The following is a 144,179-nucleotide window of genomic DNA, read 5'->3' on the forward strand; positions in this document are numbered from 1 at the left end:
ATTTTTTATTTCATTTAATATTTGATCATCATCGTTAAATCCATCTCTACTTGTCACTCGAGAGAGAGCAACATAACAATATTGACAGTGTAAACACATGTATTTTTAGAAATAGTCACACGTGAAATGATGATTTGCCTTGACTTTATTTAAAGGTCATACATATGAAAAAATATAATGCGATTGAAAATTATATTTGCTTGAATTAAAATAGTATTGGTGAAAATACAATTATAGTTAAAACATAAAAAAATTCTATGGTAAAAAGATCGAGACAAAACAATTTCTATATCTAGTAGATGGGGTAATCGTGAAGACAACCTAATCTAATGCTAGTATTAGCGGCTACTTTTCCAGTTCGAATCCGTAACTTATATATTACACGAAAATAACTTTACCGTTGCTCCAAGGCCCTCCTTCACGATTACCCCACCTACTAGATCTAGAAATTGTTTTGTCTCGATCTTTTTACCATATAAAATTATCTTTAAAGAGATTCAAGCTTACTGCAGTAAAGTCTTCACTAGTTCAGCAGTAATCATCTTGACTTGTCTTCCCGAGATACAACAGTCCGATCACGTCGTACGACTCAAACATAATCTAGATAAGCTGTTGAGTCTAGAGCTCCACAAGATGAACACCTTCCTTCAACAAAAGTAATAACTCTTTTCTTCTATTTTCACAACTTTGACCTCACTTTTTTAAACACTCCACAATTATTTTTCACGCCCTATTATGGAAGGAAAACTCTCATTTATAGGTGTAGAAATTCTTCCTTGAATTAAATTGGAAGAAAGTCACTACAAGAAATTTGGCCAAAACTGATTGCGATAAGTCGATCGGTCAAAAAATCGGCTGAAAAATGACCGAAGTGGGTTAGGTTTTTCAAAATATTTTATTTTTCAATTTTAATTTATGAAATCGACCAACTTAGATCAATTATTTTGGCGCAAAAAATGCAAAAAACTATTTTTGCGTCCCATGAAATTTATTTTTCAAGAAACGGGCCAAATTTTATCGATTTTTCATTTAAAATAAATTAAAATTAATATTCAAAACCGACCAATCTTCGGTCAAATTTTTAAAAATCAACCGATTTGGGTCGGTAATTTTATTTTTTAATAAAATCGACCGATATCGTTCAATTATTTTCGCGAAAAAATATAATTAAAGAGTATTAATAAAATAAAAGACAGTCTTAAAATAAAATGCATCAATAATCTAGTTGTAGAATAGTATTTTGCCACAGTACAGACCCCTGTTCGATTTCCAGATGGTGCATTTTTCAATTACATAATTAAAAATACCGACCGAATTCGGCAAGTTTTGTCATTTTTGGAAATTAATTCACCGACCGAAATCGGTAAAAAATATCGACCAAAGACGATCGGTTGGCTCTATCGACTATACGATTATTGTTTGCCATGAATCGGTCGGTTTTCATTCGATTTTTGCAAATTACCGACCATTGGTCAGTTTTGGCAGTCGATTCTCCCTCCCCCTTTTTAGTGGTGAGTGGTAATAAGTTATGAAATCATAGAGAACGTGGGATAATGGATAAATCTATATTATATTAAAAGGAGGATAGTGAAGGATGATGTTAAGCTAAGTGGCAAATTGAAATGAAACCACTTGGCACTTTTAAGACAACATTAAAAATTTTGAATTATAAATGGAAACATAATTAATAGAAGTAATAGTTCAATAAGAATTATTATTTAATTATGATCGGAAATATATTTGACGTATGTTGACTCTTCAGATTGATGAAGTATTATTAAATTTAAATTTCAATTTGGAAAATAAATAATATAGAGTAGTATAATTTTGTTCACCTTTTTTTTTGTATAATTATGGTAGGAACGTCTAATTATGGTAGAAACGTCTGCTACGGAAACAATTAAAGATTGATGAAGTATTCTTTAATTGACCAAGCTTTGTATCTGACCTTATTTGGGTACAATATATATTATTGTAGGTATCTTTAATTAAATTTTTGTGCATAATTCAGTTATGGCCGGTATTCCTTTTTGAGAAAAATCAATTAAATTTTTATTTTGTATCTTACATATTATTTTTAAGTTGAAATAATAATTCTTTGTTTAGCACAAGCTTTGTATTTGACTTTATTTATGTACAATATACATGACTATAAGTATATTTAATTAAACTTTGTGTATAATTCAGTTATGGTAGATATCCTTTTTTGAGAAAGAATCAATTAAATTTTAATTTTGTATCTTGCACATTGATTTTAAGTTGAAATAATAATTTTTTAATTTGTTGGATTCTATTTGTATAACATTAATAAAAGTTGTTAATTGATATTCTTTTGTATCTAAGTAATAATTGGATTTTTTGAATTGCATAAAGTTGTCATCGAATTGTATAACAAAATAGTACTAAATATCTTTTCCTTTTGAAGAAACATTCTCTAGAATTTTGTATCTAATTACTAATTGATTTATTTGTTAAAGAATTGCTAGAGTTGTCACCGAGTTATACAAGGAAATAATATTAAATACCTTTTCCTTTTGAACTTTCTCCAGAATTGTGTATCTAATCTAATCTAATTAATAATTAAAATAAAATTTATAAACTGCATAAAGTGTTGTCATCGATTAAAATAAGAAAATATTACTAAATATCTTTTCCTTTGAAGAAACATTCTCTTGAATTTTTCCCATATTAATAATTGAATACTTTTTTATGAATGGTATATTAGAACTATGATTGATTATTTAAGGAAATAATATTAATACCTTTTCCTTTTGAACATTCTCCAGATTTGTGTGTCTACTTAATAATTGACTTTTTTATAAATTGTATATTAGAGATGTCGCTCATTTATCTAAAAAATTAATATTAAATATTGTTTTCCTTTTGAAAATCCTCCAAATTTGCGTATCTACTTAATAATTGATTTTTATATATTGCATATTAGAGTTGACACTAATCTATATAAGGAATACTATTAAGAATCTCTTTTAATTAAGGTTTTGATGGGAGATGACCAGATTAAGAGGAGGTGGCAGACCTACTTTCATAAACTTCTAAGTGAAGAAGGGAATCAGGATATTGTACTAGGGGAATTGAGGAATGCCGACAGTCCCCATGAATTAAGTAATTGTAGGGACATTGAGATTGATGAGGTCATGGAGGCAATGCGTAAGATGAGAAGGGGCAAAGCTACCGGGCCAGACGAAATTCCGGTTGAACTTTAAAGGTGTGTGGGTAGAGCAGGCTTGGAATGGCTTACTGGATTATTTAATGTTATATTCAAGACTAATAGGATGCCTGAAGAGTGGAGGTGGAGTATAATAGTTCCGTTGTATAAGAACAAAGGTGATGTCCAGAGCTGTAACAACTATAGGGGTATCAAATTATTGAGTCATACCATAAAAGTTTGGGAGAGAGTGGTAGAAATGAGAGTGCGAAGGACGGTGTCTATTTCAGACAACCAGTTCGGGTTCATGCCGGGGCGATCTACCACAGAAGCTATCCACCTTATTAGCAAGATGGTGGAACAATACAGGGATAGGAAGAAGGATCTCCACATGGTGTTTATTGATCTAGAGAAAGCATACGACAGGGTTCCTAAGAAGGTCTTATGGAGCTACTTAGAGGATAAAGGGGTCCCGGTTACCTACATTAGGGTGATTAAAGACATGTATGCTGGAGTTAAGACTCGGGATAGGATAGTATGAGGCGACTCCGAGCATTTTCCAGTTGTTATGGGGTTGCACCAAGGGTCTGCACTTAGCCCATTCCTATTTGCCCTGGTGATGGATGCACTAACTCATCATATTCAAGGGGAGGTGTCATGGTATATGCTATTTGCTGATGACATTATTCTAATTGACGAGACATGAGGTGGCGTCAACGAGAGACTAGAGGTTTGGATACATGCTCTTGAGTCTAAAGGTTTCAAGTTGAGCAAGATGAAGACGGAATACCTCGAGCGCAAATTTGGGGTTGAGCCGACGGAAGCGTGAGTGGAAGTGAGGCTTGACTCTCAATTCATTCCCAAGAGGGGTAGTTTCAAGTACCTTGGATCAGTTATTTAGGGGATCGGGAAGATCGGCGAGGATGTCACACACCGTATAGGGGTGGGGTGGATGGAGTGGAGGTTAGCGTCGGGAGTCCTGTGTGACAAGAAAGTGCCACCGTAAAAGGTAAGTGTCATAGAGCAGTGGTTAGGCCTGCCATGTTGTATAGGACAGAGTGTTGGCCGGTTAAGAACTCACACATCCAGAAGATAAAAGTAGCAGAGATGAGGATGTTGAGGTGGATGTGCGGGCATACAAGGATGGATAAGATTAGGAATGAAGATATTCGAGAGAAGGTGGGCATGGCCCCCATGAAGGACAAGATGCAGGAAGCAAGACTCAGATGGTTCGGGCACATTCAGAGGAGGAGCACTGATGCACCGGTGAGGAGGTGTGAGCGACTGGCTGTGGTGGGCACGAGGAGAGGTAGAGGGTGACCTGAGAAGTATTGGGGAGAGGTGATCAGACAGGACATGGCGCGACTTAGGATTACTGAGGACATGGCCCTTGATAGGGAATTGTGGAGGTCGAGCATTAAGGTTGTAGGTTAGGGGAAAGTTGTGAATATTTCTACAGCACAATAGAGTGAGACTAGCCAGTTAGGAGTTAGTCTGAGGATGTTACTGGTCGTCTACTGATGCAGGGCTTTATGTGCTGGTTTTTACTATACCATCCATCTATTTCATATTTCATATTTTGTATTTCGTATCTCTTATATTGCTGTTATTTTATTATGAGTCTATTGATGGTACTAATATATCATTTCTTGTTGCTTTCTTGAGCTGAGGGTCTCCTGGAAACAGCCTCTCTGCCCCTCAGGGTAGGGGTAAGGTCTGCTTACATATTACCCTCCTCAGACCCCACTTGTGGGATTATATTGGGATGTTGTTGTTGTTGTTGTTTTAATTAGGGTTTTGCTGCTTATAGTTTTTAATATATTAATCATATGACCTACTACAAAATACTTTACGTACAGTTCATTATAAACAAACCTACAATCAATTAGAAACTACAAAATATGGTTGCAAACATTAACTATATTAGTGAAATATAGAGTATCAAAATGGGTTGGAGTTGTTAAATATGGCACGTTCCAAATCGTGATAAGGTGCATACATTTTTAAGTGCTATTAATTTTTTCCATTACCAGGTAATGTGGATATCAAGTTGTTTTGTATTTTTTTTAAACTTATGCGTATATTTAATCCACTTTAATTACGGGTTTGTTAGGGTCTAGATAGAGATTTATTATGGTTTCATTTACAATTTGAACTGGTGTTAGGAAATACAAATTTGTCATTGAAAATCTATTTTCCTTTATGATTTTATGTAAGAAATCTACATATGTGATTGAATATATAAATAACTCAAGATTTTAATTTACACACAAGTTTATTTGTATTTCTTTACATATTCAATGAAATTTGCTAATTTTGTGAGGTTTTACTTTTATAGTTTGGTATTAAATATTGCTTTCTTATGTTAGTTTGTGCAACTTTTACGCTTAATACATAACAGAAAAGGATTTTTTCTTCTTGGCAGATTTTCAATTCAAATGGCTAAGTCATTATCAGAGAGTTATGATCAAATTTTGTCCATGCTGCCAAGATAAAAATTTATTTGGCTGTTAGTGCATGTTTAGTAATATAATGTGTCATCCAGTTTATTATGACTATTAAAGATAGTTTTCGCATGCCTACTGATGCATTAATATATTGTGGGTTTTTACAGAAAAAATAATTCATAATCTTTATATAACATGACCTCCTACTAACTTAAATTTCTTTTTGTTTTAGGGAGATCGAATTTATGCAACTGTTGGACGGTCTATTATACGTATCTTTAAAATAAAAATACAAGAAATGAGATTGTATGTTATGAAGAATTTTGTAGCTTGACCATACAATATGAAATTTAAAGATCAACAAGCATAAATTGAAACTAATATTTTCTCATAAGAGGGGTATGGTTGAAATCAATGTTCTGCAGTTTAGTTTGAATATCATCAACTTTAAACCTTATGAGCATTTGATAAATCAACTTGATGTTGATAAGAATGAACTATTCGGTAATTGTTTTATCTTTCACTATTTCTTCTATAAAGTGTTGATCCCACAAATGGTAGATGGAGCAGAATAAAAAATGAAGAAAATCAATCCTACTTTGCGTGATATAATGAATGGTCAGTTCCAAACAGGTAATTTTTTTTCATTATATTTGTGCAAATATAACTTACCTAAACTGATTATTGTTCATATACAAGTCTTTAAGTATTGGTGTCAATGAAATGAGGATACACAAAAATATGATAGCTCAAACATGTTAGTTAATACAACTACATTGACAACATAGCGGCTATAAAATGGGGAAGGTTGATCCATAATTGCAAAGAAAATTTGCTCTCATTGATATGTATTTTAAATGTGGATAATTGAAGGAAGCTGAAATTTATCTCAATAACTCCATGAGAATAGTAACATACTGGCATTTAGTTAATTACTCATATATCTCGAATGCTTATAAGAATTGAGATTTTTTTATAGTATTTCATACGTTTTTGATCTTTTCTCACTTTTTTTCCTCCTATGTGTGTGCATACTATATAATGAGCATACAACGATGAACCAAAGTTAAAGTGTAGTATATTAAGTAATAAACTTAAAGTCCAAGATGTGCTAAAAAATATACTAACATATTTAAGAAAATTGATCAAGGGCATGTAGAAGATGAAAAATTAAAGAGATCATTAAACTGATGTTGCTCACAGGCTTCATATCAAGCAAATTTTATAGCATCATTATTTATTATGGAACATTCATATCAAGCAAATTGTATAGTATCATTATTTTTCACGGAATATCTATTAGGGTCGCAGAGTAAAAGTTTTACTGAAGTCTCAAAATATATTTAATGTTTGGTGTAAAGATGATATCAACACTAATGAATTAAAATATACAATGTATATTAATTTTTTAATTCTCCGCGCATCGCGCACTAATACTAGTTAGTGTGTAATAAGTAACAGTCTCAATTTGGGTGTCTAATAAGTCCTGATAAATTTAGGGACTATGTATTTGATCGAATAAAAATAGTTCACAATTTAGCTAATATAGGGGAACTTTCAGAAATGACTATTGTTTGGAGGCTTATTGCTGGAAGTAGCTATTAGCTAATTATATTCCGGAGCTACTAATTACTTGTCATGGGATATATGTCGTTGTATTCAATTCGGTTATATACATTGTATTTAATTCGGATGTATTCGTTCTTATATATTTTACATTATATTCAATTTCACTATATTGAATTCAGTTATATTCAAACAACAAAAATTAAGAAATAAGATGTTTACCGCTGTATTCAATTCAGCTGTATACAGTATACTCAATTCGGCTATATTAATTCTTAACTATTTTATATTGTATTCAATTTGACTATATTTAAAAAATAAAAAAATCATAAATACAATGATATTCGGTTGTATTCAATTCATTGTATTCATTTGTAGCTGCTTTTAATATTCAATTTACTGTATTTAATTAGGTTGTATTCAAAAAAATAAAAATTTAAATAATACATACATGGATCTGCCACAAAAAATAACATTTGAAATACATAAATACATGAGAAAATATAAAAAAAATAAATTGTATTTGTATTGAAAAATACAGTACACTCAAATTTAAGTATATTTGTACAAAATATAATTTATTTGTATCATTATATGTGACTTAATAGCAAAAATGAGAAGAAAGTTCGCTGGAGATGACGTCTTTCGGCCAAGAAAAATATTGTATACATTGTATTAAAATTAAAAATGGAGACAAGCAAATAAGGTAATGAACCCATCGCGGGTAGAGCTGGACGGTGGCCAAAAAAATATAGGGAAAAGATAGAGAGGGTTGAGGAAAAAAGGAGAAAGAGTTGAGGGAGAAAGGGAGAGAGGGTTGAGAGAAAAGTTGAGGGACCAGTTGTATATATTTGTATTTTGCTATAAAATATAAAAATTGGCTATAAATAATAATATTTTTAAAGTGCTTTAATTTATAATAAATAGGATACATTATTTAGCTATAGCATGTAAAATTTCCTATAACTTAACACATTGAAGAGCCCGTTCGAATTAGCTTTAAAAAATGGCTCTTAAGAAGAAATAGTTTTTAAGCCTTTTAGCAATAAGTTGGGTTGCCCAACACATTGCTTTTGGCTTATTTTAAGTCATTTTTAATTTATTTTAAGTACTTTATAACTTTATCAAACATTGAAAAAGCTAAAAATAACTTAAAAGTTGATTCAACTAGCTTTTAAAATTGTATCCAAACACCCTCTAAAAGTTTACTCCTACTTTGGGCGGAAGGCGACCTAACTCGGCCCAAAGTTAAAAGAGGAAGTGAAAGTCCTTTTGTTTCGTTGAAGGCTGGGGATAGGAGCAAGGAAGAGGGAGAGGCAGGATTATTTAGGTAGATACGGCGGCGAATAGCAACAGGAAGTAGCACAGAGAGGTGAGAGTTGAGGAGATATGTGGCGTAGGGGTCTGAGGGCTGGAAATGGCGTAGCAACTGTATTTCTCAGGAATTTCTCGCGGAAAAGGGCACCGAATCTTAGGAAGATCAACCCCAAGGTACCACCCCAAGAAGCTGCTGAAATTGCAGAATCTCTTTACCATGTTATCAAGCAGCACGGTCCCCTCACCCTCCCCAATACTTGGAACCTCGCCAAGGTGACACTTTCTGACCCTTCTCTCATCCTTCCTGCTTACATCATTTGGGTAAACATTATATATATTCCGTGAATTTTTTATCCCAATACAACAAGGTCCGTACCCTCCGAAAATGCACGAAGAAGATACTACAACAACAACCCATTATAATCCCACTAGTGGGGTCTGGGAGGGTAGTGTGTACGCAGACCTTACCCCTACCCTGGGTAGAGAGTCTGTTTCAAATAGACCCGGCATTCTTCCCTCCAAGAACTACCCACCTTGCTCTTGGGTGACTTGAACTCACAAACTCTTGGTTGGAAGTGGAGGGTACAAGGAAGATACTAGCTCAAGAATAATACAATATTGATTTCTGCCTTTTGCTCTTGTCGTGATCCCTATTTCAAATCTTAAAAGTTTTGCACTTAGTGTCTGACAATTGAGGACCTGTTCAGAGAATGAAATGAGGATAGATAATTTGCATATGACAAATGATGCAACAAATTTAAGACATACACTTGGTGTTAGAGGCGAAAAGCAAGCAATCATGTCTAACCTAACACAATAGTTTCCTATTTGAGTTTATTTCTTTTCATGACTGCATTGTCTAGCTTCATACCTATGACACCTTTATTATTGTACTGAATTTACAACAAGATAGTCCTCAGTTCCTTTATGTTTCAGATCACTCTTTTGATGCAGTAGCATTTTTTTTCTGTAACATCTTTTTCTCAAAGGTCTCTTGTTGGTTGCTCTTTCCTTAAGGTTGTATTTGTGTATCAGATTAGACATATGCATGAATATTGACATTGATTTAGTATGAGTAATGGCATCTATGGAGTATATTAAGTATTTACCTTATCGGAAAAGTGACACATTGAAGTATATGTAGAAGTGGTGAAAAGCTAATACCACATCCATAAATTTGCAACTTCTGCATTTCTCTATGAACCATATTCTATGCCACTCAGAGGTGGACCCGTGTTGGGTGCAGAGGGGTCACTGGCACCCGTTAATGTCAGAAAAACTCTCTATGTATGTGTGTATATGCCTTGTAAAACGTCTACATATTTTTCTGGGACCCCTAAACACAAAGGCTCTCTGGAGGCACTCATCGAAGCCACTGTTTGGTGATAAATACCTGGATTCTATTTCTTTTTAAAAGCCCTAAACCCTTACCCCTCTCTCTCTCTCTCTCCACGACAGAAAATACCCTTCTCCAATTCTCAAAACCCTCCTTACTTAACTCAACAACTCCAATAAGTAGCCTGCCTATCGCCACCAGATAATTCTTGTCAGAAAGTTTAGCCGGCAAGGCACTACAAGTTGTGTCCACATCTTGGGTTCCCGTCTGATGCCACTACCCCTCCTCGAAAATTGACAATGCACAAGTGATATGTTTTTTGAGAATGGAAGTTCATTCTATTAAAACAAATTTTAAAGCCTTTTTCTTTAAACTATTTCTAGCAAATGGATGAAGGCCTAAAGAAGAAAAGGCACTTAGGATTTAAAAAAATATGGCTAAACCTAGATCATAAGAAATTAAAGATTTTGGATTAAACTCCTTAAATATCAGGGAATTTGATGCATAAAGAGCTCCAAAACATGATCAGGAATGGGTGATTTGTTCAGTGAACTAATGTGGAAGCGTTGTACACTAAGTAGTATTTATACAATAACCTATTCATGTAAGGGTAATTTTCATTTTTCACCACCATGGATGTAGTAGCGGGCATAGTTTCGGAAAACCCGAAACTGGAAATTTTTCGGATTTCTTATTCGGTTTTTTTAATTATGGATTACATTTCGGATCTTATTTTTGAAATATTTGAAATTCGGATTTGGGACTTGGGATTTTTAGATATCCATATCGAAAATCTGATTTTTTATACCATACTTTTAGCCCTACCCATTAGACATTAGCCCAGTACCAAATCCAATACCCTTATAAATCAGTCAAAATAGCCTATTAGCGCATTTGAATCTGAACTCTTAGTAGTATGATCTATTTGGACATGGTTTTACTATTTTTAGACTTGTTAATTTTCAAGGTGATTGCTTTTTAGATGTTTTTGTCCGTCAGAGTACTTTCTTGTACTGCTGAAAGTGATATTCAATCGAGTTGTCTGCTTGTCACATGTTTGTAAGTGGCTGGAATTTGGTTGGTCTTTGTTTTGTTGATTCTCGGAGCCTTAATGCTTCTGTTGATAGGAATTTCCCGGATAACGGTTGCATTGCTTGCATGAGCCACTAATAAGCCACGTGTTTATTAGCAAACTTTTCTTTGGATGATTTTGACATGAATACTTTGTTTAAATGATTATGGTGGAAATGAGGAATTATAGTTGCAATTTAGCAATGAACACTTTATTCAGATGTTCATTTTTGTACGAATAAGAAGCCCAACTTATAGGCTCGAAACGAAAAAATTCAGAATAACCAAATCAATTAATCCGAAGTCGAACTTAAAGCAACCGAACCAATACTTTGCATAATTGCTAGAAGCGAGTGCTTCGTCTCTTAAAGCTTTGAAGCGAAGCGAGGGTATGATGCTTTTTGGGTGTGAGGTGAAGCAAGTTGAAAGAAGCGGCCACTTCTGTCGAAGAAGCGTGAGCAACGAAGCACTGAAGGGCTCACTTTGTTTGTTTGTTTTTTAATTTTAAAAAAAGTGACCTTTTTAGAAGAAGAAAAAAAAAAGGGAGGGAACCTTTTTAGACAAAAACTAAGGGGTAGCTTTTTCGCTGCTGGATGCTGCTTTGTTCTCGCTGCTGGCTGCTTTTCTTCACTGCTCCGCTGTTTCTGAAAGGAGTTGTTGCGGCTGCTTTTTTTCCTTCTGTTTTGCTAGTTCTTTAGGTTCTATTTTCCTCTTTTTTTTGGAGTTTGTATACAACAACAACAACAACAATATAATACCCAGTATTATCCCACACTGTGGGATCTGGGGAGGGTAGTGTGTACGCAAACCTTACCCCTACCTTGTGAGGATAGAGAGGTTGTTTCCAATAGACCCTCGTCTCAGGCTTTTGGAGTTTGTATAAGCCAAAAAAAACTATTAGTAGCAAATTGGTTTTTACTGCTTTCTCTATTTCTGCCACTCTCCTGGTTAATAGTAAAAAAACAACATATAATTGCAATTATAGATGGATTAATGATCTCTTCTTTTTCCTTCTTTTTTTTCTGATTTTGATTTTGCTTATCGGAGGATTGTTAGTTCTTTACCTTTTCAATTGGAAGATTTGCATTATAGATGTTATTTTTGTTGAGTTCTTGTTTATTTAGTTATTTTATTTTTATCGGAGGATTGTTAGTTCTTTACCTTTTCAATTGGAAGATTTGCATTATAGATGTTATTTTTGTTGAGTTCTTGTTTATTTAGTTATTTTATTTATTTTGTGTGGTGTTCATTTTGATATTCTTTTAAAATTGCACTTCACTTCAATGGAGCATGTGTTTTGCTTCACGCTTAAAGCCCTAGGGCCCTTGTCGCTTTTTGCGCTTCTCGCTTTAAAAATACAGGGGCTTCGATAGTTTGGCCAATGTTGAATTTTTTTTTAATAACTCAGCCTTGAGATTCTTAACATTGTCAATATGATTAATTGACTAGATAAGTTACAATTTTGACCTGTTTTTCCTTTCAGGAAGCTAATGTTAGTGGATTAAACAGCAAAACACACATGAAGCTAATGCTCAAATGGATGAGGGGTCGAAATATGCTCAAGCAGTTCTGCCACCATGTTGGTTCTAGCAAGAAATTCCTTCTTTCTGCCCTACCTGAAGAAACACAGATCAACCAGGCAAATAACTCACTGGAAGTGAAGATTAAGATGGAAAAGCCTCAAGTCAAAGGTAAAAGCCTCCCATAATTATGTTTTCCCTGCAAATATTGGGAGAAAGTCGAGGGGATATGATGCTGGATAAGCTTTTACAGTGAAGAAATTTCAAGCTCGTGATCTCCTTCGAATCAGCTTGATGACATTCTTTGTACTCTCTTGTATCTTCTGGTCTTTTGTAATGGGACCTTATGCTACAGGATTATCTCCCATGGGTTTGATTAATCCCGCTTAGTTGTGGGGACATGTGATTGAAATTTTCCAACTGGATTTTATGATTCGACATGGTAAACATCCTCATTGATAAGCCCTTGTCATTTTCAGTACCGTTTGTGGGTGACAAACATGTCTGCAAGTCATGGCTAGACCTGTTCTAAGTTTTTCTGAAATCTTAGATGCATTGCTCTAAGATATACTATGAATAAAATAGGCATTTTGGGGAGTAGAAGTTGAATTTGGGTTAATGCAACTTGATCCACTATGGAATTTGATGTATTGTTATTTAATCAAACCCATGTAATAGCAGGTAATAGCATTACTTTTTGGTCCCGCATCATGGAGAGTTCTTGCTGCGAAAGATGGTAATTAGTAAATTGTGTAGGTATACTTGTTGTTCATGGTAGATACATTACAAATTGAGTGGAAGGTGGGCCGAGAATGCTCCTATTTTGCACTTTGATGACCCGTGTTCAGTAGCAGATTTAATGTGTAAACTTTCCGAGCTCTCACCGGCTTGGTTGTGGTAAGTGCTTTATTTCATGAATACACGAGAAACACAAAACTGGAAGTTGTGCAATTAAGCATTATAGAAATGAGCATCCATCGTTCCAAAACTAACGGTCTAACAAATAAGGCAAATGTAAAAAACTGCACTTCGTATAATAACAGGTCGTAATGCCAGTAAAAAAACACAAAAGCATACAAATACACAATCCACAACAAAAGCTAAAAAAGGAAAATGCACAACCCATATTTCACAAATTTGCTAGCGGGTTCTTTACAAAAACTGCATGTACCAGAAAATTGAGCTATCTAACATTCTTCTGGCCCCTTGGCACCACAAAATTGCCAAAGCAATATTCTCCACATTCATCTTCATTGTCCTCTTGAAGCCTATATTTGCTGAAATGCTGCACCCTGAACTTCCATTCTCCTTTAACCGGATCATAGGACACAAATTCAGCACCTTGATCTCCTGCCTTCCTCTTAAGCATATCCTTATATTTATCGATTCTAGGACCCTCTGTATAGTGTTGTCCAGTCTTCTTATCAAAACATTTTATGTTGAGAAGTGTCACCTCAGCAGGCTTGTTAAGACCTTGTCCAACAGGAGGTTTCTTACTCTCATCCATATAGACTATCACCTCCCGATTGTTAAACTGAATCAAAGACTCCAGATCAAGCCGTCGAACATCTGTTTCCCCGATGAACTTGATGCTTCCATATTCATGTCTACCAACCACAAAATCCTTCACATGGCGACAGAACCCAGGCTCAGCCCTTTCCTTTGCTGCCAATTCCTGAACCCGTGGCTCTGTGTAATAATCAGAATGGCGGAGCTTTGGCATCAGAGCCTCAATGTCAGCCCCATGTTCGTAAACAATTGCTGCTTCACCAGCTCGATGGCCAGTAAGGGTAATGGAAGACCCCCCTCCTTTTTGGAGGTGATTCCCTTCATGGAGACCATTGGGTTTCTGGTTCAGTTTGGCACTATGGAGACCCTCTTTATCAAGGCCATTCACAACCAAATCTTCTGCAGGAACAGATGAAATGCAGCTAATGAGGCCAAATTACTGTACAGAAATTTAACTTCTGGTGACAACTGAGTAACTCACACTGTAAGACAGATAGAAGTAACATTCACTACTGATAAACTTGTATTCTAAAAAAAATGTTAACTTCAAGTTCTCAGAACCAAAATTCTCCTGACAAAATAATACTTTGAAACATTTTCGTTTATTGAAAAGTTCAAGCAAGTTACAACAACAACAACAACGACTCAGTATAATCCCACAAGTGGGGTCTGGGGAGGGTAATATGTACGCAGACCTTAACCCTACCCCGAAGGGTAGAGAGGCGGTTTCCAGGAGACCCTCGGCTCAAAAAAAAAAAAAGCAACAGGAGACGATATATTAGTACCATAAAAATGCATAATACAATAACAGCAATATAAGAGATATGAAATACAGAATACGAAATACGAAATAGATGGCTGGTATAGTAAAAACTAGCAGGTAAAGCCCTGCATCAATAGACGACCAATGACATTCTTAGTCTAACTCCTAACTGGCTAGTCTCACTCTATTGTGCTGTAGAAATATTCACAACTTTCCCCTAACCTACAACCTTAATGCTCGACCTCCATAATTCCCTGTCAAGGGCCATGTCCTCAGTAATCCTAAGTCGCGCCATGTCCAAGCAAGGTCAAGCAAGTTATGGAAAAAAAAATAACCCATTGCATAATTCCAAAAATTACTTACTGTTTTTATCTTTTGCACTGGTCTCAGTAACTGGAGCAAAAACAACTTCAGGGATTTTACCTGAATATGAAGTGCATTCTTCAGCAAAATAAGGCCAATATACAACAAAAACATAGTTCTGAAAGCAAGAGTCGATATAGTAAAGACAAACTACAAAGAGAAAGATAAGCACAAGCAAAGAAAGGGTGCATTCTACATTTGTGGAATAGGGACCAACTTGTAGCCTGAAGACGTGGATATGAAGATATTCAACTATATACCTGTTATGATAGGCCGGGTTCAGACATTTAAAGATTTGCCACAGCATTGCTATTTGTACGGCAAGATCAACCAATAAACTACGCCTCATCTCAATTAGCTAAAGTCAGCTGAATGAATCCTCTATATATGCCCCCTCTATTCGGGTTCATTTCTTTCAAAACACTCAATAATTTATCTTTTAAAACAAATTCAAAGCTCCAGATTATTCAAATCTCATGCTTATTCCTAAACTAACATGAAAATATCTAACCAAACTGAACTAACATGATCCCAGGCAAACATGAGACCAAATGCAAGTATGACAACTAACAAAAATGAGTAAGCCTTACCCCAACTTATTGTTATTTGTAAGGCTCCTTTTCTTTCATGTTTTATTTTCTTACTCAAAAGCCTTTGACATAACTTGCTTCCTTGTGATTTTAGATTTACCTAGTCACTTAAGCACTTCCATCATAGTATAAAACCTACACATCGATGCACTTGGATGTCTATTTACCTAGTCTCTTATTATCTTTCTGGCATCTTTTTTTGTTACAGGCCTTTTCTTTTGTTTCCTTTTCTGATATTATTGTCTTTTCTGTTGAGCCGAGAGTCTCCCGGAAATAGCCTCTCTACCCTTTCGGGGTAGGGTTAAGGTCTGTTACACTCCACTCTCCCCAGACCCCACTAGTGGGATTTTACTGGGTATGTTGTTGTTGTTGTTAGCGTTCTAGAAGTTTTTGGATGCTTTGTTATATTTTTTAGTTAATTTGTGCGTGCAGGTCTGAGATGTATGTGATTGCTTACTATAGTTTAGTTGTTACAGTGCTGCTTGTTTAGGAATTTCTTGTTTGCAACATTGAGACCTTACCCTATGCCCATTGTATATTGGAGTGTAATTTGGGTTGAGCATGGTATCATGTTGGATGAGTCAAAATCAAATGAACAGAAACATCAAGACCCTACCACATGTCTACTTTCTATTGGGGTGTAACTTGGGTTCGAGGCGTGATAACTTTCCACAAGCTCAAACTATCTTTCTTGATACATATACTAGCACTCCTGAAGTCCTGATAAAAAGATGCCTAATTAAGAATGTCAGGACTGGTCAAAACTCCCCCAATGATAGTTAAAATCAACACAAATGACAGCGACAAGCATAACCTTAAATCTATAGCTATTGCATATATTTTTTAGTTAATTTGTGCGTGCAGGTCTGAGATGTATGTGATTGCTTACTATAGTTTAGTTGTTACAGTGCTGCTTGTTTAGGAATTTCTTGTTTGCAACATTGAGACCTTACCCTATGCCCATTGTATATTGGAGTGTAATTTGGGTTGAGCATGGTATCATGTTGGATGAGTCAAAATCAAATGAACAGAAACATCAAGACCCTACCACATGTCTACTTTCTATTGGGGTGTAACTTGGGTTCGAGGCGTGATAACTTTCCACAAGCTCAAACTATCTTTCTTGATACATATACTAGCACTCCTGAAGTCCTGATAAAAAGATGCCTAATTAAGAATGTCAGGACTGGTCGAAACTCCCCCAATGATAGTTAAAATCAACACAAATGACAGCGACAAGCATAACCTTAAATCTATAGCTATTGCATATTAGGGATATGATACAAGATGAGGTTGGTAACCGCGCTAAAATTTTGCAGAAAAACGGGTTAACTGCTTTATCATTAAGGAAGAATTTTCTCCTTGCCGAGAGGATTGGTGTTGGCTTTGGAACTACATATAAGTAAAACAAATCTATAACCTACCATTCTCATGTGCTGGGAACGTGTGTTTTGATGGCGATACTTTCTCCAAACCACCTCTAGAAGGCCACTGGTCCAATGGACGAATAACTAAAGCTCTTGGATTCTCTCTAGGAACAAACAACGCATCTGCCTTAGGCGTGCTTGGCGTCTCCTCATCATCACTAAAGAACGGCACCTACAAAGAAACACAAGTCAACCAAAGCCAGTCAATTTGTTGCACTTAAAAATAGATTCCGAGATTCATTTAGGACTAACTAGAGGTTTAATACAAATAAAACATCATTTTGACCTTAGCACCCTCAGTTTTAGGGTGATATTTCCTTGCCGGCAACCTAACCCGTCTTTGAGAAAGGTGTCGGGAAGTCAGTAATGATGATATCCTGACAGGAACAGGTTTGTCAACCACCTGTTAAACAATAAAGTGAAAAACATGTAAGAGCACCAAATTGTGGATCTGCTTTCGTTTATACTAATAATTAAAAATAATTAAGTGGAGTAAAAGTAAAAAAGGCATAACCCAATCCGTAAACCAAAATAAGAAAGCATAGAGAAAACCACATAGGAAGAAAAGCTCCCCACCCCACCCCCCAGAGTAAAGAAGACAGGTCATGCATACTTACCGGTAAACTAGAAATCCCATACTGTATAGAAGAAGAAGTGCCAGTACGACCAATTGACATCTGAGGCATCGCCGGTAAAGTTCCAAATGGATTAGTAACAACCGCTGGTTGTGCTACAACTGAGCTTTGGTTAGCTGACCTGTAGCACCAGGTGTTCATCAGTTTCATACAAAAAGTCATGAAAAGAAGAGAGGCACATGCGCAGAAAACCGAAATAAAAAGGATCAAGATTAGAACAAGAATTGAATATGTCCTCTGAAAGTACTCATCAAGGTCTACTGTTCACAAATCCACAGCTCATGTGTACGCCTTTATCCTTAATAACATAAACTCTTATCGATGTAATATTTCTATGATACCACAGATTTACTATGTTGGTATAGAACTCACTGTTTGGAAGGCTATAGAATGAACACACAACCGATCTCAGAAGGAAAGACACCTGAAGAAACAATCCACCCTTTGGTCCTTTTTCTTCATTCCTTTTTTAGGAGTGGGGATCAATTGAAAGAAAATTGACAAATTTTAAAGGATTTCCGACAAAATTCCTGAATTGGAGACAAGTATGATAAATACAAGCTAAATGGAAGTAAGGCTACAGAGAGACTGATAGAGGGGCTGCTAGTGACATCAAGACTATATTCACAAGTCAGACTAAATCCAAATGACAACTTCCTATAATGTTGCGCATATGCATGCACTTACAGGACAAAAGAAATGTAAGGATCATTTAAAGAGCTGTTACATACGGTTGACTGAAAAGGTTGGGTGTGCCACCAAAACCACTTGCACCACCTGTACAGTAGAACAAAAGACATAGATTTAGTAGTCGCATCACCAATCTCACCATCTATAAGATGAACTGTCACATTTTAATTACCTCCTTGTGTCTGACCATAGTTACTGAACCCAAAAGCAGTACTCTGAGAAGGCTGAGTGAGTTGAAAAGGAGTTGAAAGAGGGGGCTTCAAATCCAAAGAAAGGGGCAAATTAGGAAGATCTGGATAATAAAAATATTTTTAAAAAATTGCAGACTAGCCTAATAGATGCTTGTACTTGTATCGTTTTGACATCCCGGTCCTCATATTTACGGATTTTCATCCGGACACCTCTACTCACCTCTACTCAGTGTTGTCAAAGGCGCGCTTAAATCGCGCTTAAGCCCTAAAGCGAGGCTCAAAACATGTTGAGCGCTTCGGCTCCCTTTGTGGGCGCTTCACTGTCGCATCAAGGCTCTAAGGCATATTTTTCCTTGCCAATGAGTGTAATCATGAAAAGGCGACACCGAACAATTGATATTTCACTTTATCATAATTTTTTGGTTCACATATTTGTTATTCATGCTTATAATTATTGGCCTTGGACTACATATACATATTTTTACCTTTTCTCCATTTTTGCATTTTTTTAATAAAGCCCACGCTTTATTTACGCTTTGCGCTTAAAGCCCCAACGAGCATTAGAGCTTTTTTGCGCGTTTCACCTTTGATAAGACTGCCTCTACTTGTTCAAAACAAATTTTCTAAACCCCTCTGAAAATAGACCAAGCTTATGTGGCATTGACATAGCTGAGGTGGACAAATTATGTGTCACACACGCGTGTAAAGAGAGTGATACTAGTGATTTTGATTAAAACGGATTAAAATCATAAAAAAGTAAAATTCATAAGTTAATTGAACACCCCCCCCCCCCAAAAAAATCTTCCTCTCTTTCTCAGTTTCTCCCACCTTTCTTCTCGGCCACAATCCCTCTTTTCCCCTCCACACCACTGTAAACAATGGATGAGCCTTCAAAATCACAAAATCAGGCAGAAACATCCTATTTTTCTCTGTTTTTTAATAAGAGAATCTTTTACATTTCTTGTTTCTTTTTTTTTTGTTTAATCAAAACCAAATTGATTTCTCAAATGAACTTCTAAAAAGTACCTTTTTTGCTGTTAACTCAAAAACCAATTAATCAATCCTTTACTAGAAAAAATGGTGAAGGCAACAAAATTTCAATTAATCAGCTCTTCAGGTAATTTCGAGGTAGTAGGTTCCGCTTGGGCTTTTTTTAAGGAAATGAGGAAAAGATAGGTATTTAATGGTGCTTTTGGCTGGTGGTTTTTAGAGGAAGGTGGTGACTTCCAGTTGTTTGGTTATAGTGAAGAAACTTTGTGGCGGTTGAATTTCTCTTTTTTCATTTTTTGATGGGGTTACCAGTAATTGTAGAGCAGTGGTGAGAAGTCAATGTGTGAGGATGGTCTTACGCATGAAAACGGGTTCTACCAGGTGAGATTTTTGAAGGACGATATGGTGGTCAGGGAATGGTTCGCGGTGGTCAGATAAAGAAAGAAGTTGTAATGGTGGCTATGAGGTCGTTCTTATTGAGGCATTTGGGATGTTTCTTCAAATTTTTTAAAAAATGCTTTCTGAGAAAATAAATGATGACGTCGAATAATCGACAAAGTGTAAAATGATGAAAATATTAGGTTTGGGTGGTCAGTCCTATTGTTCAATCGTTTATTCCTATGTGGCACTAGCAATGACGTGGAGTCCTACGCGTAGGAGACGGTATTACACGCACCCTCAGCCTCTACTCATAAGTGTTTATTATACAGGGTTTGAACGAGTGTAAGCGTTCACTTGGCAAAATCGTAAGTACGGGGACCGGGATGACAACCTAGAAGGCTAGAACAAGTAGAGATGCATTTTAGGCTATTATGCCTTTAATAAAACAACAATATGTAACTTGGGAGAATCTAATATACTTTTACTGCAAGTAATAGAACAAAAATGAATCAAAAAGATACATCAAGCAAGTCAACCGCAAGAGAAAAATATCAACAACCCAACTGATAAAGCATTGAATATAATTTCATACAAGTTTAAGTGATTTGCTTGCTCAAAACATAACCTTACATATATCACCAACGGTCAACTAACAAGAGAACGGGATTGCAACAGTTTAATAGTTTCCAGGCATTGATCACACTTGCAACCATATCAATAATGGTCTGTGTAATGTTATCACTTTGTGCACTTCTCTATATGAGGTGATGTGCCCTTTCACTTACTGCATAACACAAACCAAGCATGAATGCATGCACACTTTCCATTTTCTTCTGCTAACAGACACCTTCATTTTCGATAAGTGACAACAGTGTGGCGTTAAGCCGTTAACCATGAAAGTGACCGCCCACCTCCCAACCTTCAGGCCAAGCCAGCTACTACCCCAAAAAAACAAATACTCCTTCCGTTCCAATTTATGTGAACCTGTTTGACTGGGCATGGAGTTTAAGAAAAAATGAAGACTTAGGAATTTATGGTCCTAAAAAAGTCAAAAAAGGGCCCAAAGTATTTGTGTGGTTATAAAAGCTTCTCATTAAGGGTAGAATTGTAAGTTTAAGCTAAATTGTTTCCAAATTTAGAAAGGAGTCATTCTTTTTGGAACGGACCAAAAAGGAAATAGGTTCATATAAACTGGAACGGAGGGAGTAAATATTTATCCGATAGTCACGTTCATCATAAAAATCCATCCAGTAAATATTTGTGAAAATCATCTGATTGTCATGATTGCAACGGAACCAAATGACAGAGAGATCTACAGAGAGCTACATAAGAATAATTCATAGAATGCAGTTCACGACTAACTTACTGTTGTTTGGCCAAATCCTATCGGGTTGCTTGTATTTAGCAATGGTGCACTTGAAAATAAGTTCCCACCAAAGCCAGTAGAAGGAGTACTGAACAAATTGGATTGACCAAAAGCTGGCGTACTCTGACCAAAAGATGACGCAGTTTGTCCAAAGGCCGAGCTCGTCTGTCCAAATGAAGGGGTAGTTGACTGGAATAACGGAGAGGATTGAGTATTACCAAAGCTTAAGCTAGGACCAAATGCTGGAGCAGTAGCCTGAGCTGAAGAGGAGCCAAAAATTGATGTTGATGATCCAAAACCCGAAGCACTAGATGATCCAAAGAGGGAGGGAGATGTATTTGTTCCAAAAGCTGGAGCTGATGGTCCAAATAAGGAAGGGGTAGTCGAGGATGTAGAGCCAAACGGATTAGATGCATTTGAGCTCGCAAAGGGAGAAGAACTAAAAGCCGGAGTAGCTGAGGTTCCAAAACCTGCACTGAATGTGGGTGGTTTGGGTGCAAATGGATTGGAAGTTGTAGTGGATGAAAATGGATTCGAAGATGACTGGCCAAATGGGGAAGTTGATGATGATGCAAAGGCTGAGCTTCCAAAATTGATTCCACTAGTTGACTGACCCACAGAAGCAGGACCTCCTGTAATTGTGAGATTGTTGAGATTATCAATAACATAAAGAGCAACTAGTGTCAAGATTATAATTCACATTAAAATTTACCTTTATCTCCCAACTGGTAATCCTCCCACCTAAGTTCTTCATGGCTCTTGTCTCTGTAAACTGGCATGGCCGAAATAGACTCCAGTTTCCCAGCAGGCTGGGTACCACTGCCACTGTCTGCTTCAGGTGTTGCCTGATAAGCAGCAACTCGTGTTCCACCCCGTTGACCACCAACAGCAGACTGCGCAAAACCAGGGCTCCCAAAAGTTGCTGCAGAAGTTTGGGCTCCTAAACCATATGAAGATACCAAGCATCAGAGACAAATAGTATGAAAACTACTTTTGAATTGAATTCCAAACCTCTTGTTAGAGAAAATACAAGTCATTAATCAAAAAATATACTCCTCCGTGCCACTTTATGTGATGATGACTTGGCACGGAGTTAAAGAAAAAACGAAAGACTTTTGAAACTTGTGGTTTAAAACAAACCATAGGTATTTCATATTCGGGTGCCAACAAATAATTGCATTAAGGGTAAAATGGGAAGTTTACAGTTAAAATGTTTCTAAATGTAAAAAGGTATGATTCTCTTTGAAACAAACTAAAAAGGAAAGCATCACATAAATTGGGCAGGATGGATTTATCAGTCTGTCTTGCATGAGTAAAAGCAGCTTACCAAATGCAGAACTTTGAGCACCAAAAGTTGACGTTGATGTGCCAAATGGGCTACTGCCAAAAGCAGATGTTGATTGGCCAAATGCAGGAGCAGATCCAAAACTAAATGAAGGAGCACTTGGAGCGCCAAAAGCAGGAGTTGTCGTGGCACCAAAGGCAGGAGAACTGGCGGCACCAAAGGCCGGGGTGCTGGTGGCACCAAAGGCCGGGGTGCTAGATCCAAACATAGGAGAATTTGAAGCACCAAATGGGCTACCTGTATTGCCAAAGGCTGGGTTTGGTGTAGAGCCAAAGGCTGGAGTACTTGATGTACCAAATGCCGGTGCACTCGTGGCACCAAAAGCAGGGGTGCTTGATGAACCAAACGTCGGGGTGCTCGGAGTACCAAATGCAGGTTGACTTGATGCACCAAAAGGTGCAGATGAGCCGAATAGACCACTCCCAAATGCCGGCTGTGATTGTTGAAACGAGCTGCCGAACGGACTTGTTTGGGCACTGCTTGACCCAAAGCCACCAAAAGCTGGCTTCTGCCCGAATACAGATGAACCTTCACAATTAAGACAGTTTCAGAACTGAAGAACAAACAAATACTGTTCAAATCACATTAAGACTATAAGAAACTTCAAAAAAGTAGCACAAGTTACTTCAATAATGTCAGTCACTTCCCATTCTAAGAGGGAAATGCTGGAAAATGCACATTGCAAACAACATACAGGTTAAGCTGGAAAAAAAAATATTGGTAAAAGGGGTTTCATTGACCTCAGACAATTAAAAGAACATGCATTCGCTCTTATACCAGAACAGGAGAGAGAAAAGGCACAGGAAGGCCAAGGAAAGAAGGAAAAAGATATAATAGATGGAAAGCACTTCCCATCTAAAGAGAAAGAAATGTCCTTCATTGGCCTCCATAAAAAATTGCATTAGTATTAATAAGTAATAACCTCCCATACAAGAAAAGCAGAAAACAATTTCAGGCAACAGAAGTATAAGTTCTTCAATTTCCAAATGTTGGAGAAGTAGGATTTCACATTGTATAATCTTTGGATACAAAGTCTTCTAGTGTAGAAGGGTAGAGATGTCCACTCACTATTCATCACCTTTTGAAGCTCGAAACAGAATATTTCTGGGTAATTAAAAAAAATCTTCACGTACAAGGTTTAAATAGGAAATACCATCAGTGTGACGTAAGAGAATTGCAACACAAATTCATCTGAGCACACAAATTACACACGAGCTCCATGCAGGCACAGGTACTTGGTGTATAAAATGGAACTGAATCCTATTGGCACATCTATGTCAACACTATGCCAACACGTAACAAAAATGATAGGCATAGGGTAGACTACTTGTCCAAAAAGAAAAGGGCATGACTAGACAAGAGAAGATCCCTCTAATACATTGTACAAGTAGACTGTTCACTTCAGCCAGCCCTGATGTCATTGGAATATGCATAATAAATAATCATTAACTATCAATCTCCCAAACCACTGAGATCTGAACCCATAATCATGTTACTTATATATGACATGGGCATTAAGAAATTGGCCTTAGCAGTACTAAAGAATACATTAGAGCATTGATTGCATTCAGGAAAAAGCATGTACAACAGAACTTTGTAAGGAAGCTTGTGAAAACCAATACTCACTCCCAAATGCCGATGAAGAACTGCCAAAAGTAGGAGTTGAAGAAGCTCCAAATGCAGGTGTAGTGCTTCCAAATGCAGGTGAGGATGATGCACCAAAGACTGGTGTGGACCCTAGAGGTGAAGAAGATTGGGGAGTTCCGAACACTCCAGTGGAAGTGCTACCAAAAAAGGAACCACCAGATTGCGAACCAAAAGGATTTGTACTACCAAAAGGTTTGGGAGCAAAGGGATTATTACTTGTCTGCCCAAAACCTGATTGTGACCCAAACGGGCTAGTAGATGACTGCCCGAAAGCTGAAAGGAAAAGAAAAAAGTCAGCGCTGAGCATCCTAACCGTATGAAATAAGAGAAAAAAGAAGGCTAACAAATGCATCTTAACCGAGAAAATTTCAGAAAACATAATATAAGCCGAAAAGAAATACTAACATTTTCTACGAAATGAAGCAAATAAATGGAAAGCAAGAGAGGATGCACGTCAGGGAAAAGAGATAATAAAAATAAGAATGGCAGGTCCTTTTTAATCCGTTATTTCTTATTTAGGAGCATCAGTTTAAAGGAAATATGAAAAGTAAAAATACTAATCATAACTTGCTTCATTTCAATAGAAATAAGGAAAGAATCCAAAGATGGATGGAAGATGCAGGATCAATTTTCTCGATGATAAAAATGATGCCAAGACAGCCGCAAGTACTTACCATTTGTGGAACCGAACATGGTTTACTTGTCAAATCTTTCACAGTACCTGCTGGAGGTCCAAAGTAAACACACAGATCATTAAAAATTGCTTGTTAGAGTGTCAAAGGATATGTATATAGCAAGTTTTACGAAATTAAAGTCAAGTAGATTGAGATTCCATGCCTCCATGTGAAAAAATTTCAATACATTAGGTATATAAATAATACTGCGACATGAATAACAACAAGGAAACCATAAGAAGATCCATTATTAAGATAATAAACCAGAAAGCAACATGAATCAATGTAAGAAAGAGGCCTCAATGACAACATTGCAGCAATACGCTGTACCTAAATTTCTCCTTATCAACTAAGGCAAAAAAAAACGACCTGGATATGTCAAATGATACATACAAGCACGTTTTGTACGTTATGGAGGATACGATGAGCGAGAGACGAAATGAAAATCTGAATCGTAACAGCAACGGAATCAAAAACGGAATCGTAATAGCTAGGGTTATAGCTGTACCTGAGATGTAGAGGAAAGGTGTTGACCGACGGATAGTTTCGCGATTTCGATCTATAAGCAGCAAATATCAACTGAAAAGGTCGCTCAGAGTCGAACCATAACCCTCGTTGCAACTTCTGCCTCTGTGTGTGTGTGTTTTTTGGTGGGCAAAAGTCCTCAAACAGTGGTCCTCCGTAACATACAAATAGGTAAAGAGAGCAACATAGCTTTTTAGAAACGCTGATTATTGACGGTTCGATTAATGGGCTCAGGCCCGCGGCCCCTCTAGCAAAAAAAAAATGGTCTTTTTACCTAATTATACTATAATAAAAACCTATTTATTATTTTTATTTAGGTTCTTTATTAATTACTTTATATACCTATATTTATTAGTTTTATACAAAACCTTAAAAAAGAGAAAATTAAATATACCTTAAATAGTGGGTATCAGTTACACAAAATATCCTACATTTAAGATATCAAAAATCAATACTTACCCAAAATCCCTTCATCGTAAGAAACCCACCCCAAAATCATCATCTCTCTTTGCAATTACCAAATCCCTTTACCGTAAGAGACCCACCCCAAAATCATCACCTCTGTTTGCAATTACCAAATCCCTTTACTGTAAGAGACCCACCCCAAAATCGTGCTCTTGCAAACGATTGAGAATATAACTTGGAGTTTATATCTCAATTTTGAGGGAGATTGGTTAAGTTTAGAATTGTTTTTAGGTAAAATTTCATATTGAAACTTGAAGAAGAAAAGTTTCTGAATTGTATCACGATTGTATTATAATTGTATCACATTTGTTTCATAATTGTATCACAATTGTATCGAAGTTGTATTTGATTTGTATCTGATATATCAATACCTAAAATAATACCTAATACAATTATAATACAATATTGTTTCAGAATTTAAGTTTAGAGTTGTGATTTAAACTCGAAGAAGATGAGGAAGATCAGAATTGTATCACGGTTATATCATAATTGTATTTGTATTATAATTGTTGCAGAAATTGTATCATAAATGTATGATAGTTGTATATGGTGATGAGCAATTGTAAGTTATGAGCTATTATCCTATTAAACAACTGAAGCAAAGTTAGTAGTTTCTTACTGAAGACGTGCAACCATTGAAGAGGGAGAGAGAGAAGAGGAGATCTACGTATTGAAAAAATTAGGAAGCATGAAATAAGAAGTGTGAAAAAAGGGAAAGGATATAATTGAATCCCTTGATTAAAGGCATTAATAATGGGATGAGAGATTTTTAAGGAAGGAATATATATACAATTTGTAAGAAAAACTTAGATACTTTTTTAAAACTATAAACCTAGAGAAAATAAATTAATAAGTTCCTATCATAGTATATATAGGAAAAACTCCCAAAAAAATAAGGGAGAAATTTAAAACTAGTCTGATTCATAACTACTAATTAAAAATTAGCTATTGTTTTAAAATTAATCAAAATTTATCCAATTTTGTATATGGTAATAAAGTTTAGACTAAAATACCCTAAGCTAAAATCTAAAAAAAAATTCAGCATAAGATATTAGAGTTCTAACTTTTTACATATAGAATTTTAGCATAATGTGTTGGTATTCAAAATACCATGTATGTGATTCCAGCATAATACGATGGACTTTGAACTTTTACAAGTTAAACTTCAGTAGAATATGTTAGACTTCATATACACGGTGTTTTTAAAATTTGAACTCCAGTACAATATGCTAGAGTTTTATACGCAAGAGTTTAATAATCTAGCATATTAGCTAGATTATTTCGTATTTGCTAAGGGAATTCTTGTCAAGATTTTATCTCCGTATAAAATAGTAGCAATATTTTAGTGACTTTGCAAATGTTGACTATTTTTCAGTTACCAGTTTGAAAATTGCTAGCCCATGCTATTTTCACAAAAGGATGTTTTATGCGTCCGATGTCGCCATGAATTTATAAATTTGAGAAAACTTTCTAAATGATTTTTTCATTTGGTTGATTAATTTTTTTCCTAATATACAGTTCGTATAAATAAATTATTGAAAACTTGATACTCGTAATTATTTCCCTCAACAACTATTTTTAGGTATTGCTCGTTTCACTTACGGGATCAATGTTTGAGCAAATAAATGCTAAAGCAATTAATAACAAGGGGTGAATTTCAGTTGAACTTAATGAATCCTAGACTAAATAAAACAAAACTCTTGTATAATAAGTAGAGTTTAGGAGCATTAAATAGTGAACTTAATATGCCATGATTGATAAAATATGTAATATCATAAATGTGTAAGAAATGTAAGAAATGACAAGGGTCCGGGTGTAAAGGAATTGTCACCCATTGATTGTATGATTGGGTGTTTCCTTTCTCTGACGACGTGGAAAGGCCAACAGTCAATATGTATATGGGATCTTGAGATTTATGGATAAAGATTGAACAACATATGCTTGAATAAAACGAATAAGACAACTCTTTCGTATATTCTTCTCTCAACTTTACAATATCTCTCAGTTCTCAAAAAGGTAGATCCTTTTTTGTTCTTTATCTCTTCCTATTTATAAGGACATTCCCCCAAAAACCCTAAAAAGTACAACATAGAGAATATTCTAAGGGATATTCTTCATATCCATTTCTGAACCTAAGTTACCGTTACTATCCTGTCTCAACTGCCCGCTTCTGACGTCGACCTTCATGAGGACGACCTTCAGTTGCCATATCGTGGTCAACCCCGTCCTTGTCTTACTTATCTATTACCGTTGTTACCAAATTTGGACCTATACAGTTAATCCATCCGCTTGTTGAGGTCGTAGCCCTGCACGTCCTCGATAAGAGGACATCATTCATTTTTGTCATGGGAGAATTTGGCCATTAAATCATGTCGGGTCGACCAAGACTGAGAGAATGACACTATCAGCAGAGTCACGATTGGCGTGGTTACCATGATGTGACATTACTGCCACGCGCGTCATCATTATGCATTTTTCCGAGATAGCGTCCGCGTGTTTGTCGCTTTGGTTTTTGTACCATTGACAATCCTTCGCTTCGATTCTCGCACCATCAAACCCTATAAGTAGATAAGGGTTTTATTTTTTCAGAAATTTCCGCCATTTCTCTTCTTGCATGTGCATCATCTTTCTCTGATCTTCTTCATTAGTTCTTGTTTTCAGCTTCGTTTCTGCGATTCTGTTTCTTGCCTTCCAGTTCAGTCGTCACCTCTTTCTTTAGGTTTAGTAGCACACCTTTTGTTGTCGAGATGTCCCCAACCCTTCACTTACATGATGAAGTTCCCGACGCCACTCCGTTATCGGTGGCCCCTACTTTCGGCGGTGAGGATTTCATGGTTGAGGAGGGTGAGAGTTTTCCAACCATAGAGGGGATACTTCCCAGAAATCCCCTATCCAGGAATGATTTCCATAAGGAACCCGTTTCTTCCCCCATTTCGATGGTCTATGAAATCGGGCCATCTCATATAGATGAACTCCAATCCACATACCATATTCCTTCTCACGTCGAGATGTATCCAGCTAGGGGCGACATCATGGAGGTCCATAGACCTAGGTAATGTACTTTTTATGTTTATCCTTTCATAATTGGTTATACTCTCCCTCTTCTTCCACTGGTAGAAGAGTTCTACCAGTTTTACAACGTCTACCCGGCATAGTTGTCTCTGTACTTGTATAAAGATTTTGTGATGTTGACAAAGTACGCAGAGTTGGCTAGTTGTGAGGTCGACATCCGACACCTATTACATTTATTTTCACCGAGCTTTCACAGATGCACCATGATACATCAGCGATATCGTGGGACTAGGGGGCTGATAGTTGGAATGGACAATAGGACGAGCCAGAAGTTTTGGCACAAGTACTTTTTTATCAAAACGGAGCACTTGGTGTCGGACCCTGCTGGATTTCCTGAGTAGTGGAATCATAATCGTAGGTGTCGATGTCATACGTTTGTTGTCTTCTTTCATCCTTTATGATCTTTATTTATCTGTGATTTTTCTATGTAGTTGAGAGGCGTGCACCTTTCCCCGTCGTCGGTATTGAGGACTGGGTGGCTCGCGTATTACCTAACATGGTAGGGATCCGAGATTGGGCAGTTTTTTCTACAAACGCTTTGAACCGAATGTTCCATCTGGTAAGTGTCACTTTTGTTTTTATCTTCAGCTGATTGCCGTCATTTATTGATACGACCTCTTTGTAGTGACAAGTCGACGGGCTTTTAAGAAGAAGGCTCTAATGCCGGCATTTCACCAGGCCGTTACATCGGTAGGGATGCAATTTACCTTGGCTGAGTTCGCTCGCGGGGGTCGTACTCAAACTCTATAAAAAAGAGACCCCTTCCTAGGGATGTCGTTATACGGGACGAGATCTCTTCCCAGCCTATCTATCACCTCGTAGATAAGTCCTCTAACGAGGAGGAGTCGCCGTCGAGAAAGAGGAGGAGGGTGGAGCTTAGAAAAGTCGTCGCCGCTAGCGTTGAAAAAAAGAAGTCTGTTGCTTCGAGAGGGGCGTCCTCGCCTATGTTAGATGCAAGGGCCGTTTTTATAGCGGATGCAATCACGGCGGGGAGGTCCCCCAAGTCCGAGGGGATATATCAAGGCGGGGAACCTGCACGGAATGCTAAAGGTGGCACATTGTCGGCTACCAGAGGGGATGGAGCGGTGCTTTCATGGGACGAGGGTTTAGGTTCAGACGTCGATCCCAAGGAGGTACGGGCCTTTTTAGATAGAAACACCCACGTGGAAGTGAGGACGGAGGGTCCTAACCGACACGTAATCATTCCTGTGGGTTATGATCTTTGGCGAACTCTGAGCAGGCAGCGTCGGCCTTCGCCCCCTTGCGTTCCACTTCTGAGAATGTGGCGCTTCAAGCGATGAGTGACGCGGAGTTATCGCAGAGTATTTCCGGCATGGCTTTGCGAGTGAGTATTTCTTTTCCTATCTGCATTTGTTTTGCATGCATAACCTACTTATGCTGACTTTCTTTCCTTTGCATGTTAGACTCTCATTATGGAGATCGAGCGTGACCGAAGGGATGAATGACGGACGACCACTTTTAAGAAGGTGGCCTCCAAGTACAAGGAGTATCGCACCAAGCACCATACGTTGGCCGATATCTTCACTCAAGATAGCAATTTTCAGTTGTTTCGCGAGGGACTTAAGCAGAAAGAGGAAGAGTTTCACAGAAAATCAAAGAGCTGAAAGAGTGGGATGATGAGCTGATGAAGGCCATATGTCGATGCAGAGAACTCGAGGTGAATCTTAAGGCCAAAGATGATGAGCTCGAGGTGAGCAAAGGGGTTATGGCCGAGAATGCCGATCTTCAGGCATGAGTGGCCACCTTAACTGTTGAGCTTGGGCGAAGGGAGACTTAGGTTGTAGACCTGATGGGTGAGTTAAGCGTTAAGGATGATGAACTAGCTCGTGACGAAAAGGGGAGGATAACCGCCGTATCTGAAGTAGAAGTCCTAGATGATGCCATCCGTGTTTGTAGGTCTAAGTAGGATAATGAGGTGGAGATGTTGGCGCTCAAGGTGGCAAGGTTAGAAGAGCAGATCCAAGATCTAGAGGCGGAGTTGTCCGAATTAAATGAACAGGTTGTTGCTTTGAAGGCAAAGGAAGAGCGATGACAGTCGCAGCCATCCACGTCTCATAATTCTGTTGATCCCATCGTGCCGCGGGAGTTGTATGAGATGTGGGTTTATGCTGAGGCTCAGCTTAATGTGTACAAGTCTTTGAAGGCTAACAGGAATGTTTCTAAGGCAGAACTCGAGGGTGTTCATGTCAAAGCACGTGCAGCGCATGAAGCCTGTAGTTACGATCCTGGTATTCCTGATAGGGAAGATGTAGATGATGATGCAGACAGGCTCGCCTCCGATTCTTGGTATAACAAGGAGTATGCTGCGAGGGATGATGTGGCGTAGGGCCGTTGTATTTATTTTGTTTTGCCTTGCTATTTTAGTGGGGGAGTCTTTGAGCTCTTTGTAAAAAGTTTTTGTAATAGAACAGTTGTAATGGAATGATTGCCTTTTTGATGTGTACCTCCGAATTGTTATTTTTGTTTGTTGTGAAGGGGTTCCTGGCTTTTTCGGTCACTTGTGTGTAATGTTTTTGGCGTTGTCTATCGTAGATCTTAGTAACACGAGCAAGGTCGAATGTGAAATAATTCGAACGAGGTCGAATTTTAAGTAATTCGAGCGGCGTCAAATTTTTTCTTTTGGCGATGGCCTTTGGCCGCAGGGATGTTATTTCGTGTTAAGGTCGAAATGTTAACCTGTTGTGATTCGAGCGAGGTCTAATTTAAGTAATTCGAGCGAGGTCGAATTTTTTCTTTTGGCGATGGCCTTTGGCCGTAGGGGGTGTTATTTCGAGTTAAGGTCAAAATGTTAACCCGTTGTGATTCAAGCGAGGTCTAATGTTAAGTAATTCAAGCGAGTTCGAATTTTAAGTAATTCGAGCGAGGTCGAATTTTTTCTTTTGGCGATGGCCTTTGGCTGTAGGGGTGTTATTTCGAGTTAAGGTCGAAATGTTAACCCGTTGTGATTCGAGCGAGATCAAATGTTAGATGCAAAAAAACGATAGAGAGTAAAATGTTGCTTTATTTCACTCATTGAAAAATATCTTGGTGGAGTACAAAATGCTGCTTTATTCTATTCACTAGAGTACTATACACGTCTATTTCATACATATATTGGAGAAGTTTCCATGTATCTAGTCCCTTCATCGTTCGGCCTGGAGAGGTGATCGTCAAGCGGGGTGATGAATTATACTTTGAAGTTTGAGACGTCCCCCTCGTCACCTCGTTAAAAACCTCCTCGAGAACCCAATTGGGACAAAATCCCTGTGAGGGAAAAAGAGTACGACTTGAGGGGCATCCTTTTTCAGAAGTTGAAGTATTTGAGGTGGGCGACATTCTAGTTGTTTTGTAGTAGTTTTCCTTCCATTGTTTCTAGTTGGAATGCTCCTTTGCTTGATGCAGCTGTGATTTTGTACGGTCTGTCCCAATTGGTTCCTAGTTTGCCTTCTTTCGGGTCTTTGGTTGCTTGTGTTTTCGCCTTGAAAACATAGTCTCTGACTTTGAGTGGTCGTATTTCGGCCTTCTTGGTGTAGTACCTTTCTGCTTGTTGTTTTTGGGCTACCATCTTTACATAAGCCATGTCTCTTCGTTCTTCTGCCTCATCGAGGTCTTGTTTTCTGTTCTCGTCATTGTTTGGTCCGCTTTTATTAGAGTATCTCAGGCTAGGCTTTCCGACCTCGACAGGTATCATGGCGTCAGTCCCATAGACTAATGAATATGGCATTTTGCCTGTTCTTGCTTTTTGGTGTGGTGCGGTATGCCCATAGTACCTCTGATAGCAACTCCGGCCACAACCCTTTGGCGTCCTCAAGCTTTTTCTTTAAGATATTCAATATTGTTTTGTTGGAGGATTCGGCTTGACCGTTGCCAGCATGATGATATGGCGTGGAGAGTATTCGCTTGATGCGCCATTTTTCGAAGAACTCAGTCATCTTTTTCCCGATGAACTAGGGCCCATTATCGCAACTGATTTCTTTAAGGATGCTGAAGCGGCATATGATGTTCCTCCATATGAATGTGATTACTTCATGTTCACATATTTGGCTGAACGCAGCTGCTTCCACCTATTTGGAAAAGTAGTCAGTTAAAACTAAACGGAAATATGTCTTACCTCGCCCCGCTGGGAGGGGTCCGACAATGTCCATTCCCCATTTAATGAATGGCCATGGCGAAGTGACAGAGTGGAGGAGATCGCCCGCTTGATGTATCATAGGTGCGTACTTTTGGCACTGCTCGCATCTTTTGATGTAATCTACGGTTTCCTTTTTCATAGTGTGCTAGTATATCCTACTCGAATGAGGCATCTGACGAGGGATCGGTTGCTTGTATGGGCACCACAATGACCCTCGTGTACTTCTTCGAGCACGTGCCTTGTTTCACTTGGACCTAGGCATTTTGCCAAGGGGCTCTCGAACGTTCTCTTATACAAGTCATGATTTATGAGGTTGTACCCTGTCGCCTACATTCAAAGTTTTTTGGCTTCCTGTTTGTCTTGTGGGAGTATTCTTTCCTGCAAATATGTCACGATGCGGTTACGCCATTCCTAAGTCAAATTTATGGAATGTACCTCAAGTTGGTCTATTGACGAGTGGATGAGGGTGACCACATTTTCTTTAGTGATATTTTTGGTGGCGGCTGCTAGTTTGGTGAGGCCATCTGCCTCGATGTTTTGAGCTCGGGGTATCTGGTCGAGTCGGCATTCATTGAATTCTGGCAGTAGTTTGTGAATTTCTGCTTGGTACTTTTGTAGCCTTTACTATTTGATTGGAAAGTACCTGTAACTTGGTTGACAATGAGTTGTGAGTCGCATCTAAGAATGACTCATCGTGCTCCATATTTGAGAGCTAGCTTTAACCCTGCAATTACGACTTCATACTCGGCCTCATTATTAGTCATATCGGGGCACCATATGGATTGGTGAATAACTTCCCCTGTTGGGACCTCGAGTACGAGTCCCAGTCTAGACCTCGACGCGTCGGATGCGTCGTCAGTGTAAAGGACCCAGAGGTCGGGTTGCCCAAAGGAAGTATAAGAAGCTTCCTGCTCGACCTCGGGCATTATTTTGGCACTAAAATCGACAACAAAGTCGGCGAGTACCTGCAATTTTATCGTTGTTCACGGCTGATATGTTACATCATGCTCGCTTAGTTCTATGGCCCACTTGGACAATCTTCCCATCAATTCGGGTTTATATAGGATGCTCCGTAGAGGGAAAGTCGTCACTACTGATATGGGGTGGCATTGAAAATAGGGTCTAAGCTTTCGTGAAGCTATAACCAATGCTAAGGCCAATTTCTCGAGGTAGGGGTACCTCGTTTCAGTATCGACCAGGGTTTTGCTAATATAATAAATTGGGGATTGCGTACCTTTATTCTCGCAGACCAGCACTGCACTTACCGTGAGTTCTAAGACAGCCAAATATACTAGGAGGCGTTCGTTGGGCTCTACTTTGGCGAGTAGTGGGGGCGAGGACAGGTACGCTTTTAGTTCTCTTAAGGCATCGATGCATTCTGAGTTCCACTGGAGCCCGTTGTCTTTTTTCAGCATGTTGAAGAAGTTGTGGCATCTGTCGGATGACCACGAGATGAATATTTACAGAGCGACTATACGACCAGTCAGTTTTTGCACCTATTTCTTGTTGGTCAACACCTCAGGTATCCCTTTAATGGCTTTGATTTGATCTGGATTAACCTCGATGCCTCTTTGTGATACCAAAAAATCGAGCAATTTGCCCGAGGTTATGCGGAAGGCGCATTTTTGGGGGTTTAGTTTGATGTCGTACCGCCTCAGTATACCGAAGGCTTCTTTCAGGTGATCGATGTGATCTTTTTTTTATTTAACCAACATGTCATCGATGTAAACTTCCATTGTTTTGCCGAGTTGATTTTTGAACATCTTGGTGACCAACCTTTGGTACGTTGCCCCTGTATTCTTCAACCCGAACGACATGACTCTGTAGCAGTACGTTCCCTGATGAGTGATGAAAGTAATTTTCTCTTGGCCCTCCGCCTCCATGAGGATTTGGTTGTAACCCGATTAGGCGTCTAAGAAGCTTAGCAACTCGTGTCCTGCTGTTGCGTCGATGAGCTGGTCGATGTGCGGCAATGGAAAGGAGTCTTTTGGGCACGCCTTGTTTAGGTCTATGAAATCTAAGCACATTCGCCATTTACTTTTTTCTTTTTTACAATGACCACGTTGGCGACCTACTAGGGGTATTTTAATTTTCAGATGGAGCCGTTGGTGAGGAGTTTATCTACTTCGTCACTTACGACCTCATTGATTGTGGTGTTGAATTTACTTTTTATTTGTCGCACTGGTGGATAGAGTGGGTCGATGTTCAGCTTGTGCGTGTCCACGTCTTTCGGGATACTCGGCATATATGCGTAAGAGAAAGCAAACAGATCGGCATTGTCAATTAAAAACTTGTAAAATTTACCTGGTTCTAAGAGCTTATGTCCGATGCAATCCTTTTTGTTGCCGTCATTGTTGCTTAGTTGGACGGGATTGAGATCTTCTACCATTGACTCGGCGGCTTCCACGATGTCGGGGTCCCTGATGATGTCTGTTTGTACGTCGATTTTGGTCCCCGACTTTGGTAATTGCTATGCCTCTACGTCCGTTCCCTTCAGCTGTTGGGTGTACGTGCAATCCCAGGCGATACAATAACATTCTTGGGTGGTGCGTTGTTCGCCCTGGATGTTGAATATTCCCCATGGAGTAGGGAACTTGATTACTTGATAGAGGCTCGACGGGATGGCCCTCATGGCGTGTATCCATGGACGCCCTATGATGGCGTTGTAAGCTGTCTTAGTTCATGACATGGAATGTTGTTTCTAGGGTGACGCCCCCGGCCAGAACGGGTAGCATTATCTCCCTAGAGGTTTGCTCAACTGCATTGTTAAAACCTGTTAGTGTTATGCAACGCGGTACTATCTTGTCCTCGAGACTCATTTGTGCGAGGACTTGAGGGTGGATAATACACATGCTGCTTCCGTTGTCTACCATTTTTTTACATTGGTATCTAAAATACGTAAAGTAATAACAAGAGCATCGAAATGAGGGAAAGTCAAACCATCGGTATCTGATTTATCAAAGATGATACTGTTTCCGAGGTCATCGTACCGTTCGTGGGTGATCGACCGTTTCAGTTTATGTGTAGTTGTGAACTTCACATGGTTGATCGTTGCTTCATCGCCTCCATCGCTGATCATTTGGATGGTGCGAGCGGGAGAGGGTGACTTTGGGGGTCCCTGCTGTTGTTCGCGTTCGTGGGCAAAGTTGGCTCGTCCACGGTCACTCATCAGTTCCCTTAAGTGACCTTGGTTTAACATTCTCACTACCTCTTGTCGTAGACCTATGCAGTCCTCGGTTTTGTGACCCCGCTCCTAGTGAAATTCACAGAGGATGTTCGACTTTCGGGTATTTGGGTCGGACTTCATCTTTTGTGGCCATTTCACCTTCGTGTCGAGTTTCTCTAGTGCGTACACTATTTTTGAAGGGGAAACACAAAAATTGTGAGCGGAAGTGGAGGCATACCTCTTTCGTTTCACTGAGTCCCTGTGTGCGGCCTGGGCGGCCCTTCCGTGTGTCGAGTAGGCGGAGGGACGGCTGCTCTAATGTAGGGCTAATGTCTTTCTCGACTGAGACGGGGGCCCGAATGATCCCTTCGACCGTTGTTACGATGATCTTTCCTTGATTCTGCTTGAAATGACGTCAACCGTTGGGTCAGACCGTTAAGGTCGTCCTCGTCGGCTCTTACCTCGGCATAATAGGCATTGTGGATCTCTTCCCAAGTGGTGGGAGGGTATTTTATGAGCTTACTTACCCATCTTGGAAGGCCTCTACCGCCATCCCTTCTGATACATTTGGTAGGCTCACTCTTACCCTGTTAAATCGGGCGAGGAAGTCCCTGAGTCCTTCGCCAGGCGATTGCCTAATGATGAATATGTCATTCACCCTGACTTCCGCCTTTTTAGCCCCTGCATGGGCGGTGACAAATTTGTCGGCCATTTCCTTGAACGTTGCTATCAACCACGCCGACAGTTGTGAATAATAGGTTAAGGCTCCCCTTGTTAGGGTTTCGCCGAATTTTTTAAGTAACACTGATGGTACTTGCTCCTTCGAAAGATCGTTGCCCTTCACTACTGTGGCATAGTGGATGATGTGATATTCTGGGTCTGTAGTACCATCGTATATCTTCAGGTACGGTATCATTTTGGGTTTTGGGAATGGCATGGGGAGTTGCTTCCTCACTATACAGTTGTTCGACAAACCAACCAACGTCTCGTTTCGGTAGCAACTTTGGGGCGCCCAATATCTTATCGACCCTTTCTTGATGTGCCTTCATTTGGTCACGGAGTGCCTTGTTTTCGTTTTCCATATCTTTCATTTTCATTAGAATGGTTGTGAGTGCATCATTATCTATATCAATAGTGGTGTGAGTGTTACCTGTTTGGGGGATGGGCTGCTCGCCAGTGGTTGTTGTGATATCTACTTGTGCGGTGTTTCTGTCTTCCCTTTGGATGGGTTTGTTGAGTATGTTGTTTAGAGTGCTCGTTAGCCATTCATCTAGTAGTTTTTTCACTGCCGATGGTGCTTCCTCAGTTGTCGATATGGAGGCTTCCTTTCGCGTGAAGCTGTTATGCTTTCACAAGGGGGAGGTGAAGCACTTCGCCTGGGCGTAGTATTTGGTATCACGTTCTCGTTGTCTTCCCTGCCATCTTCATTGATAGTGTTCAAGATGTTGGTAGTGACACCTGCTATCTCTTTCACCCTTGCATCTCCCTTTCCTGCCATCGTTAGTTTGTGCAAACGAAGAAAAGACGACTGTCTTTTTAATGATCTAGAAGGAACTATAATTTCAACTAAAACCTCCCCACATACAGTGCCAAATTATTTGAGCAAATAAATGCTAAACCAATTAATAACAAGTTAATAGGTTGAATCTCAGTTGAACATAATAAATCCTAGACCAAATAAAACTCTTGTATAACGAGTAGAGTTTAGGAGCATTAAATAGTGAACTTAATATGCTATGATTGATAAAATATGTAATATCATAAATGTGTAATAAATATAAGAAATGACAAGGGTTATAGTGTAAAGGAATTGTCACCCATTGATTGTATGATTGGGTGTTTCCTTTCTTTGACGACGTGGAAAGGCCAGCAGTCAATATGTATATGGGATCTAGAAATTTATAGATAAAGATTGAACAACATGTGCTTGAATAAAACGAATAAGACAACTCTTTTATATATTCTTCTCTCAAATTTACAATATCTCTCAGTTCTCAAAAACGCAGATACCTTTTTGTTCTTTATCTCTTCCTATTTATAAGGGACATTCCCCAAAAATCCTAAAAAGTACAGCATAGAGAACATCTTAAGGAATATTCTTCATGTCCATTTCTGAACCTAAGTTACCGTTACTATCCTGTCTCAGCTGCCCGTTTTTGACATCGACCTTCATGAGGACGACCTTCAGTCGCCATATTGTGGTCGACCCCATCCTTTGTCTTACTTATCTGTTACCGTTGTTACCAAATTTGGACTTATACAATTAGTCCAGCCACTTGTCGAGGTCGTAGCGCTGCATGTCCTTCATAAGAGAACATAATTCATTTTCTTCGTAGGAGAATTTGGCCATTAAATCATGTCGAGTCGACCAAGACCGAGAGAACCACACTATCAGTAGACGAGGGTTTCATTTTTTCAAAAATTTCCACCATTTCTCTCCTTGAATGTGCATCATCTTCCTCCAATCTTCTTCATCAGTTCTTGTTTTCAGCTTCGTTTCTACGATTCCATTTCTCGCCTTCCAGTTCAGTCGTCACCTCTTTCTTTTGGTTTAGTAGCACACCTTTTGTTGTCGAGATGTCCCGAACCCTTCGCTTACATGATGAAGTTCCTGATACCACTCCGTTGTCGGTGGCCCCTTCTTCTAGCGGTGAGGATTTCATGGTTGAGGAGCGTGAGAGTTTTCCAAACGTAGAGGAGATACTTCCCAGAAATCCCATATCCAGGAATGATTTCCACATGGAACCCGCTTCTTCCCCCATTCCGGTGATCTCCGAAACCAGGCCATATCATATAGATAAACTCCGATCCATATACCATATTCCTTCTCACGTCGAGATAGTTCCAGCTGGGGGCGACATTGTGGAGGTCCATAGACCTAGGTACTGTGCTTTTTATGTTTATCCTTTCGTAATTGGTTATACTCTTCCTCTTCTTCCACTGGCGGAAGAGTTTTGTCGATTTTACAATGTCTGTCGGGCACAGTTGTCGCTGTACTTGTATAAAGCTTTTCTGATATTGACAAAGTACGCAAAGTTGGCTGGTTGTGAGGTCGACATTCGCCACCTATTACATTTATTTTCACCAAGCTTTCATAGAGGCACCTTGATACAACTGCGACATTGTAGGACCAGGGGACTGATAGTTTGAATGGACGACAGGGCGAGCCGGAAGTTTTGGCACATGTACTTTTTTTATCAAAACGGAGCACTTGGTGTCGGACCCTGTTGGATTTCCTGAGCAGTGGAATCATAATCGTAGGTGTCGATGTCATACGCTTGTTGTCTTCTTTCATCCTTTATGATCTTTATTTATCTGTAATTTTTCTATGTAGTTGAGAGGCGTGCACCCTTACCCATCATCGGTATTGAGGACTAGGTGGCTCGCGTATTACCTCACATGGCGGGGATCCGAGATTGGGCATTTTTCTACAAACGTTTTGGATTGAAGGTTTCGTCTGGTAAGTGTTACTTTTGTTTTGATCTTCAGCCGCTTGCCATCGTTTATTGATACGACCTCTTTGTAGTGACAAGTCGACGGGCTTTTAAGAAAAAGGTTCAAGTGACAGCGTTTCGCCAGGCCATTGCATCAGCAAGGATGTAATTTACCTTGGCTGAGTCTGCTCGCGGGGGTCATACTCAAACTCTATCAAAAAGAGACCCCCTCCTAGGGATGTCGCTGTACGGGATGAGATCTCTTCCCAGCCTGTCTATCACCTCGTAGATGAGTCCTATAACAAGGAGGAGTTGCCGTCGAGGAAGAGGAGGAGGGAGGAGCTTGGAAAAGCCATTGCCGCTAGTGTTGAAAAGAAGAAGGTCGTTGCTTCGAAAGGGGCATCCTCGCCTATGTTAGATGCATGGGCCGTTTTTATGGCAGATGCAATCACGTCGGAGAGGTCCCTCAGGGCCGAGGGGATATACCAAGGTAGGGAACTTGCACGTACTACTGAAGGTGGCACGTCGTCGGCTGCCGGAGGGATGGAGCGGTGCTCTCAGGGGATGAGGGTTAGGCTCGGACGTCGATCCCGAGGAGGTGTGGGCCTTTTTGGAGAGAAACACCCACGTTGAAGTGAGGACGGAGGGTCCTAACCTACACATAATCATTCCTGTGGGCTATGATCTTTTGGCGAACTCTAAGCAGGCAGCGTTGGCCTTCGCCCCCTTGTGTGCCACTTCTGCGATCATTTATTTTTAATGTTTGATATTATTAGTAAAACAAAACTCTCGTGTCTTAGCCCATATTCTTTTATTAGCAAATATTACTTGAGTGTTATATGTGTGTGTATGCGTGTTTGTGTGTAATTTTTAGCTTCGTGGTTGTAAAATTGCACTACATGCCTAGTTGTTCGATATTGTTATCACTACTAGAAATTCGGCAAAAATCGACCACGGTCGACCGACCAATTTAGTCGATCAAAAACCAGCCAAAAAACCGACCAAAATTGGTCAGTTATTCAAAATAGTTTTTTAAAATTTCTTTTTACAAAACCGGCCAAATTGGCACAAAAATGCGGGAAACTATTTTTGAGTCCTGCAAAATTTATTTTTCAAGAAACCAACCAACTTTGGTTGGTTTTTTATTTAAAATTAATATTAAAAAAATACCAAAATTGGTTGGTTAATTCGGCCGGTCACTTTAAAAAACCAACCGAATTCGATCGGTAATTTTATATCTTAATAAAATCGACCAAATTTGGTCGGTTTTCGTGTGAAAATATAATTAAAGAGTATAAATGAAATAAAAGACAGTCCTAAAATAAAATGCACCAATGGTCTAGTGGTTGAATAGTATCCTGCCATAGTACAAACCCTGGTTCGATTTCCAGATGGTGCATTTTTTAATTACATAATTAAAATACGGACCAACTTTTGTCGGTTTTTTCAGCAATTTTTTTTAAATTTAATTGACCGACCAAAGTGGGTCAGAAGTTGGTCGGTATGCCCTTTCGACCTTCAAAATACCTATCACACGTTAATGGTTGCGTTTTGGACGATTATTGACCATTACCGACCAACTTTGGTCAATTTTTTTGGATGATGTTTCCCGAATTTCTAGTAGTGTATGGAGTATTGTATTTGGCCAAGTGTTAAATTAAGCGACAAATAGCAGTGTATGCTCTAAAAATTTCAAGTTTCCTATGTTTGCATCTGCATCCGTGGTTGGCTTGACGAGAAGGCTTGCAACTAGTCAATATTGAATTTACAAAATAAAGAAGAAAGTGTTATAAAACAATAAAAGAAGAAGAAGAGCATTACAGAGAAAAATAGAGAGAGAGAGAGAGAGAGAGAGAGAGAGAATTCTTATTGTTTTGGAGTGAATTGCAATAGAATAGGACCCCTCTATTTATAGGGAAAGAGTGATTTAGCCACCAAGTAAAATCCCTAAAATCTCTCTAAAATATAGACATTCACCTTAAATAAAACTCTATTTATAACACTCCCTCTTGAATGTCTATTCAATGGATAATGTGCCTCGTTAAAACCTTAACTAAAATGAAACCCAATGGAAAAAATTCTAGAAAAGGAAAAAGAGTACACATGTTTAGAAATACGCCTTTTGGTTACCTCGTTAAAAACCCTACAAGGAAAAACTAGTGGGACAAAATCTTGTAAGGGAAAAAGAGAACAACACGTATTAACTCCCCTTTATGAGAGCATCAATTCACATCCTTGAGCCTTCACATTCTAATCTTATGCACTAGCTTCTTGAAGGTTGACGTCGGCAGAGATTTGATGAATAAAATAGCCATAATAACTCCAATGAATAAGTTGCACCTTGAAAATCCTCGTCGTCACATTATCATGCTTATAGTTATAGCAAGATACATATGTGCGCGACTAGCACTTAGGATATGGTATTTCGGGACCAAGAATTGTATATGCTTCAAGCGATGTAAATCCTTCAAAGATTGTTATATAAGAAGTCATATAATAGACTTTAATTAGATGCATATCAAGTTTTCATGTCATGCTAGACAAATAAGATATCGATGTATACTTAGAGCTATCATAGATGTAGTCGACGAACATTTTATATCGGTTATAATATTTCTTCATAAATACATAACATAGAGATCTCTTCATTCATATTTTCAGGGACCTGAACCTCTCCTGAGACTTTATGAAGTCTTATATAATGTGATCTTCTAGATCACTTGCCTCCTTATTATGATCATTTATTTAAAACCGATTTGTAACGACCCGACCGATCGTTTTGAGATTTAGCATATTATTCAGCAGTTTGAGGCCATGAGCAGCTTCACTTCAGGTATTATGACATGTACGCATAGTCGGAATTGAGATTCAAGGAGTTCGGAGTTGATTTGGAAAGAGAATTCTCATTTCAGAAGTTTAAAGTTGGAGAATCTGATTAAGGGTTGATTTTTAGTAAATGAACTTGGAATCAGGATTTGAAAGTTCCAACAGGTTTGTATGATGATATCAATTTTGGGCATATGTCCGGAACGGGTTTTGGATGACTCGGGAGCATTTCAGCGCCTATTATGGAAGTTAGCATTTTGGGAGGGATTTCATAAATTTGGGTTGAAATGCCTTTCATTGTTTTCGATGTACGTTTGAGAATACAAGCATGGGAAAAGCTCCGTATGATGGTTCTAATATTGGGGGCGCATCCGGAAGTGGATTCGGAGGTCTATAGGTCATTTTGGAGTCATTTGGCTAAAGTTAGAAATTTAAAGGTTTTAAAAAGTTTGACCAGAAGTGGACCTTTTGATATCGGGGTCAGATTCTAATTCCGAAAGTTGGAGTAGGTCCGTAATGTCAAATACGACTTGTATGCAAAATTTAAGGTCAATCGGACGTGATTTAATAGGTTTCAGTATCGAATGGAGAAGTTTAAAGTTCTAAAGTTCATAGAGCTCGAATTGGGGTGTGATTCGTGATTTCGACATTGTTTGATGTGATTTGAGGCCCCAAGCAGGTACACATTATGTTTTGGGACAGGTTGGTGTGATTGGATGAGGGCCCAAGGGCCTCAGATGGATTTCGGGTGGTTAACGGATCGAATTTAGAATTTGAAGAAGCTGACATCTGGTGTAATCGCACCTGCGAGGTTTTGGCCGTAGGTGCAGAGCCGCATAAGTGACCTAGGAGTTGCAGAAGAGGGCAAGAGCGCAGGTGTAAGAGAAGATCCGCACCTGCCAAGGTGTAAATGCGGAAGGGAGAACGTGGAAGCGGAAGCTGCTGGGTTGAGTTAGAGCCGCACCTGCAATGGATTTCCGCAGGTGCGGAGCCGCAGAAGCGGCTACTGGACCGCAGGTGCGAAGGTCGAGGCTGGGCAGTGTCTTCTTTAAAATGAAGGGTTTGGCTCAATTTCATTTTATTTCGTCCATGGGAGTTTTGGAGCAATGTGGAGTGTCATATTCATCAACTAGTAAGGGGTAAGTGCTTTCTTCCCAAATTGAGTTAAATACATGATTTTATACGGATTTAATCATGAAAAATTAGTGGAAATTTGGTAGAAAAAACAAGAATTTGTAATTTTAGATTTTGACCACGATTTTTGACATGAAACTTGGAATAAGTTATATATTTGAGTTTGTGGCGTTATGGGTAAAGCTTATCTTCGAAAAAATTTGGAATTCTGGCACGTGGGCTCGAGGGTGATTTTTATCAACTTTTTGATCGGGGTTAGAAATTGTTATAAATTGGATTATAATGAGTACTTGAGTATATATTAATGGGTTTGCATAATTATTGGCTAGTTTTAGAGCATTGAGCATCGATTCGAGTTGTTTGAAGGGCTTGGAAGCCGGCTATGTAACTTCAAAGCGAGGTAAGTCTCCTTTCTAACCTTGTGAGAGAGAATTTACCCCATAGGTGAAATAAATCAATATGTGCTCCTATTTGTGGGGCTAGGTACGCACGAGGTGACGAGAGTCCATGCGCAACTACTATTATGCTTAAGTCTGGATAGTGTAGGACCCAAAAACATGCTCTACTTGTAATATTTGCAACCTTGTTATCAATTTAAAATGCTTAAATCATATCGAACTTGGTAAATAAATTTTCTAAAAAGCTAAACATCATTTTCTTGACTTTTAAAAGAGAAATTGCCTTTTTCTTGGATAATTACCCTTTAATGAATTCTTGATTGATTGTTTGAATGTGTTTATATTTTGTGGAACGGGTCGAGCGCCTCGGTAGATTAAATAGATGCATCTATGGTTCACGCCATTCAACCCTTTGCAGTGCACAGTTTAAATATTATGTTGGATTGGGCCGTACGACCTCGACATGATTTGCGCATGCTTGTATTGCTTGCCTTGAAATTTATAAATAGTGATATTTCCTCCCCGGCCCGAGATAAATTGATAAATGATGAAATTGAATTTTGAAATCGCCCATTAACAAAAGGATTGTTTACTTGCTTCATGATTTTCTTGAGTTCACAGCCATTTTAATAAAACCCACGATTAATTATACTATTAATACATTACTGTTGGACTACTCGTAAGTGTTGGAGTCGCCTTATGTCACTACTTCTTCGAGATTAAACTGGATACTTAATGGGTACGCGTTGTTTTCGTACTCATACTACACTTGTTGTACATTTTGTTGCACAAGCATATACATTTGGTGGTTTTGTGGTGTAGCGGCGTGGTAGATACATGGACTTAGGTGAGCTGCATCTTGTGTCACGATCCGCTGTCAGTAGAGTCTCCTTCAGAGTAGTTGTATTTCTATTCCTATCCAAATTGTATTCCAGACAGATGCTGTATTTATTTTATTTTTCCTAGTTGATGCTCATGCACTTGTGACACTGGGTTCTGGGATGATTATGAATTAATCATTATTGACATGTTTACAAATAACATTATTCATCGTGAAATTTCATCTTTTTAAAATTAAATTGAAAAAAAATCGTGATTTCGAAAATACTAAAACGAGAACTAAATTAAGTATTTATGGTTGGCTTGCCTGCTAGCTGTGTCTGATGCCATCACGACCTTTATTAGATTTTGAGTTGTGACAACATGGTATCAGAGCAATAGGTTCACTTAGGTCTCACGAGTTATGAGCAAGTCTAGTAGAGTCTTGCGGATCAGCACAGAGACGTCTGTACTTTCTACGGGGCTGTTAGGAGCACTTCCCTTCTTGATTCCTCATCGTGCGATTTGATTCCTTTGAGGCTTATGCCTTTATTACTTTCCTATTCAATCTTATGCGACGTGAAGCGATGGTTATAAATTGGGAATCGAGGAATTGTAATGGTACTACAGATGTGGTGCAGGATGTTTCTCCCTGCGTAGTTGATTGGGCAATTGTCGTCGCTTTGCGGAAGGATATTCTGTCATTTCAGCTCAGTAGCTATACTTCTGAGAGCTTTGAGGCTATGAACAGGTTGCCATGATGTTCAGGAGTTGTTGTCGCACAGTATTGATGTTATGGTAGGATGTTTGCCTATGTGTCGGGGCAGTGAATTACTTGAAAGGAGATTTACTCAGTGCATGGTTTCGAGATTCAGTATCGTATTTTCGGTGAAGGAAAGGCAATCAGACTATGAATGTTCAGGTTTGAGTTAATGGAATAACGAGACTTGGTATTTTCGAGCATGGTAGAATTTTCATCAGTAGTATGGTGTCGTCGCCCTTGATTGGATGTGTCAAGTTCGCTGGTGTTATGGTCTTCATCAATTGCCTTCGAGGCAGAGTAGTGTGAGAGGGTGCCAGGGAAATAGTCATCAGAGATAGCGGAGTGCAACAATTTTGGAATTGAATGGGTATTTCTAATGATGATGGCTCGAGAAAGATGATCTTCGAAAAGGTTTGAAGTTAGTAGCGATCTATTGGTTCAAATGCTATAGAGATGGATTTTGACTTAAGGCAAAAACTGGGCAGTGAATGATGAGGAAGTACATGTGGGAGGTGCCTTGTAGTGGTTAAATTTTCTAGAAGGCCAAGAGTGAGAAACTGGAGTCGGATGGTTGCTTAAAGGAGCGAGTTTGGCCAAAGTGGGAGAGTGGTAGAGTAGCATATAGGTTCTGTAGTAGGATGACTACACACCTTGAGAAGAGTCTAGAGTGATTTGGGATTCACGGTGGTTAGTGACTGGGTCTACGGACTCAATTTGGAATATTGGATACTATACGACGGGAGATTAGATATGACAGAAAGGAGTTGATTAATATGAAGAAGGATACAACATGACTTTGGATAGGTTACTGATTTTGTGGTAATTATACCCAGTGCAGCGATGTTGGAAGATGTCTACATGTAACTTCCACAAGTGGGTTATCTCCTGTGAGCAGGTCAGCGGCTGCGTAGTTGACAAAACTTCTAAGAAGAATTCTACTGGATATCCAACGAGAGGTTGAATATGTAAACGTGGCTAGTTATTCAGAGTGTTCATGAAATGGTTAACAGGAAGATTTTGAGCTAAGTGGGAGAGCCAACTGCCTATGATTGGATTGTATGTTTGTCTACTTGTGAGATTTCTGGTTATCAGCATATTGGTGGGTTATTATGACTAAGGAAAGAGAACATCAGTGGTAAATGGAGTAAGGGATTTAAGGAATGTGTGCTATTATTGGCTGTATTGACTCATGTTCATGCTTTGGGAAGACTTAGAGTTTATGCTTCGTGTAGATATGATTTACAAGGAAACTGATTCAACCGGGTGCGTCTTTGGAAGGGGTGTTCATGTGCTAGCAAAACCTTAAGAGTTGATTATATTCGGGACTAAGTAAGAGTGGGTGACTCTCAACAACGGTCCTAGTGAATTCAAAAGTTAAAATACGGTGCCTAAGGATTTCAAGCCTGCAGTATGGTTAAGAATCAAGCTTTTTGCAGCGGATTATGAAAAGGGGCTTGAAGCATTCTATTATATCTTCGGCTTGTAGTGTAGCATTTATAGGAATAAGAGAAAATGACTTTGGATTTGTTGATGGATTATCAGAATGGGTGTACCCATTAAGGATGCGAATATGCGCACAAGGAGGGTATAGGATGATTCGTGGGATTTGAGACAACATGATCTCGTGACACGAGGTTACTCAAGATGAGTGCGGATTTGGGTTCGTGATGTTTTGAATGAAGCTATTATTATTCCCAAGGCAAGTCCAGAGTAAATTAAAAGAAGTCGAATCGGTTAGCAATAGTTGGATTGGCATGATGGTGGCAGTGATCAATTCCTTTAGCGTATTGAGTTATACATGTGCTTTGTGGCGGTATGTGCGAGGCTTGACAACCGCTGTAATCGATTTTATGTGGAGGCATTCGAGTGTTATGGCCTGTTATGTATAGATGGATCCCGGAAGGGTTATGGTGGTTTAGACCACCACTTGAGGTTGGTTTTTTCTGCGGGTATGAGAATTCATTCACGTGTTGCAATGGTTCTCTTGAAATGAGCTAAGTAAAAGGTTTCTATATGATAAAGTGTTTACCTTATTAGTGGTTCAGAAGTTATGATGAAATTCTTGGGTTCTCGCGTATTGGTAAGATAAGTGCGGTAAGCGGCATGAAATTTGAAAGTTAAGGACTAAGGTTGCAGTTTAGTGTTGACGAGGATGTCATGAGCTCGGATGAGCAGGAGAGAATTTAGGTGCCTAGAGTACGATGTATTGTCTTCAGCATCACCTGAGATCATTGCCTTGTGCAAGAAGCTTCGTGTATTGATTTGTGGATCTTTGATTCGCTTTACAATGTTAGTGCAGCCGGTGGTATGGATGTGCAAACTTGTTACCTAGTGCGGAAGGTCGTAGGAGCGTATCCCACGGAAAGATTGTATAAGAGTGGCTTGTAGTTACTTGATTGAGTGAATATTGAAACCAAGTATAAGATTGTGGTGATATCACTAATTCGAGAATTTATGCCTGGAGGGTGCTCAGTTCATTTGGTTGTGGACTATGGAAGTTTGTTCCGGTTATGATGGTTTTTCTTGTGTGTTATGGGGAAAAAAGGGTTATTATGGATCCTTGAAAGGTTATTAGCCCAGTACGGTGCAATCAGAATCGGCTTGAGGTACGTGGATGGATTTAAATATGAATGTATAGAAGCGGAAGATGCTGGGTTGAGTTAGAGCTGCACCTGCGATGGATTTCTGCAGGTGCAGAGCCGTAGAAGCGGCTACTGGACTGCAGGTGCGAAGGTCGGGGCTGGGCAGTGTCTTCTTTAAAATGAAGGGTTTGGATCAATTTCATTTTATTTCGTCCATGGGAGCCGATTTTGGAGCAATGTGGTGTGCCAACTTCATCAACTGGTAAGGGGTAAGTGCTTTCTTCCCAAATTGAGTTAAATACATGATTTTATACGGATTTAATCAGGAAAAATTAGTTGAAATTTGGTGGAAAAAACTAGAATTTGTATTTTTGAATTTTGACCACGATTTTGGACATGGAACTTGTAATATTATATATTTGAGTTTGTGGCGTTATGCGTAAAGCTTATCTTCGAAAAATTTCGGAATTCGGGCACGTGGGCCCAAGAGTGATTTTTATTGACTTTTCGATCGTGGTTAGAAATTATTATAAATTGGATTATAATGAGTACTTATATTAATGAGTTTGCATAATTATTGGCTAATTTTGGAGCGTTGAGCATCGATTCGAGTTGTTTGAAGGGCTCGGAAGCCAGTTATGGAACTTCGGAGCAAGGTAAGTCCCCTTTATAACCTTGTGAGAGGGAATTTACCCCATAAGTGAAATAAATCAATATGTGCTCCTATTTGTGGGGGCTACGTATGTGCGAAGTGACTAGAGTCCGTGCGTAGCTACTATTATGCTTAAGTCCGGGTAGTCTAGGACCCAAATCATGCTCTACTTGTAATATTTGCAATCTTGTTGTCAACTTAAAATGCTTAAATCATATTGAACTTGGTAAATAAATTTTCTAAAAGGCTAAACATCATTTTCTTGACTTTTAAAAGAGAAATCACCTTTTCCTTGGATGATTGCCTCTTGATGAATTCTTGATTGACTGTTTGAATATGGTTATCTTTTGTGGAACGGCCCAAACGCCTCGGTAGATTAAATAGATGCATCTATGGTTCGCGCCATTCGACCCTCTGGCAGAGCACAATTTAAATATTATGTTTGATCGGGCCGTACGACCTCAGCATGATTTGTGCATGCTTGTATTACTTGCATTGAAATTTATAAATAGTGATATTGCCTCCCGGGCCCGAGATAAATTGATAAATGATGAAAGTGAATTTGGAAATCACCCATTAACAAAAGAATTGTTTACTTGCTTCATGATTTTCTTGAGTTCACAGCCGTTTTTAATAAAACCCACGATTAATTATACTATTAGTACATTATTGTTGGACCACTAGTAAGTGTCAGACTCGACCTCTCGTCACTAATTCTTCGAGATTAGACTGGATACTTAATGGGTACGCATTGCTTTTGTACTCATACTATACTTGTTGTACATTTTGTTGTACAACATATACATTTAGTGGCCTTGTGGTGCAGCGACGTGGTTGATACATGGACTTAGGTGAGCTACATCTTGTGTCACGATCCGCAACCAGCAAAGTCTCCTTCAGAGTAGTTGTATTTCTATTCCAGTCCAAATTGTATTCTAGACAGATGTTGTATTTATTTTATTTTTCTTAGTTGATGCTCATGCACTTGTGACACCGGGTTCACGGATGATTATGGATTATTCATTATTGACATGTTTAAAAATAACATTATTCATCTTGAAATTTCATCTTTTTACTATTAAATTGAAGAAAAATCGTGATTTCAAAAATGCTAAAACGAGAACTAAATTAAGTATTTATGGCTGGTTTGTCTAACAGTTGTGTCCAGTGCCATCACGACCTTTATTGGATGTCGTGACACGATTTGTCTATACGCTTTAAGTGTACCATAGACTTTGTCCTTCTAGGACTTATTCTTATAGGAGTATTTGCAATGAGAATATAGTTACTTTCTTTGGGTCAGCAAATACTTCTGGCATGCTTTACAATATATTGTGGATGAATTATCCTTTATGAACTTCAAGTTCATATTATCTTATTCGAGGATCTAGATGTACAGATGATAATTTATTCCACGTAACTTTTTCTTAACTATTTATCATATCTCCTCCTCATGTTAGAAAAACTAACTTGTTTTCTCAACTTTGAGAGCTCATCTTTGTGCATTATGGTATTAATCAAAATATACCCCGCACATCAATAATAATAAGATGAAATTATTTGGTTCCTAGCTGTAAACCACTTGTGAAGGGAGAATGTAATATAATTTCATATATAATGTATATCAAACTGATATAGATAACTTTGTTCTCATAAGCAATAATTTAGCTATTAAGTGGACGCACTCAATAATTATTTTGCAAAACTAACTGTGATATAAGCCAACTTATCAAAATAAACTTTCTTGAATAGAAAATCTGGAAATTATGCTCTAGATTAAATTATTGAGCAGTTATCTCACAAATACCAGGTTGCAGGTTAATAATAACTGCACATATAACCATCTCATAGATGCATCTTATGTGGTATACATGGCAGGTGAATGACTTCAATGAAGTCTTGAAAGCTAGGGATAAATTTGGGGGCAACCCAATAAACCCTAATCGTAGTAACTTGTTTTGGAATTGCCTTAATGAATGCAAGTTATTAAACTTAGGTTACAAAGAAAGTAAATTCACCTGGACTAATAAAATATAGAAGAATATGACTTAGTCTGACTCTTGAAAGAATAGATAGGTGCTTTGCCAATGAGAGTTGGACTTTCCAGTACCCTGAGGCTAATGTGATACACCTTCCTAGGACCCACTCTGATCACTGCCCCATTCAAGTTGTGCTAAAAGGGGATTCACTCAATAAATCCACTAGACCTTTTAGGTTTGAATCCATATAGACTAGCTACCCATCCTTTCCCAGTATCATCAATGAGGCTTTCACCCCTAATTCTATCTTAATTCAATTTACTAAGTCCGTTAAGAGGATTGTGACCTAGTGGAACAAGCACACTTTTGACACTATATTCCATAAAAAAAAAGAATCTTAGCCAGAATTGCATGAATTTGGAAATCCCCTAATTATCAGTGCAACAGCTACTTGTTAACCCTAGAAAACAACCTGACTAATGAGCTTGAATCCATCCTAAAAAATGAGGAGGATATATGGAAACTCAAATCTAGGATTAACTGGCTATATAATGGGGATGCCAACGCTAGATTCTTCCACACATCCACTCTCAATAGGAGAAGAAGAAACAAGATCATCTTCATTAAAGAAGAGAGTGGAAACTAGCTCTTTGATAAAGGAGACATCAAGACATCTATCTTGTCCTTTTTCAAGAATCTCTATACCTCCTCACTCTCACAAGCTCCCATATCCACCACCAACCACATGGCCATGACCCATACCCTATCTGACTCTCAAAGGAATAGTCTGGATAGGTCTCTTGAAATGGGAGAAATAAAAATGGTTATCTTCTCCTTCAAGCCCTTCAAAGCCCTTGGCTCGATGGCCTCCATTCCCCTCTTCTATCAGAAGTACTGGAGCATTGTAAGAAATTCATTAATTGATTTCTGCAAGCAATGCTTCACTACTAAATCCATGGATGAGATCATGAATCAAACTTTGCTATGTCTCATTCCATACATCCACTATCAATAGGAGAATAAGAAATAGGATCCCCTCCATCAAAGAAGAGAGTGGAAACTGGCTCTTTGATCAAGGAGACATCAAGACATCCATCTTGTCCTTCTTCAAGAATCTATATATCTCTTCACTCTCACAAGCTCCCATCTCCACCACCAACCACATGGACATGACCCATACCCTATCTGACTCTCAAAGGAATAGTCTAGATAGGCCTCTTGAAATGGGAGAAAGAAAAATGGCCATCTTCTCCTTTAAGCCCTTCAAGGCCCCTGGGCATGATGGCCTACATCCCCTCTTCTATCAGAAGTACTGAAGCATTGTAAGAAATTCAGTAATTTATTTCTGCCTGCAATGCTTCACTACAAAATCCATGGATGAGACAATGAATCAAACTCTGGTATGTCTCATTCCAAAGTGCCCTCAAGCCTCCATGCTCAAAAACTTCAGACCAATTGGACTTTGTATCACAATCTACAAGTCCATCACTAAGATTATTATAACCAGAACCAAGCCAATGCTTCTTGGCATAATTGGCCCTAGCCAAACCAGTTTCCTTTCATATAGGAGAGCTTATGACAATGCTATCATTGTGCAAGAGTATATTACTCACTTTAGGAAAATGAAAGGGAAACATGCTCACATGATCCTCAAAATAGATATAGAAAAAACCTTTGACAGGCTAGAATGGTCCTTCATCAGAGACACACTCCATGCTTTCAACTTTCCCCCTGGGCTGACTAAGCTAATTATGTCTTGCATTAGCTCCTCCAGCATCTCAATATTAGTGAATGGAAGTAATACTAAAGCATTCAATCCCCCTAGAGGCATCAGACAAGAGGGTCCTATATCCCCTTACCTTTTCATCCTGTGTATGGAAAGACTCTCCAAGTCAATTGACTAGGCTGTGTTGGGAAACCAATGACAGCCTATTAGTATCAGTAAGTCTAGACCAAGAATCTCCCACCTCTTCTTTGCTGATGACCTAACATTATTTGCCAAAGCAAATAATAGGAACTTCACCACCATATATTCTATCATGCAGTCCTTCAATGAGAACTCTGGCAAAAAAATCAACCTCACTAACTCCAGAGTTCTCTTCTCCTCTAACACTGGTTAGGACACCATGGAATGTCTCACTAATGCACTATCAATCCAAGCTACTACCTCCTTTGGAAAATACCTTATTTTCTTATATTGCATAAGCGATGCACTAGTTCTGACTTTAAGTTCATAATAGACAATATGCAATCCAAGCTAGATGGCTGGAAAACAAATTGTTTAAATATGACTGGTAGGACCATACTGGCTAAGTCATCCCTTAATATTATCCCTAACTATGTTATGCAATATATCAATTTGCCCACAAAAACCACCAAGAAAATTGATAGAATCCAGAGGAACTTTATTTGGGGTACTACCCCAAATAAGAAAAAAATGCATCTGGTCAATTGGGATAAGGTCACCAGGAAGAAGGCCAATAGTGGGCTTGGCCTCCAAAAAGTAGAAATTAAAAACAAAGCAGCCCATGCTAGTCTGGCTTGGAGGATCTATCACAATACCTCAAGCTTATGGGCTAGAGTTATGATCTCTAAGCGCTGTAATTGGTACCATACCCCCAGGATTCCTAAATCTCCTATCTGGCAATGCATCCTCAATGGATGGGATACATACAGGAAGGCTAACAGATGGGTGGTCCACAAGGGCAACAAGGTGAGCTTCCTGAATGATGCTTGGATCCCTAATCAACTAGCCATTAGAGATATGATTGAAGGACCCCTTACCCCAATCCGTCTATAATTAAAGAACCTGGGACATCTCTTCCATCTTGATGGAGCTGCATGCAAGTATCTCTAACATGATCAATTCTGTTTTCATCCCTTTCAACCCTATCAAGAAGGACAAGCTAATTTGGGGATTGACTCCAAATGGGTCATTCACCAACAGTTCAACCTACATTTTCCTTAGCAAAAGCAAGGAGCACTTTGGAAATGAAGAGGAAGGGACCTTTACTTGGATCTGGAAATTAAAAGCTCCTAACAAAGTTAAGAACTTCATCTGGCTTCTTGCCCAAAATAGGTTACTTATAGGAGCCCACCTTTACAGAATTGGGTTAACTGTAACTCACAATGCTGCTTCTGCCAAAGCATTCAAGAAACAAGTGACCACATTTTCTTTGAATGCATAAATGCAACTCAATTTTGGTAGGAGTTGCTATCCAAGGTTTCGAATGAGAGTAGACATCAGAATCTCGTTTTCTCACCACAAAAATGGCCATTAACTTGGAATAAACTTAGGAACACACTCTTTAATGAAAACATTCCTTGGGAAAACATCTTTCCCTTCTGTTTCTGGCACATTTGGCTAACTAGGAATCACAATCTATTCAACAACAAAAAAGATAGCATCAGCACCACCAACACCATCTCTAAAGCAACCGAATAATTTATATTGGTAAAAATGACACCATCAAGAAGTATTTCCAAACCAATGTGAAATGGAGCCCCCCTCCTTCTCCGGAGAGGGTACTATAAACTGAATATAGATGGTGCCGCTAGGGGTAACCCATGCATAGGAGGAATAGGTGGAGTATTCAAGAACCATAACAGGGACTGGATTATGGGGTATATGAAAAATATACCACATACCACCAATACCATGGCTAAGCTGAAATCTATCCTGAAAGGGCTGCAACTAGCTGAGCAAAATGGATGGATCTCTTTGGACATAAATACAGATTCGATAGAAATAATCCAAATGCTTCTTACAGGTAACTTAATATATGATCTCATGATTTGTGAATGTAGGTTGTTAATACAAAGGATGGACACAGTCATGGTGAAAAACATGTACAGGGAGCAGAATAGGGTGGCAGATGCACTAGCAAAAGAGGCAGCAAAGCCAAGTTATTTGGGAAGATCAAGCTTACTAGAAATTCCTCCGATATTTGCAAATGATGTATTTTGAGAAGACATCATAGGAATTGAAGTTGTTAGAAAATTTTTGGCATGTAATATTGATACAGTAAATTAAAACATCGTAGTACTGAGGGAATTACACTACCCCGACACTAACAGTACTTTGCAATGTATTTCCTAGTTTTGTTGTTATATATATATATATGGCAGATGAATGGGCCCATAATCACTTGTGATATTTCCAGTATTCATGGGATTCAATCCCAATTTTAGTTGACCTATTAATTAATGAGAATAAACAACATAAGAGAATTCATAAAGAACTTTCTAGTTTTTTAATATTTACCCATGTGAGTTTTCGTTAATTTTTTGCACATCATACTTAAATTAACATGGCTAAATTAATTATGCCAACTGCATAAATTATTAATATTGATAAGCTTTAGGTTTACACCATGATGTGTGCAATTATCAATAAACTCCAAGTTTATTATGATATGTGTTTTATATCAATAAACATTCACTTTATTGTTGCATACTTTTATTTGTGTAGTACAAACTGGAGAATAAAGCGGACAACTTTTTAAATACATATTACCCCGCTATAAGTTATAGTAAAAGAGATATTATATCTTTCATTTATTTATAGTCTCAATATAACCAACCGCTTTCACGAATACTTTAGAAACTATATAAGTTTCTCTGACACTTACTACAATACAATACTTTATTGATTATCAATTTTATTTCTCCAAACCAGTATAATTGGATCTTCTAGAGCTTTCAATTGATTTTGTACTACCACATATTCATCAACATCCATATGGTGATATCTCTTTCAAGGAGAAAGTTATACTATTATGGTCACGGTCAAAATCATTATATGCAAGATATATTGCTTCCATTACTTTTGTCATGTAATAATCACATTGCCATAATATTTTGGCATAATCACAATAGGTACATGATCAATAACCATTCATGCCATAATAATGAAATTATTTTCTTATTTCATCTCAAACCACCTCTTAGAGGTGAGTGTGATATATTCACTATCACTAGCACATTCATATTCTTCCAAGAATGAATATGTATTCATAAATCACATGCTGTCATATTCACATCATGAATGTACCATAGTCATCTATACGTGATTTACAAAATCTCATGTCAAATCGATGACAAACATTAATTTCATAGAGTGAAGGCTTATTTTGAGAATCCTTATTATTCTCATTATCACAATGATGACGATTATAATTTCGTCTATTGCTACATTCACATTCATTGATACCTTTATGATAATAATTTTGTCTTCTTTCAGACTTATCACATATTGCTATCATATTCTCTTAAGGGAATGAGAATGAAGCAAATTCAATGGGACGGGTTTCTACTTCTTGTGCTCATAATCATATATGATTTGATCATGACATAAAAATTTTATCACTTTCGGGTGGTTATAATTTCTTACAAACTTCAATAGAGTTATAATCAAAATTTATTGTCTTTGATTGTATTAAAAATCAAATTATAGAATTTCAAGAATTTAAAAGAGAAAATAAAGTAAAATACTTACTTTAAATCCAGAATTTAATCCTATTTGCCAAACTCAGTGCAATTAGCACAAAAGGAACTGATCAAACATATCTCATACGTTGAATTTGAAAAATCTTGATTTGTCAATTCGTTGCTATCAATCACATAATACAACTCATCACACCAAATTAATTTCCACGTCAGGATGAGTCAAATACATCTAAGCTGTTGATTAGTCTCTCGATCCAACGGCTTAGCTTCAAAATCCAAAACCCAATGGTTCATAATTTTAGTCTCTACTCAATTGTTTAGAGTCTCGTGCTGATAACATGTTATAATACAGTAAAAGAAGAAGAAGAGCATTGCAGCGAAAAGTAGAGAGAGAGAGAGAGAGAGAGAGAGAGAGAATTCTTATTGTTTTGGAGTGAATTACAATGGAATATGAGTCCTCTATTTATAGGGAAAGAATGACTTAGCCACCAAATAAAATCCCTAAAATCTCTATAAAATATAGACATTCACCTTAAATAAAACTCTATTTATAATAGAAAGAAAAGAAAAGTATTCACCTATTAGACGATTTGTCATATCAACAAAGCGACAAGCTACTACAAGAAGATAAATTCAAGAAAAAGGGTGACAAAATACCGCTTCTAGCATGATGAATATTGAATAATAGAGTTAGTACAGTATGAGGAAGTGGCTACATCCATCCTCAGTTAGGCTCGTAATTTGTAGAAAGCTCTAGATTCTAGTACGCTCGTAATTTGTAGAAACCTCTTTATTACATAGTACGCTCTTTTTTCTTTTTACTATACATATTCATGTGCTACCAATTGTTTGTTCTTTTTCTCTTATCATGATCTGTTAAACTAAATTTAAGTTTAAATCAAACTTATCTCTCCAACTTTAATAAGTAAATTTGCTAAATAAAAAGGTGGCGCCATTTCCGCTAAAGAAAAAGCAATTCTTCATCCAATCTCTGTTCCAGATTCTGGTCTTACCAAGTCACCTTTCTCTAAGGCTAAATAGCTAAATAGCTAAATATCCCCATACTCTTTTTCCCTATTTTGTTTATTCTTTCATGTTGAGCTTTCGAAAGCCACTGGGGAGGGAGAATAAACAATCGACTGCTAAAGATCTTGAATAAAGCATTGATAACTTGGCAGAGGAGAAAAACTTTGATTCTTTCCGAAGGTGTTCCTTGCATGCTGAAGTGAACAGGGGCGGTACCAACTACGACTAGAAAGCGGTCACTCCTGTCAATGAATACCATTCATAGTTGTCTATGTTAGAAACATAGCCATAACGACTTTGTTTTACTGCTTGAGGTTGAAGATTATTTTGATAGGTTTCGGGAAGTAAAGAGCGACAACTATTTGAACCCAGGTACACTAATTCTTGCCAAATTAATATATTACTTATATATAGGGGTGCCAATGGATCTTTAATAACTGACTAAATCGATCGAAACCTACCATACTGAACCGATTATTAGATTTCTTATCATAAAAAATTATAGATTTTTATATGAATATGTAACTGTATTGAATAATTAAGATAGGTTTTTAATTTTATAAAAATAAATCAAAAAAATTTCAAACTGTACCGAATAAATTTATATACGAAAAATATATATTTTATATATTAAATTTAAAAATAATAAAACATTAAACCTTGAGACTAAGGAAACGGCTACAAGCCAGCATGTAATTAACCCCCAATATTTCAACTTCCAAATCTATTGTGGTATTTCTGTTGAAACTAAATTAGTTACAACATCTTGAGTAGCAAGCCACAAGGTATTGGGTATATTCTTCTCGTATAATTTATATTTCTCTTGTTGGATACTTAATCTTCTAAGATACTCTATTTGAGTCTCGACTTGATTAATATTTGTTCGTGTGATTTATATTTCTCTTATTTTTTACATTACTATAAAAATATCTAGAAAGTTTTGCCAAAGTCCTCTACAAGTATGTGTATTATCGTGTTCTAACTTATACTAATGTTTCTTACATAACTTTCTAAAGAAAATACCAGAAATTAACCGAATCATATCAATACTGAAGAGAAAACGAAATAATTGGAATGTTTTTAAAAGTCTAATTTTCATTATAAAATAAAGTGACCGGAAAATTAAAATGGTACAATTTTATAAAATAACTGGCTGAACCAAACCATTGACATAGTACGGTCGAGCAATTATGAAAATATAGTAATATTTAGTTTTCTGAGTTACTCCCTTATTTGGATTTATGTATTATTCAGTCATGCGCATATCACCTTTGGTTAAAAGTAATGTGTAATTTCAGTCCAATAGTTAATAGAAAGCTACCAGTGGTTATATATTTTGATTTTGCCATAGAAGAATAACTTTGCGTAGAAGAGTTTCATCATAGCCCGTGTTGATTTTCAAAGAATACCTTTTATATCATGGATTCGACGATTATAAAATCATAGCAACTCATCTGAAATATATTAAAGGAGGACATATGTTTTATCGTCATTGAATAATGTGGAAGAGAAATCACGAGAATACTATAAAAGAAAGGAAAGGTTCTTTGTGAAGTATTGTTGGAAAGAAGAAACCCCATCTTAATTCTGATTTTCATGGAGCTTTGCCTATAGATAGAGAAGAAGGAATGAAGAAGAAGAAGACGACCTAGAAGAAACTCATATGTTCTTAGACCAAAGTGACTATCTTCGATATAACCTATGTTACATAGGTTAAATTCATTGGATTGTTTGGAACACGTGGAAGAGCCACAACCTTTGGATCAAGAAAATCAATTCATGATAGATTAATTATAGACCATTTGATAGTCTCAATACTAGAAGCTTTCCTCACGTGACTAACATGTGAGGGAACATAGTTAGTTGAGTAGAAAGAAAAATTTGTTATTAGTAGGCAAATTAGAATAAGACAAGTGTACATAATTTCTCTTTCCTGCCATTTTTTATTCTTTAGATATAAGTGTATATATACATGTATAGTAACATTGATGAAATACATAGAGAAAATTTTTCAATTCATTCTTCACTTTGTACATGGTATCAGAGCAATAAGCTCGATCCAACATTTCAATCATCTAGTTCATTTACATCAAATTCATTTTCATAATCAGTAAACTAAGATGCCTGAAACAACTATCACTGGAGATACCAGTAAATTTGCATAGACAGCCAACTATGATGTCAATCCTCTTTATCATCTTAACAATTCTGATTCTCCTGGGATAACTCTAGTCAACACTATGTTTGATAGAAGAGGATATCCAGGATGGAAGAGATCTAATCTATTGTCTTTATCAGCGAAGAAGAAACTTGATTTCATCAATGGAGCATGTCAATCTCCAGATATGAAGTCTTCGGATCATGAACAATGGAGTTGTGTCAATGACATGGTGATATTTTGGATTCTGAATGCTCTCTCTAAGGATATTGTAGACAGTGTAATATACTCTAAACCTGCAAAAGAGCTTTGGGATAGTCTGGAGTAGATATTTGGAAGATCAAATAATACTAAGCTTTATCATCTGCAGAAAGAGCTATCAGTATTAGTATAGGGTACCAGTGACACTACAGGATACTTAAACTCAAACGACTGTGGGATGAATTGGATACTTTAAATATTCTCATATGTTGTTCATGTATTTGTGAAGTAAAAGCAAAGTTAACTAAGTCACTTGAAGACCAGAGGTTGATTTAATTCTCAATGGGTTTGAATGACATTTATGCACAAGCAAAAAGGAAATATACTCATGATGAACCCTTTGCCTACAATGGATGTTGCCTATTCACTTCTTTTGCAAGATGAAAATCAAAGAGAGGTTTATGAAAATGCACATTTCAACTCTGATTCAATTTCATTCATGGCAGCTGGAGAGGCCAAGCAGCCTAATGCCCAACTTTTAGCTGATTTTGCAGCTTTTATGGTCACAGGACAGGGGAGAAATTTTGAGAAAACAGAAATCAAGCACAAAAAGGAGAAATCATGTCACCTAAATATAACAATTTAGGACATAAATTTACTAAATCTCAGCAGATATTTAAGGGAAAGAAGAAGTACAATCCAAATGTATTTTGTACTTATTGTGGAAAAACAAGACATACACAGGAAGACTGCTACAGAATCATTGGATTTCCAAAAAGTTTTGAATTTACCAATCTCAAAGGTTATCAAACTCAGATAAAGGGTAATGCAGTTTTAGCACATAAAGAGCATGAGAATGCAGGAGGATAAAGTACTGAACACAACAATATCAACTATGGGCAGCAACTCAATAAGGAACAAGTTGTAGAAATGATGAGCATGTATAAGCAGGCAAAGTTGGCACAGCCAGGAAACTCAGGAATCAATGCTAATACAGTTGCTGGTACTATTCTAAAATACTTAGTTTCAGTGTTTACTACTCTAAATTCAGATACCTGGATCATTGATTCAGGTGCTTCATAGCACATGTGTTTTGATCCCAACTCTTTTTGGTTTCTAAATCACATTCATGTACCTTTGAACATCAATTTACCTAATTCTTTCAAAGTGGTTATTACTCATATAGGAAGTGTTTCTATTCTGCCAAGTCATGTCTTGAACAATGTGCTACATGTTTCATATTTCAAATACAATCTATTGTCAGTTCATAGGTTTTATATTCAGTTCAAATATGATGTCCTATTCACATATGTTAGGTGTGCATTGCAGGGCCTTTCAATGAAGAGTCCACAAGCTTTTGGTGAATTTAGAGAGGGACTCTACATGTTGGAACCAAGTAGTCTTAAGTCTAAGGGTCTATTCAGTATTAATATATCTTTTCAAAAAGGAAGAAATTTCATTTGAGAGTCTGTGTCTTTTTCTAGTCCAGTTCATGTTAATGCTACTCCTGATATTAAGCTTTGGCATGTAAGGTTGGGACATCTTCCATTTTCAGCAATGAAACATTTAGATTTCTTTCATTATGACTCAAGTTCTGAATTTATTTATGATGTTTGTCCTAAGGCTAAACAGACAAAGAATCATTTTCCTGTCAGCACCATTAAATCCAAACATATTTTTGATCTCATACATGTAGAAACATGGGGACCTTATAAGTCCAATACCTATAATGGATTCAGATATTTTCTCACTATAGTAGATGACTATAGTAGAGGAACATGAATATTCTTATTATGTGCTAAGAGAAATACTTTTCCTACGCTTAAATCTTTTCTGTCCATGGTTGAGAGACAGTTCAATGTAAAAGGGAGAATGATAAGTTCTGACAATGCACTAGATATGAGGAAAGGCACACAAGAGACAACTTTTCTAGTTGTTTACCTCAAAAATACGAGTAACATTTTAATTTGATTAGTGGTTTTAAAGATATGTGATTTAGTTCAATACCAATTAATAATCAAGAAATATGAAGTAGAAATGAAAGATAGAAGTGAATGAAAGCAATGTTATTCAGCAGTAGTGACCTCGAGGTGGCTTAGGTCAATAAGATCAATAAAGCAAGAAAAGTAAAGTAAGAACAGTAGAGCTAAAGGGTAATTCTGATGAATAGTAGACAAAAGGTAGAGAGTATATTCTTTTCTCAATGAATAGATGATATTACAAATGATTGCGGTCCTCTTTATATAATAGGTGAACCCTAAATAAGGAATATTCCTGGTACAACTGTCTAACTGCCTAGTGCGGAATCGTACAATCTTATTCTGGGATTTGCGCCATGATCTAAGGGACGTGACAAGAATCTAGCTTATTCCGATATAAATTCATAACAGTATTATTCCGGGGTCGAGCATACTCGACCTTGGTATGTATCGTGCTCTGCTTCGAGCTCGGGTTTGGTCCTTCGAGCTCGAACTCGACCTTGCCTGGACTCGGAATTCGAACGACCTCTCAAGTGTCACAACCCAGAATCCACTAAGGGTCGCGATGGAGCCAGACACCGCTGTCAGGCAAGCCAACCAAAATACTTAATTAAATTCTCGTTTTAATAATTTTGAAAACTATAATTTTCCTTCAGTTTTTACTAGAAAAAGGTAATCATTTCAAATTAAATATAAATGTTAAGAAGTTAATACAAGATACCCCATAATAATCCCAGAACCCGGTGTCACAAGTGTATGAGCATTGACTAGGGAATGAAATAAAGTACAATAGTTGTCCGGAATACAATTGGACAAGAATGAGATAATACAGTACATTACTCTGAGGGAGACTCTACTGGCTGCGGATCGTCTCGCAAGATGCAACTCACCTAAGTCCCGTATCAACCATTCCGCTATTCTACTAAGCCGCTAGCCACACATGAACCTGTGCAACAAAAATACACAACAAGTGTAGTATGAGTATGAAAACAATGTGTACCCACTAAGTATCCCGTCTAATCTCGAAGAAGTAGAGACGAGAGGTCGACTTCGACACTTACTAGTGGTCCAATAATAATATTCCAATAATATAGTAAATCATGAATTTTCATAAAGATGGTTGTAACTCAATAGCATGAAGCAAGTAAGCAATTCTTTCATTAATAGGAATTCCTAAATTCATTTTTCATCATTTATACATTTATCTCAAGCCAGGGAGAGCAAATATCAAAATTTATAAATCTCAAGCAAGCATTACAAGCATGCGTAAAACATGTCGAGGACGTACGATCCGATCCAACAATATTTAAACTGTGTACTGCCAGAGGGTCTAATGGCGCGAACCATAGATGTATCTATTATCTCGATCGCGAATCATACATGCGACGCGGTCAACATAAATAAACAAGCACCCTGCTCGCGAATCATACATGCAACGCGGACACACATAGATACACATATTCAAACAACCAATTAGGAATTTATCAAGGAACATTTATCCAAGGAAAAGCTGATTCTCTTTTAATGATAAAGAAAGTGAAGTTTAATCGTTTTGGAAATTCATTTACTAATTTGATATGCTTTAAGCAATTCAAAATGTCAATAAGATTACAAATATTCCAAGTATAGCATGTTTTTGGGTCCTAGACTACCCGGACTTAAACATAATAGTAACTACGCATGGACTCTCGTCACCTAGTGCGTACGTAGCCCCTACAAATAGAAGCACATAACCAATTATTTCACATATGGGAACAGTTCCCTCTTACAAGGTTAGAAAGGAGACTCACCTTACTCCGAAGTTCAATAATCGGCTTCCAAGCCCTTCTGACTACTCAAATCGATGCCCAACGCTCCAAAATTAGCCAAATAACGGGCAAACCAATGAAAATACACCCTAATAATTATAACAATTCAATTTATATAAAATCTCAACTCCGCTAGAAAAGTTGACGAAATCACCCCCGGCACACGTGCCCGAATTCCGAATTTTTTTGAAGATAAACTTTACCCACAACCTCACGAATTCAAATATATAATTTACTCTCAATTTCATACCCAAAATCGTGGTCAAAATCCAAAAATACAAATTCTAGGTCTTTCCACCAAAACCCCATGTTTCTACTAATTTTCATACTTTAATCCGTAATAATATTAAGTATTTAAATCACAAGGGGTGGAAGTAACTTACCTCATGCTTGATGATGAAATCCCCCACTTCAAAGGCTCCAAAATCGCCCAACCAAGAAACAAAATGAAGGATAATGGGCCAAATCCCGATTTTTAAAGAACTCACTACCTCTAGCATTTTCGCACATGTAGTCACTTGACCGATTCTGCTATCCCGCAGGTGTGGCCCCCACTACCACTTCTGCGGTCTTCTTCCGCTTCTGCGATCAGCTCTCTCGCTTCTGCGCTTGCGCAAATGCGGCCAATACCCCGCATCTGCGATCCTTCCCTTGGCTGCCCAATTCCGCTCCTACGACTCCCACTCTGCTTCTATAGCTCCGCACCTGCGGCCACAACCTCGCAGGTGCGGTTACACTAGATATAAGCTGCCTCATTTTTTCTACAAATTCAAAGTTAGATTCTGTGATGACCCGACCAGTCGTCTCATGAGTTACCGCTCCATTTCCCCCATTTCTGTTTCTTTATGCTTTGTATATCTGTGTTTTGTGATATTGGGTTGGTTGGATTGAGTTCGAAAAGGATTTGGTAAGGGTTGAGACACTTAGTCTCTTTTAAGGGAGCTTAAGTCGGAAAAGTCAACCGGATGTTGACTTATGTATTAGAGGGATCGAATGTGAGTTCCGATGGTTCGGTTATCTTTGGGAGGTGATTTATGACTTAGGGGCGTGATCGGAATGAATTTTGGAGGTTCATAGTAGATTTAGGCTTGAATTGGCGAAGTTGATATTTTGACGATTTCCGGTTGGTAGGCGAGATTTTGATATAGGGGTCGGAATGGAATTCCGAGAGTTGCAGTAGTTCCGTTGTGTGATTTGGGATGTGTGTGCAAAATTTCAGGTCATTCGGACGTGGTTGGTTGGGTTTTCGATCGAAAGCGTAATTTGGAAAATTTTAGGAAATTTGGCTTGAATCCGAGGTGTTTTGGGTGATTTAATGTTGTTTGAGGTATTTTGGTGATTGGAACAAGTTTGAATAAGGTATTGGGTTATGTTTGTGCTTTTGGTTGAGGTCCCGAGGGTCTCGGGGTGATTTCGGATGGTTAACGGAGAAGTTGGAATTTTGTTGCAGCAGTTGAATTTGCTGCTTCTGGTATTTTTGCACCTGCGGATTGGGGACTGCAAGTGCGGCGCCGCATAAGCGGAGAGGTGGTCGTAGAAGAGAAAATTGGTCAGGTGAGCTGAGACCACAGAAGCGGTCGCAGATGCAATAATATGGTCGCAAATGCGGTTTAGGCTGGATTAGTGATTTCCGCAGAAGTGGAGGATTTAACCGCAAATGCGGTACCGCAGATGCGGGTGTCCTTGGGCAGAATGTATATAAGTCTTCCTTTGCGATTTTTGAAGGTTTTCACCATTTTTAAACATGGATTCGGGAGCTTTGGGCGATTTTGAAGAGAGAAATCAAGGATACTTTGTTAAGGTAAGGATTTTGGACCTAAAACACATTTCTATGGTAGTATTTCATGGACTAAGGCTATAACAAAAGGAATTAAAGGGCTAAAAATGAGGGATTATGGCTTGAGTTTAAGAAGCCTTTAAATGAGGATTTGAGGGGTGATTTGGACTCCGATTTTAGTATTTTTGATATGCATACACTCGTGGGGAGATAAGGAATCTATTGATGTAAAAATTATCAAATTCTGAGACGTGAGCCGGGGGGTCGGATTTTGGTAATTTCGGGATTTGTGCCCTTTATTGATTGTTTTCGCTTGGGCTTCGTTCCCTTAGCATATTTTGACGTGTTCGTACTGATTTTGGATAGATTTGACATGCATGGAGGCCGATTCGAGGGGCAAATGTATCGCGAGCTAGAGCTTTGACCGGTTCGAGGTGAGTAATAATTGTAAATGATGTTTTAAGGGTTTGAAACCCCGGATTGCACATCGTAGTGCTATATTGAGGTGAGGCACGAGCGTGGGGTCGTGTACTATTAAGGATTGTGACTTGGTCCGTCCCGATTGATGATTTTACCGCGTATTTGATTGAAAACTATTTGCTATCATCTTTATTTGGGATGAATGCCATATTTGAGCCTAGTACCAACTATTTGAACCCTTTGGGAATTTTTACTGGTATTTCCTCATTATTTTGACTTTATACTTGAACTCAGTCATGTTATTTTCCACTGTTTTCGTACTCAGCCATGTTTACTCAGTTTTAATACTTAAAATATATTTTTAAATGATGTTTGGGCTGAGAAACACTATTTTACTATTGCCCGAGTGGCTTGTGAGGATTTTTGACTGAGTGAGGTCGAGGGCCTATATTATGAGGAAACATTTGATACTGATTATAAGGCCGAGGGCCTGAGATATGTACTCCACAAGGTGGCTTGATTGATATGAGGTCGAGGGCATAGTGATGATGCCACGAGGTGGCTTGATATTGCGGTTGGGCCGTAAGGGGCCCCTCTAGGAGTCTGCACACCCCTATTGAGCGCGGGTACCCATTGTGATGTGAGATAGAGCCTGAGGGGCTGGTATCGTTCTATGTGATTGCCCGAGGGGCTGGTACTATTCTGAGATGTTGCCGAGGGGCTGATTTGTTGACACTGTGCCCGAGGGGCGAGCCTTTATGTGGTTACTTTTCATAATTGACTGTCAATTACCTGCTTAATTATTGAAAAAGGCTTTTTCATGAAACTACATTTGAGTTAAAGGAGTTTACCTATCTTTCACTGATTTACTGATTTTAAATGGTTTTACTGCTTCATTATAGAATGCTTTATGCCTTAAGTGATTTCTTGCTTTCAGTTTTTATTTACATTTGTTACTCACTGAGTTGGAGTACTCACTTTACTCCCTGCACCCCTGTGTGCAGATTCAGGCGTTGCTAATCCTGCCAGTGTGAGTTGAGAGCTCTCGGCAGACATCTGAAGTTCACGAGGTAGCTGTTTGACGTCCTCAGCCCCGTGTCTCTACTCCTTTATCACTTCTATATATTTTCAGATAGTTGTACTAGTTTATTGACTTAGCGGATTTGTATTATGACTTATAGATGCTCATGCCTAGTGACACCCCGATTAGGGCTATGTATGGTGTTCTTCCGTGTATCTATGTTATCATGGTTATTTCGGATTTATTTTATCATGTTTAGACCGTTTCTTAAATGCTTAACTATCAAAAATTGGAAAATGGGGAGTGTCAGCTGGCCTTGTCTTCACGAGCGGCGCTATCACGACCAGGTCCGGGTTAGGGTCGTGACAAGTTGGTATTAGAGCCTAGGTTACATAAGTCTCACGAGTCATGAGTAGGTTTAGTAGAGTCTCACGGATCGGTACAGAGACGTTTGTATTTATCCTCGAGAGGCTGCAGAACCTTTAGGAAAAACTTCATATTCTTGAAATTCTTGTCGTGCGAACTTGTTGATCCGAGTACTAAACTCCTATTATTCTATTCTCTCACAGATGGTGAGGACATATGCTACTGGATAGGATGGACAACCACCAGTGCCACCAGCTGTGGCCACCAGAGGCCGAGGACGCGATCGTGGTCGTGGTAGAGGCAGAGCAGCGAGGGCAGCCCCTATAGATCCACCAACTGTCCCAGTTCAGGATTAGGTCCCAGTTATGGACAATCCTGCAGCACCAGCTCAGGCACCAGCTATGCCCATTGTGATTCCGGGTCTTTAGGAGGCCTTGGCTCAGATCTTATCAGTTTGCACTAGCCTAGCTCAGGTGGTTTCAGCCACTACAACCGCAGCTACTTCTCAGGCCGGGGGAGGCAATCAGACTCCCGCCGCTCGCACACCTGAGCAGGTCGTGCAGGGACTTCAGACGCCGGGGGCGCATCCATCCCAGCCGGTTGCAGCTGCTCAGGACTATGTAGTTCCTGTCATGTCGGAGGATGAGCAGTGTAGGTTGGAGAGGTTTGGTAGATTACAGCCTCCAATCTTCAATGGCGTAGAGGGCAAGGATGCCTAGGGCTTTTTGGATAAGTGTCAGAGGATGCTTCGTACTGCAGGTATTCTGGAGACCAGCGGGGTCTCTTTCACTACTTATCAGTTTTCAGGAGTTGTTTTCACTTGGTGGGAGGATTTTGAGAGGCGTAGGCCTGTTGGTGCAGCACCCCTTTCCTGGCAACAGTTCTCTGTTCTCTTTCTGGAGAAGCATGTGCCGCAGTCTCATAGAGAGGAGCTGCATAGGCAGTTTGAGTGGTTGCGTCAGGGGGAGATGACCGTGTCGCCGTATGAGTTGAGGTTCTCCGAGTTAGCTTGTCATGCCATTTGGTTGGTTCTGACAGATAGGGCGAGGATTATGAGGTTTGTTGATGGTCTTGCTTATTAACTCCGTATTCTCATGACCAGGGAGAGGGTATCTGGTGCTATGTTAGAGGAGGTTGTGGATATTGCCAATGAGATTAAGCTTGTTCGTCGCCAAGAGCGGGAGGAGAGGGAGGACAAGAGGCCTCGAGGATCTGGTAGTTACAGTGGTGCTCCTTCGAGGGGTTAGTTTCAGCACGACAGAGGCCGTCCATTCAGGCATGCTCAGCCTGCTCGCCCAGGTTATCGTAGAGCATCGCCGGGTCATGGTTATCACGATTCTCATCAGAGCCAGTCATCACTTAGTACCCTTCCAGCTTAGAGTTCGTCCTATGCTCCATCAGTGCATGGCTATTCTATACCGAGTGCATCTGCTAGTCACTCTGTTGCGAGGGGTTCCCTTCAGTCCCCTTCTTTAGCACTTGGGAGTTGTTATGAGTGTGGTGAGATGGGCCATATGTGGAGGCAATGCCCTCATCGTTATGCTAGTTCATCTCAGCTGAGAGGTCAGTTATCGGCTTCAACGCCAGTTTCTTCACCACCACCCGCTCAACTAGCTAGGGGTGGGGGTCAGTCAGATAGGGGTCGCCCTAGAGGGGGAGGTCGATCAGGGGGCGGTCAGGCCCATTTCTATGCACTTCCATGCAGACCTGATGTTATTGCTTCAGATATTATCATTACAGGTATTATTTCAGTCTGCCACAGAAATGCCTCTGTATTATTTGATCCCGATTCCACCTTTTCTTATGTGTCCTCGTATTTTACTCGTTATTTGGGTATGCCATGTAAGTTTCTTGCTTCACCTGTTCATGTATCTATCCCGGTGGGCGATACTGTTGTTGTACACCGTGTGTACCGATCATGTGTGGTAACTATTGGGGGTCTGGAGACCCGTGTGGATCTTTTATTATTGTGTATGGTAGATTTCAATTTCATTTTGGGCATAGATTGGCTATCTCTGTATCGTGCTATTCTGTACTGTCATGCTAAGACAGTCACGTTGGCTATGCCGGGTGTGCCACGGATCGAGTGGCGAGGTGTGACTGATTATGTTCCCAGTAGAGTAATCTCATTCCTAAAAGCCTAGCGTATGGTTGGGAAGGGCTGTCTTTCGAATCTAGCCTTTGCGAGGGATTTGATGTTGAGACTCCCAGTATTGATTCTGTTCTAGTTGTGAGGAATTTTCTCGATGTGTTTCCTGCAGACCTGTCGGCATGCCACCGGACAAGGATATTAATTTTGGTATTGACCTGGTGCCGAGCACTCAACCCATTTCTATGCTGCCGTATCGTATGGCACCAGCGGAGTTGAAGGAATTAAAAGAACAGCTTCAGGAACTCCTTGATAAAGGGTTCATTCGGCCTAGTATGTCACCTTGGGGTGCGGCGGTCCTATTTGTGAAGAAGAAGGATGACACTATGAGAATGTGCATTGATTATAGGCAATTGAACAAAGTAACAATTAAGAACAAATATCCTTTGCCTTGCATTGATGATTTATTCGACCAACTTCAGGGAGCGAGAGTGTTCTCCAAGATTGATCTCCGCTCAGGTTATCACCAGTTGAAGATTAGGGACTTGGATATTCTTAAGACAACTTTTAGGACCCAATATGGTCATTATGAGTTCTTGGTGATGTCTTTCGGGCTTACTAATGCCCCAGCAACGTTCATACATTTGATGAACAGTATGTTTCGACCTTATCTTGATTCGTTCATGATTGTTTTCATTGATGGTATTCTGGTGTACACGTAGTCAGGAGGAGCATGCGGAGCATTTGAGAGTGGTGTTGCAGAGATTGAGAGAGGAGAAGCTTTATGCAAAATTCTCCAAGTGTGAGTTTTGGTTCGGTTCAATGGCTTTCTTGGGGCACGTGGTGTCCAATGAGGGTATTTAGGTTGATCAGAAGAAGATAGAGGCGGTTCAGAGTTAGCCTAGACCGTCCTCAGCCACTGAGATTCGTAGTTTTCTTGGTTTGGCAGATTATTATCGCCATTTTGTTCAGGGATTTTCATCTATCGCATCGCTCTTGACCAAGTTGACTCAGAAGGGTAATTCATTTGTATGGTCGGACGAGTGTGAGGAGAGCTTTCAGAAGCTCAAGACAGCTTTGACCACAGCTCCAGTGTTGGTTTTGCCATCAGCTTCAGGTTCATATACCGTGTATTGTGATGCTTCGTGGGTTGGGATTGGCTATGTATTGATGTAGGAGGGTAGAGTTATTGCTTATGCCTCTCATCAGTTGAAGCCTCATGAGAAAACTAACTCGTTCATGATTTAAAGTGCTGCCATAGTTCATGCATTGAAGATTTGGAGGCATTACTTGTATGGCGTATCTTGTGAGGTGTTCACTGATCATCGCAGTCTTCAACATTTGTTCAAGCAAAAGGATCTTAATTTGAGGCAGTGGAGATGGTTGGAGTTTCTTAAGGATTATAATATCACTATACTGTACCATCCAGGAAAGGCCAATGTTGTGGCTAATGCTTTGAGCCGAAAGGCAGTGAGTATGGGGAGTTTGGCATATATCCCAGTTGTGGAGAGACCTCTTGCAGTTGATGTTCAGTCCTTGGTCAATCAGTTTGTGAGATTGGATATTTCGGAGCCCAGTCGGGTATTGGCTTGTGTGGTTTCTCGGTCTTCCTTATATGATCGCATCAGAGAGCGCCAGTATGATGATCCGCATTTGCTTGACTTAAGGACAGAGTTTAGCATGATGATGCTAGAGATGTGACCATTGGTGATGATAGGGTGTTGAGGATGCAAGGTCGGATTTGTGTGCCCAATGTGGATGGGCTTCGAGAGTTGATTCCGGAGGAGGCCCATAGCTCGCGGTATTCCATTCATCCGGGTGCCACAAAGATGTATTAGGATTTGAGGTAGCACTATTGGTGGATAAGAATGAAGAAAGATATTGTGGGATTTGTGGCTCGGTGTCTAAATTGTCAGCAGGTGAAATATGAGCATCAGAGACCGGGTGGCTTGATTCAGCAGATGGTTATTCCGGAGTGGAAGTGGGAGAGGATCACTATGGACTTTGTTGTTGAAATTCCACGGACTTTGATAAAGTTCGATGCTATTTGGGTGATTGTGGATTGTTGACCAAGTCTACGCACTTCATTCTTGTGTGTACTACCTATTCTTCAAATCAGTTAGCAGAGATCTATATCCAGGAGATTTTTCGTTTGCATGGTATCTCAGTTTCTATCATTTCAGATAAGGGCACTCAGTTTACATCGCAGTTTTGGAGGTTTGTGAAGCGAGAATTGGGTACTCAGGTTGAGTTGAGCACACCTTTTCACCCTCAGACGGACGGGCAGTCCGAGTGCTCTATTCAAATATTGGAGGACATGTTGCATGCTTGTGTCATTGATTTCGGAGGGTCATGGGATCAGTTTCTACCTCTTACAGAGTTTGCTTATAACAACTACTAGTCGAGTATTTAGATGGCTCCATATGAGGCTTTGTATGAGAGGCAGTGTAAATCTCGAGTTGGTTGGTTCGAGCCCGGCGAGGCTAGGCTATTAGGGACTGATTTGGTGCAGGATGCTTTGGAGAAGGTGAAGGTGATTCAGGAGAGGCTTCGTACAACGCAGTCAAGGCAAAAGAGTTATTCTGACAGGAAGGTTCGAGATGTGTCCTGCATAGTTGGTGATAAGGTTCTATTGAAGGTTTTGCCCATGAAGGGTGTTATGAGATTTGGGAAGAAAGGTAAATTGAGTCCTCGATTCATTGGGCCTTTTGAGGTGCTTCGGAGGATTGAGGAGGTGGCTTATGAGCTTGCTTTGCCACCCAGCTTGTCGAGTGTGCATCCGGTATTTTACGTTTCTATGCTCCGGAAGTATATTGGGGATCCGTCTTATGTTTTGGATTTCAGCACGGTTCAGTTGGACGAGGATTTAACTTATGATGTGGAGCCAGTAACTATTTTGGGTCGTTAGGTTTGAAAGTTGAGGTCAAAGGATATAGCTTCAGTGAAAGTGTAGTGGAGGGGTCGGACCGTGGAGGAGGCTACCTGGGAGACCGAGTGGGAGATGCGGAGCAGATATCCTCACCTATTTGATGCTTCAGGTATGTTTTTTGATTCGTTCGCGGACGAACGCTTGTTTAAGTAGGGGAGGATGTGACGACCCGACCAGTCGTCTCATGAGTTACCGCTCCGTTTCCCCCATTTCTATTTCTTTATGCTTTGTTTATCCATGTTTTATGATATTGGGTTGGTCGGATTGAGTTCGGAAAGGATTTGGTAAGGGTTGATACACTTAGTCTCTTTTAAGGGAGCTTAAGTCGGAAAGGTCAACCGGATATTGACTTATATATTAGAGGGCTCGAATGTGAGTTCCGATGGTTCGGTTATCTTTGGGAGGTGATTTATGACTTAGGGGCATGATCAGAATGAATTTTGGAGGTTCATAGTAGATTTAGGCTTGAATTGGCGAAGTTGATATTTTGGCAATTTCCGGTTGGTAGGCGAGATTTTGATATAGGGGTAGGAATGGAATTCCGAGAGTTAAAGAAGTTCCGTTGTGTGATTTGGGATGTGTGTGCAAAATTTCAGATCATTCGGATGTGGTTTGGTTGGGTTTTCGATCGAAAGCGTAATTTGGAAAATTTTAGGAAATTTGGCTTGAATCCGAGGTGTTTTGGGTGATTTAATGTTGTTTGAGGTATTTTGGTGATTGGAACAAGTTTGAATAAGGTATTGGGTTATGTTTGTGCTTTTGGTTGAGGTCCCGAGGGCCTCGGGGTGATTTCGGATGGTTAACGGAGAAGTTGGAATTTTGTTGCAGCAGTTGAATTTGCTGCTTCTGGTGTTTTTGCACCTACGGATTGGGGACCGCAGGTGCGGCGCCACATAAGCGGAAAGTTAGTCACAGAAGCGAAAGTTGGTCAGGTGAGCTGAGACTGCAGAAACGGTAAGGAGATCGCGTCTGCGATGTCACAGATGCAGAAATATGGTCGCAAAGGCGGTTTAGGATGGATTAGTGATTTTCGCAGAAATGGAGGATTTAATTATAAATGCGGTACCGTAGAAGCGAGTTTCGGACCGCAGATGCGGGTGTCCCTAGGCAAAATGTATATAAGTCTTCTTTCACGATTTTTGAAGGTTTTCACCATTTTTAAACATGGATTCGGGAGCTTTGGGTGATTTTGAAGAGAGAAATCATGGAGACTTCGTTAAGGTAAGGATTTTGGACCTAAAACACATTTATATGGTAGTATTTCATGGACTAAGGCTGTAATTAAAGGAATTAAAGGGCTAAAAATGGGAGATTAGGGCTTGAGTTTAAGAGACTTTTAAATGAGGATTCGAGGGGTGATTTGGACTCTGATTTTAGTATTTTTGATATGAATACACTCGTGGGGAGATAAGGAATCTATTGATGTAAAAATTATTGAATTTCGAGACGTGGGCTCGGGGTCGGGTTTTGGTAATTTCGGGATTTGTCCCCTTTAGAATTCTCTTTCCAAATCGACGTTGAACTTCCTGAAATTCATTTTGACCTCGCGTACAAGTCATAATACCTGAAGTGAAGCTGCTCATAGCCTCAAACTGCTGAACGACATACTAGAGCTCAAAATGACCGATCAGGTCGTTACATCAAGTATATAGATCTAAGGCATTCGATCTCGACCGTATACACTAGCTTCAGAAGGAATTTTGCACCAACTATCTTGTGTAGCAACTCCTCAACAAAATGGGATTGTTGAGAGGAAACATAGACATATCTTAGAGATTGCTAGAGTTTTAATGTTTCAATCGAGGCTTCCAATGTCATATTGAGGTGAATCTATTTTGACTGCCACACATCTTATCAATAGGTTACCTTCTAGTGTTCTTAATGGAAAAACACCATATGAGGTCCTATTTAAGCAAAAACCCAAGTATGATTATTTGAGGAACTTTGGGTGCCTATGTTATGCCTCTATATTAGCACAAAGAAGAGGAAAGTTTGATGAGAGGGCAACAACTTGTGTTCTGCTTGGTTACTCTCTTCAACAGAAGGGATACAAACTATGGGAGTTGTCCACAAGGAAAGTTTTTATGTCCAGGAATGTAAAGTTTCATGAAGCACATTTTTCTTTTGTTGAAATCAATACATCACACCATCCTATTTTTCCAACCTCAACTTTTACCACAGAACCTACTTATTCAACCACATCACAAGAACATTTACTACCTACTTCCTTAGAATCTGCAGTAGCAGATGTTTTCTCACTACCATCATCAAGCCCTTTATATACTCCTCATCATCATCAAGTCTCTCCTAGACCAATTCCAATTTCCCCTATCCTAGATTCACCACACACCAACTCACCTATTTCTATACCTTAGGAACCTATGCCTTTGAGAAGGTCAGGAAGGGTTTCTAATCAACCAATCTACTTGAAAGACTATGTATGTAGTATCATGTTCACATATGTAGCCACAACTTGTTTTGCTCAACCTTGCAAGCGTAGGGAATATTGTTTATCATCCCTCTCACATAATAATCAGCATGTAATGCAATCCCTTTCTACCCTAATATAACCTTATACCTTTAGCCAGGCTTGTCAACATCCAGGTTGGATAGAAGCTATGAATGTGGAAATTAAAGCTCTAGAGGATAACCACACATGGGATGTGGTTGAATTACCTAAAAGAAAAAGAACGTTACGTTGTAGATGGGTGTACAATGTAAAGCACTTATCAGATAGCAGAATTGAAAGGTTGAAGGTAATGTTAGTGGTCAGGAGAATATCCAAAGAGAAGGGATAAATTATAGTGAGACTTTCTCACTGGTGGTAAAGATGACAACCATAAGGTGTCTACTTACTATTGTATACAAGAAAGATCAGAATGTGCCTCAATTAGATGTCAACAATGTATTTCTGCATGGGGATCTACAAGAAGAGGTGTACAAGAGATTCCCAAACCTCCTAGACCGAAACATGTCTGCCTATTGAGGAAATCATTATATTATTTAAAACAGACTTCCAGGCAATGGTATGCTAGGCTTGCAGGGGCTCTAAGTTTTAAGGGATACTCTTCATCACTAAATGACTATTATTTGTTCTTTAAACATACATACAGTCTTATTTCTATCCTAGCTGTCTATGTTGGTGACATACTACTCACAGGAGATAACTTAGACGAAATTCAAAGCATCAAGGACTTTTCTGAATACTAAGTTCAAAGTCAAGAATTTGAAAAATATACATTATTTTCTAAGCATGGAAATTTTGAGAAAAAAAGCAGGATTCATTATGAGTCAAATGAAAATTACCTTAGACATGTTGAAGAAGTTTGATGTGTCTCATTTGCCTCGAGTCAGCTCCCCTTTGGATCCTTCCTCCAAGCTTCAAGCTGATAATGGACAACCTCTGCAAAATCCCACTGTATTTCATCACTTGGTCGGAGAGTTAAATTATTTAACTAATACTCGATTGAATTCTTCTTTTGCTATACTCACCCTCAGTCAATACATGCAGAAACCATGTGTTTCTCACTTCTTTGCTGCTTTACGAGTACTCAAATACCTCAGCTCTAATCTGGGTCAAGGTATTCTCATTTCATCAGAACCATCATTTTCCTTGCTAGCATTTTACAACGCTGATTAGGCGTCTTGCAAGGATTCAAGGAGGTCCGTTAGTGGTTTTTTCATAACATTGGGAGAAGCTCCTATTTACTGGAAACCAAAGAAGCAGGTATCAATTTCTTTATCTTCTGCATAATACAGATCTATGAGAAGGGTTATTACAGAACTTACGTGGTTAGTACGAGTACTTGAGGATCTCTCTGCACCAGTCACTTTACCAATTCCTCTCACTCTGATAGCAAGCAACAAGCCACGTCACCCATGACCCCGTTTTTCATGAACACACAAAACATGTCAAAATTGACTGTCATTTTGTGCGCTAATAATTTCTTTTGGGATTAATCACTCTTTCTTTTATCCCTACTAAAGCTCAGCTAGCAGACATCTTCACAAAGCCTCTTTCTGGGGATTCTCATCGTGAGATTTTGGCCAAGTTAGGGGTCACAAAGTTCCCCTCTAACTTGAGGGGGATGTTGGGAATAAGAACCCCATCTTAGTTCTGATTTTCATGGAGTTTTGCCTACAAATAGAGAAGAGGGAATGAAGAAGAAGACGTCCTAGAAGAATCTCATCTGTTCTCAGATCAAAGTGGCTATCTTCGATGTAACCTATGTTACATAGGTTGTATTCAGTGGATTATTTGGAACACGTGGAGGAGCCACAACCTTTGGATCAAGGAAATGATAGATTAATTATAGACCATTTGATAGTCTTAATACTAGAATCTTTCCTCACGTGACTAACATGTGACAGAACATAGTTAGTTGAGGAGAAAAAAATTGTTATTAGTAGGCAAATTAGAATAGAACAAATGTACATAATTTTTTTTTCATGCCATTCTTATTCTTCAGATGTAAGTGTATATATACATGTACAGTAACAGGAATGAAATACACAGAGAAAAATTTTCAATTCATTCTTCATTTCGTACAAGTATAACCAGATAAGAAGCTTAAAATGAGGTACGCATATTTTTGCGACCCAGCATAAAACAGGGCACCTTTTAATAAGCAGTGACAAAAACAATAGAACTAAAGACAATTCTAAACCAATTGGTTGCAGAAAATAATTTGTAGTAATAATCAAGTCCGACATTTTCAACCAATCATATTGCAAAGGTTTAAACTAGGTACGACAAAGATAAGTTATTCATTTGACACAATAAAGCACCCATTGGAGGAAACAAGGGAGCGTTCATTCTTTTGTAAATCTAAACAATATGAAATCTTAACTAAATCATAAGATAAGATAAAATTTGACCGTCTAGGATAGAAGATGTATTATTGATAATGAATTTGAAATAAATTGTATTGAGAAGTAATCTATATGAAACTTCTGACACTTTAGACAAAGCTAACGAGCAATGGCAATTTTCGGTCCCCATCTTTCTCAATACTCTCCACACATAATACAATGGCACATACGAATACAAGTCTAGTAATCTAGAGGCAGAATAATAGGACGATATGAGACTCTTTTCGATGTGTCACATAACTCTACCAGGTCATGAAAAGTGCTATTTGATCCATAAGTTTTCACCTTCGTCCATAAGCATTTCTTTTAAATAAATTTGTAACATAAAACTTGCAACCAAATAAATTTATACACGGACAACATAACCTTTCCTTCCTCATTTTATCTTTTCTATATCAATTATGACATAGTCATCAATTTTTAAATGAGCTCATCAAAATAAAACCAACGAACACACAAAATATCATGAATATCATATCAAATAGCCAAATAACACAATATCCAACATGCCATTAAACTATAAAGGTCAGTGGTAAAAGTTGTTTCGTGGAACTGAAAGTTTTTCTTGCCCGTAGTTGCCACAAAACACTCATAAAAGTGGTCCAAAAAAGAATTAACGGAAGAAAATACTTTAGTGTCAACCTAGTCTCCACGAAGTCTTCTGTACCGACCTTAGTTGCAACAAAAGCTACAAATTTTTGTGGCAATTGGTGTTGCCATTAAAATATTTTTTTAAGAACCTAAGCGCTGACAAATATACTAATATCGCATAAATGTATTGGAGAACCCATTAATATTGAAAGAGATACCATTAAATATATTTCTCAAACAAAAGGATATAGGAACTTTTGTAAATAAATTCATAACATATATAGTAATTGTACATATATATCTTCTATCAAAGCTGTAATTAACATAGAATCCGACTTTAACAAGCATTCATAAAAAAGAATAGAATCAATAAAAAAAATATTTGCACAAGATACAAATAACAACTTGTGAATATTTTTATTTTTTACTGCGTCTGATTATGTCAAGGTACGATACAAAACATTAGTAAAATAAATAAAAGGGGACATTGAACCTTAATCCGACGTGTTTCGGCCTTAGGAGACTTACTTCGAAAAATCGTGAGACTCGAACAAACCGATATGTGGTTCAGGAACTAGCAATTTCTTTCTTCTTTTTATGAGCACCATAAATGAGATCTCCTCGGCGTCAAACTGCTTTCTTCACCCTTGTAATTGACAAAAATCACTGGCTTATCATCAATGTTAGGATCGAAAACTCGGTTAGTGCGGAATTTAGCCAAATAATGTTATAATGACAATAACAAAGACAATACAAGTTGATAATAAATGTAATTAAAGCAGATTAAAAAATGTACAAATTTAACGTGGTTCAGTCAAGGAAACCTACGTCCACAAGCAGAGAGAAGCAATTTCACTATACCAACAAGAGTACATAAGAGAATACAAAATTAGAGCAAATACTCTAATTAGTCCCAAATACCACTAGAGAATAACCTCAAAAGATCAATCGAAAGAAAGGGTTCACGCAAGTGTTTCCCAACACTCACTCTCTTACAAAATACTCTATAATGAAAAGGAAGACAAAAGCTAGTAGAAATATTTCTACTTTTATATCTGAAAGTATGTTTGAAATGAGAGAGATGACTCTTCTTTTATAGGACCCAAACTTGGGCTCCAAGAACTAATAAAAAGAAAAAGAAAAAGAAAATCGATCAACCAATCTCTACCATACAATGATACTTTGGCTCCAAGTAAAAATATTGCTAGCCAACTCTTCTTCCAAATAGGCTTATGCCTATATGAAATGGACATCACTAGCCAAAAGATTGGTCATATTACAAATCTCCACCTTGGTCTAATTTTGGTTGATATAGTAAATTTTCTCCACCTTCTCCGCAAAAGCCCCATTGGGCAAAATCATTCTTCATAAATGTCAATCAAGTTCAGGCAAAGCTTGAACTTGGACACTGGAAGAGGTTTCGTAAACATGTCAACAGGATTGTCTCTAATATTGATCTTCCGAATAAAGACTTTTCCATCAGCAATGGTTTCCCGAATAAAATGGTACTTGATATCAATATGCTTCATGCTCTCATGATACATCTGGTCTTTAGTCAAGTGAATGACACTTTGACTATCACAAAAAATGATAATACCACCTTGGTGTAAACTGAGTTCAGCAAAGAGACCCTTCAACTATAAGGCTTCTTTGATAGCCTCGGTCACCGCCATGTATTCTGCTTCGGTAGTAGATAAAGCTACTACATTTTGTAATGCAACTTTCCAACTAATAGCGCAACCACCAATGCAAAATACATAGCCTGTTAGTGATCTTCTTTTGTAAAGATCACCTATATAATCTGAGTTTACAAAATCAACCAAAGTATTAGTATTTTTCCCGAACTCCAAACATGTGTTTGAAGTACACCTCGTAAGTATCTGATAATTCATTTTATAGCCTGCCAATGTGCTTTACAGGGCAAGCCATATATCGGCTCACCATACTTACTGTCTGCGAAATATCTGGGCGTGTCCACACTATTGCATACATAATACTGCCGACTGCACTGGAATAAGGTACATGTGTCATATACCCCTCTTCTTCTTGTGATTGAGCAGCTAATGACTTAAAATGAGCAGCAAGAGGGGTACTTACTGGTTTAGCATATTTCATGCCAAACCTCTTCAAGACTTTCTCCAAGTACTTCTTCTGGGTCAGGAATAGCCTGCTGGTTCCTTGATCTCTTTTTGATCTCCATACCAAGAATTTTCTTAGCTGCTCCTAAATCTTTCATCTCAAATTCACTTTTCAGCTGACTTTTTCAAATTGTGAATTTCTGTCAAATCCTTAGCAGCAATGAGCATGCCATCAACATATAATAATATGTATACAAATGAACCATCATTTAACTTCTGAAAGTAAACAAAACTATCATGCATGCTCCTCAAATAACCATGACCCAACATAAAGGAATCAAACCTTTTGTACCATTGTCTTGGAGACTATTTTAATCCGTACAAGGATTTCTTCAACAAGCAAACATGATCTTCTTTTCCTTCAATTTCAAATCCTTCAGGTTGATGCATGTATATTTGTTCCTCAAGTTCGCTATGTAAGAAAGCTGTCTTAACATCAAGCCGTTTTAATTCCAAATCATACATGGCAACTAAGGCAAGCAAGACACGAATAGAGCTAGGGGTGTTCATGGTTCGGTTTGGATCGGTTTTTCCCTAAAAAGAAACCAAACCAAATAAGTTGGTTTTTCAAATATTAGAACCAAACCAAACCAATTAAGTCGGTTTTTCTCGATTCAGTTTATGTCGGTTCTTCAATTTTTTTTTATTTGTTGGTTTTTTCTTAAGTATAAGACATACACTACCAAACACATATTCCGGCGACCACATTTTCAATGTAACACTATCAAATTAATTGCCCTTTGAGAAATCTATTATTTACCAAAATATATTGATGATAATTGAATCAAATAGTGATGAATAATTTAAGGATAATTTAAGGACTCAATTAAAAATATGTTATGTTTAACACGGAATGGATTCTTACACTAAACAAAAGAAAACTACTAATCAAACTAGAATGTAAAGGTAAAGAACTATATTAAATGCAAACTATTAACATTTACCATAAATTTTTTGAAACTTTGTATAACAATATACATATGTATATGTGTAATAATAAATTAAAAATAGATACTCCTATAGTCGGTTTGGTTCGGTTTTTTTCTGATTAAAACCAAAATCAAACTAAATTTGATCGAGTTTTAAAATTCAAAACCAAAACCAAACCAAACCATAAAGTATCGATTTTTTTGGTCGGTTTGGTTTGGTTTTCGATTTGGTTCGGTTTTTCGGGTTTTAATGAACACCCCTAAATAGAGCTATATTTAACAACAGATGAGGAAATATCATTAAAATCAACTCCTTGTACCTGATTATAGCCCTTCGCAACTAATCATGCCTTATACCTTGCATCTTCAACCCCTGGAATGCCATCTTTTTTCTTGAAGACCCATTGAACCAACAATTCTCTTTCCTGATGGCGGCTTCACAAGAGACCAAGTACCATTCTTGTGGAGAGACTCAATTTCTTCATTCATTGCAATTAGCTACTTGGCTGAATCAACACCAGAAACTGCTTCTGAATATTTTGATGGTTCTCCAATTTCTTCAGTTTCCCGTGCAACTAAAAAAGCAAATGAAACATAATCTCCTAACCTTAATGGTTGTTTACTTTCTCTTCTTGGTCTATGTTTGGCTATAGAATACTCATTTTCTTCTGGTTCAACTTCAGGAGTCTCAACTTTAGGAATTTCAGCTTCTCAACTTCAAGAGTTTCAACTATATTTTTCTCCAAAGTTGATGAGCTCGGCTCAGAAAGAATGTCAATCTCAACCTCCACCTGCTTCTGTATACTCTTCCCTTTATTTGTATTACAAGAAATAGAAGACTCTTTTCTAGAGGATTCATCAAAGATTACATATCTGCTAATTATAAATTTTGGTGCCATAGGATCAGGATACCATAGTCGGTATCCTTTCACCCCACCAGGGAAAATACACTTTTTAGCCCTTGACTCTAATTTTCCATCATTTACATGCATGTATGCAAGACAACTAAATATCTTTAAATCACAATAATTAGCAGGAGTACTTGACCATATTTTCTCTGGAATCTTAAAGTTCAAAGGTGCAGAAGGAGCATGATTGACAATATAACAAGCGGTAGAGATAGTTTCTTCCCAACAAGCGTTTGTCAACCCAACATTTGAAATCATGTAACGAGCCCTTTCTAAAAGAATTCTATTCATCTTTTCTTCCACACCATTTTATTGAGGTGTCATTCTCACAGTACGTTATCGAGCAATTCCTTCATTCTTGCAAAATTCGTTGAATTCATCATTACAAAATTCCAAGCCATTATCTGTTCAAAGCCGCTTAACCTGTTTTCCTATTTGCTTCTCAATCAAAACTTTCCATTGTTTGGAAGCTAAGAAAACATCACTTTGATTTTTCAGGAAATAAACCCAAACTTTCCTTGAATAATAATTAATGAAAGTTAACATACACCCGACACCACTTTTTGATGGGGTACGTGAAGAATCCCAAAGATTTGAATGAATATAATCTAAAGTACCTTTTATTTTTATGAATTGCTGGAGATTTGAAGCTGACTCTTTTCTGCTTCTCGAACACATAGTGTTTACAGAACTCCATATTTTCGGTACTTTGGCCACACAAGAGACCTCTTTTGCTGAGGATGGAAAGATCTTTTTCACTCATATGCCCCAATCGCATATGCCACACTTTGGTGATGTCAGAATTTGATTTATCTGATGTTGAAACTGCAACAACACCTGTAACAATAGATCCCAATAGAGTATACAACGTACCAGATTTGCGTGCTTTCAAGATCACAAGAGCACTATGAGAACTTTTAAAACTCCATCTTCACCTGTGTACTTACCCCCAAGAGATTCTAGAATGCCCAAAGAGATTAGATTTTTCTTTAAGTCAGGAACATATCTAACATCGGTGAGAGTTCTCATCACACCATCGTGCATTTTGATTCGGACTATACCTTTACCAATAACATTGCAGGTGTCATTTTTGTCCATCAAGACTATTCCACCTTCAACAGATTCATATGTGATAAACAAATTTCGATTGGGACACATATGATAAGAACAACCCGAATCTAAAATTCACTCATTGTTAGATTTAAAACTATTATTAGTTGCTAAAAAAAATAGTTCCCTCAGTCTCATCAACAACTAAACTTGCTTCGGTAGTTTCAATATTTTTATGCTCATTTTTCTTTTCTGTATGCTTTTCTTTGTTTTTCAATTTAAAGCATTCATAAATAATGTGACCTTTCTTATGGTAGTATTTGCACATGACATTTCGGTATCTAATTTTTGACCTTGATTTAGGTCTCTCACTATTTGAATCTTTATTATTGGATCTACCTCTTACAAACAAGCCTTCCCCTTGGTTCCCACTAGTTCCCAGTAATATCTCTATCTATTTATTCTTTTGATTTCAAAATAGATTTGATATCTTTATAAAAGATATTATCCTTTCCATAAAGCATAATATCTCTTATGTGCTTAAACGACTCGGGTAAGGAAACAAGCAATAGTACAGCTTGATCCTCTTACTTAAATTCATAAGAAGAAAAATAAAAGTATCAAGATGTGTAAGTATAGAGGTACCTTCAGCCATACGAAAAGTGTAGAGTTTTTGCTTTAGGTAAAGCCTATTTTCTATTATTCTTTTCATATACAGGGTTTTTAGTTTTTCCCATATGTCTTTGGCTGAGCTTTCTGCAGCAACTTCACGCAAAACCTCATTTGAGAGATTTAAATGATACACGTTTTTGTCTTTTTGTCAATGACGACAAACTCCTTGTTCGTCATTTTATCCGGCTTCTTCTCCTTTCCTTGCAGTGCCAAATCTAAGCCATTTTGAATTAGGATAGCTTCTATCTTTAATTGCCACATTCCGAAGTTTGCACTTCGGTCAAATTTCTCAACATAAGTCTTTGTTAAAGTCATATTGACTACTGAAACAAACTCGATTAGATCCGCTCTGATACCAATTTGTTAGGATCGGAAACCCGGTTAGTGCGGAATTTAGCCAAACAATGCTATAATGACAATAACAAAGACAATGCAAGTTGATAATAACGGTAACTAAAGCAAATAAAAAAGGCACAACTTTAACGTGGTTCGGTCAAGGAGACCTGCGTCCACAAACGGAGAGAAGCAATTTTACTATACCAACAAGAGTACAAAATTAGAGTAAATACTCTAATTAATCCCAAATACCCCTAAATAATAACCTCACGAGATCACTCTAAAGAAAGGGTTCATGCAGATGTTTCCCAACACTCACTCTCTTACAGAAAAGGAAGACAAAAGATAGTAAAAATATTTTACTTTTGTATCTGAAGATACGTTTGAAATGAAAGAGATGACTCTCTTTTTATAGGACCCAAACTTGGGCTTCAAGAGCTAATAAAAAGAAAAAAGAAATTGATCAACCAATTTCTACCGTACAATGATATTTTGGCTCCAAGTAAACAAAAAAATTGGCCATATTACAAAAGTTTAAATAACTTTATGTCACTCCGCATAGAGCTATTTAAAACAATCGATTTGTACATGTTCAGTGGAGTTGGCGGGAGGGGACAGAAATCCGTGCAAATACGGCCGGGTGTCTATTTGTGTATTAGGTCTTTTAAATATTTATTTAAAGAAAAATACTTATTATATTTTGAGTTATTGACGGCTAAATTCGTATGAAGTATTTTCATTTGATTTTTCGTCCAAAAATTTCTTTCGCTTTTTGGCGCCACTGATTTTTGACAACTTTAATTATGACGGCTTTAATTTGGTCATCGAAATATCAACGCTCTCTTTCGTGGTGTTACGGTCTAATACAACAACAACAACCCAGTATAATTTCACTTAGTGAGGTCTGGGGAGGGTAGTGTGTACGCAGACCTTACCCCTACCTTGCGATAGAGAGGTTGTTTCCAAATAGACCCCCGACATCCTTCCTCCAAGAACTTCCCACCTTGCTCTTGGGGAAACTCGAACTCACAACCTCTTGGTTGGAAGTGGAGGTTGTGGTGTTACTGTCTAATCCGCTATTTATTTCTAGCAATGAAATTAAAAAAGGACCAGAAAATCCCCTTAGTTTTTAATTTGTTCTAGGTTTTATTCCTGCTTTCAAGTTTGAGCATAAAAAAAGAGGATAAACATGACTAACTCTCCACTTAAGAATCTTATCTTGTCTCTGAAACACAAAGCAGAATGGAGAATAGATTACAATATTCATGCAATGAGCTAGAATATGGTGATCTTAGTATTATTCCTTCTACTGGCAAATCCGAAAACACTGCTAAAACACGGAAAAAGCATACATTCTTCAATCACAAAAATCAAATCGGCATTAGTTGAGTTAGCAATCCAACTAGTAATTTATAAGCCACTACTTCCTTAATTATTTTTTTTAAAAAGAATTAGATATTCCTTTTGCCTCTGGCCCAGTCGTTCCTAGAGATTATTCTTTTGTCTATTTCTCTCTCTGTTTTTTTTTTTAAATTTTTTTATTATCCTATTTCTCTACCTCAATTTAATTAGTTACGTTGTTTTAAGTTGTAAACAGGTCATCGACTACTTTTGAGCGTGGTACTTCACCTGAGTTATTTAGAATGTTCCAACCGAGAGGTTGTGAGTTCGAGTCTCCCCAAGAGCAAGGTGAGAAGTTTTTGGGGGGAAGGATGCCGGGGGTCTATTTGGAAACAGTCTCTCTACCCTAGGGTAGGGGTAAAGTCTGCGTACATACTACCCTCCCCAGACCCCACTAAGTGGGATTATACTGGGTTGTTGTTATATAATAATAAAAGGTGTTGTTAGATTACCACAAAAGCTAATCTCGTAATGAAGGCGTATAAAGACCAATTATACAGTAAATTAAGTTTAAAGGTCAAATACCTTCATTTCGACCTTCAAAGTGAATATGGATACTTAATTTGTAAGAATAGAGTACTAACGAGATTTTTTTATTTTTTATTTTCAATTTACCCTCACAAAAAAAAAACTTTTTTATTTTTGCGTGTGTTAGAGGGTGTTTGGTCAAACTGACTTATAATCATATTTTGACTTATCTACGCGTTTGATAAACATCCAAAATGCTCATAAGCTAAAATCAACTATAAATCATAGGCCGGTCACCCCAACTTATGGCTTTTCAGCTTATGACACTTTTAGTTTTAGCAAGGCTTTACTAGTTTATCATTAATAATATTTTTTAAATTCACAAAATATTTTTCCCAAAATAAATTTTCTAACTTTCTCTTCGTTCCATATTCGTTGTTCATCCTTTTCTTTACGAAGAAACTTTTAAATTTATAATCTTTTGTAAGTTTATAAGAGTATTTTAGTCATTATAACAAAATAACAGTTTATTAATACTTTTTTATCAAACATACCAACTGCTTATTATTAGTTTCAGCACGTCTATCCAAACACATAAATACTTTTTAAAAAAATCAATTTCAGAACTACAAACTTATCATCTATTTACAATCAGCTAATCCAAAACAACAATGAGGAGAGGAGTGTTGTGACATGCATCATACATCAATTAATTAGGACTTAAAGATTATTCGTCTAAAAGATGCAATAATTTAAGCAACTATGCTTTGCATAAAATGGGCATACAATGTTGTCCAATCTTCACAAAATCTATACTAAGATATTTCCCAAACAAGGTTAGTAAATTTATTCACCTCAACAGAGTGCAGATAAAGTTAATTCCTTGGCCCTACTCCAAGCAGGCTTATAAAAAATGTGATGCTTCCATATTGATGATGTGAACTATATATGTAGAAATAATGTAGTAGAGTGTGGGAATATAACTTTTTAACACATGTTTGATGATGGATATATTATATTTTTGGTACAGGATTTAATTAAAAGAAGATGGTGACAACCTCCTTCCTCTAAGAAAGAGAAGAAAAGGAGATATTTAGAGAATATTTGGTTTGCTTTGCATCAAAACAATTGCTTAAGCCCATCCATCTCCCACAGCACCTTATATATATTATATATTCCCTTCTACTTTTCACTGTCAGCAGCCATATAGGCTTCAGGTTTTCATCCACCACGTTTATATATATTCCATCTGTAGTTAGATACCAATATTATATTCCTTCCTAAATTAAAAGGGACCAGTTTTTCTATTAGTATTACGTATTTATACATGGTAATACAAAGTCAAAGATTTCTTTGTAACGTCCAATTTTTTTACTTTGTAACAGCCATGATTTAATTTCTTGTAAAAACGGTAGTTAACTGCCTAGCAACTTTACCTACAAAAGACAGTCTTCTTTATGAATAATCTAACACAAAAAATACCTTCATCTCTCTTCTTCTTCAATCGATTTATGGGTAATTGTTTCGTGCAAATTCCAAACTTTCAATCACGAGTGCACGTGTTTGGAGGTGTTGTGGAACCTTGAGGAGCGATCAGTCTTAACGAGTTGCACCCAGTCGGACCGAAATCAATTTCAAGGCAGCGACTTGCCAATGATGGAGGCAGGATTTTTGCTAAGGAAGTTAAAAAAGAAGTTAAAAATGGTTGTAAGTAGTGGGAATAGAACCAATAATCTTACAAAATTTTTTAACACTCTTGACCACTAAGCTATGCTTTTGGGTTGTATCAAAGTAATTCAAAACATACTATATAGAGGTAAAAAACAGATTTTGCCCTTATGTATACAGTGTAATTTTTCGCGCGAAGGGGGTTCAGGTGAATCCCTTTCTGCCCCCTAAATCCGCCCCTGCGGCTTGCCACGACAGTATTTTCTATAAGTTATTTCCTCTCGTTCTTGGTCAATATTATATACTCATTTTTCTTATATTTTCTATGTATTATTTTTATTTATTTTAGGGTTCCTCCTGAATTCATTAGTAAACGTATTTATTTTCTTTTTTTGAAAGAAAGAAAGGAGCTTTAGAGAGTTAAACACATATTTCGATTAGATACTCTATTGATGCTTGTGGGGGGGGGAGGGGAGGGGGGGAGGTAATTAGGAATATTACAACCTATACAAGTCCACAGTTTTGCTGCTTTAATATAATCCATTTGCCAAGATATTGGAACTTAAGAAAGAGATGCCTTCTCTTCGAGGAATATTTTACTCTCCCTTCTTTCTAAGTGTGTATGTAATTGCTAGCTAGAATTCTCCCTCTATATATATGTGAATTATATATATAAACATATATATACACTACCCTAAGGAACCTATTCACAATGGTTAACATACTTGAGAAATTATTTGGCTCATTTGTCTCTGCCATTGCTAGTTATTGTTTTTTACACTATCATCATCATCATCATCCTGCTCCTCATCACCAAGACAATCATAAACGCATCAACAAACACAATATGACTAAGTCTCGGCCACTTTCTTTACAGGTTTCACTTTAAATCCCTATACCGAGGTTCTTTCCCCCTTTTAGTTTTTACTTTTCCTTTCAACACAAGTCCTTTGGGTTTTTTTTTGTCCAGTTCAGCCCCGGCGATTATTTTTTTGCATGTATATACACTGAAATGGAAGGTGGCGATGAACATAGTAACTTAACTTTCAGGAGAAAATTTATTTTATGGCCTTTTGATTACAGAGGCGGACCCAAGATTTGAGACTTATAGATTCCTACTGTAATTTTAAATTAATATGTAATAATAATCGGGTTCACAGTTAGATATTTATAAATATTTAATAAATTTCTTAATATAAATACAGGTTCTACGCAAGAGTTACTGCATTCTCGGGAACCCGTATTTAATGCTTTAGGTCCGCCCCTGCTTTTGAACCAGGGGCGGATTTATATGCGAAATTATGGGGTATGTAAACCTATGGACTCTCCGTAAAATTAGATATTTTATGTATATATATTTTAAAATTAGTATAATATTAACTGTTAGTACACATGCTCCAAGAAAGTTGAATGATGCACTTGCTTGAAGTTGAGTTATTTATCAAGAGGATTAACGATCAATTTTTACTTGATACATTTTTTTTCCTTTTGTTTAGCAGTGTATTCATATACTTAAAATCCTAGTTCCGCCTCTCCTCCCCTCACCTTGGGCTCAAATTTAGATGAAAAGGTGGTATTGTTGTACCAGGGACCAAGTCGAACCCAAAAGAACAAAAGGAATTAACTGCTAAAGGAATAAGAACAAACAAAAATGAAAGTGCACCATATCGGTCATTATCCATGGTAATAGACCTGGACAGGAGTAGAACAGAGAGCAAAAGAAGATTTATTAATTTATTCAGTTTAATTTTATTTGCAGACGGTGGAACTCAAAGTAAGGATGTGTTGCACTGGCTGCGAAAGAGTTGTCAAAGATGCTGTCTTCAAACTTAGAGGTACAAAAATTAAATTAAATGATCATAATAATTAGATATTATTGCTACTATTTGATGCTACTTTAGGCTTATCCTCTTTTGCCTCCCTCTTCCTTCTTTCTCCCCCTTCTTTCCTCTTCTTCTTCTCCCTTATTCTTCCTTTTCACATTTTCTTGAGTCGAGAATCTATCGGAAACAACCTCTCTACCTCTCTAGGCAGTGGCAGAGGCAGGATTACTGTCAAGGAGATTCAAAAAAAGAAAAAAGTTAAAAAGATTGTAAGCTAGTAGGAATAGAACCAATGACCTTACAAATGTTTTGAACCCCTTGACCATTAAGTTATGCTTTTGGGTTGTGTCAAGGGTATTCAAAACATAATAAATAGAGGTAAAATACAGATTTTGCCTTACATATACAGTGTTATTTTTCGACGAAGGGGTTCAAACAAACACCCTTCCGCCCCCTAAATCCGCCCCTGTCTCCAGGCGTAGATGTAAGATTTGCGTACACACTGCCCTCTCCAGACCCCACCCGTAAGATTATACTGGATATTATGTTATTGTTGTTGTTGATCATATAATAATTAGAAATTTGAACACTTTTATATAAGTATTTCAACAAGTTATATATATATATATAAATTCCATAATTACTTCAGGGATAGAGTCAGTAGAGGTGGAGCTGGAGATGGAGAAGGTGACAGTGGTAGGATATGTGGAACGAAATAAGGTGCTCAAGGCAGTGAGAAGGGGAGGAAAGAAGGCAGAATTCTGGCCATATCCAAACCCACCTCTCTACTTCACATCCTCAAACAATTACTACAAAGATATGACGGCAGAATACAAGGAGAGCTACAACTACTGGAGGCATGGCTATAATGTTGCTGAAAAGCACGGCAACCTTCCTGTTACACATCGAGGTGATGACAAAGTCAGCAACTTGTTTAACGATGACAACGTAAATGCTTGCTGCCTCATGTGACAATCCCCGCCCTGTACATATATATACCTTTATTTTAGGACACTAATTAATTTCTATCTATAAATATGTAATGTACTGCCACTCTCTCTAGCTATTTAATTAAACTATGCACGTGCTTATACTTTTCGCCCCTTAAGTTACAAAACGAATTGAAAAATCGCACTAAACCGATAAGTCAAACCAAATCGATGAAAAAACACGACTAGATTTGGTATGGTATTGAGTGAAAAAACCTGAACCAAACCGACATATATATATACTTTTAAAATTTTTTATAGATTTTTTTTTTAAAAAATATCTAGAATTATTTGCGATTCTTTTATGGGATGTAATATTTAATTAAATATGAAGTGTTCAATTTTTAGTAACTTTAAATAATGGGTTGTATGATTACGTTCTTATCAAGCGTTACCGAAATGCGTTAATCTCTTTGTTCTTTCATATTCATATGTCAAGATTTATTGAATTCTTATATCTTTTTCGAAATTGAAGTGATATTTCGATAATTTAAAATTAAATAGGACATATCATTATTTAGGTATCATATTAATTTTTATGTTAATTATTAAATTCGGTTAACTTTAAAAGTGTACATCAATAAAAAATTATTGTCGACTAAAAAGATAGTATCATATTTTACTAAGAAAATTCTCCCGTAAGAATATTTTAATAGATCATATGTTTGTCAAATTTTCAATTTACCAAACATATATTTACTTAAAAAAAATTAACAACGTAAGATTGAAATAATATTTATGTAACAAAAAATTCGAAAAATCCTACAAAACCGATCAATCCAAACCGATATAATTGATTTGGTTTGACCCAATCTATGTACACCCCTATATTTAAGGGCTGATCAATTATTTCTCCTCTTTAATTTCAAAGTAAGCAGCCTATTCTGGTCAACGATTCGTATAATTTCAAGGGCTACATATATGCAAACTCTCTCTTTTGGTAGTACTTTGCTGTCAAGCCCGTATAATAAGCGGGCGTGGAGATTTCACCTGAAAAGTTAACGGGGATCTTTATAAGCCGCTCGAATTCATTGTTTATTTTTCTTTAGCTTAATATATAAATTATACAATAATTATATACGATTATATTTAGGGATTTTTTCATTCCTATATCATATATGAAACTTTATTACTTAATATGTGCATAGTTTCTAATTTACCCGCCATATTCATACTTTTTCTACAATTGTTATACCATTCATTAAATACTAATTATTAGTAGCTGAATCTTCCTAATTAGGCGCGCTACAAATCAGGAACAGAATATTCTAATTGATTAGCGACCTTCAGATCAAATTTGAAACGGAAATCTTTATCTTCAATTTAAAATCAAATTACATAGACTCTTTTCTGCAAAAAACTCTGTTCTTCGATATTTTTCCTTAAACCACAAATCAAAAAAAGACAAAATCATCAATAAATTTGAATCAAATTGTAGAAATCAGTTCTGCAAAAGCTCAGTTCGACGACTTTTTTCCTCAATCCACTGATCAAAAAAGCGACAAAGTATTCAACAAATTCAAGTCAAATTGTAGAAATCAATTCTGCAGATACTCTGTTCTTCGTCTTTTTTTCTTAATCCAAAAAATTAAAAATGCGACAAAATATTGAACAATACCTCAGCAACAACACACAATCATGTCCAAAATCCCAATCATGCTGCAACTAAATGGGAATTGGGATAGCTATGGCAGATTTAGAAATTTTCAAGTTGATGGTGCTCGATGAGGATGCAAGTTACAGTATGGTGATTTCTACAATTGCAGAGCAATTAATGATTGATACTTCGGAAAAAATTGTAGAAATCAAATACATTGTGAATGAGAAGTCTCCTCAATGGAGATTAGGAACGATATGGGGGTTCGTGTGTATATGAAGACAAAAAAGGAGAATAAAAATTTAGGATCGTATCCGTTATGTATAAGTGTACGAGATTTCAATATGGAATTGACTATTACCAAAGAGAACACAAGTGCAAGTTTGTTATGTTTCAAATTCTATGAAAGTCTGATTTTACGGTAATATCTATAAAATTCCTACATTTATCTACAAATAAGCTTGTGGGATTATATTGGGATATTGTTGTTGTTGTATCTACAAATAAGCTACACATCAGTTTTAGGATGTATAAAACAATATTGTTTTCATGATTATCTACAAAATTACTACATTTATACTACAATTAAACTACAATCTATGTTTCTAAAATGTTGACTGCAAAATTTTTCTCTTCATCTACAAATTTTCTACAAAAGTTCTACAAATCAGTTAAAGTATGTATAAAGCAGTATTATTTGTAAGGGTATCTACATAATTACCACATTTATGCTACAACTAAACTACAATCTATATGGAAAAAATGTTGACTACAAAATTTTCTCTCATCTACAATTTATCTACAAAGATTCTAAAAAGTTGTAATGACACTATTTATTTTTATTTTTATGCAGGTTCGTCTGGGACAATAAAGTTACTTGATATGCCGGCCTCTCCCGTCATAGAGGAATATCAAAGTGAAATAATAACTGAAGGTACACAAAGTGTTATCGAAGAAGGACAAGTGTATCAAGACAAGCAAACAATTGCAACTGCAATGAAGCACTATTCTATCATGCACAAGTACCAATTCAGGGTTAAAAGATCTAGTCACAGAAGGTTTGAATATATTAATGGTGAAAAGATTATTATAAACAGTATTTTCCTTGTGATTTGTGTTTTTCAAACATTGTATATGAAAAGTAGTTATATTGTATAGTGTGTTAATTTATGTTAAAACAGTCCTTTTGTTACATCTACATTGATAACTTGTATTATAAATGTATTTTTCTGTAGCTACTGGCTTATATGTGTTGGAGAAAACTGTAATTGGCACTTCAAGGAAACATCAATTAATGATTTTGCAATGTTCAAGGTCAGGAGTTTCAACCGACAACACACATGCACCTTAATGGACAATACATTCATACAGCGCAAACGTACTGCAGTTGTAGTTGGTAGCATGATCATTCCAAAGTATTGTGATCCTAAGACAGTTTACACACCAACGGACATACAAACTGACATGTTGTCCCAACACGGAGTAAACCTAAGCTACATGCAAGCATGGAGAGCAAAGGAAAAGACTTTACAGTTTTTGAGAGGTCATCCGGCTGACTCCTATAGCAAATTACCAAAATATTTTTATATTCTTGAGAAGATGTATCCTGGTTCAGTTGTTAAATTGAAGAAGACAGCAGATGAATGTTTCTTATATGCATTTGTTGCTCTTTGTACATCAATACGTGGTTGGGAATATTGTAGACCAGTAGTAGTGGTTGATGGGACATTCTTAAAGTCAACCTACAGGGGGATTATGCTAACAACAAGCACAATGGATGTAGCAGGTAAAATTGTAGTTATTTTGTAGGCAGTTTATAAATTGTAGATACATTGTAGTTTATATGTATTTGTGTTTTTATATGAATTTTTAAAGCTGCCAGTTAATTATTTTTTGACTAATAATGTAGGTACAATATTGCCTTTGGCATATGCTGTGGTTGATTCGGAAAACGACGCATCGTGGAAGTGGTTTTTTGAGCAATTCAAGCAAGCATATGGTGAAAGAACTTCAATGTGTGTTGTTTCAGATAGGAATGAGAGTATCTTGAAGGCAACATCAATTGTCTATCCGGGCGTGCCACACTACTCTTGCATGTGGCATATTTGGGCAAATATAAAGGCAAAGTTCAAGAAGTGTCATCTACAATTAAATGAATTGTACGATCATACACTTTGGATGAGTTTAATGAAAGGATGCCGAAGATTGAAGAGATAGACCCGCATGTTAAATCATACTTCTATGATATTGGGTATCATAGATGGTCAAGAGTACATGCAACAGTGAATAGAATTTGGACTATGATATCAAACATTGCAGAGCCGTTGAATGTTGTAACAAAAGATGCAAGAGAGTTGCCAATATTTGACCTATTAGAGTATATGAGGACACTTCTTGAACGTTGGACGAACGAGAAGTTATTAAAGGCAAAGGGTACTTTTACATTCCTTGGGTCCAAATTCAACAAAGAATTGGAGAATAATAGAACATTATCTCAGAAACTTAGGGTAAGATCTATTTATTTGGTGTAGAAACATAATATTTTAATATACAGTATTTCCATATTGTAGATAAATTATAGTTAATTTGTAGATTGTAGATAATTTGTAGATAAGTTGTAGATAAATTGTAGATAATCTATTTTTATGATTGTAAATATTTTTCTTTCTATTTGTTATGTAATTGTAGGTGGGTGTTTCAACAGATCATATCCATACTGTGATAGATGGTGTGAAGGGGTACGTTGTGTGTCTTGAAAGCAAGAAATGTAGCTGTGGCCAGTTCCAACTTGATGAACTTCCATGTACGCATGATTTGGCAGCTTTAAGGCACAAGAATGAAACTTATGAAAACTATTGCTCTACGTATTACACAAAGGAGAGCCTACTGCGTACGTATGAAATATCAGTAAATCCCCTTCCTGATGAAAGCAAATGGAATGTGCCACAACATATATCTGATGAAGTAGTAAATCCACCTACGGAAGTGAAAAAGCAGTCATGAAGACCTCAAAAGGAAAGATACAAAACATATAATGAACTAAAGTCAAAGAAGTACAAGGTGTCATGTGGCAACTGAGGGGGTGAAGGGCATAACAAAAGATCTTGTAAGAATGCACCCAAAAAGAAATAAATATCATGTAGTTAGAATAGTATTTCAAAATAATTGTTAGTGTGTTCAAGTTAACAGAATTTTATGTGTAATCGTTTAAGTTTTTAAAGATCTTAATGTAGTTAATTTCAATTTGTTTATGTGTTTGTTAACATGTTTTTCTGTATTGTGTCAAGCATCTACCTCCATTTTTGACATTCTGTTCATAGCAGTTAATATTTATTATCTACAATATAACTACAAGTTAAAAAAATTAATTTAACTTGAACTGATAGTTATATACAGAAATTAAATACAATTGGAGGTATTCCTTACAAATTATATACATATTCAACTATAAAATTATATACAATCTCAACATTCAATGTTTCCAAATTGTAGATAATTTGAAGTTTTTTTGTAGATAAATTGTATTCTAACAACATAATAACTACGTTTAAGATAATGAAGAACAAGTGCGGTAAATATTAAATAACTGGAAATAAAAACACCAAATTATTTTCAAGTGAACTACTACAATGGATAGAAATTAACAAAACAAAAGGTCTGCTACAATAAAAACACAAATGAATTGTTCAGAAAGTTGTGTACTATACTTCTCCTAAAAACTAGCATCAACTAAATTACATATACATGCCACTACTTCTTGTCATGACCCCAACCCCGGTCATGATGGCGCCCAACACACTGCTAGGCAAGTCCGACCTTTCAACAACATTATCCCAAATTCTTATTCAGATTATAGATAAATATCACAGAGAATTTACTAAGTCATTTCATTCAAGTGTATAATTAATAATAAAATCTGCGGAAGTTCAATTAAAATACCACACCATAGCCCAACAGAATCCGGTGTCACGAATATGAGCCTCTAATACAGAATATCCACCTATTACAAGTCTGTCTAGGAAAAATACGAAATAAAAGATAGAGATAGAGGGGAGAGGTCAAGGCTGCGAAAGCCATGCAGCTACCTCAATACTCCCGGATACTGCCTGCTCAGCTAAACGATTCCTCACTTAGCCTGTGGTGTACCTGGATCTGCACGCAAGGTGCAGGGAGTAATGTGAGTACTCCGACCCAGTGAGTAATAAACATAAATAAAGGCTGAGAATAAGAAATCATGAAAAAATACAAAGTAAACTATAACTGGCAGTTTAGAACAACAAATAGTGAAGCAACAAGTCAATTAAGTCAGAGTACCAAATACTGAGACAGGTATAACAGATAAAAACAAATGCATGAGTGCAATGCAATGCATATGATGGTACACTCTAGTACCCACTGCGGCGTGCAGCCCGAGCCATCCATTTATTTATCGTCGACGGCGCTCACTGGGGGTGTGTGCAGACTCCGGAGGGGCTCCTACAGCCCAAGCGCAATATCAAGCCATCTTGTGGCATCAAATCTAGGCCCTCGGCCTCATATCAATATCAGTATAATCACTCAGGCTCTCGACCTCAATATCAATGTAATCAACCAGGCCCTCGGCCTCAATATCAATGTAATCAACCAGGCTCTCGGCCTCAATAAATATAACACTGCTGCGGCGCGCAGCCCGATCCATGCTCAGTCCAGAAATCATCATAAGCCCCTTGGGCATTTGTAAAACAGTAGTTCTCAGCCCGAAATATCATTTAGAAATATCATTTAAGTTTTCAAATCTTAGAAAGATGGCTGAGTTTGCAAAACAGTATTTAAAACCTTGGACTGAGATCAAATGATATGCATGTATGCGAAAACAGTGATGTCAATCCCTGAAGGATTCAAATAATTGGTAAGAAGCCCAAATGTAACAATTAAATCCAAGTAAGGATGATTCTCAATTTAGTTCAAGTAGAAAACACAGTAAAAATATCTCTCGGGATGGACCAAGTCACAATCCCCAATGGTGCTCTACCCCACGTCCGTTATCCAGTGTGCAAGTTACCTCAATATAGCGTTACGATGTGAAATTCCGGGGTTTCAAACCCTCAGGACATCATTTACATCAATTACTCACCTCAAGATGGTCAAAGTCTATCTCGCTATGCCCTTGCCTCTCAAATTACCCTCCTCGTGTGACGAATCAGCCCAAAATCACAACGAATATGTCGCATTATGCTAAAGAGACAATACCCAATCGAAAGCAATCGAAAAATATTAAATTCACGAATTTGACAAAACCTGAGCCCCAGGCCCACGTCTCGAAACTTAGAAATTGTTACGTCATCAGGTTCGTTATCTCGCCACGAGTCTATACATACAAAAATCTCTCAAATCGGACAACAAATGGCCCCTCAAATCCCAAATTTAGAATTTCAATTTCAAGCCCTAATTTCTTACAATTTGGCTATATTTTCATGAATTTCAAGGATGATTTCACAATATAATCATGTTTTTAACTCATAAAACTTACCTCCAATCAATCATCTTTGAATCCCTCTTCAATTGCTCCCAAGTAGCTCTCAAAATGCCCTAAAATGGTGAAAGAAATGACTTAGCTCGCGGATGAAATGTCTTATAAATTCACTGCCCAGATTTTGTTTCGGAAGTACTATTCACCGCGCGATTACAGTTCACGCGCGGGGTCACTGTTCACCCGCGCGGTTACTGTTCACGCTGCTAAAAAATTACAGCAGCCAAAAAAAATTGCAGCACTTCGCTTTTCGCTAAAAATGGCTCTAACTACATCATACGAACTCGGAATTCGATGATTCTTGTTCCTATGAGTCACAAATAATGATACGAACATAGTCCTTCAATCGAAACTTAATTCGGAGCTCGTTTGCTCAGTGCTATATTCATTTCACTCGTTAAACAATTAACTTATGTTTCGTGTCAAAAACCCAATTGCGACTTGATTAAATTAGACCAAACTTTCCAGATCACTCCTATAATTCATTATTTAAATTCTGGAAATCTCGAAATAAAATTTCGATCTCTAGAACTAAAAATGGACCTTTGGATCATTACATGCTTATGCTCAAACGACAAAAATCTTCCAAAAAATCTTCCAAAACTTATCCGAGCCTCATGGGACCCCGACCAAACATGCCAATATAATTCATAACATTATTCAAACCTCTTCCAATTATCAAAACACCTCAAACAACATCAAATTACCCCAAACTCATCCAATTCAAGCCTAATTTTCTAAAAACTTCCGAAATACACTTTCGATCAAAAACCCGACCAATCCACGTCCGAATGACCTGAAATTTTGCACACATATCCCAAATCACCTAACGAAGCTACAGCAACTCTCGGAATTCCATTCCGACTCTCGAATCAAAATCTCACCTATCAACCGGAGTTCGCCAAAATACTAACTTCGCCAATTCAAGCCTAATTCTATACCGGACCTCCAAAATTACTTCCGATCACACTCCTAAGTCACAAATAATCCCCCAAAGCTAACCGAATCATCAGAATTCAAATCCGATCCCTCTAACACATAAGTCAACGTCCAGTTGACTATTCCAAAACAAACCTTCCTTAAAGAGACTAAGTGTCTCATTTTCTACTAAAACCAATCCAAATCAACTCGTTCACACCCAACACTGATAATGAAGCATAAAGAAATAGGAAATGGGGAAAACGGGGAGGTAACTCACGAGACGACGGGTCGGGTCGTCACATTCTCCCCAACTTAAACAAACGCTCGTCCTCGAGCGTACCAAGAGTTGTCCTAGAAGCCCACCAATAGCTGAACGACCTTACCAAGAATATACCCGTGGGTGATCCCACACTACCCTATCTCACATAGGTCCGATAACACAACATAGCTGAAATTTCACAATCCATCTAGTCCATAAACCATAGAACCACACTGCACCTTCTGAAATCATACACAAGATTAAAACTTCATATCCATACTCAGAATAAGCCCGAACCAGCTGTAATAACCCATACCTGCAACATCAGGTGCAATTATCTGATATACCACATAACTCAAACACTCGAAACGATAATTTCTATTCACAGTAGCTGCACATAATAATCGAATATCGATAGGAAACCTCTTAACAACTAAAGCCTCATTCCAACACTTTCACATACTGCCAATGATAAAGGAAACACGTAATAAATCATAACCATTTCCTATGTCAACCATTCATGAAGTCATTTCTCTCCTGGTAATTACCATAGCAAATTTTGAACCGAACCTCAATATTTACCCATCACACATACTAAAATTGAATCCGTTCGCATTCATTAATGATTTCAACGATCTCTTCTGACCAAACACACTACTCTGGTGACACGACACATCAATATATGCCTAAGCCACAACTTGCATAATACGTGCACCAATAAGAAACGGTCCGAACATACTCAATTCATGAAAATGACTCAACAGAGAGAGTTGTACCTCAAACTCACCAGTACTGCCACAACACAATGCTGAGCCCATGTCTTACATCATAGAAATAAGACACACAAATTTGACCTGCAATGTTATATTTCCACACAGCTTTGCTGCAACGCGCGTTCCTATCTAAATACTACTCCACAGGAAACACCTCAAGTCACTATGCTTGAAATCGACAACCATGCTCAATTGATGTCTGGAGCCAAAGCAAATCATTACACCCATGGTGAAACAAATAACACACACCACGCAAACCTGATAGAACATAACCGGTACGTTATTCACCGAGCAACACCCAATTAGTCATCCCACTCGACTTCCACTATTAAAACTCCTATCGGAGCCAGACGATCTAGTGCCCGACACTAAATTAATACCGAAATCAACAAACTCGCTCGACGACATGCCTAGCCATATGAAATTTATCTGGAAAGTCCCCCAACACCGGAACTGAATTAATGATAGCAACCTTTGTACTGACATCCATCACGAATGCCCAATTAAGAAAGCAATCCTTCCCAAACGTCCGTTGGTCCTTTGAAATATAAACCACTCTACTAGAACATAATCCAATGCACTTCATCACTCAACTCGTGGCATTTTCGGTATTGCTCATAGCACAATAGTTCAGAATCATTCAACACTAAGACAACCAGTCTGAATTCCGACATCATATCCAAAATCTAACATACCAGCAAACAAAGATCCACTCGAGCCTCCAAATCCCGATTGCCGCTAAACGGTGCCGAATACACACGATCCACCACCACAACCTAGCATGTACATGAGAACTCCCAGTCTCCAACTCTATATGGCACACAAATCATCATACCTGATTCCAGTTTCCACCATGCGAATACATGCACACCTTTGATACCCAATCATTCCACGATAGATACTCAAAATTTTCCTGTGCTACCAAGCAAACCCGAATACCACCAGTGGACCCACCAAGAGCATGCCGCAATACTACACAATATCATCAGTTTAATCATATTACCTTTTTCTGAGACATATACTCTCATCAAATCACTTCCAATTAGCAATACCATTTCCTTAATCATCTGAAGATCATTCACCCTAATCATCTGAATCTCATTTCTCTAATCACCTAAAGCTGCCCGTACCGTCTAAGAATGTTATGAATTTCCATTCAGAACTGAACTGTAACCTTACACACACAAATCTCAACCCTTCACAACATATCACATATACCATACCATCATAAGGTAACATGAGGACTTCACCTCCTTTCCGAACCATGAACATTTACTTACTCAACTAGTCAAGAACTTCCATTGATCCCATCTAGAAGAAAAATCATTACACATCCCATGCTCTGCATGACATACATAGGTCTTGTTTAATTCTTACAATACCGATACGACGGATGAGATCTGTATAAATTCATAACACCGCTGAATCAACAATTCATTGGGTCTATACTTCTGGCAAGAACTATCACCTCATTCTGAACCAAACAATGGTCTTAACCCCTTAATTTACTTCATATACTTAGATTGCACTGATCTCGAATTCAATGATCTCGTCTCACCCATTACGAACTGCTCAGGCAATAAGCCACCCCAGACATAATCAAAAGCCGCATATGATGCCCCAATGTGCCAACAGGATACCAATTCGAACGCGATACAAAAAAAAGAAAACGAACTCTGGAAGGAATTACCAATCTCACGCACTAATACAGACTTTCCTTAGAAAACAGGAAGCAAGGCATACAAAATAGCATATAGAAAACTATACTCAACATCACACTGTTGCAAACTTCATACTTGGTTTACATCTTTAATCAATCAAGTGATCACATGCCACACTTATATAATACTCCCATGGGACACACTCCCACAACCTACCACAACAATATCTGGAGCGTACATCCAAACCACCGGTCGTACTAACGCTAAAGAGCGATCAAGAATTATTAACCAGGACGCAAAACCCTTTTTACAAAACACCGATCTTACGTGACGCTGAAGACAATACCAACTTACCGTAAACATCGAAACTTATCTCCTGCTCATTCGAGCTCATGACATCTTGTCAAAAAATTTCCTTCACTCGTGCCATTCTCGGCCGAATTTCCACAACCAGAACTGATTCACCAACATGCATCAAATCGGAACCAACATAGTACATAACCGCACAATCTACTAACCAATAGCAAGCTCCCCAAGTTGGCTCGAACCCATAGATCACAACATACTATACTCATAACGTATATACTCCATTATTGCCTCAATACCATAGTGAGATTAAACTTAATCCTTCATAATCTTGTGGAAACACAAATCATTTAGAATTTTTAACTCTTCTACAAATCTCGCATTCACTCATACAACAGTTAAGCCCACTCTCTAGGCGATCCAATTTATATTTCAACACATTTTATTCACTTGCAATTGAGGTCTTCTAATAGATAACATAAGGATAACACAACTTTAGAACACCCCGCAGGAGATGACCCACCTGCTTTGCCCCCAACTAACATTTCTGCATACCTTCCACCGCCATAAGCATTACGTAGTCACTTGATCTTCCTGAGTCTGTACTCATACCGCAACATGAAATTTACTTCACTCCCAACTAGGAGTCATGAAAAGATTCTTCAAACGCCCATAACTCGGACTATAACTTGAATCAAGATAGACTTCAAGCATCTACTAATTCTTCTATCATTCAATAGACCCCCTTCTCGTCGCTTCCAATTCATATGGATACACCTCGTAGCACTAACATACTCCTCACATAGCCACAACCGTCATTTCTACTAACAGGGACACTACCGAACATATAAGTTTAAAACACTTACTCACACAATCAGCACCTCGGCGCTCCAACCATAAGGAAAGATCCAACCTCAAGTCCTTCAGATTGGCCCACCATAAACTCACAGAGATTACACCTCGCCCCTCGATCGGGGAATCACAAGCCATCGAAGCACATCTGATACTGAGCGCCCATGCGCGCATACAAACTCGTGGAAGGAATTTCAAAAGTTTCTTTTCAAGATGAATCAAGGACACACGATAAAAATTCAAGAATCTGAAGTTTTCCTAAAGGTTCTGCAGCCTCTCGAGGATAAATACAGACGTCTCCGTACCGATCCGTGAGACTCTACTAAACTAGCACATAACTCGCGAGACCAAGTAACCTAGGCTCTGATACCAACTTGTCACGACCCCAACCCCGGTCATGATGGCGCCCAACACACTACTAGGCAAGCCCGACCATTCAACAATATTATCCCAAATTCTTATTCAGATTATAGATAAATATCACAGAGAATTTACTAAGTCATTTCATTCAAGTGTATAATTAATAATAAAATCTGCGGAAGTTCAATTAAAATACCACACCATAGCCCAACAGAATCCGGTGTCACGAATATGAGCCTCTAATACAGAATATCCACCTATTACAAGTCTGTCTAGGAAAAATACGGAATTAAAGATAGAGATAGAGGGGAGAGATCAAGGTTGTGAACTCCATGCAGCTATCTCAATACTCCCGGATACTGCCTGCTCAGCTAAACAATTCCTCACTTAGCCTGTGGTGTACCTGGATCTGCACGCAAGGTGCAGGGAGTAATGTGAGTACTCCGACCCAGTGAGTAATAAACATAAATAAAGGCTGAGAATAAGAAATCATGGAAAAATACAAAATAAACTATAGCTGGCAGTTTAGAACAACAAATAGTAAAACAACAAGTCAATTAAGTCAGAGTACCAAATACTGAGACAGGTATAACATATAAAAACAAATGCATGAGTGCACTGCAATGCATATGATGGTACACTCTAGTACCTACTGCAGCGTGCAGCCCGAGCCATCCATTTATTTATCGTCGACGGCGCTCACTGGGGGTGTGTGCAGACTCTGGAGGGGCTCCTACAGTCCAAACGCAATATCAAGCCATCTCGTGACATCAAATCTAGGCCCTCGGCCTCATATAAATATCAGTATAATCACCCAGGCTCTCGGCCTCAATATCAATGTAATCAACCAGGCCCTCGGCCACAATATCAATGTAATCAACCAGGCTCTCGGCCGCAATATCAATATAACACTGCTGCAGCACAACCCGATCCATGCTCAGTCCAGAAATCATCATAAGCCCCTTGGGAATTTGTATAACAGTAGTTCTCAGCCCGAAATATCATTTAAGTTTTCAAATCTTAGAAAGATGACTGAGTTTGCAAAACAGTATTTAAAACCTTGCACTGAGATCAAATGATATGCATGTATGCGAAAACAGTGATGTCAATCCTTGAAAGATTCAAATAATTGGCAAGAAGCCCAAATATAACAATTAAATCCAAGTAAGGATGATTCTCAATTTAGTTCAAGTAGAAAATACGGTAAAAACATCTCTCGAGACGGACCAAGTCATAATCCCCAATGGTGCTCTACCCCACGCCCGTTATTCGGCGTGCAAGTCACCTCAATATAGCGTTACGATGTGAAATTCCGGGGTTTCAAACCCTCAGGACATCATTTACATCAATTACTCACCTCAAGACGGTCAAAGTCTAGCTCGCTATGCCCTTGCCTCTCAAATTACCCTCCTCGTGCGACGAATCTGCCCAAAATCACAACGAATATGTCGCATTATGCTAAAGAGACAATACCCAATCGAAAGCAATCGAAAATATCAAAATTCACGAATTTGACAAAACCCGAGCCCCGGGCCCACGTCTCGAAACTCAGAAATTTTTACGTCATCAGATTCCTTATCTCGCCATGAGTCTATACCTACAAAAATCTCTCAAATCGGACCACAAATGGCACTTCAAATCCAAAATTTAGAATTTCAATTTCAAGCCCTAATTTATTACAATTTGGCTATATTTTCATGAATTTCAAGGATGATTTCACAATATAATCATGTTTTTAACTCATAAAACTTACCTCCAATCAATCCTCTTCGAATCCCTCTTCAATTGCTCCCAAGTAGCTCTCAAAATGCCGAAAAATGGTGAAAGAAATGACTTAGCTCGCGGATGAAATGTCTTATAAATTCACTACCCAGATTTTGTTTCGGAAGTACTGTTCACCGGCGTGATTACTGTTCACGCGCGGGGTCACTGTTCACACGCACGGTTACTGTTCACGCGCGGTTACTGTTCACGATGCTAAAAAATTATAGCAGCCAAAAACAATTGCAGCACTTTGCTTTTCGCTAAAAATGGCTCTAACTCCATCATACGAACTCGAAATTCGATGATTCTTGTTCCTATGAGTCACAAATAATGATAAGAACATAGTCCTTTAATCGAAACTCAATTCGGAGCTCATTTGCTCAGTGCTGTATCCATTTCGCTTGTTAAACAATTAACTCATGTTTCGTGTCAAAAACCCAATCGCAACTTGATGAAATTAGACCAAACTTTCCAGATCACTCATATAATTCATTATTTAAATTCTAGAAATCTCGAAATAAAATTTCGATCTCTAGAACTAAAAATGGACCTTTGGATCATTACATGTTTATGCTCAAACGGCAAAAATCTTCCAAAAACTCTTCCAAAACTTATCCGAGCCTCATGGGACCCCGACCAAACATGCCAACATAATTCATAACATTATTCAAACCTCTTCCAATCATAAAACACCTCAAACAACATCAAATTACCCAAAACTCATCGAATGCAAGCCTAATTTTCTAAAAACTTCCGAAATACACTTTCGATCAAAAATCCGACCAAACCACGTCCGAATGACCTGAAATTTTGTACACATATCCCAAATCACCTAACAAAGCTACAACAACTCTCGTAATTCCATTCTGACTCTCAGATCAAAATCTCACCTATCAACCGGAATTCGCCAAAATACTAACTTCGCAATTCAAGCCTAATTCTACACCGGACTTGCAAAATTACTTCCGATCACACTCCTAAGTCACAAATCATCCCCCAAGCTAACCGAATCATCAGGATTCAAATTCGAGCCCTCTAACACATAAGTCAACGTCCGGTTGACTTTTCCAAAACAAACCTTCCTTAAAGAGACTAAGTGTCTCATTTCCTACTAAAACAAATCCAAATCAACTCGTTCACACCCAACACTGATAATGAAGCATAAAGAAATAGGAAATGGGGAAAACGGGGCGGTAACTCACGAGACGACGGGTCGGGTCGTCACATCTTCTTCTTTCTCTGAACTCTTGTTTTCTCATTCAATGCAGGTGCACCCTTCTTCCTTGCTAGTATGCCTGTAACCTCACTTTCACTGATTGATCCATCTTCCTGCTTCTTTGTAGCATAGTCCCATAGGAGCGCTCCATAGTATCTACGATGTTGGTCAATATTAGAAAGGTCTTCTGTGGGAATTGACAAATCTCCAAGGCTAATATACTCCGCAAAGGCAGCAACAAATACACCACAATCGTTGCAGAACACAATTTTTTAAAAATATTTACCAAATGATTAGAAATAAAAAAAGAATTAAATGCATAGAAAGAGAGAATAGATTTTTTACAGTGACCTTTCTTTTTGTTGTGGAATCTCTCCAACGATCGACTGAATGTTAAGAGGGTCGGTAACAGGTTTCTTGATGTATGCCTTTGTATTCTTGAAGTTAATATCTTTACGCTTCCCACAAAAACTAGTGCATGACAAATACAAAGGGATAATAACAGAGAACTTTTCGACACAAGATTCAACAACTTGATGGTTGCATGAAGAGACCATGGAATCATACGCATAAAGTTGCCTGTCTGCAATGTCGAAAATGACCAACACCCAATGAAATTTTCGTACAATATTGATGGGCATGATGACATAGTCAACTTCACCCCATGCAATATTGGCGAGTAGTCTATACCCCAAAGTATATTCTGCAACAACATCTTGGGGTTTAACAACCGAATACTTCTTTTGTGGAGGTAAATTTATGAACTTTTCATAAATTTGTTCTATCCTGGTCTTGAACAAACAATCCGTTGTGGTAAACTTGATCTTGTTATTGGGGCCATACTTGCCTTTTTTCCTCAAGTAATACATTAAAACATCAATGTGCTGCAACAAAAAATAGTTGGCATATAAAGAGCAAGTCAACGTCAAATAATCTACATAAAACTACATTATAACTACAATTTACTAAAAAACAGAAACAAAAAATCTACAATGATGTCTAAAAACAGCTCTACAATTTAAACTACAAAGTCAACTTCAAATAATCTAAAAATAACTATAATTTATCTACAGTTACTGGCAAACATGTAAAAACACATCATCTACAATCATGTCTACATTATATCTACATTTTATATTACAATTAATCTTGTAATGTTCTACATAAACTACAAAATAACTATAATTACACTGCAAACAGGAAATACAGCAACAAACTATTCTGTCCACAATATATATATATATATATATATATATATATATATATATATATATAGAATTTATACTATAAATAATCTTCAAATAAGATACATAATCTGAAACCTAAATACAATTACACTAGATACAAGAAAGACAACATTTACAATCATATCTACATCATATCTACAATTTATACTACAAGTCATCTTCAAATATTATAGATATCTATAACATAACTACAATTAAACTTTCCTCAATGACCTGTTCTGTCTGAGCTGCTACTATCACTCCGTGAATTGGGGATATCTTCTATCACAGTAACACAATTCATATCTTACTTAACAAGAATGTTAAAATTTATAAACAACAAGAAAATATCTCTGAATGACAGTATGATACCTGCTTTGTCTTCATCAGCTGCAACTTGAAAATGTGTATACAAATCACCATGTGCTGGAAGATTTTCTTGACCAACTGCACCTTCAACATGATCTGTTTTATAATTAAAAATGTTAAATAATACTGGATAATGTTGACTTGAAAGTTGCAGAATATGTGTATCAAAATTGTAGATAATTTGTGGATAAGTGTAGATATGTTTTATATACACTGACACAAATTATAGATACTTTGTAGGTATTTTGTAGATACCTGTTTTGCTGGTGTTAGCCTGCACTTGCTCCCCAATATTAAACTGAAAATGCTGATTGCTCAAGTCTTTTGTTGGTCATTGTTTTTTGTTGAACTGCTAGCAAACTGAATGTTTTATGTTAGTTTGTATATATTTTTTCATATGTCTAAATTGTTTTGCTATAAAAATAAAAGTCAGATCTTACCTTTGCATCATCTTGCACATTTCTACTATTTATCATTTGCAAAACAGTCTGCACAGACTCATTTATAAACCCTCGAAGGCTATCGAGTTCTACAAAGACAGCTTTCCTAAAATCTTCAAGCTTTCCATCAACCTACAAGTTACAATATAGTAAGTTGTTAACTTCATAAACATATGCAATTATATATAGATATATATCAGAATTTATAATTTTGTAGATATTTTGTAGCATATATTGTAGATATGCAATTATATATAGATATATATCAGAATATACAAATTTGTAGATATTTTGTAGTCAGTTTATGAAATGAGATATTGTCACGCCCCGAATTTCAGACCCTCGAGAGCCGTGATGGCGCCTACTGGTGAAAGTTAGGCAAGCCAAATTATCCTAATTACTTAACTTTTTTCCAGTTTTAAACCATTATCAGTGATGAGTAGATATCATGCAAATAGCGAAAATAATTAAGCGGAAGACAAAATCTGACAATTTATCTTAATACAAAACTTTGGAAATATAAATACAACTCTACCCAGAATTTGGTGTCACAGCTTCATAGACGGTCTAAGAATACTACATACAAAGTCTGAAAGATAAAATAAACACTGTTTCTGAAATGAGTAAAGGAAACATGATAAAGAAAAAGATAGGAGGTGACGCCAAGGCCCACGGACGTCTGCAGGACTACCTCGTGTCGCCTGTGTGGGATGAAGATAGCACCCTCACTGCGGTCCAAACACTCCAGTATCAGTATCTACACACAGTGCAGAGTGTAGTATCAGCACAACCGACTCCATGTGCTAGTAAGTGCCTAGCCTAACCTCGACGAAGTAGTGACGAGGCTAGGACCAGACTACCAAATAAACATGTGCAATATAGCGTACAAAAATAATAGGACGCAGATAACAATGATGGTAACGATGATCAACCAGTAGTGTAAATAGCAGGCCACAAGAACACCATAAATGTTTCTCAACAATAATAGATAAAAGTGCAATCAATTTATCAAGTCCTTCAAATATAAATCTTTCGCCTATAAATCCTTCAAGTAATAATCTCTAAGATAATATGCTTTTCAATGAATATATTTCAAATATATTTCCTTTAAAAAAATATCTTTCAAATAAGCATCTTTCGAATATAATTCTTTCAAGTAAATGTCACCTTGAGACGCCTCAATCACTTAATATAAAGTAGAGTACAACTTCCAACCCAATTAGAAAATCAACAAGGAAAGATGAGGTTATTTTTAGAAATCATTTGATAAAGAAGGTACCCTTTTCAATTAAAGTACAATATCGAATGAATCTTTTACCTTTAATACGAGAAATCAATAAATCAAAACATAGTAGAAATTCCTTTTTAAGTAAAGTACAACCTCACATGGTTTAAGGAAAATTTAGTTGAGAAATCAATTGAGTTAAAAATGTAACAATTGTTGAAATTTGGAGTATTGAACATATATATACATATATATAAGCTAAAAACAGAATATCAAGAGAATTATAAAGGAATCAAAATCCAACCACTAACAAGAATAAGGAAAACAAAGGCATATTTCACTTTGTTTTCACATCTTGTTGCAGGCATGCAACCCGATCCCATTTCCTGTATCTCGTGGCAGGCGTGCCACCCACTCCCATTTCATGTATCTCGTGGTAGGCGTACCACCCGCTCCCATTTCATTATATCTTATGGTAGGCATACCACCCGCTCCCATTTCATTATATCTTGTGGTAGGCGTACCACCCGCTCCCAATTACAAGTCAACAATAATCACAAGGAATCCCGGCAAGGGAACAAGAGCAATATAACAACTTCCCAGCAAGGGAACAATGATATTTCAACAACATCCCGACAAGGGAACAATACTATCAAAACAAACATCCTGGCAAGGGAACAATAATATCAAACAAACATCCCGACAAGGGAACAATAATATCAAACAACATCCCGGCAACGGAACAATGGTGATAATAACATATGAAGCGCAATAAACCACAACGGAGTCATAACAATTATAATACAAGACTCACGGGCATGCTTGACACCAACGTATAGATACTCGTCACAATGCCTATACGTCGTACTCCGCAATTAACATGTAGCAAATAAGACACAACTCCTAATCCCTCAAGCTAAGGTTAGACCAAACACTTACCTCGCTTTGCAACCAATTCAAAATTCCAACAAGCTTTTGCCTCGCGAATTCGTGCCCGAAATTCTCAAATCTAGTCATAAGCAATTCGATTCAGTCAATAAAATTATAGGAATTAATTCCATATGAAATTCTACATTTTTCATTAAAAATCCGAAATTGCACTAAAAATTCACCTGTGGGGCCCACATCTCAGAACCCGACAAAAATTACGGAATATGAAACCTCATCTAACCACAAGTCCAGTCATACCAATTTTACTAATATCCGACATCAACGCGACCCTCAAATCTTCAAATTAAACTAAGAGGGTTTTCAAAATTTTCCCAACTAAAATCATCAATTAAATGCCAAAACTAGAAATAGATTCGGGTAATCTAACCAAAATTAAGTTAATAACACTTACCCCGTTGTTTTCTCTAAAAATCTCCCGAAAATCGCCTCTTCCCGAGCTCCAATTCGCTAAAAATGAAAAATGGGAAATGGAAAGTCCCATTTTCAGAACTTAATGTTCTGGTCCAGAAAAATTCCGGGTACTGTTAAAATCTCCCGAAAATCGCCTCTTCCCGAGCTCCAATTCGCTAAAAATGGAAAGTCCCATTTTCAGAACTTAATGTTCTGTCCAGAAAAATTCTAGGTACTGTTCACGCGTTTTCACTATTCACGGGGCACTGTACACGATACTGTTCATGGTACTGTACGACACTGTTCACGGGGTACTGTACACAATACTGTTCACAGGGTACTGTACACAATACTGTACACGGGGTACTGTACACGGTACTGTTCACGGGGTACTATTTCTGCAATTTTTCTGTTTCCTAAAGTCCGAAATCACTCCGAGACACCTCTGAAAAACTCCCGAGCCCTCGGGGCTCCTAACCAAACACATGCACTAACTCAACAACATCCTACAAACTTAACCGTGCGATCAAATCGCCAAACTAACATCATATACCACGAATTAAGCTTTAAAATCCAAGAATTCTTTCAAATTTTCTTAAAACATCAAATTTTCCATTTTGAGTCCGAAACACGTCAAACGACGTCCGTTTTCAACCAAACTTTACAAAAAGTGCTTAAACCATATATAAGACCTGTACCACGCGCCGGAACCAAAATACGGGCCAGATACCATTACTTTCTAATCAAATTTCTTTTCCATTTTCCTTAAATATTTTCAGAAAACAATTTTACTCAAAAATTCATTTCTCGGGCCTGGGATCTCGGAATTCAATTCCGGGCATACGCCCAAGTCCCATATTTTCCTCGGAAGTCAAAGTTATTCATTTTAATATCAAAACTTAGCAAATTTTCACAAAATTTCATATTTGAGCTTCCGGCTATGCGCCAAGACTGCGCACACAAATCGAGGCAACTATAAATGAGGTTTTCAAGGCCTCGGAAAGTCGGAATGGATAAGAAAATAGGTGATGACCCCTTTGGGTCGTCACAGATATATTGCAGATATATTGTAGTTTATATGTATTACCTGCTCAATTCCTTTTTCTAATTTTCTGATCTTCTTAGCAATAGACTCCTTGTCCTCTTCTCCATCTGTTTGTTTGGGTTCCAACGTAGGAAGATCAGCATTGGGAACCTCAGATGTTTGTTCATCTTCTTGAACTTTGTACTCAATTTTGTCGGGCAAAATCAGCACTGCAATCTCTTCTCCAGATTCACCTATGTTGGTAAACTGAATGAGGAAAAATAAATTAGTTTTATCAAAGTAGAATATGTAGAATAATTGTAGATATTTTGAAGGTAAATGTATAATCATAAAAAAAGAAACTTTACCTTTATCCACTCAGGCTTTATCATCTTCTCTTCAAAGGCAGCTAACTAAATCTGCCTCTTACTAGCTGACCATCTTAGTATACGAGGTATTGAGTTAGAACACCTCGTAGTTATATCAGTGTTGACAGTAGAGCAACACTCATAAAGCCATACTTGCAATGCTAGTGAGCATCCCCGTATGAGATAAGAATGTACATACGAATTTAGTCTGTACCTAACAGATTCCATCATCTGGGTGAAAGATTTAATACCTCATGGGTATGACTCATACTGCCCAGATTCTACCAAAAAGAACCTAAAGTGATCTACAAAAGAAACATGATCTTTGTCCGAAGGACAAATGAAAAATTCTAAAAGATAAAGGATGCACAACTTCACCACATCATCATCGTTTACCCAGGATCTAGTGGTTACTATCTGTTTCAAATAAGACTTCTCCACTCTTAATTTGTTAGGAAAATAACTGCTCATTATTTTGCTAACATAAGTGGGAGTATAACCAAAATCAGTAATCTGGGTAATACATCTTAGACCAGTAATTAATGCAAACTCACTCAATCCAAAATTTAATGTTTCACCTTTAACTGTACAGAAAAATATGATGCATTGGATTTGGTCAATTCATACTTCATCAGAAGATGAATGGCTTGGTTTTGCATGCATATGGTGGGAAAAGACAGTAAATATCCAAAACACGTCTTTTTGAAAAGCTTCAACCCATTTGAGGATAGAAGCTCTTTAATCTGGCTAGGAATGCTAGGATCACACAAAGTGTGGAATCTAAGCACCCCATAATGAACATTATGTGGGCAAAAAAGTGTCCATTCTGCACAATAATAAATTATTTCACATTAATAAAATGCATAAAAAGTATACATTCATCTAAATTTCATCTACAACATAACTACAAATGATTACATAATATCTACAATTTAAAGCATTTTCGATAAAAAGGCAGCAACAAAAGATAACTACAATTCTGCTTCAAATAATACAAGTTACCTAACAATATAACTACAAAAAAACTACAAAATATCTACAACTATAAAGGCAGAACAAAACAACTACAAATAATCTTCAAAATTAAGAAAATTACTATACACTTGTCTAAAACACTTATAACACAGATTTTACCATCATAAACCAAACTAAAAAAATTAGAAACGAAACTAATAAATGTTTACCTTCACCAATGATTGGTTGCGAACAATTTTAGGGTATTTTTTGAATGTTTCTTCATTTTTGGATTTTTCGAACCAGGAGACACCTTTGCTTTCTTTCCTGCTTGAAGATTAGGGACCTCTTCTTCAAAGTCGTTATCTACCAAAAGCTCTTTTCCTTTTTGTTTGACTTGTTTGCATGGTGTAGAAGTTTCTCCAGCATCTACATCATGTTTTTGTTTGGTTCTCATCTCGTCTCTGATTTGTCGGGAAGAGGAACTATGAGTAGTCTCTGCAATTGCATGTGGATATTTGACTTGCTTTTTGGGTGATTTTGGTGGTAAAACACCTAAATCAAATAAGGGTATATTAGCTATTGCTGATTTTTTAGGACTTTGTTTTGAAGCTTTGTTGTTTTTCATTGATGAACTTCAACTGGAGTAAAATGAAGAACCAATTTTGTTGAAGGGTTTCTTCAATTTTCTGTGAATTTAGAGGGAGAATTTGGTTTCAGAAGATGGAAAATGGTAAAAAGAACGTGGGTATAGGTAAAACGTGGGTGGGGCTGAGGGGTTAGGAGAGAGAAACGTGAGATGAGTGGGATACTAGGATATACAGTTTCCTTTAATTAAGGAGTAAAAAACGTACAATTAATTATACCCTTAATTAATTATGGTATAGAATTGGTAATTTGGTATACTAAGTGTAATTAAGTCAAACCTTGAACATTGAGGGTAATAAAGTTTTCTATGTGGCATAGGAATGTAAATATTCCTTATATTTATTATACATGGATTATACCGCCGTATATATTAAATTGAACCGCTGCATTTGAGCTCCTTACGGCCCAATTTAATGTCGAAGGGCCTTAAGAAATTCCCAAGAAAGTAATATATAGACCTTATTTTAGAATATGAATTTTTACATTCCTATTCCATGAAATTATATTACCCTCAATATTTAAGGTTTGATTTAATTACATTTAGTATACCTAATTACCAATTCTATACCATAATGTGTTTTAACTGTACAATTAATGTGCCGTATATCACTCCTTAATTAATTATACCGTATATTCCTCCAAATCCCCCCCCCCCTCACGTTTCTCTCTCCCAAACCTACACCCTCACCCACGTATCTCCCCACACCCACGTTTCAAACCCATTATTCCCTCTGCTAAAACCAGAGAAACATATGTAATACCCTTCCATTAACGTCCAATTTCAAGCTTTTTTCTTCTAAAACCAGTCAAAATTGAAGTCAAATCTTCAAAGTTCATACACACATTTACCTTCAGCTTTAAATTTTTTCAATGAAGAAGAAAAAACCTTCAAAGAGACAAGAGAACAGAAATTCCACCAGTGACAACCATTAAAAAACTTTGAAGTTTTGAATTCAAATTTGAGTTTTCAAAAATCATTATTTGTTTTGATTGGGTATTGTTGTAAATAATTGGGAATATGTTTTGGAGTTTGTATCTCAATTTTGAGGGGTTTAGGTGAAGATTTAGACTTGGTTTTGGCTGAATTTCTGATTGAAACTCGAAGAAGAAGAAGAAAAAGAAGAAGAAGAAGAAGAAGAAGAAGAAGAAGAAGAAGAAGAAGAAGAAGAAGAAGAAGAAGAAGAAGAAGAAGAAGAAGAAGAAGAAGAAGACATGACATACATTATATTGCAGCAATTGTAGATAAATTGTAGATTATTTTTTGCAGAAGATTTGTAGAAGTTTTAGTCGTTTTTTATTTGTGTAAACAGAAAACAAAGCATCTACAATCAGAATACAAATAATCTACAATTTATCTACAAAATATCTACAAACTTGGTACATTGAATTTTAATATCCCAATTCCTATTCAATTGTAGCTTAATTAATATTTTCGATATAATTACATTTTTTGCAGAAGATTTTGTAGATGTTTTAGTCGTTTTGGATTTGTGAAAACAGAAAACAATGCATCTACAATCAGAATACAAATAATTTACAATTTATCTACAAAATATCTACAAACTGGGTACATTGAATTTTAATATACCAATTCTCATTCAATTATAGCTTAATTGGTATTTTCGACATAATTGTGTTTTTTGCAGAAGATTTTGTAGAAGTTTTAGTCGTTTTGGATTTGTGTAAACAAAAAATAATGCATCTACAATCAGAATACAAATAATCTACAATTCATCTATAAAATATCTACAAACTGGGAATATTGAATTTTAATATCCCAATTCCCATTCGATTGTAGTTTAATTGGGATTTTCGACATAATTGCATTTTTTCCAGAAGATTTGTAGAAGTTTTAGCCGTTTTTATTTGTGAAAACAGAAAATAAAGCATCTACAATCAGAATACAAATAATCTACAATTTATCTACAAAATATCTATAAACTGGGTACATATTTGGAATCGACATGCTTCCCCTGAAATGTATGTTTCACATTTTTTATACATATTTTTTGTCCAATCATCCACTTTAATACAATTTTTATACAATATTGTTCAACTTTCATACAATAGGTAAATGAATAAAAGATAAATAAACAACAGTCTACAATTTTTCTACAATTTCTGCAATATGTCTTCTTCTTCTTCTTCTTCTTCTTCTTCTTCTTCTTCTTCTTCTTCTTCTTCTTCTTCTTCGTCGAGTTTCAATCTGAAATTCAGTCAAAACCAAGTCTAATCTTTACCGAAACCCCTCAAAATTGAGATATAAACCCTAAACCATATTCCCGATTATTTTCAACAACACCAATCCAAACAAATAATGATTTTTGAAAACCCAAATTTGAATTCAAAGCTTTAAAGCTTTTAATGGCTATCAATGGTGGAATTGCTGCTCTCTTTTCATTTGCTTTATATTACTGAAATTTGCGATTGAGAAATAGAGAGAGATGTAGAGAGAATTTCTGGAAACAGAGTGTATCGCAAAAATAGAGTATGGAAAATCTTGTTCTGCGTTGTGGAAGATCGGAGTGAAGCCGACGATAATTATGGAATGTGCATGATTTGCGTTGGGGAAGATCTAAAAAATATTTAATTCTCCTTTTTAGCGCGCAAAATAAGGAATCATAAAACTACAGTGATTCCTTATTTAATGCATTGAGCATGAAGGGTAATAAGCAAACTATGAACATATTTGGTAATATAGTTTTATATATGGTATATATACGAAAAAGCCTCTTTAGAATATGACCTAAAGGCTATCAGAGTTCAGAAGCATGTAAATTCCAATAATATCCTATTCAGTGACCTGCTCTTTTTGCACATTTTCCATCAATATGATGTCCAATTCACAAATAAAACGAACGGATCCACCAACACTGAGCCTTCTTACATTTTTTTGGTTTTAAACTTTCTATTTTGCCAAGGCCCATAGAGACCTTTTAGGGGTTTTTTGGTATGAGGTATAAGAAGGTAAAATGATGGTATAAAAATTTAAAACCACCTTAATACTCTGTTTGGTTAGCAAATAAGATAGGGTAATTAACACCGGTATAACTTAGAGCCCGTTTGGCTTAGCTGATTTGAAGTAGCTGATAAGCATTAGGTGCTGAAAAGCACTTTTAATAAATAAGCAATTACTTATTTGGATAAAAGTACTGAAATTAATAATAAGCAGCTAAAGAATTGGGTATACGAAAAGTTTTGTTTTTAAAAGAAGTATTTTAGGGATAGAGTAGTAAATATTTTGGTCAAACCTAAAGTGTTTATAAGCTGAAATTTGATAAGCTGGGGGAGACCAACTTATGGCTTTTGACTTATTTTTGGCTTATAAGTATTTAACTTATAAGCACTTTTAATTTTACCAAACGCGTAGATAAGTCAAAAAGTGCTTATAAGCCAGTTTGACCAGCTTATAAGCTTAGCCAAGCACCCTCTTATACTTTCTTCTTAGAAATTATGCAATTGTCATTCTTAATACAACATACCAAACATTGAATAAGCAACAATTCCAGCATAACTTATCCCGCTATAACTTATGCTGGCATAATCTATACCGGTATAAATCGTATTCTAACCAAACGACCCCTTAGAGTTGAAGTTATTGTACTATTGGGGTATCTCTCCAAAATGTTTATGACTTAGATTTGTCGTATTTTGTTAAAACAATGAGATCATTCTAAGATGTTAGGTTTGAAACAAGCATTCTATTCGAAATTTTAGACGGAGTAGAATGGTAAAAATAACACGGGTTAGTCAATTTTCGGACTGGTCGTTTCAAAATAGTTGATGTTTACAAAGTCATTGAAAAATAGCCACTATGTTGTTGCAACAAGGAAAGTTCCAACATAATATATTATATATCGGCGCACCTGTGTATGAGCTTCCAGCATATTATGCTGGAACTCCAACACGCGGAAAGTTCCAGCATAATATACTGGAGATTGAAGCACCTGTGTATGAACTTCCAACATATTATGTTGAACTGGTATATTATACTGGAATTCCAGTATATTATGCTGGAGTATTTTCCGGATTTTGAACAGGGTTTTCGTTCAGATTTATCTTTACAAGAAAAATAGCTAAATTTCGATTACTTTTGAAACTGTGCCTATATTTGAATGACCACTTGTAAATCTGACTATTTTTGAATTTCTCCCATATGGTTCAAATTATATGCAGCTGGTTATTGAGAACTTTAAATTATTAATAATAAGAAATTGTTACTTAGTGATATCTATAAAGATAAAAACAACATCTAAGTTCATCATGAAATTAATATATGCTTTAATTTGACCATTATATCAACCGTCGATAGCAAATACAATTTATTTTTAATTAATATTTGAATACTTTTCGTAAAGCTGTAAATGCTGAAAAAGGGGTACCAAAATCATCAAATTATTATACGGAATATTTTAATTTTACTATTTTTTTTGGTCAAATAATTTTACTGTAAATTATACTTTGGGGTTGTTCATATCATTACTTTTTAAAAAATCATCTCATCTATACCCTTAATTGGACAACAAAATTCGGCTTGATGTATAAAGATAGATATTTTTAAAATTACAATCAAAATTAAATGCATAATTTCAGAACTTCTTTTTAAAAATATTTTGATGCGTGAAATGAGCCAAATAATATTGGGTCTCTATCAAAAGCAACAACGAATATGAAATGAATTAGTAAATACTACCTTAATTTAAATTATAAATAAATAATCTTACGAATTTGTTATGAGTTATATGCATATAATCATTATTTTTGTGAATTGCTATCTTAAGTCGCATTCTGTGGATGCAATTTATTGCGAAACAAAATTATATATTGCATTCTATGAACGCGTTTTATAAATTCGATTTATTAAGATTGCATTTTATAATGAATGCGATTTATAACCAGCTTCACATGACTGCAATTTATATATACTCTGAATACGACTTATAATATGCATTACCAGAATAAGCCTCATTTCATGATTGCGTTTTATGTCGCGGTTTGCCACACTTATGAATTTCTTCTCGGGAATTCCAGCTTCCCCTCCAAGCCAAAGAACCTAAAACCCTTACCCTCTTATCTCATATTTCTACTCAATTTCCCATGAAATCGTATCTATCTATAGCCTACATGTGATAAAATCTCAAACAATATAACCCCAAAAGTTTCAAAATTTTCATACCCCTACATATTATTGTAAGAAAAAAAAAGAGTAGATAATATTGACTAAGAACATTAAGGAAAAAACAATAACTTATCAAAAATATTGTGTCGTGGCAAGTCACTGCCTTAAAAGCGAGTTCGGTCCGACTAGGTGCAATTCGTTAAGACCGGTCGCTCTCCAAGGTTCCACAACACCTCCAAACACGTGCACTCGTGGCTGGAAGTTTAGAATTTGTACAAAACAGTTGCCCAGAAAGAAGAGAAGATGAAAGTATTTTATGTGTTGGATAATTCACAAAGAAGACTAGGAAGAAAGTAATGATTGCTACATGCTAGATGAATTCTTGGTTAAGAATTAAGTGAGTATGATGACTAATGATCATCCTATTTATAGCATGAAGATGAGTTTAGTTTCATGACAAGTGTCTTACTTACTTGTCAATTTTCTTTCATGCAAGATGACAACACATGACTTAATTGTCAATTTTCTTTAATGCAAGATGCCAACACATGTCATGCAAAATGACACTTGGCTTAGCAAGGCTATTTGTCAAACAATTTTTTTAAATCAATACCACATGTAAAAACTCTTGCCATGTACCAATTATCTAAGAGTATTTGGCCACAAAACTTTATGCGAGAAGCCACTTGAAAATAGATAGGATACTTATAAAATAAAAAGACCCTTGGCTATTGGTTGTAAATGGATTTTCAAAAAGAAATCTTTGAATTTGAATTATAAATAATACCAACAATCCCCCACTAATTCAAAGACAAAAATAGAACAATTCTGGGCAAAAGAAGGAACATGTACTTAAACGTCAATATCTTTTGATTTGAATTGACACGTAGTGAAATGAGGCAACAACTAACATCCACAAAGTGAAGTACTCTTGAACTGAATGGACATTGGTTGAGACCCCCACAACACGTACTATATCCTTTATGTTATGCAAACTCTGCGATACTAACAAAGTGCTTTTATGGTCATGCACATACCTTGGGTCTCATGAGTGCTCTAGAAAGACATCCCAAGTCTTTCATAAAAGGCGACCGCACCTTACACTCACGTAGGTGATTCCATCAAGTCTATCTCCACATAGACTACCTTAAGGCTATGGAATCATTAAGAGCAAAATAAGCTCAACCTTATAAAGCACTACCATACGCCATAGGGATAGGAAATGTAGTGCATATTGAGGTCTCATATGGCTTCGTTTGACCACAAACGGGTATCCATCATACTTCCTCAATCCATGGGCTTTAGCCCCACACCCCTCGACGTTTCAAGGATAACTCTCCTTGCCAAACCCTTGGTTAAAGAATCTGCCAAATTTCTTTCGGATCTTACATATTCCAAGGAAATAACACCGTATTTCAACAACCGTTTTACCGCACCATGCCTAATGCGGATATGTCTTCTTTTTCCATTGTACACACTATTTTTAGCGATTCCAATTGCCGCCTGTGAGTCACAATGTAGAGAAACTGGTGAATCTTGTCTTCTCCACAAAGGCACGTCTACCAATAAGTTTCTCAACCACTCGGCTTCTTGCCCTGTCAACTCAAGAGCAATGAATTCAGACTCCATAGTAGATGGTGCTATACAAGTCTATTTTGAAAACTTCCATGAAATAGCACCTGCACCCAAAGTAAACACGTAGCCACTGGTGGAGCTAACTTCATCATTGTCAGTAACCCAGTTTGCATCACAAAATCCTTCTAAAATAGCAAGACATTTATTAAAATGCAAACACCAATCCATAGTACCTCTCAAATACCTTAGCAAACGATGAAGAGCATTTCAGTGTTCACCACTAGGATTGTGAGTATATCTACTCAATCTACTAACAGCATAAGCAATATCAGGTCGTGTATAATTCATGAGAAATATTACACTACCAATTATCTTAGCATACTCAGTTTGAGAAATACTAGATTCCTTATTCTTTTTCAAGTGTATGCTAGGATCATAAGGAGTTCTCACAGGTGCTACATCAAAACAATTAAACCTTTTCAGCATTTTTTCAATATAATGAGACTGAGACAATGAACAACCCTTTGAAGTTATTTTGATTTTAACTCCTAAAATCACATCTACTTCTCCAAGATCTTTCATTTCAAATTTAGAAGACAAAAAATTCTTAGTCTCATTAACGACATTCACATTAGGACCGAAGATTAACATGTCATCCACATACAAACATATAATAACACAATCTGATCCTATCATCTTAGAATAAACACAAGTATCAAATACATTAACAACAGAACCATTAACCACTAATGTGCTATTAAACTTTTCGTACCATTGCTTAGGTGCTTGCTTTAGACCATACAAAGACTTTCTCAATTTGCATACTTTATTCTCCCGTCCTTGGATCACAAATCCCTCAGGTTGAGACATATAGATCTCTTCCTTTAAATCACCATTTAGAAAAGCTGTTTTAACATCCATTTGATGTATCACTAAATTATGAATAGTGGCCAAAGCAACAAGAATTCTAATAGTTGCTATTCTAGTCACAGGAGAATAAGTGTCAAAGTAAACAATGTCTTTCTTTTGGTTAAAACCCCTAATCACAAGTCTAGCCTTATATTTCTCAATTGTACCATCAGGTCTTAATTTCTCTCAAATATCCACTTGCTACTTATGGGTTTACAACCTTTAGGCAAATCAGTTAAGTTCCAAGTGTGATTAGAAACTATCGAGTCTAATTCACTTTTAATGGTCTCTTTCCAAAAACTAGTATTTATTGACCTCATTGCTTCACTGTATGTCTTAGGGTCTTCTTCGATTAAATAGATTGACACTAATTCATTACTCAAAATATCCAGATCAATATTTTCAGTCAAGAAAGTAGTAATAAAGTCATGACCAAAGTTAGCTTCAGTTCTACGTCTCTTACTTCTTCTAAGTTTATTTTATGCTCATTACCAGTAATATAGAAGAAGGTACAATATGGGAATTAACAGACATAGATGTAGAAACATTATTAGGCACATCACTAGGCACATTATTTTTCAATGGAAAAACATGCTCAAAAAATTCTGCATCTCTAGATTCATAAATAAAACTATCATTCAAAGATATAAATCTATATGCAACACTATTTTGAGCATAACCAATGAAAATATTATTAAAAGTATTGGGTCCAACAGTTACTTGTTTAAAATCAGGTAGACCAACCTTAGCCAAACACCTCCACATTTTCAGAACTTTCAAGTTAGGGGCAAGCCCTTTCCGTAACTTATACGAGATTTTTTCTAACTTCTTATGAGAGACTTTATTGAGAACATAACATACATATAAAACAGCTTCCCCCCACATATTATCAGATAAACCTGAACTCAAAAGTATAGAATTCATCATTTTCTTAAGGGTTCTATTTTTTCGTTCAGCTACACCATTTTGTTGAGGAGTATAGGGAGCACTAACCTCATGTATGATACCATTTTTCTCACAAAAGGCTTCTAGAGTATTAGTACTATATTCGCCACCCTTGTCAGACCTAAGCCTCTTGATTTTTCTATCTAATTGATTCTTTACTTCTGCCTTGTATTTTAAAAACATGCTTTCAGCCTCATTTTTTGACTTAAGAAGATATACCTTAGTGTATCTAGAAAAGTCATCTACAAAAGTGATGTAGTATTTCTTTCCACCCTTACTAACAATATTCTTGAAATCTGCCAAGTTTGAATGTACTAGTTCAAGCGATTCTATTTTCCTACTAGTTACATTCTTAAAAGGCTTTTTGGTATATTTTGCTTCAACAAAAACATGACACTTAGAAAAATTATCAACATTAACTGTAGGAATTAATTCCATTTTTCTAAATCTTTTAATATAAGCAATATTAACATCCCCTAGTCTACCATGCCACAAATCAATAGACTCATCAATATAAGCAGAATTGAAAGTACTAGTATTATTAGTAATCTATTGAGCGATGTTCAGTACAAATAAACCCCCACTAAGGTAACCCTTTCCAACAAAATCTCCCCCATGAGAAATAATAACTTTATTAGATTTAAAAATAAGTTTAAGTCCTGCTTTGTTGAGAAGCGCACCAGAAACTAAGTTTCTACGGGGGAGAGGGGAGGGTACATATAGAACATTATTCAAGGCTAAGGTGTTTTCAGAAGTTAACTTAAGGAGATTTTTTTCTTTACCCATAACTCCAATTGTAGTGGAGTTACCCATGTAGACACACTCGCCATCAGCAGATTCCTCAAAGTTGTGAAAAGACTCCTTGTTGGCGCAAAGGTGCCTCGAAGCGCCTGTGTCCACTATCCAGTCGGTCTTGTTAGCCACCATGTTCGCCTCAACAACCACAGCAGCACTGACATCACCACCTTCAGTAAGTTTAGCTTGGACTGGAACTTTTCCTTCATTCTTTGAGCTTTGTCCTTGTCGCTGGTTGCATTGAAAAGTCTTGTGACCAATTTTGCCGCAGACATAGCAAGGTCCTTTTGACTTATAAATATGGCCCTCCGGCTTATTAAAGTAATTCTACGTCTTCACATATCCTTTCTTCTGTTTTTCTTTAAACATATCTTTCACAAAAGTACTAGAAGATTCCACAAGGTTAGTTTTAGAAGAATTAAGAGAGAGAGAGATTTCATCTTATCCTTAAGCCGTTCAGACTCCTCATCTTTGAGATGATTTGCTTCCTCAATCCTCATGTGACTGATCAGTTCTTGAAGAGTTAAGTTTTTCTTCTTGTGTTTCAGTTGATTCCCCTAATCACTCCAGGAAGGTGGAAACTTTTCAAGCAGAACATTGGCCTGAAGAATCTCACACATCTCCATGCCCTCGTTCAAAACATCAGCAGTCAAGTTGTCATACTCGTGAACTTGTTCCATGATTGGCTTATCATCAATCATCTGAAACTTGATCCAATTTCCAATGACATACTTCAATTTTCCTGCATCATCAACACCATATTTCTTCTCCAAACTGTCCCATATGACTTTAGCAGATTTATAATTTATAAACAAATCAAATAGAGGGTTAGTCATATGGTTAAGAAGATGCCCTCTCACTGTTTTAGTATCCTTTTCAAATTTCTTCTTAGCAGTATCATCAACAACAACAGTATTATAAGCATTAGAACTATTAGCAACGAAATCAGCAGGAGGATCGTTAAACAAAACATAATCAACTTCTAATTGTTAAAAAAAAAATTAAAAGTTTTTGGGACCAACACTTATATTATTTCTATCTAAAGGCTCAAGCTTTGAGAGATCCGGAAGTGTTTTGTTCAAAGTGGTGGCCATTAGTCAATATTATATGTAAAATCGCTTTCAAAATGTAAGAAAAAAAGAGTAGATAATATTGACTAAGAACAAGAAGGAAAGAAGAATAACTTATCAAAAATACTGTGTCGTGGCAAGCCACTGCCTTGAAAGTGATTTCGGCCCGACTGGGTATAAATCGTCAAGACCGGTCGCTCTTTAAGGTTCCACAGCACCTCCAAACACGTGCACTCGTGGCTGGAAGTTTAGAATCTGCACAAGACAGTTGCCCAGAAATAAGAGATGATGAAGGTATTTTATGTGTTGGATAACTCACAAAGAAGACTAGGAAGAAAGTAATGATTGCTAGATGAATTCTTGGTTGAGAATTAAGTGAGTACGATGGCTAATGATCATCCTATTTATAGCATGAAATGAGTTTAGCTTCATGACAAGTGTCTTACTTACTTGTCAATTTTCTTTCATTCAAAATGACAACACATGACTTACTTGTCAATTTTCTTTACTGCAAGATGACAATACATGTCATGCAAAATGACAATTGGCTTAGCAAGGCCGTTTGTCAAACAATATTTTTAAATCAATACCACATATAAAAACTCTTGCCATGTACCAATTATCTAAGAGTATTTGGCCACAAAGCTTTATGTAAGAAGCCACTTGAAAATAGATAGGACACTTGTAAAATAAAAAGACCCTTGGCTATTGGTTGTAAATGGATTTTCAAAAAGACATATTTGAATTTGCATTATAAATAATACCAACAATTATATTACCATTATCAAAAATAAAATCACCTCTTTTTCCGGTACTTTCAAGACCCACAACAGCTAGCTTCTTTATCTTTCTGAGGAACCCATTTTTTTATGCAGGAGATAGGGGTTTTTAATACTTTCAAAAACTACCTTAGTTGCTAATATATGTACCACATTTTATTTTCCGTAAAAGAATGCATAAATTCTCTAGTAACTTAATTGCGGAAATTATTTAATATCATCAATTAATTAAATACTGTAATGCATGGTTTTTTATTTGAAAATGAACGAATTTTGTATATTTAAAATCGCGCGTTTTTTTGGAATTCATTTGTTTCTATAAGTTTTGCAACAAACTTGCCCCCGCTCATTACTTGCTGGCACATGTGTAAGCACGTGATTTTTGCTTCGCGGACAATCACTCCAAAAAAAAGAAATAAAAATAATGGCAAATGGCTTCACTATACAATTTTTCGATTTTTTGTGTGACACGTGTTGGCAGTCATTTGTTGGTTCTGTCCATTTTTTCGTTTAATCTTACCAAAGCGAAATACAAAATATGTATGTCATGAGTAATTAAACCGTAATTCGATCACTAAAAGAAAATCCAAAAATATATATGCATCTTTTATGCTGGGTTGTGATATGTGTGTGATAATTAGGTTAAGTAATTAAATTAATGATGGTTTTAATTTCATTTCTTTTTAGAAAACAAAAAGAAAAGGGTAATGAAGTTGGTTTGGGCCCAAAATGAATTAAAATCAGGCCCAAAACCAGGACACAGGTCCAGTCCAAACATGAGCTGCCCGGGTACGTCCCAAACGACGCCGTATCCGCATCCCTGTGCTGAGCCGTGGATTTGATTTGAATGAACGGTCCCGATCAGGCCACTCATTCAACCCCAAACGACGTCGTCTTAGGCAATTGATCTGAGCCGTCCAACCCCTTGATCCAACGGACCCAGGCCTTCCCCCTAAACCCGTCAAATTTTGACCCGATCCAGCCTTACCCGGTCTCACCCACCATCACACCCAAACGACACCGTCTTCCCTAAGTGAATAGATCCTGGCCATAGATCTCATTTGATCCAACGGCCAGGATCTAAACCCCTAGATCGTATATAAGCCTTTTATCGTACCCCACGCCCCCTATCCGAACCCCCCCTTCACTCATCTTGTTCACCAAACCCTGAACCCCCCGAAACCCTAGCAGCCGCCCTGGCTTCCCTTCCACCAGAACCAGGCGGCATGAATGCCGGTGACCACCCCCTTAACACCCTTGATGTATCTCACCACCCCGAACCCAAATCTATTACCCTCTAGCCTCGAATCCTCCCCCACCTTCTCGAATCTTCATTTGAAGATTCGAGACAAGACTCGATCTATACCAAACCACCCTAGATTCACACTAGACAGTCCCCTGACCTCCCTCGTGACCAAACCAAGCTTGGTTTGGTCCGAATCTACCCACAACTCCTAGAATCTCAAATCTGAGAATCTAAACCTTAGAACACAAGAACCTGGGGAATCCGGCCAGTCTTAACAGGGGTTTGAGGTCTAATAGACCTTAATCAAGGTGTTCTCGTTTGAGAACACCCTGATTAAAGTTTGTTCGGCCTCAAATGGTCAAAGCCGAGTCATACTTGGGTCGACTTTGTTTGGACATTTTTCGATAAGTTTTTCTTTGCCTTTCTGTTTTATTCGAGTGCTAATTGAGTTTGTTAGCATGTTTTGTTGTGTTTGTTTGTTATTTCTGGTATTGTTCTTAATTCCTTCCATCTTTGTAAGGCCTTTATTTGGTCGTTAGTTTTTGTGTGTGTTTTGGAACGTATTCTGTGACATACATGTTCGATTAGATTAGTCGTCATATAAACAATTTGTATGGCTTCCCAGTATTGTGCAAAGTTAGCTGAAAATATTCAGGACCCCGTACGTATTGTTTATTTAATCGATTTGTTATATCTGTTTATAATTAGTATAGTCGACTTGATAAACGTCGTCGATTAGTTTTCTATAACTGAAGGGTCAAATATTCTAATTCATACAACTTCACGTAAGTAGACGAACCTATTGAGGTTAATTGATTGTTTGACATTGTTTGAGAGTAATTTGTAACTGCATTGTAGACAATTAAAAGAACCAGGCTAGGGCAGTCTTGAATTTGAACTTTCAGAAGTTCAAAAGGCCCTGATGCTGCAATGGTTTAGAACAGTAATAACCAAGGATTAACAGGGGTAGTCTGGGGTTTGAAAAGAACAGAAAAGATTAGTTTAGGTAAGCTGACAAGTAGGGTACTGAATTAGGATTAGATTAATGCCAATAGGGAACAAGACATAAGAGCATGGGAATTAAAATGAATACTTAAATGAACCCATAACTCTTGAACAAAAGGAATAAGCCAGGCGTGGGGAACAAAATGGCTGGCATCAAGAAGATGCTTAGGCATGGAAAATAAAGGGGATGGGCAGTCACTAAGGCTGAAAAAGTTTTAGGCAGCCCTTAGGGTCTTGCATTCAGCTTATAAATAGGTTGTTTCAGAACATAAAAAGGGCTGGACATTGGTGAGTCTTGAGAAAAAAAAGAAGAAACACAAAAAGACTCAGAATTTTGTAACCGAAACACTGTCTGAAAACTACATAAGAGTTCAAGTTGGTCAAGTTGTCTTGGCCAATTTCTGTTGGTTGCCTGTTGAGCTGTTTGTGATTGTTGAACTGCTGGTGTTGTTACATTGAGTACTCTGTTGTTTCTGCTGGTTCATTACTCTGTTTTCTGGGATTGTTTGACTGTTGCTCGATCAACTATTGGGATTTCCTTGTGGTGGAAACTGCTGATGTTTATTTGTGGGCCATTGGTGACATTGTTGCCGATTGTTTGGTGTTGATTGTTGACTGCTGCTTACCTATTGTTGCTGTGTTGTTACCTACTACTCAGCTGATCATTCTCCTTCTTCTTTGTCCTCCTTACCAGGTACACAATCGATACCACTAATGTAACTGAGAGTTTGAACATAAATGCAAAAGAGAGGACCTGCAGATTGTTTATATACACGTGGACTGTTGTGTTAAATGTCATGTAGTATATAGTAGTTACATTTTTGTTTGGATAATAGAAGTAGCCTACATGCTTAGTGTATCAATGCAGGTTAATGCATGCTAGTCATGTATGTGTGCTGTTAGGTGAAAAAACATTCCCAGTGTAATAAGTTGTACCTTTAGACTTAGTCTGAGGGTGTAATATATTCTCTAATGTAAGCCAAATAGGAAAACTATCCACTTTAGTTAAAATTCTTTCTCCTTTTGCCAGATTGTCCCATATAAATTGATAAACTCATTTCACAGAACAAAGAATCAGTCCTAGGCCTCAATCTCATGAAGGCCGAGCCCAAATCGAAACAAATCAGTTAGGCCCATATCGAAAAAGGGGGCCTAAGTCTGGCCATCTCGCATGAGCTAGGTTTGGGCCCATAATTTTCGGCTAGTTATCCATAATCGCAGTCACATTTTATTATTCTGTAAAAGCATTTTAAATCCTGTTATAAGTAAACTCGCAATCATGTAATTAATTAGGACTGTCTACCGTTTTCAATTGATAGAGACGAACACGACAAGAAACGTAGTTGCTATAGGATATCCTTTTAAAATAAGAACGAGATGAGCCTCGATGAAAATAAACAAAACACGCAGATGCGGGGCCCTTGTTAAATGTAAATCATTGAAGCATTTAGTTTCCCGGACGGGTTGTTTAGCAAATCTCACAACCTTCCTAAAATGACAACACGTTAGTCTCTTTAGGATACGCTTTAATAAACTTTACCTTCTTAAACTCGGGTGCACATTTATGTGACCCAAATCCAAATCTCGACGGATTCGAAATGCCTCTCTAATCACGGGTACATTGACTGTGACGTGGTTCGAGATGCATGTCCATGACGTTGCAAATTCATTAGAAATAAAGAACGAGGTGAGCCTCGCCAAATAAAAATACAAATTGCGGGGCCCTCAATAAATATTGCTTTAAAAATTGTTTAGGCTTCGGGATGGACCGTTTAGTAAAATTCCACGGTCCTACCCAAAATAAATACGCTAGTCGCTTTAGGCGCGCCTTTAATAATTTAATTTCCTTAAACTCGGGTGCACATTGATGTGACCCAAATCCAAATCTCAACGGAGTCAAAGTGTGTCGACGACCACGGGTACATTGATTGTAACGCGGTTCGAGATACATTTTCACAACGTTGCAATTCTTGATAAAAACAGTAAATGATAAAAGCGGTTAAAAGTTAAATTTTGCACATAAGTTCACACTTGTATAAAATCAGATAATCAAGCCGAATATAACAGTTGAGCGACCGTGCTAGAACCACGGAACTCGGGAATGCCTAACACCTTCTCCCGGGTTAACAGAATTCCTTATCCGGATTTCTGGTACGCAGACTGTAATATGGAGTCATTCTTTTCCTCGATTCGGGATTAAAATTGGTGACTTGGGACACCCTAAATCTCCCAAGTGGCGACTCTGAAATAAATAAACCAATCCCGTCTCGATTGTCCTTTAATTGGAAAAACTCCCTTGCACCCTCGCGGGTGCGGAAAAAGGAGGTGTGACAGCTCTGGCGACTCTGCTGGGGACTTGAACCTTAAATTACGGGTTAGTTTGGGAGGATATTTCTATATCGGTTAGGATACAGGGTTAATTTCATTTATGGTCACTCAATTATGTTTTAATTTCACTAAAGTTACTCGACTATTTTTTGTCACTAAAAAGTAACTCAACTTTCACATTATCACTTAAAAATCATTTTGGCTCAAATCCCTACCATAAATATGACATGGCATAAAATTTAATGGAAAAAATCCAAAAATAAATGCCACATAAGCTTAAATGGATCATACCCACTTTAGATCCATTTCTTCCTTAATGCGATTTGACCCATAACCCAAATGGGTTTCAATAGGGGAAAAAACACACACCCCAAATAAAATTAGGTCTTGTGATTTTTTGTGGGATTTTTATCGTACAAATACAATATTTTTTTTGTCTAAACAATTGCAATAGGTTGTCTGTAATTGCATGTTTATTGTGAAAATAGACTCTTATTAGCCTTTTTATAATTTTTGTATGCTTATGATACATTAATATGTTATGTAAGATGAATACAATACTATTTTAATTTCACTAGAAAAATATAAATATCTTATGTGAGTTGGATACAGTAGTATTTTAACTTCAGTAGAGTTATAAAACGACTCGGATGGGCATACAAACAAGATAAGAATTTTTTTAGTATAGAATAATTGTAAATGTTCATTATATAACAGAAAAGGCAAGAATTTTGTAGTATAGAATAATCATTTTAAACTAATATGAAATTTAATGTTTTCTTTTATTGAAAGCATTTGGGTTGTGGGTCAAATCACATTAAGGAAGAAATTGATCTAAAGTGGGTATGATCCATTTAAGCTTATGTGGCATTTATTTTCGGATATGTCTCATTAAATTTTATGTCATGTCATATTTATGATAGGAGTTTGAGCCAAAATGACTTTTAAGTGACAATGTGAAAGTTTAGTTACTTTTAAGTGACAAAAAATAGTTGAGTGACTTTAGTGAAATTGAAACATAGTTGAGTGACCATCAGTAAAATTAACCCTTAGGATACAAGAAGAAGTTTTATTTTGTGTCTCATACAACTGACATTAGTTGTATGAGGCTCCTTTTTGTCTCACAAATTTGTGGACCCCAATCGTACACTTCTGGATCCACAAAATTATGAAACAAAAAGGAGTCTCATACAACTAATATCAGTTGTATGAGACACAAAATAAAATTTTCCGGATACAAGAGAGTAGAGAACAAATTAAAGAGCAGTTAGGATGAAGGAATAAATAAAAGCATGTTGAGGAAGGGAAAAGTGTAAAAAGGCGAGGTAGTAGGGTGAAGACAAAATTAAGCTTGGGTAGGGAAGAGACAAAAAAGGAAAGGGTTTTCCTTTAGGGTAAAAAGAAGAGAAAGTGAGGGGTTTGGAGATACCTCATCAGCATTCAGTATTCAGCATTGGCACATGCAACCAGAGGTACTCGGCATTAAATGAGGAAGATAAAGTTGTGTGTATTATATATACAATATGGAAGGAGAGGGTTAACTAAGGGAGTTGAGGGGGGGGTGTAACTAAGGGTTAACTAAGGGCGGACCCAAGTGGTGAGAAGTGGGTTCAACTGAACCGCCTCGTCAAAAAATAATACTGTATATATGTATAAATTATGACTAAGGCAAGATAAATTTTGTATAGAAATTATTTTTGAATTCGCTTATACGGCTTATGTTAGTTATGGACTTCTTCGATTGAACCCGTTTACACAAAATCCTAGGTCCGCCACTGACAGCGCAGTATGAACAGCTAGCAACTAAGGAGAGGTCGAGATCGTTGAAAGATATGTGAGATGTATATGTAGGAGTAGGAAGGATCGTATCTATCTTTAACTTTACGGCTGTTATGTGCACTACTGCTGCAGTGAGCCGTTACTATCAGTCTATACATATAGACATTATGTTATAATTGAGAGTAATTAGTTTTATAGGATCTGCTGCATGCCCTCTTTCCTTCGCACTTGTCACTGTTATGATTTAATTATCATGCATTAACACCCCATTTTTTCACCTTTTAGTGGAAATAACGAAATATCGATCCGTTGACCCAAGTAAAAGTAAGTTTCGAAAACTGGCAAAAGAATTCAGGCATGAATCAGGTCCATTCTCTGTGTGTATAGAAACGGACAGATTCGAGCATATGAGATGTACGTGAAAGAGATAAACTTAACTTGGTATAATTGATATCTCCTTATCGAAAAGGTTGCATAATTGATAAGGAGAAGGACTCCTTAATCAAAGAGAACATTATCCAAGATAGGGAAGGAGTTAGAAGTTGAAATCAACTAGAACTCTTCCACCAAGGAAGAAAGGCATTAGAACTCTAGTTATTTCTTCACCTACTAACTCTATAAATTGTAGGATGTTCTCACTTTACAGGTGATGCACACATACTGAAGTTAAGCACGAATTGAGAAAAAATTAAAATAGTAACGCATTTTGTAAGCAATTCCTGTGAGATTTAAGAGTGCGATCCTGAAGCTACACGAACCAGATTGAAGAACCAGCTCCATAAAGAGTTTCACGTGTCTTTCTTTATTTCTAGTTCAAAGTGTAGTAGGTGTTTTCATATTGCACCTTTCAGCTTTATCTAGAAGCAATTGTAATATGTACTTTGAGAATTCAAGTTAGAGTTAACTTGAAGTTGTCGCAACAGTTAGAGGCTGGTGTTTTGTAAATGCTGTTTTGGCTCAGTGATTTAGTGAAGTGTTGGGGAAAATCCTACTGAGTAGTAGGTCGTGGTTTTTTCACATTTTAAGCGGGGTGTTTTCCACATAAAAATACTTGTGTTCTTTACTTTCTGCATTTATTATTCTGCAACAATAATATAAGAAACACATAGAAAAATCAGGTCCTTCCATAATCAGTTTAAGCGAAAAATTGGTCACCACACAAATCATCCCTCTTGTACGGTATTGAAGTATAAAACATTATTGTTTGTATGGTACTTGCTGTAGATGTGCAGTGTGTAGGTACCATATCAGTGTATATGATATGGATGGCCAGCCATGCTACCTCTCTGGTTATATTTTTAACCTCTTACTTTTTCTTTTCTCCTTCTCTCACCTTTAGTGATCCTCCTCATCTTTCTATGCCTTCTACTTTTTGCAACCTAGTCTAGGCAGCAACTTTTTTTTAAAAAATGTCTAGGCAGCAGTAACGCTCACATGAAAGTCCTCTACGCACAACATGTGCAAATTTGAACAGGCCTTATCAATCTTATTATTTTTTACTAAAAGATCAAAGATGGATAGGGATGGGAAAGGAGTCTCGTACCCCAACACACAGAGTACTCTTTAAGTGGAGAGATTATTACTCCCTCCGTTCCAATTTATGTGAACCTGTTTGACTGGACACATAGTTTAAGAAAAAAATGAAGACTTTTGGAATTTGTGGTCCTAAACAAGTCCAAATGGGGCCCAGAGTATTTGTGTGGTTATAAAAGCTTCTCAGTAAGGGTAGAGTTGTAACTTTAAGCTAAATTGTTACCAAATTTAAAAAAGGTTCATTCTTTTTCTTTTTGGAACGGACCAAAAAGGAAATAGATTCACATAGACTGGAACAAAGAGTATTATTAATTGAAAGCGAAAAAGTCTACAAGGTTTGTTTTGATTACAATAAAAGTAAAGAATGATGGGCTGGATATATAAGGAAGAGAAAGAGATCACGGGATAAAACATTCAAACCGTGGTCCACGATCGGAACGCACCCCTCGATCGCCCCACCCGCCCAAGTTGTATTAACACATAGTCTACTCTAGTCTACCGGAGGACAGAGGCGGACCTAGAATTTGAAAGTAATAGTGCACCATTTGTCGAATAAAAATTTAAGCAAATATTGAAGTCCGGAATCAAACCTAAGTAGTACACAAAAAGTCCCAAGTTGTGTCCCTAAATCGAGCAATACAACGGTTTAAAATTTGAATCTTAGGGTATCAATTAAAAATATATACTACATATATACCGGGGGCGGATGACCCCCTACCAGTAGGTCTGCCTCTGCTGGTGGTCCAGTACTTAAAATGTCTATATGTCACCTGCTGGCGATGGCACACTTTCACAACCCCAAATAATTTATTGAGTTCTGAAAGTAACCCTCCAATATGACTTCCTCTATTAATTACCCTACCCAAACCTCCCCAAAATAAGAATTGGAAGGGAAAAAATGCAAAAGGGCAAAAAAATATGTGGTAGGCCGAGGGTTTTCATTCTCTTTTGTTGTCGTTAATTATGCCTAGAATTTTTTCTATAAAGTAGCTAGCTAGCTAGTCTTATACCGTCAAATTTCGATATAATAGTTTCGTTTGTTCCAAATATTTTTGGATGTTATAGCGAAGTGCTGTTATAGAAAGCATATATTATAACATAATATAAAAATTGGTTCTGAAAAAACTTGACTTTTATAGTAAAAAATTTTATTATATATGAATGCTGTCATAGAAAGATCTTACTTTATACGCATTAGTTAGCTTTGTTGCACAGTATATAAAAGTTTTACATATATACTCCACCCACATACATTATTATGCTCCTCCCACATTGTGTAATTATTATATTGTAGTAGTACTTATGAGGTATCAAGGGATCTAGCTAACACTAGCGTGGGGTCTCTGTAACACTACTTTTACTGCCTATTTTGCTAAAATACTTTAGTTCCTGCCGTTTCTTCCGTGCATTTTCTTTCATTCTCTTTTTTATTTTGGTGTTCTTTTTCATTTTCAAGTACTATAATTTTATCTTTTAATTTCTGATATAATAGCCAAGGCTTTTGACACATCCAAATGACTGTTTTCTTTTCTTTTAATATAATAAAAATGGTCCCTTAAGAAAGACAAAATATTCAACTAATAACAAAAGCCTGCCGATAAATTTCAAGACACCACCATATATTCTGCCCTACAAAAGCTAGGAATTCACTATAACATGTTAGTTCTTAGCATAGCACACTAAGCTACTTAGCATAGAGCCACTTTCATCAAGTAGAATTTTATACAAGTAAATAAAAAACAGCTTGACATCTCCAAACTGCAGCAAACATTGAAATTATATTGTAAAGTTATGTTTATTTTGTTTGCATCAGAAAAATCACTTAACTAGTTCTATAACAATTAGAAGGTCGCTCAACTATATTCTCAAACTTTCGATGGCCAAATGCCTATTTTATCCACTAAAAATTTAACCTTTATTTTTTTAATATTATAATTTATTTTTGTTCACTCTATATTATGGACTTACCTATAGAATATATAAATTTTATTTATAAAATAAAAAAAACATAGTTTCCAAGCCTATATCAAGTATTTAGCAATAAATACTTGATGCTATTAAATATAAGCGTGGAGCTTAAACAGGCCGAATAAGGTCATGAGACCATAACGAAAATACAGTAAAATTGAGGAGGTAGAGCTCTTTGGAAGAAGCCAAATGCATTCTCAATGATCATGTATGGCTGCCTAAAGAATGTACTTAACATACTAGTCAAACAATACATATGGTTGTCGCAGGCAAAGAATTTCACAAACTTCCACACTTGATAAATTCAGTCACTAAACAGAAGAATGAAACTGAGAAATTGAAACTTCAAATCTCATGCCATGATTGGCCATAACAGACAAAATTTCGACAATGTGGGACAATTCAACACCCCCTCACGTCCAGGCTTGCAAACTGGAGCGTGTATAACATAAATAGGAGCACAACATCAGTAACAATAAATGGAATATGCCTGGCTCTGATACCATATGATAAAGTGAACCTTGGACCTAACTCAACCCTAAAAACTAACTTATGAGGTGAGGATTGCCTAAGACTATATAAGGAGACCAAAGACCTCAAACTCACCAACAGGGACAATTCAATACTTGCATGCACTCAAAATGAAGAATCGTCTTTTGATGCACTTAGATATCTATTTAGCTATGCCTCAAGCTCAAGTTAAAGTTAATGGTACATACGGTGAATTAGCACTTTATTCAGGCCTAACATGCTTTCTAGGCACTTAAAAATGGAGTACCTCATATGATAAAATCCCTCTGAGAGACAGTCTCTACTATTGCTATGTTGGGGAGGTTGTGCAAGACTGATAAGGGACTGATGTAAAGAACTAAGGAAATGCTATTCCAGGTTCATTCTTAACGCATCTAGTAAAATCATGATATGCATCATGTTGATGTATTTAATTCACAGTAAGCTGGACTGTACTTCTCCCCCTTTTCATTACTTTTGTAACATCATAGAATTGGTCCATGTTATTTTACGGTGACAATAACAATAACTACGTCTCAGTCCAAACAAGTTATGATTGACGTCGTCTATCCTTACTTCTTTCTTTAAACTCAACTTATATCATCATTAATACCAAAATATAATAAAAGTAAAGTGAAAATAAAGATAAATACATGGATATTGTAATAGTAGTAATTATAATATTAGAAGTACTGTACCGAGTTTAAAACCTATTTCGCAACTAGTAGGTATATCTGGATCTTTTTCTTTTATTAATCCTATCTTTAGCTAAATATGCATTGATTCCAAAGATTTATAGGTTTTTCAAGACATTTTTCTTTCATGTGATTTTAGGTCTATAGTGTCCCTTTTAACATCTTCATGCACTATAGTTTCACACCTACAGACCAATAACATATGTTATTCGATGCAAGACATGACCAAACCATCTAAAGCGGCCTCCTTTATTTTATCTTCAATTCGTGCTACTTGCACCTTCTGATGATGAATGTGGTCATTTTTAATCTTATCTAATCTTGTGTGGCCGCACTCCATCTTAGCATCCATATCTTGCGTTGCGCATCTTGTGGATATGTTGGACTTTAGTATCACAACATTCACTATCATATAACATAGCCGATCTTATAGCTATCCTATGGAACTTACTTTCACTTTGGTAGGCATCCTTCTCTATTTCAACTATCTGCTTTTAATTCTATGAAAAATATCTTTATCTATCATTTCAGACTTTTGAAATAACAAGCCTAGATATCTAAATTGTGTACCTTTAATGTCGTAATCCCAACTTATCTCAGCTTAACTTCGCTCTTCTCGTGTTGACCAAACTTGCATGAAGTAAACACCATGAGAAAAGACGTTCATGAAAAGGGACATTTTCACTTGACCAATTATTCTCTCATCATCATTGTTTATACACCTGCCAGTAAACTCCGACAAAACCTAGCTGGATAAGGTGATATTGCCACAATCTACCCCCACTACAAACATCTCTGATGTGTAAGAAACTGCTGATGACATGCTTAAGACTTTGTTGGGATGTACTCCTCAAATTCTTTCTTCTCTCTCTTTTCTTCTATATTCTCCTTAAATTCTTGATTCTCTTCCCCCTCTTTCAAATAGTTGCAAAAACTGAAAGAGAGAAACGAAAAGGAGAACCAAAAAGGAAGGAAGGAAGGAAGAGAGAAGCAACAGATTAATGCAAATATACCAACACTAAAAAGAAACACAAATTATAAGTATGCACTAATCTGAAATTCTCTTCAGATCAGCTATGTAATTAGAGTTATGCTATCAATTCGAGAGATAAGTAAATTCAGATGGATGAGGCCAACTTGTTACTTAATACTACAATTCAATAGGTTTAACTATGCATTATTTGACTTCTAAGCAGAACTTAAACGTACTATTCAATTGATATTAAGGTTAAAACACCTAACAAAAACAACTTAATCTGATGGTTTATGGAGGGAAAATGGCTTAGACATGCTACGTTTAAGAATAAACCATCAGTTATGAAAGGTTGACACCACCAAGAAATTTCTGGCAACTTGGTTTTAGTTCTCCCTTTTAGCCACGCCTAGCTAGCTCCATTACTTGTGTATAGAATGATAAAACATCAGGAGGTCACGGATCCGAGCCGTGGAAACAACCTCTCGTAGAAACGCAGGATAAGACTGCGTACAACAGATTCTTGTGGTCGGGCCCTTACCCGGACCTCCCACTGCATAGCGGGAGCTTAGTGCACCGAGATGCCCTTTTAGAATGATAAAACATCACTTTCTGTAAACACCATACTAATTTACATAGAATAATAAGGTTAATTAGGACATCACTCTCGAGAATAAACAAAATTATTTAGAACATCAAATATATAAACCAACAATTTTGAGCGCGCTCTCTCTATATATATAATCAGACTAAAAAGCCTATCACTTAATTTTGGAGAAGTCTCAACTTTTGAGATGAGCTAATTAATTGTTTAAAGATTGTTAAAAGGAGAAGGGAGGAGAGAAGAAATTAAACATAAGTACACTTTTAATATCTAAATAGCTGTTTACTCTGCACTAATTAATCTCTTTTGGTTTAAAGAAGTTGGGTTTTCACCTTCCTCCCCGTGTTTGATTTCATATATAGTACAGTAGTAAATCAGTTTGAATCATATAAATGGAAACTGTTTTTCTTATGTTATTCTAACAAGATTGAGCAGAGTCTCACTGAGGCACAACAGTTAGCTTTTTAGACGATAACAAATTAAGAAATGTACCAGCGAAAGCCAAAGAGCAACTAGAGAACAGAAAGGGTAGCTGCTGATCAATGCTGACAGGAAGCAGCTATCAAAAGTGAGTAATGATGACAAGTGACAGACGAAGAAAAATATATATAGAAGAAATACATGCATTAGTAGTACTAATTAAAAGCATATTTAGAACTATAGAGTAAAGATGCTCGCAGAAGTTAATGATAGATTGTCAAGATGAATGTTGGTGTGTGTGTATATATATATATATATATGTGTGTGTGTGTGTACCTTTATAAAAGCTCTGAAACAATTCTGAAGCAGTAGTACCTGCTGGCGGGCGTGCCCAACGAAGCAGCGACAAGAACAACAACCTACCAAAGGTAATAAAAAGCAAAATTCATCCATGAAAAAGAAAATCCGACTTTTGTATGTTAATTCCTTTCCATCATTCATTAGCCTGACTGAAGGCTGATCAATGAGCTACACATTTTATTTGAACTGTGCACCAGCTAGCTAGAGGAAAATCAAAGTCAGAAAAATCTGTTAGCTTTCAAGTTAACTTAGAGGAAATTTATATATGAAGACGATTATAGTTAGCCAAGAAAACGCTTGTGTAAATAGTAAAACTCTTTTTTTCTATTGTTTCTATCAATACAATCAAGCCTTGAAGTTGGAAATTCAAACATAAAATAACCAGTATTAAAGGATCTGGTGTGATATCCTAGTATTTGCAAAGTATCTCATCATCTCTATTAGAGTATTATGCACAAATTCAACTTGAACACATTTGCTCATTTTTCCATTTTGAAAAGCGAACGCCAACTCTCTGTGGTGACTTTGCAATGACATTTAATTTTCTTTCTCAGGAGGCCATAAGGACTCATAACGGACCCGTACGTGCCCTATGACACATCATGATGAATAACCCGGCACTTTGCAGCTAATTCTCTTCAATTTACACTTGTTTGGGGTTTTAGAAATGATCAAATTTCCAAATCCAAGGACATGGATTCCTTGCCTTTGCCGGTCAATTCTTCGTCCGTGGGTGCTGTTTGGAGCGGCTTGGCATCATCGTAGTTGTAAAAAGTCCTAAATTGGAGCGAAGGAGTTGAGGTTGAAAATTGGTGAGTATGAGAATAAGTTGCTGTAGGCAAGGAGGAGGAGGACGAGGACATGTCACATGATTCATCCGAGTCTGAGACGGTGCAGTCCATATTAACGCCGAACAGCCTGAGTCGCTTTGGTGCTGCCTTCCCTTGGACAACCGGTACCGAGTCGAACACCATTGGCTCCGCAAGCCTACCACTCTCATCTCCAACAATACAACTACTATTGCTACCTCTTTGCATTTGCTTCATTAATCCAAACTCCTGTTGTGGGACTTGGGCAACTGATCCCGATCTGAGATAAACTACTGACCCGCTCGGACAAGGGTTTCCATTTACGACGATTCTACTGCTAGGCATGTTGTTGAAATTAGAAGCTGTATCGTAGTAATTAGGACTGTTCCCAATTCCATAGGCGCTGTAGCTATATTGCTGCTGATGAGACATGCTGCCGGCAGGACGGGAATGTAAAGGTGAATGGTCTGGCTGCAAAAAGACCGGTTGATTCCAAGCAGCTGGGTATTGATGATTAATATTGGAGCGGTACTGGAAATTATTAGAGAAATGGTGTGAAAGCGGCACATGAGTCATGAAGTGGGTGTGGAGATGGTCGGTCGGGGCATCTGGACGGCGCCTCCAGTCGATGAAGAGACGATCTTTGCCTAATTCACCTACTCCGCGCTGAAAAGAGACAATATCCCCAGCATCGAGCTTCTTCTCCTTGACAAATCGGCTCCAACCCTTGGTCATGACATAGCTTTGGCTGCTATTCCAGTAAGAATATCTGAACCGCCAGGGCTTTCCGTTTCTGTCTTCGAAATTGAGGAGCAGGCCTTTCTCGTTGGCGGAGGAATCAAGAGGGAAATACTTCTCAGCGTGCTGTTTGGGGATGACTAACCGATTGAGCTTGCCGACATCACTGGGAGTGACAACCTTATCAAACATGTGTTCTCTCTCAATCAGCGCCATGGAATTAGCAGTTGCACCAACTCCAAGATCCACTAGGTTTTGATGATGACTATGATGATGATCCTCAACATCGCCCTCACAATGATTTGCGGTAGGGGAAGTATCCATCATAACGACCTCAGTACTACGTCTTCACCATTATTAGTAGCGTGGCGGGTGCTGCTGCTGCTGCTGCTTAACCAACTTCTTTGGTGGTTCTCTGCTGCTACTGATAGGCGGCTAAAGGAGCTAGAATCTTCTTGGAGGAAGAAGAAGAAAGAGAAAATGGGGCATGTAAATTTTGAGGAGCCTTGATCGTTGAAGCCACGTCCACCTCCCAAGAAATTAATGATCTACAGACCAGCATGCACCATACACGACCTACCGCACTTGTCCAAGGCATATATAGATCTAATTAGAGAAGATGTGTTACTCATGAAGATATGAAACAAACCCCCCAAAACCAGAAATATAAGCAAAACCTCACTAAAATAAAATGGGGTTGAGTCCAGAATTATGGTTAGTTGTTACTGATACAACGGACTCTAACTCTGAGAGTACTACGGTTTACTGAAACTAGGGTTGAACGAGTAGCAGCTTCCCATTGACAAAATTAGCTAGCTAGAATACAGAAACTAGCAATCAAATGAGGCTGAGTGCTCTCTTGTTTGACCATAGAGGTGATGACGCTCATAATCAGCCCACCAACACCATTCCTAGAGTCAGAGAAGATGATTCAAAAGCAACCCTTCTCCTTCTTCTAGCTGTTGACCTTTTCGTTTGAGGGAGAGAGTATTACAATTGTATGTGTGGGTTATTTGTCTTAGTGGGGTGTGGTTCCTTGGAATCTTCTTTTTTAAGTTTGGTAAATTTCATTGAAATTATTCCCTTTCCCACTTTAAACTTTCCTTCCTATAATTTCCTAGTTCCTAGTTCGTTCGCTGAAGAGTGCGTGTCTCTTTAAGTAATTTACTTCATACCTACCCGCACCCTACCGCGGGTCGGAGTATAAGGGTCGACTCTCGAGGGGCCCACGAATTATCTGGTTGGGTTCATGTGAACTCGTCCTTGTATCAGATTGGGATGGGTGGTAGCATCCAAATTAAATTGCAATTCTATACTCTTAGTAATTAGGGGTCAATCGTTCGGTTCGGTGGTTATTTTATAAAATTTGTATCATATTAATTTTTTGATTATTCTATTATATTTAACCAAAATTAGATTCGAAATCCTTCCAATCATGTCGGTTTTTCTTTGTTATCGGTGCGGTTCGGTTAATTTTCGGTATTTTTTTAAAATATCATGTAAAATTCACCAGTAGAAGTAGAATGCAATAACATACGTTCTTTTATAGGACTTAGCAAAATGCTCTAGACTTTTTTTAATGTTTAAAGGGTGATGAATTAAAAAAAAAAAAGATAGCTAGAATATAGATCCATCAACTATTCTACAACAACGTAAAAGAAACCAAGCTAAGGCAAAGAAAATATAAATCACATGAGTGGAAAGAGTTAACCAAACTCACCTCAAGAATAAAGTCTATAGAAGATTAAATATTCAAAAAGATAAATCTAATTTATATGAAAGGAAATATATTCAATATATTGTAGTTTGATATTCATAATCGCTAGAATACTTTGTGTCTTGCTAATAAAGATACTTGAAATAACTTAGTTTAAGTAGAAGTAGCATACTAGGTTTTAGGAATTAATATTTTGAGTTTAATTACTTGTTGGCTTGTAATAGTTTTCATAATTCCAAGGCCCAAAAAAAATTAATGAATTATTATTTTTAAACTTACTAGATAAATATATTTTATACATGTAAAAAAAATTTAGTATGGTTCGGTATTTTTTTGATTTATTTTTATAAAATAAAAAATCTACCCTAACTATCGGTGTGGTTATAGATTTATATAAAAACCTATGATTTCTTAAAAAAAACCTAAAAATCGATTTGATAAGGTATGATTCGATTGGTTTAATCGGTTTTCGAATATCCATCGACACCTTGCTGTTAGTACTACTTTTCTTTTCTTATCTTTGCATAACTAGACTCGTTTAACTGTGTTACGGTTACCTCTACCCATATCCAAACTGTAAGCAAACAAAAATAGGGGGGAAAATTATTCTATATTAAAGTATTTTATCCATGGATATTCACTCCCAACAAGTGACACTACTAATATAGTCTAATATTACTAGTATTATATTTTAGGGATATTTTCTTTCTTGTACCATATATGAAACCTTATTACCATAAATAAATGTGCATAGTTTTTAATTTACCCGCCTTGTCCACATTTTTTCTACAATTATTATACCAATCATTAAATACTAATTAATAGTAGCTGAATATTCCTAATTTGTCGAGCTAAAATTGAGGAACAGAATATTCTAAAAAGATTTGGCGTAAATCAGATCAAATCATATTCTTCCAGATATTCCTATTTAGGCGCGCTACAATTATGAAAGTATATATTCTTCCAGATATTTTCCACCATTGATAGTCATTAAAAGGCTTAAAAGCTTTGAATTCAAATTTGGGTTTTCAAAAATCATTATTTGTTTGGATTGGGTGTTGTTGTAAATAATTCGGAATATGTTTAGGAGTTTATATCTCAATTTTGAGGGGTTTTGGTGAAGATTAGACTTGGTTTTGACTGAATTTTAGATTGAAACTCGAAGAAGAAGAAGAAGAAGAAGAAGAAGAAGAAGAAGAAGAAGAAGAAGAAGAAGAAGAAGAAGAAGAAGAAGAAGAAGAAGAAGAAGAAGAAGAAGACATATTGCAGAAATTGTAGATAAATTGTAGATTATTTGTATTCTGATTGTAGATACTTTACTTTCTGTTTTCACAAATAAAAAACGACTAAAACTCCTACAAATCTTCTGAAAAAATGCAATTATGTCAAAAATCACAATTATGCTACAATTGGATGGGAATTGGGATATAAAAATTCAATATACCCAGTTTGTAGATAAATTATAGATTATTTGTATTCTGATTGTAGATGCTTTGTTTTCTGTTTTCACAAATCAAAAACGGCTAAAACTTCTACAAATCTTCTGCAAAAAAAACGCAATTACGTCAAAAATGCCAATTATGCTACAATCGAATGGGAATTGGGATATTAAAATTCAATGTACCCAGTTTGTAGATATTTTGTAGATAAATTATAGATTATTTGTATTCTGATTGTAGATGCATTGTTTTCTGTTTTCACAAATCCAAAACGACTAAAAATCCTACAAAATCATCTGCAAAAAATGCAATTATGTCGAAAATACCAATTAAGCTACAATTGAATGGGAATTCGGATATTAAAATTCAATGTACCCAGTTTGTAGATTATTTGTAATCTGATTGTAGATGCTTTATTTTTTGTTTTCACAAATCAAAAACGACTAAAACTTCTACAAATCTTCTGCAAAAAACAGTCTACAATTTTTCTACAATTTATCTACAATTGCTGCAATTCTTCTTCTTCTTCTTCGAGTTTCAATCTGAAATTCAGCCAAAACCAAATCTAAATCTTCACCAAAACCCCTCAAAATTGAGATATAAACTCCAAAATATATTCTCAATTATTTACAACAACACCCAATCAAAAGAAATAATGATTTTTGAAAACTCAAATTTGAATTCAAAGCTTTTTAATGGCTGTTAATGGTGGAATTGTTGTTCTCTTGTCCTTTTGAAGGTTTGTTCTTCTTCATTGAGAAAATTTGAAGCTGAAGGTAAATGTGTGTATGAACTTTGAAGATTTGACTTCAATTTTGATGAACTTTGTTGTTCTTCATTGATAAACTTCAACTGGAGTAAAATGGGGAACCAACTTTGTTGAAGGGTTTCTTCAATTTTCTGTGAATTTAGAGGGAGAATTTGGTTTCAGAAGATGAAAAATGGTAAAAAGAACGTGGGTATGGGTAAAACGTGGGTGGGACTGAGGGGTTAGGAGAGAGAAACGTGCAGATTTCTTTAATTAAGGAGTAAAAATTGTACAATTAATTATACCCTTAATTAATTATGGTATAAAATTGATAATTTGGTATACTAAGTGTGATTAAATCAAACCTTAAACATTGAGGGTAATAAGGTTTCACCTGTGGTATAAAAATATAAAAATTCCTTATCTTTTAGCATTGCATTTAGGCCCACGACAAAGCCAGCTGTTTCGTAAACGACAAATATCTAGTACTCTATATCCTAATTTTTTCGACTAGCTAACCTTATCTTTCTCTTTAATTTTTGTTTCTTCTTTGTATTTTTTCTTTAATTTGGGGAGGGGCGGCGTATAATTGTGAGTAGGCATTAAAATTTTGAGATAGTTGCTGTGCGGTTATGAACATTATCAGAATCATAGTATATTTAATTATTTGTCGTAGTTATATTTTAATTTGCAAATGGGGCTGCCCATTTGGTCTAAGTATATTATTATTAAGCCACAAGTACGTAGACATCAACTAGCTAGTATTATCATATTCATTAAGCAGGCTTTGGATTATTGACTTGCTGTCACTACACATAAACAAATAAATCCGTACGATGCTAATTAATTAGGCTATGCATGTGGTAATAAGAGTGGAGTTGATCCTACTCCTTCGTAGGCAATAAATCTATAAGATTTTTTTACTCCATATTCCACAAATTTCACAATTCACAAGTGCTAATTAATAAGTCTCACTATAGAACTTATACTCTATTCTTTAATAATGAATTATTATAACCACCAAAGGATATGGTGTAATGGATGAGACTGCTCCTCCCTTAACCAGAGGTCTTGAGTTCGAGTCATTGGTATGGAAAAATTCTTGGTAGGGAGCGCTCCCCCGAATGAAGCCCTATGCAGCGCGAATCTGAATATAGTCGGGCTCCAATGCGGATACCGGACATCGGATCGGAAACCAAAAAAAAGAAGAATTATTATAGTTGCCGTAATTAATTAATCTTCAATCTAGTTGGGTACAGAACAAGATAATGTACTAGTGAATTAGATAGATCGG

General features: G+C 37.1%; 5 protein-coding genes and 1 long non-coding RNA gene across 8 annotated transcripts; 3 read left to right on the forward strand and 3 right to left on the reverse strand.

Annotated features, from left to right (window-relative positions):
* Positions 1–8,440: 8,440 nt before the first annotated feature.
* LOC104219366 (uncharacterized) lies at positions 8,441–12,888 on the forward strand. The gene is made up of 2 exons (XM_009770044.2): positions 8,441–8,769; positions 12,387–12,888. Exons 1-2 carry the CDS (start codon positions 8,569–8,571, stop codon positions 12,609–12,611), a joined length of 426 nt encoding a protein of 141 aa, XP_009768346.1. The 5' UTR covers positions 8,441–8,568; the 3' UTR covers positions 12,612–12,888.
* Positions 12,889–13,438: 550 nt separating this feature from the next.
* LOC104219367 (nuclear pore complex protein NUP98A) lies at positions 13,439–25,682 on the reverse strand. Of its 3 annotated transcripts, none has more exons than XM_009770046.2 (13): positions 25,503–25,682; positions 24,995–25,044; positions 24,300–24,593; positions 22,656–23,201; positions 22,041–22,268; positions 21,329–21,960; positions 18,573–18,657; positions 18,442–18,487; positions 17,693–17,831; positions 17,362–17,478; positions 17,073–17,247; positions 15,059–15,118; positions 13,439–14,331 (listed from the first exon to the last, which is right to left on the reverse strand). In XM_009770046.2, exons 2-13 carry the CDS (start codon positions 25,011–25,013, stop codon positions 13,607–13,609), a joined length of 3,066 nt encoding a protein of 1,021 aa, XP_009768348.1. In that variant the 5' UTR covers positions 25,014–25,044; positions 25,503–25,682; the 3' UTR covers positions 13,439–13,606. The 3 variants fall into 3 exon arrangements, with proteins under 3 accessions (XP_009768348.1, XP_009768347.1, XP_009768349.1); XM_009770045.2 differs by having other exon boundaries at positions 24,995–25,041; positions 25,503–25,639; XM_009770047.2 differs by lacking the exon at positions 15,059–15,118 and having other exon boundaries at positions 24,995–25,041; positions 25,503–25,639.
* Positions 25,683–62,500: 36,818 nt separating this feature from the next.
* LOC104219368 (uncharacterized) lies at positions 62,501–76,436 on the reverse strand. Its single transcript, XR_709243.2, has 4 exons — positions 75,953–76,436; positions 75,656–75,871; positions 75,470–75,566; positions 62,501–62,699 (listed from the first exon to the last, which is right to left on the reverse strand). It is a non-coding gene; the product is annotated as an uncharacterized lncRNA (long non-coding RNA).
* An 11,317-nt stretch (positions 76,437–87,753) lies between these two features.
* On the forward strand, positions 87,754–90,112 carry LOC104219369 (heavy metal-associated isoprenylated plant protein 30). The gene is made up of 3 exons (XM_009770049.2): positions 87,754–88,073; positions 88,956–89,031; positions 89,669–90,112. The coding sequence occupies exons 1-3, from the start codon at positions 87,909–87,911 to the stop codon at positions 89,989–89,991; spliced, it is 564 nt and encodes a 187-aa protein (XP_009768351.1). The 5' UTR covers positions 87,754–87,908; the 3' UTR covers positions 89,992–90,112.
* Positions 90,113–91,677: 1,565 nt separating this feature from the next.
* Positions 91,678–94,608, forward strand: LOC138876432 (uncharacterized). The gene is made up of 6 exons (XM_070155352.1): positions 91,678–91,876; positions 92,459–92,663; positions 92,841–93,391; positions 93,515–93,764; positions 93,866–94,112; positions 94,294–94,608. Exons 1-6 carry the CDS (start codon positions 91,678–91,680, stop codon positions 94,606–94,608), a joined length of 1,767 nt encoding a protein of 588 aa, XP_070011453.1.
* Positions 94,609–137,715: 43,107 nt separating this feature from the next.
* LOC104211226 (B3 domain-containing transcription factor NGA1-like) lies at positions 137,716–140,088 on the reverse strand. The gene has a single exon (XM_009760248.2). The coding sequence runs from the start codon at positions 139,306–139,308 to the stop codon at positions 138,106–138,108; it is 1,203 nt and encodes a 400-aa protein (XP_009758550.1). The 5' UTR covers positions 139,309–140,088; the 3' UTR covers positions 137,716–138,105.
* Positions 140,089–144,179: the final 4,091 nt, after the last annotated feature.

This window comes from Nicotiana sylvestris, chromosome 8 (genome assembly GCF_000393655.2).
Source record: "Nicotiana sylvestris chromosome 8, ASM39365v2, whole genome shotgun sequence".
Taxonomy (NCBI): domain Eukaryota; kingdom Viridiplantae; phylum Streptophyta; class Magnoliopsida; order Solanales; family Solanaceae; genus Nicotiana; species Nicotiana sylvestris.

What these genes read in the sequence shown, in the direction of transcription:
- LOC104219366 (XM_009770044.2), top strand. Translation starts at nt 8,569, where the DNA reads ATGTGGCGTAGGGGTCTGAGGGCTGGAAATGGCGTAGCAACTGTATTT. An exon ending in ATACTTGGAACCTCGCCAAG is followed by an intron (nt 8,770 to 12,386) that starts GTGACACTTTCT and finishes TTTTCCTTTCAG; the next exon opens with GAAGCTAATGTTAGTGGATT.
- LOC138876432 (XM_070155352.1), top strand. Translation starts at nt 91,678, where the DNA reads ATGGGAATTGGGATAGCTATGGCAGATTTAGAAATTTTCAAGTTGATG. An exon ending in AAAAGATCTAGTCACAGAAG is followed by an intron (nt 92,664 to 92,840) that starts GTTTGAATATAT and finishes ATTTTTCTGTAG; the next exon opens with CTACTGGCTTATATGTGTTG. An exon ending in CATTATCTCAGAAACTTAGG is followed by an intron (nt 94,113 to 94,293) that starts GTAAGATCTATT and finishes ATGTAATTGTAG; the next exon opens with GTGGGTGTTTCAACAGATCA.
- LOC104219367 (XM_009770046.2), bottom strand. An exon ending in TGCTCAAAGTTCTGCATTTG is followed by an intron (nt 22,269 to 22,655) that starts GTAAGCTGCTTT and finishes CATATGGTTTAG; the next exon opens with GAGCCCAAACTTCTGCAGCA. An exon ending in CAGTGCAAAAGATAAAAACA is followed by an intron (nt 14,332 to 15,058) that starts GTAAGTAATTTT and finishes CTGTTCCTGCAG; the next exon opens with AAGATTTGGTTGTGAATGGC.
- LOC104219369 (XM_009770049.2), top strand. Translation starts at nt 87,909, where the DNA reads ATGGTTAACATACTTGAGAAATTATTTGGCTCATTTGTCTCTGCCATT. An exon ending in CTCGGCCACTTTCTTTACAG is followed by an intron (nt 88,074 to 88,955) that starts GTTTCACTTTAA and finishes TTTTATTTGCAG; the next exon opens with ACGGTGGAACTCAAAGTAAG. An exon ending in TGCTGTCTTCAAACTTAGAG is followed by an intron (nt 89,032 to 89,668) that starts GTACAAAAATTA and finishes TAATTACTTCAG; the next exon opens with GGATAGAGTCAGTAGAGGTG.
- LOC104211226 (XM_009760248.2), bottom strand. Translation starts at nt 139,308, where the DNA reads ATGATGGATACTTCCCCTACCGCAAATCATTGTGAGGGCGATGTTGAG.